At 42.0% G+C, this 109140-nt stretch overlaps 2 protein-coding genes and 1 non-coding gene across 5 annotated transcripts; 2 read left to right on the top strand and 1 right to left on the bottom strand.

Annotated features, from left to right (window-relative positions):
• The first annotated feature begins 22254 nt into the window (after positions 1 to 22254).
• Positions 22255 to 45916, top strand: LOC133460145 (serine/threonine-protein kinase MRCK gamma-like). Of its 2 annotated transcripts, XM_061740704.1 has the most exons (16): positions 22255 to 22417; positions 24126 to 25334; positions 30873 to 30964; positions 31392 to 31475; positions 32275 to 32370; positions 32562 to 32710; positions 34531 to 34624; positions 34730 to 34927; positions 37050 to 37298; positions 37783 to 37862; positions 37989 to 38088; positions 38935 to 39383; positions 42786 to 42883; positions 44453 to 44514; positions 45098 to 45172; positions 45292 to 45916. In XM_061740704.1, the coding sequence occupies exons 2-16, from the start codon at positions 24218 to 24220 to the stop codon at positions 45463 to 45465; spliced, it is 3117 nt and encodes a 1038-aa protein (XP_061596688.1). In that variant the 5' UTR covers positions 22255 to 22417; positions 24126 to 24217; the 3' UTR covers positions 45466 to 45916. The 2 variants fall into 2 exon arrangements, with proteins under 2 accessions (XP_061596688.1, XP_061596689.1); XM_061740705.1 differs by lacking the exon at positions 44453 to 44514 and having other exon boundaries at positions 45292 to 45454.
• A 7751-nt stretch (positions 45917 to 53667) lies between these two features.
• LOC133459424 (tripartite motif-containing protein 3-like) lies at positions 53668 to 93265 on the bottom strand. 2 transcript variants are annotated; one of them, XM_061739325.1, is made up of 17 exons: positions 93145 to 93265; positions 71714 to 71886; positions 68694 to 68823; positions 66960 to 67070; positions 66280 to 66431; positions 65035 to 65215; positions 63183 to 63284; positions 62988 to 63086; positions 62727 to 62879; positions 61548 to 61926; positions 59989 to 60092; positions 59666 to 59833; positions 59317 to 59485; positions 56949 to 56990; positions 56271 to 56341; positions 55334 to 55474; positions 53668 to 54535 (listed from the first exon to the last, which is right to left on the bottom strand). In XM_061739325.1, exons 2-17 carry the CDS (start codon positions 71857 to 71859, stop codon positions 54383 to 54385), a joined length of 2301 nt encoding a protein of 766 aa, XP_061595309.1. In that variant the 5' UTR covers positions 71860 to 71886; positions 93145 to 93265; the 3' UTR covers positions 53668 to 54382. The 2 variants fall into 2 exon arrangements, with proteins under 2 accessions (XP_061595309.1, XP_061595310.1); XM_061739326.1 differs by lacking the exon at positions 56949 to 56990.
• Positions 93266 to 98461: 5196 nt separating this feature from the next.
• trnaw-cca (transfer RNA tryptophan (anticodon CCA)) lies at positions 98462 to 98533 on the top strand. The gene has a single exon. It is a non-coding gene; the product is annotated as a tRNA-Trp (tRNA).
• The last annotated feature ends 10607 nt before the right edge of the window (positions 98534 to 109140 follow it).

Raw genomic sequence — 109140 nt, 5'->3', positions numbered from 1 at the left:
TGAAGGCAAGGCAAGTTTATTTGTGTAGCACAATTCAACACAAGGTAATTCAAAGTGCTTTACATCAACATTAAAAGCAGCAAGACACAATTAAACAGTAAATAACAAATAAAATGAAATAAAATGATAAGAAAAGAGTCAAATAATAAAAAGCACAAGTTGTTAAACAGTAAGGGCAGTAGATCCAGCAGGTTCATCTCATTCTTACAATGGCAAGAATTACGTTTCTATACGGTCAAAACATACAAAGACCGGGTCAAATACAGGATTACTGAAGTAATCTGTAACTATTCATACAGTGAATTAAACCAATTTGACAATTCTACGTCATGATTGCCTGAATTCAGGACTCATCCATAACTTTGTGCGGTTTTCTCACAACTGACGAGAATTACGTTTCTATACGTAATGAGCAGAAAACAATTTGTGAAGTTGGGTGAATATAAATCAAAATGTGCCACACTGTGTGTGGTGTCCCCTGTTGAAGAATATTATCAAAACCAGTTCAGAAGTCCGCTGTGGTGTAGAGAGTTTTATTCAGTAGCCGGCGGGGAGCAGACCTACAGAGCGTGTCTGGGTTGGTGTGCTGACCCAGAGTGGTTGGAATCATGACTCTTTATACAGTAAGTTCAAAGCACAAAAGGCAGGAATCAACAAGCCAAAGGTGAAAGACAGAAAGCAATTAAAGGGTATTTACAGTCAGATGTGATCTGTGGCCAAATGCCGTCGTCGCTAATTGGGCATGAATATCATTCAGTTGTAAACTACCCCATAGGGAGTTCTCGTTATTCAAGTCTGGGGCCAAATGAGTTGGTATTAACATATCAGTCAGTCAGGAACTTCATCATATGGAGTTGGTATTAACATATCAGTCAGTCAGGAACTTCATCATATGGAGTTGGTATTAACATATCAGTCAGTCAGGAACTTCATCATATGATATTCCCGTGGTTCAAGTCTTTGTTGAAGCTAGTTCCAAGGTGTCGCCCTTGGAACCTAGGAAGCTGGAGTTTCAGGTCAGCCACGGTGTCATAATGCCTCATCAATTCACAATTATTATTATTATAATTTTTTTTGAGTTACAGTGGAGTACATCATTTTAGTGGTAGTTTGAGTGATACATATTTTGCAAGTGAACCTTAGACATGTGATCAGAAGCCAAATAACAGTTAGGAATCCAAATCCAAAAATGAAGTAACCAACGTGTCCTAACTGTTCTTTAAACCAGTCAAACAAACCAGTGGTGACAGGGGTACGTAATGTTTTGGCAATATCTTTCAAGTGATCCGTTATTTCTTGGACGGTGGCATTGTGGCCAGATATAAATGTACAACATTCAGTTTTAATGACAGCACAAGTTCCCCCTTGAGAGGCTAGTAAGTAGTCCAATGCAGCACGATTTTGTAAGGCCATCATCCTTACAGCAGTAATTTCTTGTGAGAGCATAGACACGCCTTTTGCAGTGGTGTTTGCTAAATCTTCAACTGAATGGGATAAATCTCGTATCTGGTCCAAAGCTGCCATGACTCCGTCATTTGGAACGAGGGCACCAAAAAATCTTGTCCATGGTGTTTGTAACACAACGCCTCATCACCCCCAAGGGTCAGTATTAGGGCCGATATTATTTCATTTATACATATACGGCACCACATTTCCTCTCAGCTGGTTCTTAAAGCGACACGTCCCACAGTAAACTGGAGCAGCAGCCTCATCTCGGCCGGTAATCCTGTTAGTCTGCTGGTTCGGCTCCGAGCAGCGAGTTCAGCAGGTGACGGTCAGGAAGAGGCAAAGCTGCTCAAGTCCTGGTTCACCTGCTGCACGGCTGCAGAAACACACCTGAGGATCCAAACCAGAAACACCTGAGGATCCAAACCAGAAACACCTGAGGATCCAAACCAGAAACACCTGAGGATCCAAACCAGAAACATATGAGGATCCAAACCAGAAACACCTGAGGATCCAAACCAGAAACACCTGAGGAGATCAGGTGGTTTCCTGGACCAGAAACACCTGATGGTCAGGTGTTTCCTGGGCCGGACCAGGACACTCCTCTCTGGACCTGCCAGAGAACCTTAAACCTCCTCACAGACGCCAGCACTCATGGTTGGTCCTTATGGGTTAAAGGTGGGATGTAAAAACCATCCCCCAGGGGTTTGTTTGCAGGTTCCACGGCGTTGGCCGTCGTGGACTTTAGGTGGGTCCAACGTGGAATCATATATGACCCTTCATGGCGATGAAGACCAGACTTACTTCACTAGGTCTGGATCCTGGCGGATCCCACCCATCCTGACCACGGAAAGAAACAGAACCCGTCCCCTGTCGACCCTCCACAACGACCGTCTACAGTTCTGCACCAAGCTCTTTAATCTCTGGATATCCTTATGCACTTTTGAGTACGCAGCGTTTTATTTTATTTATTTATTTAAAGGTTTAGTTATCAGGGACAATGCACATTAATAACACATTTAAACCAATGTAAAATATGCCAGAATTAGCCAAAAAGGCTATTTTGCATCTGCTGTCCCTGGACTGGTGTAAAATAGTCAACCTAAAGGAAATATTGATATAATCAATAAAATATTTCCAAATAAGAAGGCTACATCAGAATAAAGATTAAAAGGTAAAAGACTAAGCTAAAATACATAAACACACAGGTTAACATAAGCTCAACAACAGACAATTGCTACAAACGAAAACAGAACAACATGAAGCAGCAACAGTAACATTAGCATTAATAACACAAGACACAGTAACACACTAACAGGACAAAAACTAACTAGACAAAAGCACTAAACACAGAATAAAAAGCCATGCACAAAAAGCAACAGTGTAACTAGACAAACTAATAGGCAACATGATAGGAAAATGAAGCACTAAAACATCTCTGTTCCTTTTAAGTTAAACTTGCTTTCTCTTTTTTCAAATCTTTTCTGAATGTTGATTGGTAAAGTTTTCTTATGAGCTTTAAACATAATTTACAGAATACTATAATCTACTAATTCATGAAATTTCAACAATTTTAACTGAAGGAATAATGGATTTGTTGGATTTATTCTTATGGCTCTTTTTTGCAGAATGAAAATTGATTGAATATAAATGTTTTACAGGCATTTCCTTGAACCTTGAACCTTGTTTTGTGACTGTAGCTGTCGAGTCCAAGACAAACATCCCCAAGTGAGACAATAAAGTATATTGAATTGAATTTAATTAAATACTACTGAATACTTCTTTTAACTTGCAATTATGAGAGAGTCGGTGCAGTTTAATGAGCATCCTCCCCAGAAACCCCGGGATGATGTCACAGAGGCTCCGCCCACTTGTTCGGTTGTTGTGTAACTTTAAGATGAACAGTCAAATATTTCTTCAGTCCTCATCAGGGTCGTTAAATGAAGCTGCCACATTGTTGGGAAATCAAATACCTTGAGAATGTAATTGTATTTTGTCTGTTTTAATGGTGTCACACCAAGTGTTTTAATGATGATGATGTTTTAATGATGTTTTAATGGTGTTTTGATGATTTTTAACAGTATTTTGACGGCGAGTATTTAACCGTGTTTTCTAGTATTTAACGTAAATTTGAGTATTTAACCGTGTTGTTTGCTGTCGCCATGACGACGGAGGTGGCGTAAGTGATGTGAAATTATTATTTTTAGCAAAAACCGCAAGCGTTTCCTACTTCTAACCAATCATAAGTGGTGCATTAACCTAACCAGACCTTAACCAGAGCGTTGTCCAGAAATACTGTTAAAAAACATAAAAACACCATTAAAACACTGTTAAAACAGCGTTAAAAACATGCTTTTACAAACTGACAGTAACAAACAGTAACTTAAAAACTCACAACTTAGCCACTATAATAAAGAATAATATATAAATAATAATAATGTCATAATCCGTGTATATATCACGACCACGGATCCCATTGACTTCCCATAGTACAATATCCGTGGTGCTCACACGGAATTATAACATTTCCGTGTTGGTGCCACGGAAAACAGTGGTGAGAGGTCGTGGGCATTTCACGGATTTTTGTGAGATCAGGTTGCACCGAGGCTTAGGCAAAGGTAGTTTCCACCTCAGCACTAGACCAGACACTCTCAGCATGAGTAAGGGACGGCAGGCCGACACAACAGGGTGAAGTTCAGGGGGATTTATTCTCTCAAGTACAAAAAGTGGCAATTTACTTGGGACAACATGCCTTTAAAACAGGCAAACCAGCTCCTACAGCGGCAGCAGGGCCAAAAGAGTGAAGTGAGGGTTTCAGCCACTTTTAAACCCAAACCTTCTCCAAGACTCCACCCACCCGGCATAAACCATTACAGTCTTTAAAAGTTAACAAACATGTGTACCTTTAAATCAGGGTCCTCCCCTCTTTTAACAAATCAATCATTCCCAATCTATTTTTTGTTATGTCATTTTTAACAGCATTTATTTCTAGGGCTGTAACAATATATCGTGCCCCGAAATTTCGCGATACAAAAATGTCACAATACGTGTCGTGGAGGTGACAAACTGTATCGTGATATTGGGTTATTAATATTAATCTATTGTGTTGACAAGAAACGCGCATCCGACTGCGCCCCGACCCGCGGACCAAAATCTTCCTCCGCTCAGAAGAAACTAGTCCCGTTTTGAGCTCTGAACTTTTACTCATGTAAGGCTGGTGTAGAGTTAAGCCTTACCTTATTAAATTAAACCTTTTTGGGGTGGTGAGTAGGATCAACACGGGGAAACTTCTGCTGAGTTCCAGTGTACTTTAATGTCCCTCAACAGTGTAGGATTTTAGAACATCAACACAGCACCTAGTGCCGTACTGTGGCGTATCACTCCGCCCAATCTAAAACAGACTAATCACTACAGATAAACTGACTAGTGTCATTATAGTCCCTGATTTACATCACAATATAAAGAATATAGTTATAAAATAATGAAATAACCTTCTTAACAAAAATAAATCTCCTCTTACACTTATAAGGTGAGCATGAATCAATCTTTTTTATGATGTAAAATTGTATGTATTTATTTACTTTTATTTATTTATTTAATTTTAGTTGTTAAATTTCTGGAAAAGAAAAAGTCAAATCATACATGAGAGAAACTATTCAGTTTGTGTCTAAATATTTGTACTTGTCTGAAACTGAAGATCATAATGCAAACCTGACATTTACTTTTAGTTCAGTTTGTGGAAAATGGTTGGCCTGGCTTTCTCTTTAAAACTTAAACAGTTATAAAGCATTACAAACTGGAACAATAGGGCAAACGCACAGCATTGTTTTGTATTTTGTGTCTTTCAAATAAAAGACATTTTTTCTAGACATATGTTCCTCATTCAAGGTTGTTAAAAAAATACTGCTATAATATCGTATCGTTATCGTGACCTCAATATCGTGTATCGTATCGTATCGTGAGATTAGTCTATCGTTACACCCCTATTTATTTCCCATAACACCCAAAAAGGAACATTTAACTAACATTTAAGACCTGAACTCCTTGGAAAAACACATGGGTCTTGTCAAGAAAATGTATTATTACAAACAAAGTAAGAGAAGTTACTTTTAAAATACTTTTAAAATACTTCATAGATGCTATCCAGTGAAGACCAATATTGTTAAATATAAGATAAACTTTGACACACTCTTTTTGTTCTTTTTGTGGTAGTGTGGATGAAACAATATCTCACTTATTCTGGAATTATTGCACATATACATATTCTCTGGATTGACCTGAATAATTTTATAAATGCTAAAGTTGATTCTTCCTTTAAGTTGAACATTCAACATGTTCTATTTGGTGTAACAAAAAATGATATGACAAGCCCAGACAAAGTGTATTTAATCAAGCTTCTCTTAATTATTCCTAAATATCATATTCACTGTACTAAATTTGCTAGCCAACGTCCAAATATAATTGTTCTCAAAGCTATATTAATATTCAGACAGTCTTAAACAGAAATAAACCCCAAAACCCCTATTCTGTATATATCTATAAATAATAATAATAAAAAAATCAAGCATTAAAAAAAAAAGAAAAGTTGTTGCAGCCCGTGTGATGGTTGAGGAAGATGCTATTCTGCCATCTGGTGGCCGAGCGGCGTCATTACAGCTGTCAGAACTCTCTATGGGAGGTTTCATGTTCTATGTTTAGTAACTAAACTTTAGTTCTGCTGCCCAGAAACTGTCTGGACAACATGATGATAACAAACCTGTAATAAACACAAAACAATAGACTGAAAGTAACGTTCTGCAGCTGAAAAAGTAGGACGTTTAAGTATTTGAATGAATGAATGAATGAATGAATGAATGAATGAATGAATGAATGAATGGATGGATGGATGGATGGATGGATGGATGGATGGATGGATGGATGGATGGATGAATGAATGAATGAATGAATGAATGAATGAATGAATGAATGAATGAATGAATGAATAGTCTTTATTTCAGTCTTAAGCATTGTACAAGTTAAGCCATTTTTACGAAACAAAAAATTAAAAAAGTCAAATAAACATTGCTTTTGCCGAAAAGATGTAGCTGAAGCCGAAACTTAAACCCTTTTATCTAGTGATCGACTTAAATCAGAAACATTAGCATTAATCCGTGGAAACAAACAATACATAAAGAAGACAAAAAAATAAAGGGTAACACTTTACAATAAGGGTCCCTTAATTAACGTTAGTTAATGCATTATTAAGCATTAATTAACAGTTTAATAATAGTTAAATAACCATTATTATGTATTACTTAACATTAATTAGCATATTAGTTAATGCATTAATAAACAGTTAGTTAATGCATTATTAAGCATTAATTAACAGTTTAATAATAGTTAAATAACCATTATTATGTATTACTTAACATGAATTAGCATATTAGTTAATGCATTAATAAACAGTTAATTAATGCCTACTGCTCAGAGTTAATTAATACATTAGTAAGCATTAATAAACGTTACATGATGTAATTATTTATCCTTATGTATGCATTACTTAGTATAAAGTAATACATTAGTTAATACATAAGTAAAACGTTAATAATGTCCCTAGTAATCATTTACTAATGGTGTTTATTTGGAGTGAATATGCATTAAGTAACAGCTACCTAATACATCTACTAATCATGCGCTAATGGTGTACATGTTTACTGGATGGGCATTATTAAACAACTATTTAGAGTCTTAAGTAATCATTTCCTAATGGTGCTGTGTATGTTATCAGGTAGCTTACCTGACCTTATGAACGGTAACCTGACATAAACCTTAATAAATGTATAGGAGTGGCTCATAACCATTACTTAACCATTAGTAAAGGCTTGCTGGACCCTTATTGTAAAGTGTAACACATTTATCCCTTAGGTAACACATTATTAATGCTTAACTGCCTCATAAGCATTACTTAACCATAATTAACCATTAGTAAAGGCTTGCTGGACCCTTATTGTAAAGTGTAACACATTTATCCCTTAGGTAACACATTATTAATGCTTAACAGCCTCATAAGCATTACTTAACCATAATTAACCATTAGTAAATACTTTTCTGGACCCTTATTGTAAAGTGTAACACATTTATCCCTTAGGTAACACATTATTAATGCTTAACTGCCTCATAAGCATTACTTGACCATAATTAACCATTAGTAAATTAAGCAATCACATATAAAGAAGTTTACACATTTTATTTAAAACAAAATAAAACAGATTTTAACAGATAACATTTGTTATATGTATACATCATATATATATATATATATATATATATATATATATATATATATATATATATATATATATATATATATATATATATATATATATATATATATATATATATATATATACATCTGTGATAACATATAGACAGGGTCAATTTTCACAAAATCAGAACCCCGAAGGCATTTTGTGAATATTTATAATATACAACATTTCTAGGGGTATTAAAGGGTGCTGAATCCAAATCTGCTGTATATGAAGCTCAAAAATGTCCCAAAATGCCTCAAAATTGAGAAATCCAACATGGCCGCCACTGCCAGGCTGAAATCTATTTTTCTATATATCTTTTTGACTAAACAAGGTAAAAACATGAATTAAAAGTGCTTTTGTAAGTTTTCCTACATGGGCAATTCGATGCCATATTCAGAATTGAGATAATGTGAAGAAACTGCTTATATATTGCAAAAATAGTTGTTTTTAACTATGAATAATTACTCAATTATTATCATCATTATTATTAGGCTACTTTTACTTACTTTGTATTTTGTTTTGAGGTAAAATGTATCAAATGTGCTGGAATGGAACCTTTGCCATCCCCAATATCACCCCACCCCCCAAGCTTAGCTTTTCTCACACTTCTCAGAACGGCTGATCGGAAACATGAGACAGCTAACAGGTAAAGTCATGTCCAGTGTATATTTTGATCATGTGACATGTTTTATGTAGTTTAAATAATCGCAGTACATATTTTTAGCATTTTTGATCACTAAAAGAAGCCTAACTAGCTAATGTTAGCTAGCTAGTTGCTGAGATTAGCTAACGTTAGTGGCTAGCTAACATTACTGGCTCAATGAGCTAGCTAAATAAATACATATCGATGTCATAGACTTTGCATTCGTATTCTAAGAAAACTCACTCTTTCTTGTAGGTCTGAATTAGTCAGTTGGCGACAGAAACCATGGCTGAAGCAATAGATTATACCCAAGAAAGCTTAATGTCCTCGGACCCACAGTTATGCATCATTGTTCAGATGGCTGTGTGAAACAGTCTGCTACTACAGTCCGCTCTGTGATTCCTCTTTGGTGCAGGTACTATATTCGTCATTGCCTTGGGGATATTGAGGGTTTCTGACTTGGAGTAAAGATCAATTCCTTCAAGGAGATCACCTTCAGGTGGACCACATTGCCAGGCGGCCACTTGAGTGGCATGGAATGTCCCTTTTCCGTCCAGAGTGTATTCGTTGATGTCAACATTGTCCGCTGAGAAATGAACAAAGCGACCCTATATCAGATTTTGTGGAACAACGGCACCATCATCCCCCATGGTTTCCAAGGTCGTCTTAGCCAGTGCAGTGTCAAGTTTGATTACCTCACGGTAACTCATAACATGACCTGCCTGGTGAAACATGTTCACAAACTCCTTCGAACGTTTAGCTTGATGAAGGGTACTGGCCAGTCCTGTGTGCTTCGGAGTGAGGAACTTGTCTCCACTAGCTGTGTACATAAGATCCTGTGCAATGCTGAGGATCTTTGGCAGGAAGGTCCCCCCTTATGAGCCTGGTCCTGCTCAAGGTTTCTTCCCTCCTAAAGGGGAGTTTTTCCTTGCCACTGTTTGGCTTAAGGTTTTTCTCCCACTAGGGGAGTTTTTACCTCCATTGTTTATGTAATAACTGCTCGGGGGTTTATGTTCTGGGTCTGTGGAAAGCGTCTAGAGACAACATCTGTTGTATTAGACGCTATATAAATAAAATTGAATTGAATTGAATTAAGCTGTCGTTTGGCTGTGTTATTATCATAATCTTCAACGTCATCCCCCAGCAGGCGCTGACCACCTAGTAACAAGTTGAGGAACATGTACAGACTGTTGGGTATGCTGTCTATTGCTCTGTTTTCACTGATGTCTATCCCCTCTTGTTTTGGATGTGAGATCATATCTCTTCGGATGTGCAATGCCACATGGACCATGTTCAGGAACATATCTTGATCCTTATGTTTGAATGTAGGAATGACTCTATGAATATTGGAGGTGTCATCTTTCACCATTGCTGATACTGGAATGTGCCGGTATTTGGATGGAACCAAGACAGTACAAGGTTCATTTCGAGGCTGATCATGCAGTACAACAAAGTCGTATATGCCCTCAAGACGATCAGCTATTTGTTCCTTGAAGGAGTTCCTTCGGCTTAGAAATCTAGATGGTATATCTAATTGAGCCTCATTAGCTAGTGTAGAGTGCCGGTCCCACACATGTACAAGATCCAGAATATCCGCTTGCTTTGCTGATTGTTCAAGTTCTTGACAGATCCACTCTAATGGCATTTCCGTGCTCGGAAGTGACTCCATGCGTTTGGTCCTACGTTCAAACCTGTTTTTGCAAGTCATGTGATAACTTCCTTCTGCAGGTATAAGATCATTTACTCAATCTAGTTGCACTCTTAAGAATGAATCACACTTTACTGCTTGTAGGATTCTGCTGCTTTCATTTCTTGTATGAGATGTAGTTTTTCTTTCTGATCTTGGTGGCAAAAGATACACTGCTTCCAATCTATTGGAGGTATTTTGCTCCGTAGACTAACATTTTGCGGAGTTGGGGTGGATGCAGACGAACTTTGTTTGGTATCTTTTTTCGATTCTGCCTTCAATTTCCTTTCTATTTCACGTTTATTCATGTATTTTGCTCGGCAGTTCCTATGCCATAAGAATTGCTGAGGCAACTCTCCTTGAAGTATCTCAGTAAGTTGATTGGTTGCATTTCGGAAATTGTCATGATGTAATTTCATCCGGAGTTGTCTTATAGTGTCAGCTGACTGGAGGCCATCCTTACTAATTGTCATGAGATTTTGCTTATTGTCTTCCTGGCATATGATGCATAACTGTGGGTCCGAGGACATTAAGCTTTCTTGGGTATAATCTATTGCTTCAGTCATGGTTTCTGTCGCCAATTGACTAATTCAGACCTACAAGAAAGAGTGAGTTTTCTTAGAATACGAATGCAAAGTCTAAGACATCGATATGTATTTATTTAGCTAGCTCATTGAGCCAGTAATGTTAGCTAGCCACTAACGTTAGCTAACCCCAGCAACTAGCTGGCTAACATTAGCTAGTTAGGCTTCTTTTAGTGATCAAAAATGCTAAAAATATATTCTGCGATTATTTAAACTACATAAAACATGTCACATTATCAAAATATACACTGGACATGACTTTACCTGTTAGCTGTCTCATCAGCCGTTCTGAGAAGTGTGAGAAAAGCTAAGCTTCGGCGGTGGGGTGATATCGGAGATGGCAAAGGTTCCATTCCAGCACATTTGATACATTTGACCTCAAAACAAAATACAAAGTAAGTAAAAGTAGCCTAATAATAATAATAATAATAATTGAGTAATTATTCATAGTTAAAAACAACTATTTTTGTAATATATGAGCAGTTTCTTCACATTACATCTCAATTCTGAATATGGCATCGAATTGCCCATGTAGGAAAACTTACAAAAGCACTTTTAATTCATGTTTGTACCTTGTTTAGTCAAAAAGATATACTGAAAAATAGATTTCAGCCTGGCAGTGGCGGCCATGTTGGATTTCTCAATTTTGAAGCATTTTGGGACATTTTTGAGCTTCATATACAGCAGATTTGGATTCAGCACCCTTTAATACCCCTAGAAATGTTGTATATTATAAATATTCACAAAATGCCTTCAGCACTTTAAATAAGCACATTTTCAGAAATTCTGCCTAGACTAATATACGTAACAACAATTCACACAGAGGAGAGCTTTGAACAAACATTATTTAGTAACATAATACAATAACACAGTATGATAGGCTGGCATAATTCTATCATCCTTCATTTTATGTATTGTAGCAGAAATGACTTTAGTGGCCTTTATAACCTCCTTGCATCTTTTAGCAAAGTCTGCCACTGTCTCCCCCTTCTCCACCTGATCATATTCTTCTGGAGCAGCTATTGCGAGCTCGGCAATCGCTGCAGTCCTCACAATAGTAAGTCTGTCTACTCCATACTTCTCGAAGGATTTGGCCATATTCTTCCCCGTCTGGAAAATGGCAAGGACTTCCTGGTACCTCTTCACCACATCACCTGGTCCTCCAACTAATATAAACACACAAGAACAAGAAGGAATGTATCATTTGAATCATGAGATTGATGAGAAGAAAAAAACAAATCATTGTATTTTACTGTTAATGTTCAATGTGCCGCGAGACACACTAATCCCATATGTGACACCTCAACACAGTGTAGAAGGATTTTCTGGCACAACTTCACCAAGGTACATGGAAACACCATGACACACACAGGGAATTATCAAGGCTAAATTGGGAGAAAAAGAGGGGAAAATGCTAAATAAAAATGGACACATTTGGGGTGAATCATTTTTGGAAATGAACATTCATTTGGACCGTACTGGTCCTTCTGGTACATCCCTCTATCAGCGTGCAGGGCTTGAATTTAGCACTCTCCACTTGCCATTTGCGACCCAAATTCCTCAAGTGGCGAGACAGATTTTCTTGCCACTTGGCTAGTTAGAAAAATCGAGATTCCCAACTGTTGTGCCCTTTATAAATCAAATTGAGATTCCCAATACTGTGCGCACCATTGCACCTTTTTATTTTTTATTCTTGATGTCAACTCCGGGTGAACCGTCTGAGTCTGACTCTGAAGAATGAATAGTAAACACTCTGAAGAACAACTGGAGAAAATGGACCAATGCAATGTCTCAGTTTGACCAGCAGGGGACACACTGTATAGTTCCTTAAATGGTTTAGCTGGTGTATTGTGGTTGTCTTAAGACAGGCTAGGTTGGTTGTTGTAGTCTTAATAAGACACTTTCGAGCTAATAATAAAAAGGCTGCTTGTTTTTAAATGCACTTGTTCGTTCTCATTTGGACATTTTTATCCAGCCCAGAATAAACACATTATTTATACAATACACCTGCTGCATTATAGAATATACAGACAGGACAGGATCAAAGTGTTACTTTGAAGGTGTAATGCTATATATTCCTCCATAAATGTTAGATTTACAATTAAGTAGGCAACTACTGAAATTAAATTATACAAGAACACATCATGCAATCTCATTTTCCACCAATAGTATAGTAGTACACTACTGAATGATAATTGTAGCGTATAGAAAAACAGGATTGATGTAATATGGTACTACGATGACTGCTATATACAAATGATGTCGAAATACAAAAGTAAAGCAACGTTTTGGTTTTGGCTAGTAAAAAATCTGGTTGGCTAATAACTTTTTTCATCTACTAGCCACTTGGCTAGTAAGTCAAAAAGTTAATTTCAAGCCCTGTCAGCTTGTCATGAGAGATTGATCTACTTGTAGGGACAACAGACACATACAGCTCAAGCCAGCCAAGAAATAAGTTTCACATACCCCGCAGGCGAGAGCGATGTTTGCTTTTCTTCGCCTTTTTCTCCTTATCCTGTCAGAGCTGGATTCAGAGCTGGATTCAGAGTCATCCTCACTGTCGTCTTCACTGTCATGCTGCATCTCAGATCCCCTCATCGCTTCATCATCACTGTCTTCTCTTCTGGACTGTTGAGCCTCCTTGAGACATGTCAAAGCTATGGATGCAAGGATTGATAGTTGATTACATCAGTTTGATTGCTTATTGTATACAAACACCTACAACAACAAACACAGCTATGACACAACTTTCGCACCCACAGCGTACACACCCATCATTCTTTAACCCTCGAGCATCCCTTAAAATTAATATACACTTTTTACCCATAGTCCAAATTTGCCTCATTGACTACCATCTCATAAAAGTGCAATACAAATGTAATACATATTTATTTTCACTTTCACCACATACAATCTTTTCAACAACTTCAGACCTACCCATAGATATAAAGTTAATTATAATCTTTAAATATTATTTTTACAACTCCTGATTTTTTCAATAGGAAAATCACAAAATATGCAATATTTTCAAAAATTAGGTTAAAAGTGAAATATATTACAGCATTGACTGTCAATAATTGATAACATTTATTTTGATGCATTATTATTTTTGGAACAATGAGAGTTCATTTAAAAAAACTTACACTCTTTACCTTCATGTCCAAATTTGCCCCATTGACTCCCATTATAACCACATATTTTTTATGTACTGTAATTCTTACCTATTATTATTTTTTTCAGACGAATTCCTAATAAATCTAAGCCTCTACCTTCAAAATACAGAGAAAACAGGTTTTATGTCTGGTGACCCCCCCAAAACTAGCAGGGGCAGCAGAGCTTCATCACATCAAGTTTCAGTGACGTCTCATCCATCCCGCTCCGTGTTTAGTTGGGGTCTTTCGTTTAAAAAAGTGTCAGCCTTCACGAGGTGTATTAGCTTCTACACACACCCTTTCAGTTACATGACTGAGAAGTCAGTCTTTCAAATTTACCGACGTAAACTTCTTCTTCGCCATTATTCAAGTGTTACTGAGTCAAATATGCAGCATCTTTTTGAAAAGTTTACATTTTGTCAGAATGATGTATTTGTTATGACAACTTGAATTGTGAACTTTTCAAAAAAAAGTGTCATAAAGTTAACATTAAGAGCTAACAGTTTAACGTAGTTAGATTAATCTTACCATGTTTTCCAGATGAATTTCCCTTTTCCGCTTTTTCCTTCTGCGTGGTTAGCCTGGTCCTGTGAGGAGGTGAGACTCCGAGCTCATCCATCTTGAGACTCTTCTGTAGCTGGGGCCGCGGTCAGTGCGCGCAAAGAAAAAAGTGCGGCGTGCGGCGTTCAGGCCAATTCGGAACTAAGGTTTTGTTGAGGAATTATCAAAAACCAGTTCAGAAGTCCGCTCGTGGTATGAGAGATTTTATTCTAGCCGGCGTTCAGCAGACCGACACAGACAGTGTCTCGTTCGGTGGGCTGACACCGAGTGAAATTGAAACAAGCTTTTTATACAAGAAGTTAAAGCAAGAATACACAAATCAGGCGAGAGACAAAAAGTAATTTACAGTCGGATGTGACTCGGGCCAAATGTCATTATCAGACATTTGCCATGACTGTCACAGACCTCCAAATCACCCCATAGGGTGCTCTCGTGATTCAAATCTGTTTGAGCCAACTTCCAAGGTGTCGGGATCTGCACGGGGGTAGGAAGCTGGAGTCACAACAAAAGGTGTTGAGTCCAGTTGTCTGTTTGAGCCAACTTCCAAGGTGTGATCTTCTACATGGGGGTAGGAAGTTTGAAGCTAACACAAAGGTGTTGGGTCCTAGTTCAAAGCCCTGCAGGAGGTAGAACTGGGGCAACCTGCCCCTGCAGGGGGCCAAGCTGCTTCATCAGTTTTAACTAAGGCCTAATATTGGTGCTCCTACTCGGGAAATTCAGAGTCTTCTTGGAGAATCAGTTTTCTGACATCACACAACAATGTCTAATGTCAATGTCTGGAACGCTTTGAAGACAGAAATGGGAGTTTTCAATGGGGAAACCCAGAGTTCTGAGGTGTCATGAACGCAGCATTGGCGCGCACCAGAACTCAGGAGTTATCACGGTGTAACCTGGGTGGAACTGCCTTGTAGGAGGAGCAGAATGTTCTGGCAGGACGGACAGTAATTTTAACAGGATAGCCATTTACCAAGCTGCACGTTTCATTTTAGGAGCACACGGCATGCGTGGTTTAAAGTTAGCAAACAAGTTGAGTGAGCTAACAGAAGGCAAAAAAAACCCACAAACACCTCAAACTAATTGAATGGCTCCAAAAGAAAAAAATACTGAGATGGAAAGTCAAGTGCAACCGGTGTCATCACAAAATGAAGCTGAAGAAAAAGATGGTGGATCTGTGGACCGATTTGAATGGTAGGTAACTTTGGCTAACATTGTGGGATAACTTTTTTGGTCAGTATTGAGGGGTCGAATGGGCCGTAGGGCATGCCCATATCAAAATGTCATGACATTTTCTAGTTATTATTATTATTATTATTATTATTATTATTATTATTATTATTATTATTATTATTATTATTATTATTATTATTATTATCATTATTATTATTATTATTTGCCAGCTTGATTTCATGATGGACAACATTGCTGCATCCTCAAGAACCCTTTCAAGAATGGCAAAGCAACGGGAGGTCTGCGTGACAGCGATGGAGAGGCTGCATCATAGAGAAGGACAGAGAAATGGGGAAGGAGCATTTCACCAGCGCTCCTGCTCCATCCCGCTCCAATTTAGCTCCAGGGCCACCCATACCTGACCTACAACTAGCTTGTTTTCTAGCTGGATCTGTTTTTTATCGAAAAGTATGTAATTGATTAAATTAGTATTCAAACTGTGGGAGGGAAGAGACCTGAAACAGAACTCATACTGGAATCTGACGATGCCAGGTTTGGGTTTAAGTGTACAACGCTGCTTTTTTGGACAGGTCTGTGAGCAAGGAGCAAGAAAATTCTCACCTGCTCTGTTTCCCTCACATGCTCTGGTCCACCATCCTAATGTGGAGATCTATACTGTATTTTTTAGCCTGGTATTTGGCTGTACTTTGTGTGTATAAAAAGAGTTAAAAACTGCAAGATCTAACTGCTGTCTGAGCGTCGATCAGCTGAGCCAGAGCACAATGGGTGGGGCGCTACACAGCTGTAGCAGCATGTGTGTATGTTTTATAACATCGGCAAGAAAAAAAAACATTGTTGATTGTCTTCTCAATCGCAGTGAAACGATTGGATTGCCGATGGACAGAAGCCAAGTTGAAACAGCAGCCCATCATTTATAATGTTCATGCTTATAGTGATGAAAAACAGAATGGGACAGAATCATTCCTATAGAAACTCTTAAATTTGGCTATAGTAATCATCCATTCCATGGAAATCTTGCATTCTACTTTGTCTAATCAGATCTGTCAACTTTATTCCTGCTAACATTATAAATTTATCTGACACAAGGTTAATAATCTTGTTTCTTGTTCTGTCATTTTCCCCAAAACACAGTATGGAAGGGGCAGGATGGCTGGGGGCTGGAAGCGGAGGAAGTGGGTGTTCGGAATGCTGGGGGTGCAAAGCACGCGGAGGCGGCCAGGGCGAAGACATCCAGGGAAGCCGGTGCTTCGCTTGGTGGAGAAGAGGGGGAGGAGAGAACTGGTGCCACTCATAGCTCATCATGTCAAAAGGGAGCAGACATTTCCAGGGAGGATAAACAGAGGGCAGCCTATCATACTGTGTTATTGTATTATGTTAATAAATATATATATATATATATATATATATATATATATATATATATATATATATATATATATATATATATATATATATATATATATATATATATATATATATGTGTGTGTGTGTTGTATACATATAACAAATGTTATCTGTTAAAATCTGTTTTATTTTGTTTTAAATAAAAAGTGTAAACTTCTTTATATGTGATTGCTTAATTTACTAATGGTTAACTATGGTTAAGTAATGCTTATGAGGCAGTTAAGCATTAATAATGTGTTACCTAAGGGATAAATGTGTTACACTTTACAATAAGGGTCCAGAATAGTATTTACTAATGGTTAATTATGGTTAAGTAATGCTTATGAGGCAGTTAAGCATTAATAATGTGTTACCTAAGGGATAAATGTGTTACACTTTACAATAAGGGTCCAGCAAGCCTTTACTAATGGTTAATTATGGTCAAGTAATGCTTATGAGGCAGTTAAGCATTAATAATGTGTTACCTAAGGGATACATGAATTACACTTTACAATAAGGGTCCAGCAAGCCTTTACTAATGGTTAAGTAATGGTTATGAGCCAATCCTATACATTTATTAAGGTTTATGTCAGGTTACCGTTCATAAGGTCAGGTAAGCTACCTGATAACATACACAGCACCGTTAGGAAATGATTACTTAAGACTCTAAATAGTTGTTTAATAATGACCATCCAGTAAACATGTACACCATTAGTGAATGATTAGTAGATGTATTAGGTAGCTGTTACTTAATGCTTATTCACTCCAAATAAACACCATTAGTAAATGATTACTAGGGACATTATTAATGTTTTACTTATGTATTAACTAATGTATTACTTAATACTAAGTAATGCATACATAAGGATAAATAATTACATCATGTAACGTTTATTAATGCTTACTAATGTATTAATTAACTCTGAGCAGTAGGCATTAATTAACTGTTTATTAATGCATTAACTAATATGCTAATTAATGTTAAGTAATACATAATAATGGTTATTTAACTATTATTACACTGTTAATTAATGCTTAATAATGCATTAACTAACTGTTTATTAATGCATTAACTAATATGCTAATTCATGTTAAGTAATACATAATAATGGTTATTTAACTATTATTAAACTGTTAATTAATGCTTAATAATGCATTAACTAACGTTAATTAAGGGACCCTTATAGGAAAGTGTTACCAAATAAAGAATGTTTTATTTTATATTTAATTATTGTTTTTGATCATATACTTTATAGTTATAGTGTTTTATATTTATTTACAATATTTTCTTTAAACATTTTCTTGAACTTGTAGATAGAACTGCACATTTTTAGGTCGTTGTCACAACTATTCCATATTTCTCTTGCCTTAATTGACGTCCATCTCTGTTGTGCCACACGTAGGGGGCGCTGTTCCAGTTATCAAGAGTTATTAATCATTTTATTCAACAATTATTAATAATTGATAAAGTAGACTATTTATCAAATTGAATTATCAAAATGAATTAATCATCGGGGCACCACCTGGATTTCCAGGAAAATGAAAACTTTAATAACAGGAATCAGTCTCAAAATTAGGGATTATTCCACCATAATAACAGTAAGGGCTGTTATTCCTGGTGGATAATGTTGAAGGCACTTAAAGAGTTCGGCTCTGGCTCTGACAAACAGCCATTGTGACAAATATGTGTAAAACAACACAGAAAACTTCTCTCATTAAAATCAATCAGAATTTATTTACATCCAGGTGTCAAGCAGATGGTAAAAGCAACACCCCAAATAAATCCTGACGGGAAGCTACATTAAAAACATAAACCATAAAGAAAAACAAGAATAAAACGTTAACTGCATGAAGGAACACGAAATCAAAAACAATAAACACGTGGTACAAAACTTCCGATCATCTATGTTTAAAAAAAAACGTGGCAACACGTGGCCGGCAAAAGGTCAGCCTGTGGTGTTTAAAGATGGCGGCGCCCTGTGGTATTTAAAGATGGCGGCGCCCTGTGGCGATGTACTGGACCGTCGTGGTGAAGAGGGAGCTGAGTCGAAAGGTGAAGCTCTCGATTTACCGGTCAATCTACGCCCCTACCCTCACCTATGGTCATGAACTTTGGGTAGTGACCAAAAGGACAAGATCGCGGATACAAGCGGCCGAGATGAGTTTCCTCCGCAGGGTGGCTGGACGCTCCCTTAGAGATAGGGTGAGGAGTTCGGTCACCCGGGAGGAGCTCGGAGTAGAGCCGCTGCTCCTTCACATTGAGAGGAGTCAGCTGAGGTGGCTTGGACATCTGTACCGGATCCTCCTGGACGCCTCCCTAGGGAGGTGTTCCAGGCATGTCCCACCGGGAGGAGACCCCGGGGAAGACCCAGGACACGCTGGAGAGACTATGTCTCTCGGCTGGCCTGGGAACGCCTCGGACTCCCCCCGGAAGAGCTGGAGGAAGAGATGGAGGAAGAGCTGGATGAAGAGCTGGAGGAAGAGCTGGAGGAAGAGATGGAGGAAGAGCTGGAGGAAGTGTCTGGGGTGAGGGAAGTCTGGGCATCCCTGCTGAGGCTGCTGCCCCCGCGACCCGGTAACGGAAAAGCGGGAGAAGATGAGTGAGTGAGTGGCGCCCTATGGTATTTAAAGATGGCCGCGCCCTGTGGTATTTAAAGATGGCGGCGCCCTGTGGTATTTAAAGATGGCGGCGCCCTCGCCACGCTACGTGCAATCAGACGAGATGACAAAACACGGCATTTAAACCGTGAATAACTGGCGAAAATGGCGTCACAAAATAAACAAAGAACAATAATGCCGGTAGTTGCCGGCGTTACACAGTAATATACAAACAGTAACTTCATTAAACACAAATTTAGCTCTGAACTGCTCTAGATTAAACTGATCGCCCAAAACACATAAACCTCACGCTTCTTCGGTTCCGGAACGGGAAGGACAGCGACTCTGTCCGGATCACGTTCTCGGGTGCTGATTGAATTTCTGCCGGGGTTTTCCAGGTGCGGGAGAGCCTTCGTTTTGGCTCGGCTCTATCCTGCTGGGTTCCTCTGTCCGGCGGGGATCCCACTGGCCGATCGTTCCTGCAGGATCCTCCGGTAGCGAGCAGCCGCTCGGCTCTCTCCTGGTCCTAACTTTGAAAAGAAACGACAGTCTTGCAGCAACAGCCGGGCCGATCCTTCCCGATCACGGACCCTCTTGACGCGGCTTCCAGGCGCGGGACAGTCCACTGTAATCAGGCTCCCGTTTCATCACTGAGGCGCGGGCAAGACAACAGGACCTGCTGCACCTGTGACCAGATCTTTAGATGTTATTATTATTATTATTATTATTATTATTATTATTATTATTATTATTATTATTATTATTAATAATAATAATAATAATAATAATAATAATAATAATAATAATAATAATTATTATTATTATTATTATTATTATTATTATTATTATTATTATTATTATTATTATTATTATTATTATTATTATATATGTGCGTGCCAGACAGCGGGGAGGACTCGGGCTTCACCTCCAGCTAGGGGTTGGGAATTAAAAGTTGCGTTCCGTATTGAACCAATACGGACATGTATTATGCTCTTATTTATTGATGTCATAATCTACAGGTGAAGGTCGGAAAATTTGAATATATTGCAAAACGTTAATCGTAGTAAATTTAACTAAAGGTGAAACAAATCTATTATTTCCCACTACATTCACAGTGAGATATTTCAAGCCTTTATTTGTTATGATTTTGGTGATTATGGCTCGCAGTTTATGAAAACCCCAAATAAAAACTAAATTAGATAATATTTTATGAAATCAATAAACAATTCCATCATCAAAATTATAACAAATAAAGGTTTAACATATCTTGCTTTGCATGTAATAGGACTAGGTAATATTAGTTTCACCTTTTAAGTTGAATTATTGAAATAAATTAACTTTTACACCATATTCTAGTTGAATTATTGAAATAAATTAACTTTTACACCATATTCTAGTTGAATTATTGAAATAAATTAACTTTTACACCATATTCTAGTTGAATTATTGAAATAAATTAACTTTTACACCATATTCTTCACCTGTATCTTATTCTACATCTGGGCTGATGTGGACATACATACATAGGAGGATATTTCAGTTGCTTTATGGTTGTCTGTCTGTACAGTCATGCAAGTTCAATGCTATTAAAGCACTTTAAACTTTAAGCCGAAGCCAAGCTGGAGCGAGGGGATGCAGAGATGATGAAGATCAGAAGAGAAGAGAGAGTTTGAAGAGAGGCAAAACACTTTTGATTCTGCGGGCTGCGGTGATGTAATCAGCGCCTGGCCAGTGATTGGGCGCGCGCCACTTCAGGCGCCGCCCTCAAGGCACACTGGTCCTTGTAGTCTTTGACAAGGCGGCCATTTTAGGAGGCACATTAAAGCTGATTCCAGGTTGAAGACTGAGCCAGTCCCAAAGTCGAATTTCACATATTCACAAAATGTTCAATAAGAGTCCAGAGTTCACATGAGCACATGACGGTGGTCCAACATCTCTTTTTAATATTATATTAAAAATATAATAATATTATATATTTTTAACATGAGTTTCCCCCTCAGGTCAGAGCGGTTTCTTTTATTTGGAACAAATCCTGAATGCAGTTTGGAAGCAGTTTCTGCTGCTTTAAAGGCAAATAAAACACTTTTCTGCTCTACTATGTCATGGAATTTGAGTATTATATTTAATAAAGAGATTATTTGTTGGTTCACAATAGTCAGATCTATTAATTATCCTTAAAGCTCTTTTCTGCATTAAGAAAATAGGATTTGTATTTGTTTTATAGGTTTTACCCATAACCTGCACACAATAAGTAATACTGCCATCTGGTGGCGGAGCGGCGCCATTACAGCTGTCAGAACTCTCTATGGGAGATTTCATGTTCTATGTTTAGTAACTAAACTTTAGTTCTGCTGCCCAGAAACTGTCTGGACAACATGATGATAACAAACCTTAAACAAGCACAAAACAATAGACTGAAAATAACGTTCTGCAGCTGAAAAAGTAGGAGGTTTTCAGTATTTATTTAAGTATTTGACAGCAACGTCACCAACAACGAGGACAGAAGAGAAGGAAGGAGAGCAGGGAAGGATGAACGGACGGTAAACATGTGAGTTACAGAAGAAGAAAGGGAATGTTGAAGTGTTTAGTGTCCGGCTGGTCGGGACAGAGGGAGGGGGGGTTAGCCTAGCGTAGGAGACCCAACACCAAACAAGGTCTGGTCTCTGCTCCGGAGAGACCAGGCTTGGCAAACAAGGTAGTGGGGGGAGAGTAGGGAGAAACAGGAACAGGACCAGGTCTGGTCTTTGCTCCGGAGAGACGAGGTGGGGGAGAGTCGGGGGAATCAGGGGAATAGAGAGGAAGAGAAGAGAAACAGGAACAGGACCTGCTGAAAGAGGATGTGAGAACAATCGCTGTGGAGTGAAGCGGCAGACGGACGTCTACAGGTAGGCTCGCCACCTAGGGTTGTAATAAAGCTGCATTTTGTAATAAACTGCCCCATTTTGTAATACATTTTGTTATTGCATTTTGAGAAGATTATTATAAAATGCACTTGCAACTTTTTTGTTTTCTAGGAAATGTAATAACATGGTGCATTATGTAATAAAACCTATTATTGTTGTTTGTTTAACAATGAATTTTTACAAGAGTGACTTTTGTTGTTTTTTATGCATTTTCCCTCAGAGCTTTGTAGCCCAATAAATCTATGTATAAAACTCCAAATATAACTTTAGTTGCCTATTTGAAGTTTGGAATTGTATAGGCCAATAACAAACAAATAAACTATGTTTTAGAATTGTTATTGCATAATGCACAATGTTATTACATTTTCTAGAGAATTAAAAAGTTGCAAGTGCATTTTGTAATAATCTTCTCAAAATGTAATAACTTATTACATATCTTATGGTTTCTCATAGTTCCGACTTCTTACCTTCCGTCTGACAGTTTTGGCAGAACTTGGTGGGAACATGGTCACATGGTGGGAAGTGACACGTTCTTATCAGCTGTTGTTACTATGAGGGCGTGACCAACCTGCCAGGTTTGACAGGTCGGCCACGCCCCCGCTGTCCTCCCTCCAAGATGCTGGTCCATGTGTGAGAGAGCATGTGCGCTCCCTCATCTCTGTTTATAGTGTGTTGTCCTTGTTTCCTTATTTCTATGGCCTCCAAAATCCAGCGCTGGTGTCTGTTTTATTCGGTGAAAGGTTGAGAAGGGGCAGGGCCAGGGAGAGGAGTCTTGACGGACAAACCTCTCCCCTGCCTGACCGGGCCGTTACCCTGCCCCTCTCACTCCCACGCTGCAGGATCCGGTGTTGTGCATTCAGATATGCTCTTCACCACCGGCGGAGGATGCTGCACCATGTACAAAAGAGAAAAAAGAGAAGAAAAGGGGGGCCAGCACAAGAAACTACAGGACTTTAACACACTAGAGTTTACACTACCTAGAGATTTACCAACACCAGCTAGAGGTTTACTAAACACTAACTATAGGCTTTACTAAACAGAAAGGTTTTAAGTTTAGTTTTAAAGGTGGAGGTGGTGACAGCCTCCTTAACCCAGATTGGAAGTTGGTTCCATAGTAATGGTGCCTGATAGCAGAACGCCCGCCCTCCAAATCTACATTTAGATACTCTAGGAACTACGAGTAAACCTGCACTCTGAGAGCGGAGAGCTCTGACAGGAACATAAGGCACTATCAGGTCTTGTAAATACTGCGGAGCTAAGCCGTTTTGGGCTTTATATGCAAGTGATAAAATTTTAAATTGGATTCTGAATTTTACGGGTAACCAATGGAGCGACGCTAACACTGGAGAGACGTGGTCTCTCCTGCTGATTCCTGTCAGCACTCGTGCTGCTGCATTTTGGATCAGCTGGAGCCTATTCAGCAAATTACTTGGACATCCTGCTAACAACACATTACAGTGTTACAGAGGAAGGAGGAAGTTCTGCCGAAACTGTCAGACGGAAGATAAGAAGTCAGAACTTTGTCTGGAAAAAAGAAAACCATAAGATATCAATCTGAAGACATGATGAACACAATACAACTTATTACATAAAGCGGCAAAATTTATTACAAAATGCGTTCGAGTAGTTTATTACAAAAAATGCATCGTTATTACAAAATGCGGCTCAACACTGTCCCTTATTTCTACAGGTGGAACCTCGTCCTCACCTGGAGTTATGGACTCCCCCCTGCAGCGCTAGCTAAGCTAAGCTAAGCTAAGCTAACACCGGCCCCGGGGCGACATGTCCACGGACTCGGGTCCCGGTTCTGGTCCCGGTCCGGACCCCCAGACGGACTCTGGTCCCGGTTCTGGTCCCGGTTCGGACCCCCAGACGGACTCGGGTCCCGGTTCTGGTCCCGGTCCGCACCCCCAGACGGACTCTGGTCCCGGTTCTGGTCCCGGTTCGGACCCCCAGACGGACCCCTGTCCCGGTCCGGACCCCCAGACGGACCCTGGTCCCGGTCCAGACCCCCAGACGGACCCTGGTCCCGGTTCTGGTCCCGGTTCGGACCCCCAGACGGACTCTGGTCCCGGTTCTGACCCCCAGACGGACTCTGGTCCCGGTTCGGACCCCCAGACGGACTCTGGTCCCGGTTCGGACCCCCAGACGGACTCTGGTCCTGGTCCTGGTCCCGGTTCGGACCCCCAGACGGACCCTGGTCCCGGTTCTGGTCCCGGTTCGGACCCCCAGACGGACCCTGGTCCCGGTTCTGGTCCCGGTCCAGACCCCCAGACGGACTCTGGTCCCGGTCCGGACCCCCAGACGGACTCTGGTCCCGGTCCGGACCCCCAGACGGACTCTGGTCCCGGTTCTGGTCCCGGTCCGGACCCCCAGACGGACCCTGGTCCCGGTTCTGGTCCCGGTCCAGACCCCCAGACGAACCCTGGTCCCGGTTCTGGTCCCGGTCCAGACCCCCAGACGGACTCTGGTCCCGGTCCAGACCCCCAGACGGACTCGGGTCCTGGTTCTGGTCCCGGTCCGGACCCCCAGACGGACTCGGGTCCTGGTCTGGACCCCCAGACGGACCCTGGTCCCGGTTCTGGTCCCGGTCCAGACCCCCAGACGGACTCTGGTCCCGGTCCAGACCCCCAGACGGACTCGGGTCCTGGTTCTGGTCCCGGTCCGGACCCCCAGACGGACTCGGGTCCTGGTCTGGACCCCCAGACGGACCCTGGTCCCGGTTCTGGTCCCGGTCTGGACCCCCAGACGGACCAGGGTCCCGGTTCTGGTCCCGGTCCGGACCCCCAGGGACCGGTCCAGGTCCAGGTTCTGCTGGACCTGCTGCTCGGCGTCTACCAGGAGTTTTCCTGCTCCGGTTTCTGCCAAGAGAAGTTCGTGTCCGGATTCCTGACGTGGGGTGAGACTCACTCGTTCATCCAGAACCACTAACTCGTTCAGAAACCGGTAACCCAGATCCATCATTTCCTTCTATGGTAACCACGGTAACCAGAGCCCGTGGCCCGGAAGCGTAAACAAACCAGCGCCGCCGGGACCAGGAGTCGGGTTGTGTTGAGTGTGTTGAACCTGAACTTGGGACGGTTTCAGGACAGTGAAGCAGACTCAGGTGTACTGTTACCGTGGTAACGGACTCAGGTGTACTGTTACCGTGGTAACGGACTCATGTGTACTTCAACGTTCTGCCTCTTCCTTGATGAAGCTGAAAACAAGTTTAATTTGATCGACGACAACGGGTAACTTTTCCGTCAGAAAAGCTGTTGATGAGCCGAGTAGATTTGAATTCACATCAGAATCTGGGGGCCAGGGGTACAGGGGACCTGGGGACGATCCTGGTCCTCGGGGACCCGTGTCCTGCATGTTTTAGACCAGAGGACCAGGGGCCAATTCTGGTTCTGGAGGACCAGGGTTGGAGACCCCTGGTCTAAAACATGACGGAGGTAAATGGATCCACAGCCGGATCTCTTGGTTAGTCTTCTCACTAACAAACGAGTGGCTATTCGAGCCGCATTTAAAGCACAAAAATTAAAACGTGAGAACGAGATATTTCCCTTTTCAGAGAAGAAATCTAAATATTAATTGGGTCTTCCTGGTTTCAACATGTAAGACCAGTGGACTGATCCAGATCTTGTGAGTTTCTCCTCAATCAAGGGAAAAACCCCAACTGACCAACCGAAATAGGAAATAGAGAAATAGGTCCAATCCTGGACCTATTTCTGACTGGACCACAAAGAAGAGCAGGGGCTGGCAAATCCTGGTCCTCGAGACGTGTCCTGCACGGTTCAGACGTTTCCCGACTTCAAAACATGTGTTAAAGCTCGTTATCATCAAGTCATCAAGGGCTACACAAGTCTGGTGATGGTTTCAGCAGGGACACGTTTACCATGTGCAGGACACGGTCCTCCAGGACCAGGACCATGCAGGACACAGTCCTCCAGGACCAGGACCGTGCTGGACATGGTCCTCCAGGACCAGGAACTGCCCCCCTGGTAGGAAGGAGGATTCCTGGACTGGTTCCTGGAATCCGTCCTTGGAGCCAGGAAGCAGCAGAGCAGCAGAGCAGAACTCCGGAGAATCTCTCCAGAGCTTGTTTATACCAACATCTCTGAACGAAGCTTCGGTTAAACACTAGAGACGTCCAACATGTTTCTGCATTCAGATCAGGTTTTACTGGACAGAAATACCAAACTTATTGAACGCAGGATTTCATTCATCTCTTCCTCACAAACAGAGATGCTCAGAATCTGCATGAAAACTGTATCCAGAGGTTTTTCAGGGACCAAAGCTGCACAAACAAACCTGCTGAACTGTTTCTCTCAGCCTGACAGTGTTTACGTCTCTGTAAACTCTGGCTGAAGCTGCACCAGGACGGGTTTGGGTTCACGGTTTTATCCTTGCAGGATGAAAACTCCAACTCGTACAACCGTTTCCGTCTGTTTTGGTGAAACTGAAGCAGAGCTGGATATTCTCTGGTGAATGAGTTGCTGTTGTTGTTCATGTTGTCATGGTAACGGGTCTCTGGAGAGAACTCAGCATCTCTACGGGGTTCAGGTCTAGACTCGGACCGGACCATGACTCAGATCATTCCAGACGCTGGATTTACTGCCCTGTCCCAGAGGCAAAGTTAGGGGAGGGGCAGCATTCCAGACATTATTGGTTAGGGTTAGGCTGAACGCTGAGTAGGGATGGGAATTGACAAGATTTTTCCAATTCCGATTCCATTTTCGATTCTGTTTAACGATTCGATTCTTTATCGATTCTCTTATCGATTCTAGCCTACAATTTAACACATTCACCTACCGAAAATCAGGGGCATCTCCTGTGGTAAATGGGTGCAAGCCTTTCAACACAAACTTAGTCACTCTTAGTCTCTCGTCATGGTCATCTAAAGGTAATGCATGAGAAGGGATTCACTTAACGTTAGTAGTTAGTAATAGCAGGTTTTACAAGATCAAACACGCAACATTCATTAAAAGTTATTGCATGCTGTATATGCAAATGCTTTTGCATGTTGCTAGTGTTTCTTCCCTTTGAAATGTGCACATTGCAAGTCGCCCTGTTGTCAGGCTTTTTGGTAAAATGTAACCAAACTTTCGAGCGTTTATGCCGCTTTGTCGCCATGTTTTCCTGCTGGGCGCGAATGCGGTGACGTCATTGGCGCCCACTGGAATCGTTTAGGGAATCATTTGCAAAAAAGGCAAACTATTCCAAGGAATTGAAACATTGGGAACCGGTTCTCAACAAGAACCGGTTTTCGATTCCCATCCCTAACGTTGAGTCAGCGGTTAGGGTTAAGGTTAGGCTGAATTATGGTTCTGCGTTAAACCTTCGCTGTAGGTTCGCGGCTATGCGGGAGTTTCTCCATAGCTACACCGTAGCCTGACGTAGTACCTCCCAAAAATTGTAACTACACGTCGACGCGATGCAGACCCAACGCAGACCGAGAGGGCTGTGATTGGTTCACTTGTTAGCAACGAATTTCCAGTCTCCGGTTCGTGAAGCAGTCGTGAACTTTCAGCGCTCTTTTCTTCGTGTGTGTTATGATTGTTTTGTTTTTTTGCACAATTGTTGTCCTTATCTCTTTGATTCACTGTAACCAGAAAAGCCGGAAGCTAAACAAAGTATCAACTAGCGCTCTGGGGGGGGTTTAGCACCGCAGAGAAATGGAGTGACGGAGAAGTCCGAAGGTTCACGACGGCGTCACAGCAACGTGGTCACGGCAACGCCGTAGGCTCTGAGTTGGTTTAATGCAGAACCTTAAATCAGGCTTAAGGGTTAGGGTTAGGCTGAATGCCGAGTCTGCGGTCAGGGTTAAGGTTAGGCTGATTGTTCTGTACGGTCTGCAAAACTCTGTTCGTGACAGTCAGATCACAATTATTTCATTTCTCATTTCTTTGTTATAGAGGGGCAATGTACATTAATGAACATTTTAAAAATGTAAATGCACCCAATTGTAGCCAAAAGGCTAATTTCCATTGGCAATGCCCCTGCCAGAAGGAACACTTGAAGTTAATGACAAGTTAGCAGTGTTGGGTGTAACGCGTTACAAAGTAACGCGTTACTGTAACGAGATTACATTTGCCAGTAACGCAGTAATGTACCGCGTTACAGTTGTAATTTGGGTAATCCCGTTATAGTTACTCTAAGACAAGAAAAAATACGTTACTTTAGTTACTTTAAGCTTTTCAACTACATTTAGAACGGGAAAACAGAAAAGAAAATCAAACTTACCTTTCATGCGTCTTCACGCGTTGCGCAACACTTGTCTGACTTGAGGCTGATTTATGGTTCCACGTTAAATCGACGCAGAACCTACGGCGTAGGGTACGCGGCGACACACACCGTACGGTGCGCGTCGCCGCATACTCTACGCCGTAGTGCGTTGGTGTAACGCAGAACCATAAATCAGCCTTTAACGTGATCTTACGGGATTTTATGGGATTTTACGGGATTTCTGGTGCTGATCTGGGCACTGCAGTAATAAGGTTCCAACTACAGGACTGTCTCAGAAAATTAGAATATTGTGATAAAGTTCTTCATTTTCTGTTATGCAATTAAAAAAAAACAAAAATGTTATCCATTCTGGATTCATTACAAATCAACTGAAATATTGCAAGCCTTTTATTATTTTAATATTGCTGATTATGGTTTACAGTTTAAGATTAAGATTCCCAGAATATTCACATTTTTTGAGATAGGATATTTGAGTTTTCTTAAGCTGTAAGCCATGATCAGCAATATTACAATAATAAAAAGCTTGCAATATTTCAGTTGATTTGTAAAGAATCCAGAATGGATGACATTTTTGTTTTTGTAATTGCATTACAGAAAATCACAATATTCTAATTTTCTGAGACAGTCCTGTAAATGTTGTTCATTGGCAATCGAGTTATGGTGCAGCTCAGGTGATATTGCGGAGTAATCCAAAAGTAATGTAACTAGTAATGTAACTAGTTACTTTCAGCAACCAGTAACTAAGTAGTGTAAGGGACTACTTTTTTTAAAAGTAACTAGTAATATGTAATGGATTACTTTTTTTGAGTAACTACCCCAACACTGCAAGTTAGTGGAGAAATCCTTTTCAGTCCGAGGGGTGCATATACTTTAGTTGGCAGCTGAAAGTCGTCCCTCAAAGAGCTGGTCATCAGTCGTGTCGTCGTAAAAGCTGCTCAAAGGTCCACGTGTCGATCTGGACCTGCAGCAGATTCTAACTATGTCCAACAGTAGAACCAGAGACAGCTGGGAGATTATTAAAGTTCAAACACACTCTCTGTGTGTCAAATCACCACCACACTCAGTGGGGGGTAATAATAGCCCACCGCCGGAGGACGGGTCGTATATATACAGTATATATATATATATATATATATATATATATATATATATATATATATATATATATATATATATATATATATATATATATATATATAAGACCACTCGAAGCGTCTTTTTCCTCGGGTGATACACCCCATGATGTGGCAAGTACCAAACGCGACCATCGTCCCGGCTGATGTCCATGTCGGGTACCTTCACAGCATATCCCCTTTTGATAATGCTTTCCATGAATGCTGAGTACTCTGAGTGGAACGCTGGGTTCTTCATAAACTTCCGCCTTAAGTTCAGAGCATGTTGTGCAGCTACCTTTCGGTTGTTCGGCATCTTTAGTTCTTTGTCTCTCAATGGCAGAGCAATGCTATGATGTCCATCCACAAGTTTGGCTGACTGTGTGACCATGTTAAGAAACTGACGATCTTCCCTAGACATATCCAGCTTCTCACTCTGGTTGCAGGAAAGTCACACTGAAACTGTTGATTCCAGAGTTCCTCCAATTGGGTAACTGCTATTCGGTTTGCTTGAACCTGCATCAATCCAGATGTTGTGTTATGGCCAGTGATCTCTCGCAGTGGTCCGTTAATGGTCCAACCAAGGCGTGTTCTTACAGCGTATGGACCGTAGCGTCCTCTACACTGGCAATTATTTGCCAGGGCTCAATAGCTTTTGGTGCATTAGTCCCAATAAGCAGCCCTATATCTGCTTCTAGTTTTGGAAGTCACACCACCAGTGGCCATTTGTTGACATCTTCTTGTAAAGGGATATTACCTTTTGTCGCAGGAATGGTTTTTTGAGAATATGCCTCAGGGAGCTCCAGAAAATCATGCTCACAATCCTTTCTTCTCCCATGGTCTGCAGTACGATATGTGTCTTTCTGCCTGTGAAGTAAACTGTCTATGTCACAGTTGAAGACAAAATTGAGCCTCTGAAATTCTGGAAAATCAGAATATACACACTATAAATGAATCTCAGATTTCACTTAAGTCAATATGAAAGTTTCTGTGACCAGGAGCTAATATCTAATATCATTTAGGCTATTTATCTGTATTGAGGTCGACTCACTACAGGAAAAGTAAAGTGTGTGTCTCTGCTCTCGTCCAATCAGCCGGGCCGATAGTGAGGCGAGTTGAGAAGATGAGAATCAAAAGAGACGACTTTGACATCCTGAAGGTGATTGGCCGAGGCTCGTTCAGCGAGGTGAGCAGGAACTGGAACTTTAACGGAAAGTAAAGCCTTTATTGTCATTGTGCATCCAGTGTACAACAAGAATGCGAGCTCTCTCTATTTTATGCCTTGGCAGGAATACAATTTCAAGAATAAAGTCGAAATCGTACTTCAACATTAATCTTGACATTTCGACTTTTTTCTCAACATTTTGACTTTTCTCAAAGTGCACAATGGAAAAAAAAATCTTCCTCCTCTAAAATATTATTTTTATTTTTCTCCTCCATGGGCCTGATACTCTTCCGTACTATATAAATAAAGTTAAATGAAAAAAAAAATTGAATTGCAATACTATTGATATAAATTTGTGCCGTAAGGCTCGGAGAGTTCAGGGTTTATCTATCCGATCTTCAAACAGAGATCTGTACATTACTGACGTCTTTGTGTTTTCTGTCTCCAGGTCGCCGTGGCGAAGATGAGACGAACGCAGCAAGTTTACGCTCTAAAGATTATGAATAAGTGGCACATGCTGAGGAGAGGAGAGGTAGAAACTAAACTCAGTCTTCGTTCTCCAGACTACGAAACAGCTTCCTTTAAACTGGTCTGTTTGTGAGAATCACTTTACTTTACTTAATAAGAGTTATGTTTTCAAATGTCTTGGAATCATGTTGACTATGTTGAAGAATAATATAAAATCCAGTTCAGAGGTCCGCTGTGGTGTAGTGAGTTTTATTCAGTAGCCGGCGGTGAGCAGACCTACACAGATCAGGTCTGGGTTGGTGTGCTGACCACGAATGGTTTGAAATCATGACTTTTATACAGTAAGTTCAAAGTACAAAAGGCAGGAATAAACAAGCCAAAGGTGAGATACAAAAAGCTATTTACAGTCAGATGTGATCTGTGGCCAAATGCCGTTATCGGGCATTTGGCATGACTGTCACTAAGTTGTAAATTACCCCATAGAGTGTTCTTGTGGTTCAAGTCTGTGGCCAAATGAGTTGGTATTAACATATCAGTCAGTCAGGAACTTCATCATATGGCATTCCCGTGGTTCAAGTCTGTTCAAAGGTGTCGCCCCTGCAGGGGGAGGAAGCTGGAGTTTCACGTCAGCCACGGTGTCACAATGCCTCATCAACTACAACTATAATTCTTTCCCATCCCATTAGTTTGAAGCTCCTAATTTAAACCCGTCCACGATCAACAGCTTCTGCCACTGAGATTTTTTAGCATTTTCCAAAACTAAAAATGAAAGCAAAACTACTAGTACTAGGGCCATGCAAGAGAATTTTTTTTTATTGTGCACTTGGAGAAAAAAGTTGAAATGTCTTTCTCTCGTTGAACAGACGGCCTGCTACCAGGAAGAGCGGGAGGTGATGCTGAAGGGAGACAGACGATGGATCACTCAGCTGCATTACGCTTTCCAGGACAACAACCACCTGGTACCGTCAGATACGTAGCTGTCATGTACCTGTGATGTACCTGTGATTTACCTGTCATGTACCTGTCATGTACCTGTGATGTACCTGTCATGTACCTGTGATTTACCTGTGATGTACCTGGTGTATTCAGTTGGGTGGGTGTTGCCTGGTCTCATACTGTACCTTTGTCTCCCCGTCGCTAACGGCTCTAGTACCTGGTGATGGACTTCTATCCCGGCGGAGACCTGCTGACGCTGCTGAGTAAGTTCGGGGACGTGATTCCGGAGGACATGGCTCAGTTCTACCTGGCCGAGATGGTCATGGCCGTCGACTGCGTCCACAAGCTGGGCTACGTGCACAGGTACGTGCACAGGTACAGCGCTAGGAGGTGTTTACAGGCTGGGCTACGTGCACAGGTACTACTATTAATATTTTAAGCAATCCATACCGCCAGGCCGTGGTATACGCTCAGTATATCACAGCTAAGCGGCGTCTCCGGCCCGACGCCAAGTTATGTATTACTTTTATAAAATGGTTACAAATAATGTTAATATGATAGAGGAATACACAATCTATTTGATGTAGTTTTTAATTAATCAGAAATACATATCATCCAGTAAAAATATCCCCACTGTGGAAAACAATAGTCCATCTCTCCAGATGTAGCTCCGCATGTCAGAGACAGGAACTCCTCCATCCATCCATCCATCGTTAGCTCCTCCCCGGAGATCAAAGTTTACCGTCAACATGCCTCATTAATTGTTAACAAAAATAAAAAATAAACTTTAACACCAGCTACTTTTTGCTACCTGCTGTAACCGTCAAAAAATCTGTAACAGTTGGTTCATGGAAACATTGTTGCTTCCCTGACGTGGAATGATCTGCTGTGATGAGACTTTAGAATAGAAGCCGTGGTATAAGCTCATTATACCACAGTTAACAACCAATAAGATCATTATACCACAGTTAACAACCAATCAGATCATTATACCACAGTTAACAACCAATCAGATCATTATACCACAGTTAACAACCAATCAGATCATTATACCACAGTTAACAACCAATCAGATCATTATACCACAGTTAACAACCAATCAGATCATTATACCACAGTTAACAACCAATCAGATCATTATACCACAGTTAACAACCAATCAGATCATTATACCACAGTTAACAACCAAATCAGATCATTAAACCACAGTTAACAACCAATCAGATCATTATACCACAGTTAACAACTAATCAGATCATTATACCACAGTTAACAACCAATCAGATCATTATACCACAGTTAACAACTAATCAGATCATTATACCACAGTTAACAACCAATCAGATCATTATACCACAGTTAACAACCAATCAGATCATTATACCACAGTTAACAACCAATCAGATCATTATACCACAGTTAACAACCAATCAGATCATTATACCACAGTTAACAACCAATCAGATCATTATACCACAGTTAACAACCAATCAGATCATTATACCACAGTTAACAACCAATCAGATTGCAGGATTTCACCGTTCCGTTTTCTAATGGTATTTTTATGTCTCAGAGAGAGCAGGGAGTGAGGGATCATGGGTAGTTGATGTGGCTCTTTGCAGTAACACAGTAACCAGTTGGGGCTATAGCGTGTGGTCCTGGTTCTCGGGACGTAAAACAACGGAGATGTTGTTTTACCTGCAGCCAAACGTAGTTCCTCTTTACTGAAACATCCACATCACTTCTTTGAACCGACATCCTGTTTCTGTGTTTGTCTAGTTGGTGTCAGCAGATACAACAATGTCCTCAACACTTTGACTGCGTCAGAACGGGGATCAATCTGTAAACTCGCTGTTTCTATCGTCACAATGAAGGAATCACTCCGAAATAATCCTTCAGCTTTTCAAAGCTTTAATTTTAAGAGGTGCACGATTGACAACAAACAAACAAACTACAAAACAAAAGAGAAGCCAAACTTCACTTCCAGAGATTTTTTTGTTGTGTAAAAACAACTTTCTACTCACATGAGCATCAATTTCATCTGTATATTTGTCATTTACACTTCAATCACAGATCAACCTCTAGCGTGCATCTAGTCCCGCCCCCTTAGACCAGTTTCATAGGGAATAGGGATGGAAGATTGCAAAAGGGTGGAGCTTTAAATCCCCCTGCGTCCTCCACAGAGACATCAAGCCTGACAACGTCCTGCTAGCGGCTGACGGACACGTGAAACTGGGCGACTTCGGTTCCTGCCTGAGACTCCAGAGCGATGGCATGGTGAGAGTTTACACCGCACTGCTAACAAGTAAGCCTGACAGAGGGAAACTTTGCGCTGGTTCTTTGTAATTGTTTTAATGATCCCGTTAATGTCGGTTTCCTTAGATCCGCTCGTTGGTGGCCGTCGGGACTCCGGACTACTTGTCCCCGGAGATTCTGAGGACGGTGGAGGGAAACGGAGGTTACGGCCTCGAGTGCGACTGGTGGGCTCTCGGTATCTGCGGCTACGAGATGTTAGTCGGGACCACGCCCTTCTACGCCGAGTCCATCTCCGAAACCTACGCTAAGATCATTAACTTCCAGGTAAATGAACAGAAACCTACGCTAAGATCATTAACATCCAGGTACATGAACAGAAACCTACGCTAAGATCATTAACTTCCAGGTACATAAACAGAAACTAAGATCATTAACTTCCAGGTACATGAACAGAAACCTACGCTAAGATCATTAACTTCCAGGTACATGAACAGAAACCTACGCTAAGATCATTAACTTCCAGGTACATAAACAGAAACTAAGATCATTAACTTCCAGGTACATGAACAGAAACTCAGATCATTAACTTCCAGGTACATGAACAGAAACTCAGATCATTAACTTCCAGGTACATGAACAGAAATCTACGCTAAGATCAAAAAAGTTGAAATTTCGAGATTGTTGAAATACAATTTCAAGAATAAAGTCGAAAATTTCACCTCTTTTCTCAACATTTTGACTTTTTTCTCGAAATTTCAACTTTTTTTCTCAACATTTTACTTCAACATTAATCTCGACATTTCAACTTTTTTCTCTTCCACGGAAACACACGTCAAGCACTGGAAATCTGCAACAAAAAACCACAAACAAAGCACGAAACCGGCACGGAGCCAACCAAAACAATAACAGCAATCGACCTAAATCTTGAGATCTGATCGCAGTCTGAGCTAAGCTACCGCTACCGCTACCTAAACCCAAAAACTAGAGAGCCAGCATGCAGGTGAACAAGCCAGTGTGTATGTCTATGTGTGTGTGTGTGTATGTATATGATCATGTGTGTGTGTGTGTGTGTGTATGTGTGAGTGTGTGTGTGTGTGTGTGTGTGTGTGTGTGTGTGTGTGTGTGTGTGTGTGTGTATGTGTGTGTGTGTGTGTGTGTGTGTGTGTGTGTGTGTGTGTGTGTGTGTGTCTGTGTGTGTGTGTGTGTGTGTGTGTGTGTGTGTGTGTGTGTGTGTGTGTGTGTAATAAACCAAACAAAGCTCCACCTGAAGTGTATCTATAGTGGGGGAGGGGGGGGGGCAACCCCGCCACCCGCAAGACCAGAGGCTGACACGGAAGAACCCGGAACCCAGGCCACCGGCAACCCCACAGAGGGGAGAAGCAGGAGGGAGGCAACCCACCGCCTGCGAGCCCCCCGCCCCCACCCCCCCCCCCCCCCCCGGCGGCGGCCGAGGGGGCCCGCGGGCGGGGCCCCCACGGCGCGGGAAGAAACAGCCAGGGATCCCGCGGCGGCGGACCGCGACCCAGGCAATCCCCGGCCACCCGGTCCGGGCCAGACACGCGGCCAGGAGGCCCTCACCCTTCAGGCCAACGACCCCCACCCGGCAGGGGGCCAGCCTGCCCGGAGAGACAGAGCCGCCCCGGCCGCCGACGCGGGCAGGCGCACCCGTCCCCTACGAAAGTGGCCCTCCAAGACCAGAGGGGCGCCCCGCCGCAGAGGCAGCGGGGGGGACCGGAGACGGGCCCGGAGAGAGGGAACCCCCCAACAAGGCGACACCCGCGCAGGCCCGACAACGGAGGGCCCCAGACCCAGGCATCCCATTCATTCATCCATTCACCTATCCTATATCTATACTAATAATAATATGATATACTATACATAATAATAATGCTAATAATACTAATAATAATAATAATAATAATAATAATAATAATAATAATAATAATAATAATAATAATAACCATCTTTGTATAATATAATATTGATAAATTATTAAGTTTTGTTGTCCTGCCAATGGAGGCTCAAATCCTCCATGGCAGGACCCTTCCATACCGCATTCTCACCGACACAGACACACAATCACGCACCGTTTCCAACTTTTTTCTCAAAAGTAGATTTTAATATTAATCTCCAAATTTCAACTTTTTTCTCGACATTTTGACTTTTTTCTCGAAGTGCATAATAAAAAAAAATCTTCCCCTCTCAAATATTTTTTCTCCTGACTGGCCCTGATACTCTTCCGTAATGTTGAGATTAATTTTGAAATACAATTTCAAAAATAAAGTCGAAATTTCGTGAATAGAGACGAAATTTCGCCTTTTTTCTCCACATTTCGACTTTTTTCTCGACTTGTACTTCAACATTAATCTCAACATTTGTTGGTGTGAATCAGTGCCTTCTCTTTTACAAATTAAACCTTCTGTCATCCATCGTCTTTTCTCTCCAGGATAATTTCCAACTTCCTCCTCCGGACTCTGAGATGTCGGACGAGGCGAGTTCCTTCATCGCCGGACTCGTGTGCGACAGGGAAAATCGTCTGGGGAGAAACGGCCTCGGTGATTTCAGGACTCACCGGTTCTTCTCCGAGATCGACTGGGATTCGCTGCATGACCTTCCCGCCCCCTTCCTGCCCGACGTCTCCGGTCCCGCAGACACGTCCAACTTCGACATCGTAGACGACTGTCTCAGTGAAATGGTAGCTCGGGTGGCGTCTTTGTGGCCACAGTTAAATGATGTTTTTTAATTCGGAATTAATTATTCTGAATAAAATAATTCCGAATTAAACTATTTTCCTTGTAGTTTACATGGAAATAGTAATTCTGAATTGAGGTTTACATGGAAAACACGTTTGATCGGCTTTCTCCAATTCTTCTTAAGGTCTGGGGGTTGGGAAGGTTCTGATTGGATAGGGGGATGGATTCTGAATTCTGAATTAAAGAGGAATTAAACTTCCCATGTAAACGCAGCCAATGTCAAGGTTGACTGGTGAAGGATCTTTGGGCACAAGTACTATTTTAGAAGAAGAAAAAACTATTTTAATGGAATTTATTCCCGCTTTTATCTTTTATGACATTGAGTCACAAATTCAGTACTGGATTAATGTGTATCTGTTCCAAAGGAAGCACCTTCAGAAATAAACCAAGCTTGTGGAGTGAAACGTGTTTTGTTGCGTTCTGCAGGAAATGCTTTCCGACGTTGAGGACGCGACTCCTTTAGGCGTCCACTTGGCTTTTGTTGGATATTCTTACACCGCTGCCAGGTGAGCTCACAATCACCAGCCATATGTTTTTGTGCACCAATGACTTTAATGAGTTTAATGAGTTTAATGAGTTTCCAGTTGAGCTTTTCAGTGTTTGAAAAGGTTTAACTTAGCTGTTCTCTTAAGTGCCGTCGACTTTGATCGAGACATCGTGACGCAGACGGAGGAGACGAAGGTCGAGGACACGAAGGTCGAGGTGGGAGACCCATTTCCACCAGAGGAACTGGTGAGTCTTCAGTCTTCAGTTCTCTTGTAAATGTACAATCGTTTGTATACTTGAGCTCCGTACCAAGTGATCATGGTCGTGAGTTAAATAAATGATGATGATGATGATGATGATGATGATGATGATGATGATGATGATGATGATGATGATGATGATGATGATGATGATGATGGTGATGATGCTTAAATAATGACCAATGTTATATCTAGAAGCATTTCATAAGTTATTGGAGAATACATCACATTTCCTCAAAGACTTAATATTTACAGTTGAGGCTTTTCTTCATCTGTAATCCATTTATCCATTTTCTATACCCGTTTATTCCTATATAGGGTCACATGGGTCTGCTGGAGTCTTTCCCATGCTTTCTTAGCGCTAAATGGAGTAGTACATCCCGGACAGGCCCCCAGTGCATCACAGGGTCTCTCTGGGACGACGGATGTCAATGTCATGACCGAATCCTAACAGATAGGATTTCCTTGCTGCTTTATTCAAGTCCCGATCTGATGAGTAGTAGTAGGTGAATGAGCAGAAACAATTCGGTTAAATCCAGCCTCAGCCTGGATAAATGCAGAGTTGTGCCACAAGTTGAGGATCCCATTCACCATATTGTAATAACATTTTTATTACAATTTTTATTACAGTAATAACATTTTTACCAATAATGTAATACTTTATTACATTATTGGGAATTTATTATATTTTCAAGTGGGTCTGAATCAAAGCTTCCGTACACTATAGGCCTACTATAAGGTTTGCAAAGACTATCATTTGTATTGGTGCCAAAACTTTTGCAACAAAGTGAGAATTACGAGTTTGAGTCCATGTGTTTTTTTTTTCCTCCAGATGGTCCAGCTTGCAGATTCTCTGCAGGAAAAGCTTTCTCCCTTGCTAGGAGCTGCAGTTACCCCGCTAGCAGCTGCAGTTACCCCGCTAGGAGCTGCAGTTACCCCGCTAGGAGCTGCAGTTACCCCGCTAGGAGCTGCAGTTACCCCGCTAGGAGCTGCAGTTACCCCGCTAGGAGCTGCAGTTACCCCGCTAGCAGCTGCAGTTACCCCGCTAGGAGCTGCTGTTACCCCGCTAGGAGCTGCAGTTACCCCGCTAGCAGCTGCAGTTACCCCACTAGCAGCTGCAGTTACCCCGCTAGCAGCTGCAGTTACCCCGCTAGCAGCTGCAGTTACCCCGCTAGGAGCTGCAGTTACCCCGCTAGGAGCTACTAGCACCTCCACCCACATCACCACCGACGCTGAAGAGGAGACCAAGCTAACATCACCGGTTGATGAACACATGCAGAGGTATCTGTTACTATTATTTATTGTTGTGCGTCATCTATTGTACAGGACTTTGACTTTGTACAATCTGTTGTACAGTCTCACCTGCAGAAGCTAAAATTTGTTTTAAATTCAGACAAAACCAAATATTCATGCTGTTTTTCGAACGCAAGTGAGCTGCCACTAAATCTTCCTAACATCTTAACTTTTCAAGGAAAATAAATTGAATCAGTGTCAAGCTATAAGTACTTGGGCTTTCTCCTCCATCGCCAACTATCCTTCAAATCCCACATTGTAAATCTGGTCTCCGAGCTCAGGGTGAAGTTAGGATTCTTCTTTGGAAACAACAGCGGCTTCTCCCTCAGTGCTAGGAAGTATCTGCTAACATCAACATTCCTGCCTCTGCTGGATTATGGTGATGTGTTTATGAATGATCTGCTGGATTATGGTGATGTGTACATGAATGATCTGCTGGATTATGGTGATGTGTTGTACATGAATGATCTGCTGGATTATGGTGATGTGTTGTACATGAATGATCTGATGGATTATGGTGATGTGTTGTATATGAATGATCTGCTGGATTATGGTGATGTGTATGAATGATCTGCTGGATTATGGTGATGTGTTGATGAATGATCTGCTGGATTATGGTGATGTGTTGTATATGAATGATCTGCTGGATTATGGTGATGTGTTAATGATCTGCTGGATTACGGTGATGTTTTTATGAATGATCTGCTGGATTATGGTGATGTGTTAATGATCTGCTGGATTACGGTGATGTGTTGATGAATGATCTGCTGGATTATGGTGATGTGTTGTACATGAATGATCTGCTGGATTATGGTGATGTGTTGTACATGAATGATCTGCTGGATTACGGTGATGTGTTGATGAATGATCTGCTGGATTACGGTGATGTGTTGATGATCTGCTGGATTACGGTGATGTGTTGATGAATGATCTGCTGGATTATGGTGATGTGTTAATGATCTGCTGGATTACGGTGATGTGTTGATGAATGATCTGCTGGATTATGGTGATGTGTTAATGATCTGATGGATTATGGTGATGTGTTGATGAATGATCTGCTGGATTATGGTGATGTGTTGCTGGATTATGGTGATGTGTTGTACATGAATGATCTGCTGGATTACGGTGATGTGTTGATGAATGATCTGCTGGATTATGGTGATGTGTTGCTGGATTATGGTGATGTGTTGATGAATGATCTGCTGGATTATGGTGATGTGTTGCTGGATTATGGTGATGTGTTGTACATGAATGTTCTGCTGGATTATGTTGATGTGTTGTACATGAATGATCTGATGGATTATGGTGATGTGTTGATGAATGATCTGCTGGATTATGGTGATGTGTTGCTGGATTATGGTGATGTGTTGTACATGAATGTTCTGCTGGATTATGGTGATGTGTTGTACATGAATGATCTGCTGGATTATGGTGATGTGTTGCTGGATTATGGTGATGTGTTGTACATGAATGATCTGCTGGATTATGGTGATGTGTTGTACATGAATGATCTGCTGGATTATGGTGATGTGTTGATGAATGATCTGCTGGATTATGGTGATGTGTTGTACATGAATGATCTGCTGGATTATGGTGATGTGTTGATGAATGATCTGCTGGATTATGGTGATGTGTTGTACATGAATGATCTGCTGGATTATGGTGATGTGTTGTACATGAATGATCTGCTGGATTATGGTGATGTGTTGTACATGAATGATCTGCTGGATTATGGTGATGTGTTGATGAATGATCTGCTGGATTATGGTGATGTGTTGATGAATGATCTGCTGGATTATGGTGATGTGTTGATGAATGATCTGCTGGATTATGGTGATGTGTTGTACATGAATGATCTGCTGGATTATGGTGATGTGTTGATGAATGATCTGCTGGATTATGGTGATGTGTTGTACATGAATGATCTGCTGGATTATGGTGATGTGTTGTACATGAATGATCTGCTGGATTATGGTGATGTGTTGATGAATGATCTGCTGGATTATGGTGATGTGTTGATGAATGATCTGCTGGATTATGGTGATGTGTTGATGAATGATCTGCTGGATTATGGTGATGTGTTGATGAATGATCTGCTGGATTATGGTGATGTGTTGTACATGAATGATCTACTGGATTATGGTGATGTGTTGTACATGAATGATCTGCTGGATTATGGTGATGTGTTGTACATGAATGATCTGCTGGATTATGGTGATGTGTACATGAATGATCTGCTGGATTATGGTGATGTGTTGTACATGAATGATCTGCTGGATTATGGTGATGTGTTGATGAATGATCTGCTGGATTATGGTGATGTGTTGTACATGAATGATCTGCTGGATTATGGTGATGTGTTGTACATGAATGATCTGCTGGATTATGGTGATGTGTTGATGAATGATCTGCTGGATTATGGTGATGTGTTGTACATGAATGATCTGCTGGATTATGGTGATGTGTTGTACATGAATGATCTGCTGGATTATGGTGATGTGTTGTACATGAATGATCTGCTGGATTATGGTGATGTGTTGATGAATGATCTGCTGGATTATGGTGATGTGTTGTACATGAATGATCTGCTGGATTATGGTGATGTGTTGTACATGAATGATCTGCTGGATTACGGTGATGTGTTGTATATGAATGATCTGCTGGATTATGGTGATGTGTTGCTGGATTATGGTGATGTGTTGTACATAAATGCATCAGTGTCTGCGCTCGCTTGACACTGTGTATCATTGTGCCTACAGATTTGTCTCTGGCTGTAAACATCTTACCCACCACTGTACCTCGCATGCCAAATCCGCTTGGCCATCTTTATCTGTACGCAGGCGTTTGCATTCATTATCGTCCTTCATGTGAAAAACGTTCAAATGTCTTATCAGCTTCGTTGTGTTGAAATTCTTGTGTAACATTCCTCCCCGGGGTATTTCCTTTGGACACACTTTGCAAACTACAAATTTGTTGTTCTTTTCGGACATTGTAAAACTCCCATACCGGCGAGGCTGACGCCCCCTTATAGAGATAACCACGCCCCTTATAGAGATAACCACGCCCCCGCATAGAGATAACCACGCCCCATTATGGAGATAACCACGGCCCTTATAGAGACGGCCACGGCCCTTCAGGACAGCTCAGTCTGAGATGTGGGAACGCTCTCGCGGCCGGCGTTTGTTGGTGTAAACGTCATCAGATCGGCTGCTCTGAACTATTATTTTCCGATCTCCGATCAAAACCGATCAGTTGCCGCTCAATCAGTGCATCTCTGACTAGAATCAGGTGTGTTGATGCAAGGAAACATCTCAAACCAGCAGGACAGCGGCGCTGGAGGACCAGAGTTAATGCCTACCTCTGCTGTGAACTCTCCTCTTCCTCCACCAGAGCCTTACATGAAGCGACGAGGAGATGCAACGAGCTGGAGAAGGAAAGCATGAGCTTGAAAGAAGAGATCCAGCACTGGAGAGCAGCCATGGAAACGGGTAACGAATAAATACTATATATAAATACTCCTGCTTCCTCTGCACATCGTCATCATCATCCTCGTCTCCAGACCTTCTACACAGCTGCCATCTTCTCCTCTGTTTCACTGCATGAACAATCACATGTCTGCCAAAGTCCATGCAATAACACTTTATTAATCCCGGGGGACAAATTAAGGTTTTTCAGCAGAATGTCAGTTTGTCTCAGTTTGCATGATATTAATTTCTTTACAGATGGTAACAAGCAAATATACTCCATGTTTTCATAACTTAATATCGTGCAGTACATCCCAATTTCGTTATCTGCACCTTGATGTCATTCTGCCCACTAGATGTTTAAACGTCAAAAATGAAGCTATTTCCTACAACAGTGTAGTGGTCAATGTGACGGGTCGGGAGCAGAAATGCTCAAGAAAGGTTACGTTTACGCAGATGGAAGGGAAACTTTTAACTGGAGAATCATTCAACTGGAATCCAAAACATATTTCTACCCAGACAAACATGTTGGTATGTCTGCTCTGCTGTAGGACAGTTAACGGGACCAAAGACTACAGTTTATATGAGACTCAACACCAAGCAAGGAGCGGAGCATGCTAGCAGTAGCTTCCAAGAAAAGCAACAAATGTCCAAGAAAACAAAAAGTCCAAGAATTAAATCGCAGCCTGCATTCTTTTACTTGGATAGTTTGTAAAAGTTACAGCAGACAGTGTCGGACCAGGGAAAGCAGCTTTATTATTGCTGAAGAAATCTTCCTTCAGAAGATTCCGAAGATTCAGAATCGATTATAAGGATTTGATTCGAACAGTTTTTTCAGCTGTTGCATGAATTATATGACTGTAGTTCTGCAACATATTAATATTAGTATTATATTGAGATTCAACAGCAAGTATTGGCAGCTAATGATGCTGTAAGGACCAATCAGCTCCCAGAATGCTGATAGAACTGGACATGTTTGGCTCAACAGCTCCCCCTACAGGGACGGAGCTTTTAGTCGTCGTTGGTGACCGATATGACGCAGTAAAGAGATATGGAGGAGTTGTGAGCGATGACCAGGATGTCAGTTTAGATGGTTTATATCTATAGTAGGGATAACGTGAAAATACTCATCTGTGTTCTCATTTAAAACAGATTTAAATAGCCTTACAGTAGCTGGACCTGAAAGAGAGAACCACAGTGCTTCCTCTACACGGACAGGGAAATGCTTTAAGGGCGTATAGAAGGAGAGACGTGGCCTTCAGTGTATTTTAGGGGCATGATTTAATCCTCAGCTGTCCAACTCATGGTTACGCTCTGCTGCATATAGATGTGACGTCATTAAATCCTCCCAACAACGGAGTGAATCACACACTGACCTCTGCTCGGTTTGATCTGCAAGTCTAGCTTTAGCTTTGGTTTGCATGGACTTTAATGTGCCGTAAAAACACACCAGTGTCTCCTCCCTCCTTCCACCCCTCGCTCTCCTCACTCCCTCCATCACTCCCTCCATCACTTCCTCCCTATTCTGTTCCTTTCATTGAAGAAGCCTGCAGCTCTGCTCATCAGACTTTCCTCTGTCTCGTCCAATCACAGAGCTCGGTATCTGCCCAGCATCTCTTGCTATTTGCTGCCACTGTGTGGAAACACCAGACCATGTAAGCTGATCCACTTTACTCCTCTCTGTTGCAACATGGGTATCTTATTTTAAGGAGCACGTCGCCTAAATGATTACCTGACATGAAGAACTATGGAGCTAGAACAGTCTCATAATTCACAAATGCACACGCCGATCCAGAAATGCACAGGACAAAATTCACAAATGCACAGACTGATTCACAAATATAACGTATAAATAAACAAAGGAAGACATCTGATTGGTTGCAGATCCTTCCCTGTTAAAAAAAAACGTATTTGTGGATCGAGTCACGTCAGAGGAGTCTCAAAAGTCACACAAATGCAGCGCAGCTCACAGACAAAAAAAAGTTCAGGTTATATTTGTGTGTGCATGAAAAATACATTTGTGTATCTTGTCCTACGAATGTGTGAATCGTTCTGTGCATTGGTGAATTTTGTCCTGTGCATTTGTGGATCGGCGTGTGCATTTGTGAATTATGAGACTGTTCTAGCTCCATAAAAAAACCCCACACTCTTCAGCAGCGATTAGCTGTTTGTAGCTGGTCCAATTCTGAACAACCAGTTTCCATGAATCTCCAACGTTCCTCTGCTCCTCTGTTCCAGAAGTGGACGGCGCCCCCTACCTGCCATTACCCGCTGGTGATTCCCCTGCACCGCCACCTGCTGCTCTTCCACCGGGTAGGGACACCACACCCAAACCAGACCAGGATCTGGACCCTGGTGGTCCTGCAGGTCTGGATGCAAGGAAAGGTCAACATGATAAACAGACGGTTGGTTTTTCTTCCTCTGTGTTCCAGATCCGCCTGCCGCAGGTGAGGAGTGAATCCTACCTGCTAGCGTGTGCTGAAGGGAGCTACTTTAACTCCTGGGACGGATGGGGTTTACCCAGATCTCCTGAACGTTTACCCAGATCTCCTGAACGTTTACCCAGATCTCCTGGACGTTTACCCAGATCTCTTGAATGCATCTGAAGGAGCAGAGCTGAGCACGAGCTCTTCACGCTCCCCTGCATCCCAAACCACCAAGATGAGAGAGAAAGATGTCTTTGTTGTGGACGTTTGAACCGAAGGACACTCCCGGAGTAAAGTCTCCTGCTGGTGCGAGAGGAAACTGCTGCGTTCTGAGTGCGAGGCACATCTTCTGACCCGTCTTCTGGTCGGTCAGAACAACCTGCATGAGGTCCAGAAAAACACTGACTTTAGCTTACTTTAACGTGATTCCTGAGTGACACTGAGAGGACAGGTATTTTAGACCATATTGGTGTATTTGGAGTCACTGAATATGAATATTTCTCTGAGAATCTTCACGTACGAGTTGTGTAGCACAACCGCCGCTATTGTCTTTGCTGTGCTGTAATTGATGACCACGTGACCTGGTTTTGTACGAACACTGCAGGCTTTGTCGGTGTGGAAGATTAATAAATCACAGTTTGATTTCCAAACTCAGACTATCAGATTCATTTGGTCTCAAGGAAACGCACGAGCGTTAGCAGGTAAAGGTGTCCGTGTGCAGGTTGAAGAGACTCGGAGGTGGAGTTGCACTCAGGACGTCCAAGTTCACGTCCTCGGTTATCCAATATGTTTTAAATTAAAGTGCCAACCCTTTAAGACATTCGTTGGAAGCTACATCAGCTGCTTTTCGGACCGCTGTGTACGGACCAGAGTAATTATCGTTCACGAAAACGAACGAAATAACGAAAACTAAAATTGAAAAAACAATTTTGTTAATTGAACTAAATAAAAAACGAAAATTAAAAGACAAAAACGATAACTCACTGAAACTATATTGCGTTTTTAGAAAACTAACTAAAACTACCTGAAATTATAGATATCATTTCCTCCGTTTTCCTCCCTGTCAATATAAGCCTCTTGGTTTGATCACGTTTGATCACGATTACGTGTGGGCACCACGGATATTGTACCATGCAAAGTCAAGGGGATCCGTGGTCGTGATATATACACGGATTATGACATTATTATTATTTATATATTATTCTTTGTTATAGTGGCTAAATTATGCGTTTTTGTCGCGCAAGGTACTGTTTGTTACTGTTAGTTTGTAAAAGCACGTTTTTATCGCTGTTTTAGCAGTGTTTTATTGAGGTTTTAATGGGAGCACCACGGATATAGTACTATGCGAAGTCAATGGGATCCGTCACCCGATTTGACTGCTGTCATACCATTGAATGAAGGACAAAATGATAACAATCATCCCATAGATATGGGCCAGTAGGGCCCTACTCTACCTACTAGTAGGCGCAGGAGGCTGTTATCGCCCCTTTCTATGGCTAACCCCATGTTATTAATGCTCAGTAGGCACAGAAGTTTTGTTATGAAGCTCACACCTCACCTCCCTTTTTTATGTATTTAGCTAGAATTGTAAAACCTGAACAATAGAATTCAACGTAAAATGCCGGATCTTGTCCATTAAAAACAATACTTTTTGGAACATAGTGTAACGACCACAGATAAGATAAGGCCTTGCCTTATCTTACCTGGGCAACACATCAGCATTTGGCCGACTGGTTAGTGCAGTTGACTGTGGTCTGGGAGACTGTGGTTCGAGACACGCTCTGGGCACGACTTGTTCGCCACAGTATTTTCCTCATTGTGTTATGGTTTTCTTTTAATATCTTTAACATTTCTAAACATAAAAACACGAAAGTGTCCTTGATAATTCAATAATACAATAGGTTAATGTTAAGGACATCCGTTTTAATTAGTTCTCCTTCAATTATGACATGTTATTAATGCTCAGTAGGCACAGAAGTTTTGTTATGAAGCTCACACCTCACCTCCCTTTTTTATGTATTTAGCTAGAATTTTAAAAGCTGAACAATAGAATTCAACGTAAAATGCCGGATCTTGTCCATTAAAAACGATACTTTTTGGAACATAGTGTAACGACCAAAGATAAGATAAGGCCTTGTCCGCCTGGGCAACACATCAGCATTTGGCCGACTGGTTAGTGCAGTTGACTGTGGTCTGGGAGACTGGTTAGTGCAGTTGACTGTGGTCTGGGAGACTGGTTAGTGCAGTTGACTGTGGTCTGGGAGACTGGTTAGTGCAGTTGACTGTGGTCTGGGAGACTGGTTAGTGCAGTTGACTGTGGTCTGGGAGACTGGTTAGTGCAGTTGACTGTGGTCTGGGAGACTGGTTAGTGCAGTTGACTGTGGTCTGGGAGACTGTGGTTCGAGACACGCTCTGGGCACGACTTGTTCGCCACAGTATTTTCCTCATTGTGTTATGGTTTTCTTTTAATATCTTTAACATTTCTAAACATAAAAACACGAAAGTGTCCTTGATAATTCAATAATACAATAGGTTAATGTTAAGGACATCCGTTTTAATTAGTTCTCCTTCAATTATGACATGTTATTAATGCTCAGTAGGCACAGGAGGTTTGTTATGTATTGTTATAGGTTTGCCTATGAGGCCTATTCCGTGTCTATTTTTGCACAGTTCCCTAACGGTTAGAGCTAGGAGGCTGACATTCTAGACTCTGTATCAGGAGGTGAATTTCATCCACTGTGCGGAGTTTCAGATAAGTGTGACCTTCGGAAGTGTCAAAGGTCACCGCGTGTGTTTCTTTTCGGGCCTGCAAAAGCCTATTTCGTGTCTTTTTTTGCATAGTTCACTAACGCTTTGAGCTAGGAGGCTGAAATTCTAGACTCTGTATCAGGAGGTGACTCTCATCCACTGTGCCGAGGTCCAGACCCGTGCGACCTTCGGAGGTCCGATCTGCACCAAACTAACGTCTGTCTGTTCGTTAAGGGGATGCAACAGTGTTTCCTCCAAAACGTCCTGGCTGGTTAGGAAGGTGTAGAAAACGTATAGGTCTGAGAGCCTCCTGACTAATGGAACAGGGCCTAGTTTGTGTCTTTTTTTGCATAGTTCACTAACGCTTTTAGTTAGGAGTCTTAGATTTTCTATATGTTGTTTGGGGGCATCCCCTGAACAGACAGACGTTAGTTTGGTGCAGATCGGACCTGTACTTTTCGATGGGCGGGGCTTTGAAACTTCACCTTTTCCAACATTTGAACGGACGCCGTTGCCACAACATTTGACCAAACCAAGTAAAACTTGACCTGTGGCCTCCATATGGGGCCTAGATTGGGCTTGCCAAGTCTCAACTCTGTGAACCCTCTGTAACGCCAACTAGCTCTGTGGAAGTCGTACAGCCACGGGACCAAAACATCCTAGCAAAGGACCTTCTGCATTGCAACATAGTCAAAAATCAGTCTCCCAGCTCAAAGTATTAGTGAATTATTCAAAAAACACACAAAAAAGGCCTGAAAAAGGCACCACACACGGTGACCTTTGGCACTTCCGAAGGTCGCACGGGTCTGGACCTCGGCACAGTGGATGAGAGTCACCTCCTGATACAGAGTCTAGAATTTCAGCCTCTTAGCTCAAACCATTAGTGAACTATGCAAAAAAAGACACGAAATAGGCTTCGCAGGCCCGAAAAGCAACACACGCGGTGACCTTTGACACTTCCGAAGGTCACACAGATCTGAATAGCGGCACAGTGGATAAAAGTCGCCTCCTGATACAGAGTCTAGATTTCAGCTTCCTAGCTCAAAGCGTTAGTGAACTGTTCAAAAATAGACACAAAATAGGCCTCATAGGCAAACCTATAACAATACATAACAAACCTCCTGTGCCTACTGAGCATTAATAACATGTCATAATCGAAGGAGAACTAATTAAAACGGATGTCCTTAACATGAACCTATTGTATTATTGAATTATCAAGGTCACTTTCGTGTTTTTGTGTTTAGAAATGTTAAAGATATTAAAAGAAAACCATAACACAATGAGGAAAATACTGTGGCGAACAAGTCGTGCCCAGAACGTGTCTCGAACCACAGTCTCCCAGACCACAGTCAACTGCACTAACCAGTCGGCCAAATGCTGATGTGTTGCCCAGGCGGACAAGGCCTTATCTTATCTGTGGTCGTTACACTATGTTCCAAAAAGTATTGTTTTTAATGGACAAGATCCGGCATTTTACGTTGAATTCTATTGTTCAGCTTTTAAAATTCTAGCTAAATACATAAAAAAGGGAGGTGAGGTGTGAGCTTCATAACAAAACTTCTGTGCCTACTGAGCATTAATAACATGGGGTTAGCCAGAGAAAGGGGCGATAACAGCCTCCTGCGCCTACTAGTAGGTAGAGTAGGGCCCTACTGGCCCATATCTATGGGATGATTGTTATCATTTTGTCCTTCATTCAATGGTATGACAGCAGTCAAATCGGGTGACGGATCCCATTGACTTCGCATAGTACTATATCCGTGGTGCTCCCATTAAAACCTCAATAAAACACTGCTAAAACGGCGTTAAATTCATAATTTAGCCACTATAACAAAGAATAATATATAAATAATAATAATGTCATAATCCGTGTATATATCACGACAACGGATCCCATTGACTTTCCATGGTACAATATCCGTGGTGATCACACGGAATTATACCATTTTCCGTGTATATACCACGGAAAATAGTGGTGAGAGGTCATGGGCATTTCACAGATTTTTGTGAGATCAGGTTGAAATATTTTCAGTCTGGATAAACAAAACGTACAACACAGCGGTGGTTTGGAACGTTGTTTAATTTACAGTCGCAGCTCGTCCATGATTACAGAGCAACACACACACACACACACACACACACACACACACACACACACACACACACACACACACACACACACACACACACACACACACACACACACACACACACACAGATCAGGTTGGAGAACAGAGCAGAAGAACAAGACATAACCGGGCTAACGTGCTAGCTGGGTTAATGTGCTAGCTGGGCTAACATGCTAGCTGGTTTAACGTGCTAGCTGGGCTAACGTGCTAGCTGGCTACAATAAGAATATGATTGTAATAAACAGCAAACTTCTTAATTCTGGTAAATCAACTGTACATAGAGGCATATATCACTTTTGAAAACAATATAACTCTTATAATATCTGTAGTTTATGGAAGAGTATTAGGAAAAATAAAAATAATATTTTAGAGGAGGAAGATTTTATTTACATTGTGCACTTGGAGAAAAAATTGGAAATGTCGAGAAAATAGTCAAAATTTGATGACGATATTGATTTGAAACACATATCAAACATATGCAGTTGCATAACTTCAGAAACCTTAACGTTCCACTCCAAGGATGTAAGTTAGTTAGCTAGTTATTTATAACTTATAACTTTATTCTTGAAACTTTGACTTTATTCACGAAATTTCGACTTTATTCTTGAAATTGTATTCCAACATTAATCTCGACATTTCGACTTTTTTCTCAGAGTGCACAATAAAAATAAATCTTCCCCTCTCGAATATTTTGCCCTGATTCTCTTCCGTAGTATTTTGTGCAAAAACAGCGGAGATGACGACACTTTAGCAGAAGTGAGTTTACGTGATGGAGGAAGAGGAAGCAGAATTCCAGCCATCGACGCCACATGGATGTTTGGCAAAGAGGCCGCAGTTCCAACGAACCAGTTAGAAAAATAATTTTGTAGAACAAATTATATATTAAAAAAAGAAAATATAAAATAAAATAAATCTCTTGAAAGAAGATAAGACAGCAGGTCGTTGGCGGCTGCTGGGATCTGTGTAAATGCTGGAGTTACTGAAACAACATGGACGATAACGTCTTATGTACACATTAATATTCATATGTACATTAATATGTACAACTACAGGAGTCTCTTCTGATTGGCTGAGACGGAGGTTGTAGTTCAGTTCGGTGGAGGAGGAACGTCGTCGTGGAAACCTGAAGCTGAAGAGGAGCTGGTTCAGAGTTTGTGCTTCTTCAGACGAGACGACGTTTCCAGGAAACACAGAAATCAGGGGTGCAGAACGAAAAGAGGAAACTTCTAACTCTTCATTTCAACAGAATGTGAAAATCACTGCTCGGATCAAACGTGCGTCCGTGTTTTGACTCTTTTATGTGTATTTATATATATTTCAGCAATATTTATAGGGAATATGGATATATGATAGGAAACCTCTAAGTGTCAGCTTTCATTAAAGGCCAAAACTATGATTGTATGTTGAAAGATTCAAGAGTTCTGCCCATGGGACATAATCTAATGTCTAATAATAATAATAATAATAATAGTCTTTGTAAGACATAATCTTACAAAAACATGTGGTATTTTTATCAAATTTGAACTTTCACTAGATAAGACTTCAGGCTGTGTCTCATTGTGTTTTCCAGCTAATAAGTCACAGATTCATCTGCAGAAATCTGGTTACAAAACACATAAAAACCTTCTATTTCAGTGTGTTCAAACTTTAGATTACTCAATTCTAGTAGCAGTTACAGTGATTCTGACAGTTGGGGGAGAAACTTCAGAGTGTTACCTTTAAAAAGAGACCAGAACCATCCATGAACTTCAACCGGTTCAAGAATAGCTTTCCATTTACTTTGGGTAGAACCTGGATAGGCGTTTTGGGCGACTTTTACAGGAGTGGGAACAGGTTAAGTCGTTAAAAACAACGGTAAGGCAGCGACATCAAGGTCATTTTTACAGAAGTTTGTCACCAAGCATCATATTTCTGCCGTCAGATACTTGGAGACGTCGGTGGAGTTTTTTTGGGGAACTGCTCTCTAGTTGCTTTGGTATATCGATGTTTAGAAATATCTTCTTACAGTTTATTCCTGAGCAAAGATTGCACCATGGTTATGTTTTCCATCAGATTAGCTCATTGCGTCTGAGAGGTGAATTATTCTGGGGATGACGTGGAGAGTCTGACCCGGACTTGGGGCCGTGCAGAAGTGTGCAGGAACGTTGCAGCTCTTGACGCTTTTCCACCAGCACCTACTCATCTCTCCTCATCTCTACTCATCTCTCCTCATCTCAACTCGGCCTGGTTTCTTTTCCACTACAATCAGCTCCTGCAGCAGTAGTAGTTGGTTGGAGAAGCTGCTGTGACGTATTTGATTGTGTATCTAAAGCGGTGCTTCTCAAATAGTGGGGCGCGGCCCCCCAGGGGGGCACGAGGGCCGTCAAGGGGGCGCGTTTCACCTCGGGGAACAGACTTTTTTATTTAGATTTTTTTACTGTCCTAGAATAAAGTACAGTTGCACCTCCACTCCATTAGGGGGCAGTGGCCTCTCACTGGCAGAGTGAGCTGGGAGCATTCGCTCGGTGGTGCAGGGTCTGTTTAGGAGTATGAAGTGTAGACATGGAGTGTAGCAGACGCTCAAGTGACACCATGAAAACATATTTAACAGGGATGAGAAGACAGATGGAGAGAGACGGAGATAAAGAGACAAACGTAAGTCTCCCAAAAGCTAAAACGAGGAAATATGACGAAGCGTACGTAGCGTAAAGCTAAGACGAGGAAATATGACGACGCGTATGTAGCGCTCGGCTTCACTGTGACTACGGTGGGAGACGAGGAAACACCGGTAGCAGACAGCATGAAGCCAAATACATGAAGGCGTCACTTAAAGACATTAATCCAGACTTCATCTTTGATTTAAAAAATCAGCACAAATGATTTTATATATTTTTGTTTTGCAGGTTAAAGTTTTTTTTAATATTGTGCTCCTGAGTTAATGTTGGTGATCAGTTTGAATGCATTATTATTTATTGATTCTATGTAATTTTATTTTTCAGTATCATATGGTTTGACATGGTCAGTCAAACATTTTTTATAGTTTGATTAAGGATAAAATGTTATATATGTTTATTCTCTTACACATTAATAAGGACACAGTATTATGCAGGTGTAATTATATCAATTTTATAGGCAAATTATACTATTCATAGTCGCGCGGGGGGCGTGAGATGTTTTCTTCTTCCTAGGGGGAAATGACAGAAAGTATTTGAGAAACACTGGTTTAGATACACACTCAAATACGTCACAGCAGCTTCTCCAAACAGCTACTTCTGCTCCAGGGGCTGATTGTAGTGGAAAAGAAACCAGACCGAGTTGAGATGAGTAGCTGCTAGTAGCTGCTAGTAGCTGCTAGTAGCTGCTAGCAGCTGCTAGTAGCTGCTAGTAGCTGCTAGTAGCTGCTAGCAGCTGCTAGTAGCTGCTACTAGCTGCTAGCAGCTGCTACTAGCTGCTAGTAGCTGCTAGTAGCTGCTAGTAGCTGCTAGTAGCTGCTAAGGTGCTGGTGGAAAAGCACCATAAGTGTCTACCAGTGATGTGGGGTTTATTAACAGGTTTATTTACACGGTCAGGCCGGGATTCCAGAGTCGTTGTTCTACTGCAGGTATCGGTAAACTTTGAAGCAGTGGTTTCTAGAGTCGTCGTCGTTGTTCTAGTGCAGGTATCGTTAACTTTGAAGCAGTGGTTTCCAGAGTCGTCGTGCTACTGCAGGTATCGGTAAACTTTGAAGCAGATGTTTCCAGAGTCGTCGTTGTTCTACTGCAGGTATCGGTAAACTTTGAAGCAGTGGTTTCCAGAGTCGTTGTTCTACTGCAGGTATCGGTAAACTTTGAAGCAGTGGTTTCTGGAGTCGTCGTCGTTGTTCTACTGCAGGTATCGGTAAACTTTGAAGCAGTGGTTTCCAGAGTCGTCGTTGTTGTTCTACTGCAGGTATCGGTAAACTTTGAAGCAGTGGTTTCCAGAGTCGTCGTGCTACTGCAGGTATCGGTAAACTTTGAAGCAGTGGTTTCTGGAGTCGTCGTCGTTGTTCTACTGCAGGTATCGGTAAACTTTGAAGCAGTGGTTTCCAGAGTCGTCGTTGTTGTTCTACTGCAGGTATCGGTAAACTTTGAAGCAGTGGTTTTCGGAGTCGTCGTGCTACTGCAGGTATCGTTAACTTTGAAGCAGTGGTTTCCGGAGTCGTCGTGCTACTGCAGGTATCGGTAAACTTTGAAGCAGTGGTTTCCAGAGTCGTCGTTGTTGTTCTACTGCAGGTATCGGTAAACTTTGAAACAGTGGTTTCCGGAGTCGGCCACGGCCACGTGTCCGTCGGACGTGAGGGCGACGCCCTGCGGGCCGTAGAGCGGGTCGGCCGACGTGTTGATGTAGGACAGGAAGGAGCCGGCGCTGTCGAACACCTGAGGCAGGACAAGGAAGGGAGATTTGTAATGATCCCCATTAGCTATGCCCTTAAACACAGCTCGTCTTACTGCGGTCCACATTTAAAAAAAATACATTTAAAACATACAGTTAAAAACAAGACATAGAGAAAGAAAAAAGTTGAAATGTCAAGATTAGTGTTGAAATACAATTTCGAGAAAAAAGTCGAAATTTCGTGAATAAAGTCGAAATTTCGTGAAGTCAAAATTTCGCCTTTTTTTCTCAACATTTCAATTTTATTCACAAAATTTAGATTTTTTTTCAACATTTCAACTTTATTCACGAAATTTTGACTTTTTTCTCAACATTTCGAATTTTTTCTCGAAATTGTACTTCAAAATTAATCTCGACATTTCAAATGTTTTCTCAACATTTCGACTTTTTTCTTGAAATTTTACTTCAACATTAATCTCAACATTTCGACTTTTTCTCTAAAATAGTATTTTTATTTTTCTCCTGCCTGGCCCTGATACTCTTCCGTAGAAAACCGGCCCTTTGTTGCCTCTAGTGGCGTATGCAGACGACTCTAGATTGTACTGATATAATGGAGTTTTGGATTGTAAAACCTTCCATATTGAAAACAGAAGTGCAGCATTTATTCTGTTCTCAACTTTGAACCACCGTAGACAGAAGTGGCTGCTGTTGATGCTGCTGTTGATGCTGGTGTTATATGGACTCTGGAGAACAAGGCCTTGTTCTGAACCAGCTGGAGTTTATTTAAATCTCTTTTAGTAGCATTTGGCAGTAGACGTGTTTCTGCAGGCGGACTGACTCACCTGTATCCGGCTGTTGCCCCAGTCGGCCACGATGATGTTGCCGTTGGCGTCCACGGCGACGCCCGTCGGGGCGTTGAACTGGCCGTTGCCTTCGCCGTGGGAGCCGAACTTGAACAGGAACTCGCCGTCGGCGCTGTAAACCTGGTTAGGGAGAGACGTTAGCGGGTTAAACCTGCCGGGAGAGACGTTAGCGGGAGAGGTTAGCGGGTTAATTCCTCCGTAGAGGTTAGCGGGTTAAACCTGCCGGGAGAGACGTTAGCGGGTTAATTCCTGCCGGGAGAGGTTAGCGGGAGATGTTAGCGGGTTAATTCCTCCGTAGAGGTTAGCGGGTTAATTCATCTGTAGAGGTTAGCGGGTTAATTCATCTGTAGAGGTTAGCGGGTTAATTCCTCCGTTCCTCTGAGCAACGCGGTGGCGGCGGAGGAGGCTAACGCTCTCTGACCACTATGGATGGAAAGCTACCTAATAAACAGGAAGCAAATAGTCTATTTTAATGGCAGTGCATCAAAAATGAGAGATGTCACGTGTGGAGTTCCACAGGGGAGCTGTTTAGGACCATTATTATTCTCTATATTTATTAATGAATTGCCCTTTGTTTTAAAGAAATCTAACATTGTTACATAATGCTCCTTTAATAGGTGAATTGAATGACATATTACATGAAGAATTAAAAGTAGTAGCTGAATGGATAAGTTATAATAAATTAATTCCTAATGTTGGCAAAACAAAATCAATATTGCTTCGTTCTAAGTATCAATTTAAACCTGAACTAATACTGACATTGAATGTCAATAATATTTCTGTTGAACAGGTTTATGAGACAAAGGTGTTGGGTCTAATTTTGGTAATTTTGGTGTGTATGTCGGCCCCAGGAAGAATAGCTAACGCTGTTGCTAATGCTAATGGGATCCTAAATAAAAGAAACAATCAAACCAACCTTCACGGAGTGATTGTGGAAATCCGTCACAATAATCTCGTTCTTATTGTTGACTGCAACGAAGTGCGGACCTGAAGGAAACAGAGAGGAAGTTCATTCAGGGAGATTCCTGTGACGCAACAATCCAAACAAATACATTTAATCAGCTCGGTACAATTATGGTTTGTTGCATTATTTCAATAGATTCTGCAGAATAAACAATAATCATCATCTGAAAATGCAGTAATTACTTAATTACACTGTTAGTTCATGCTCGGAGGAATCACAGCAATCCTTTATTGATGGTTTAAAAATCATGTTATTGCCGATCAGGATCTGAAAACACACAGGGTTTTTGGAAGGAGAAGGGGGGAATCAGTCACATTTATGGCCAGTTTACATCCAAACATGTACAACAATCAGGACAAAGTTTCTCATCTCTGATCGGTTGCTCGGCCGGAGGCTCTGATTGGTCAGCAACGATCACATGACCAGGGGTTTGCTCTGATTGGTCAGCAACGATCACATGACCAGGGTTTGCTCTGATTGGTCAGCAACGATCACATGACCAGGGTTTGCTCTGATTGGTCAGCAACGATCACATGACCAGGGTTTGCTCTGATTGGTCAGCAACAATCACATGAACAGGGTTGGGGTTAGACAGGACACGGTTGCAGCAAGCCCACATGTAGTACTCACAGAACACCGAGGACGGTTTATTTAAGTTTGGGCCGAGTTTCTCTGAATCGGAGAACAGGGAGGAAGAAAAGAAAGAAAGAAGAGGTGTTTGGTCAGAGATGAAGAAGAAGAGGAGGTCAGTTCAGCCGCAGGACGGAAGAGTATTAGGGTCATGTAGGAGAAAAAATATTTGAGAGGGGAAGATTCTTTTTTATTTTGCACTTCGAGAAAAAAGTGGAAATGTCGAGAAAAAAAGTGGAAATGTCGAGATTAATGTTGAAGTACAATTTCAAGAATAAAGCCGACATTTTCTGCATAAAGTCGAAATTTCGCCTTTTTTCTCGACATTTCTACTTTTTCCTCAAAGTGCACAATGAAAAAAAATCTTCCTCCTCTAAAATATTTTTATTTTTCTCCTGCCCTAATACTCTTCTGTACAGGAGGACAAGTGAGATGTAAAGTAATGCATTTTTGCATCGGACGCCTGCAACACGTTCCCAAAAACGATGGTCTGGAGGTCAATCTTTGTGAGAGAGGAGGTGAAAGAAAAGAACAGCTGAAGTCAGTCGGTGATAAATCAGACACGGGTTCCAAAGATCTGTGACGGTGCGATCATCGGTGGCTGATGACTAAAACACTTCTGGGATGGAAATGTAAAGGCAGAAAAGGAGGAAACATCCTGGAGACAACTTGTGTTGTAATAAATGCTATATAAATTAAAATGAATTGAATTGAATAGAGAATTGACTAGCTGGCCGTCCTCGACTCGACCCAAACAGGAACCAGTGGAAACTTTAGATCGTATCGTTGCAGACCCTGAAATACGGAGAGTGATGGCTGAGACGCTAAAGTTGCTGGAAATGGAAAAGTTGGATGTGAATGAAATGAAGTGGAAAAGAAAGTATCAGGTGTTATTCACGACGCCTGCAAAAAGATGCATGTCAAGGACTTTTATAGATGACAACACGACTGACGTGTCGTAGGTAATAATAATAATAATAATTAAAGCTGCAAGCAGCGATGAACGTCCTCCACCTTGTGCACGTTCAGGCTGCAGTGGAAGCTTGTATGACTTGATGTAGATTCTTCAGAACTGGACATTTAGAGGATGACACCACCCACAACTCTCTGTATCAAACCATTCAAAAGTTAAGGCAGAAAGTAGGAACTATCAAATATGGACCAATCGGATGAAGGGGGGGCGCGCTTTTTGGCGTCTAGTGTCGCCACGGTAACGCTTTTGACTGAGAAAAGTAATGTGTGTGCAGGATGGAGACGCACATTTTGATGTATAACACACCTGGGTGCACGTTACAGTTCGGGCTGAATTAACTGCTGAAGGAATGGCATAAATTGCACCAAAATTACACGATTAATTCAAAATGTTCAAAATGGCCGACTTCCTGTTGGGTTTCGGCCATGGCGCCAAGAGACTTTTCTTTAAGTTGTGACATGATACAGGTGTGTACCAATTTCCGTGCATGTACGTCAAACCGTATTGTGGGGCTTGAGGCACAAAGTTTTCTAGGGGGCGCTGTTGAGCCATTAGGCCACGCCCATTAATGCAAACCATTAAATATAAAATGTATCACCAGGCCTGACTTGGTGCAAAATTTGGTGACTTTTCCGGCACGTTTAGGGGGAAAAAAGACCCTAATTTTGTTGGAAAAACGAGAAAATAAATTACAAAAACAATTCCTACAGATACAATAGGGCCTTCGCACTGTCAGTGCTCGGGCCCTAATAATAATAATAATAATAATAATAATAATAATAATAATAATAATAATAATAATAATAATAATAATGATAATAATAATAATAATAATAATAATAATAATAATAATAATACTAATGATAATAATAATAATAATAATAATAATAATAATAATAATAATAATAATGATAATGATAGTGATAATAATAATAATGATAATGATGATAATAATAATAATAATAACAATAATAATAATATTAATATTATTAATAATAATAATAATAATAATAACAATGATAATAATAATATTAATAATAATGATAATAACAACAATAATATCAATAATAATAATAACAATAACAATAATAATAATAATAATAATAATAATAACAATAATAATAATAATAATAATAATAATAATAATGATAATGATAATAATAATAATAATAATAATAATAATAATAATGATAATAATAATAATAATAATAATAATAATAATAATAATAATAATAATAATGATAATAATAATAATAATAATAATAATAATAATAATAATAATAATAATGATAATAATAATAATAATAATAATAATAATATTTATTATTATTATTATTATTATTATTATTATTATTATTATTATTATTATTATTATTATTATAATAATAATAATACCTGCGAACTGTCTCTCCGTCGTCCCTCGTCCTCCGAACTTGGTCACCAGCTTCCCGTTGGACTGGAAGATGAAGACGCAGCAGGCCTTGTTGTCCACGGCGATGATGTGTCCGTTCCTGTCCACGGCCACGCCCTTGGGCCCCATGAGGCGGCCCGCCCCGATCTTGTTCTGGAGACATGTCCCCCAGGTCAGGGTTTTCCCAGACCGGGACCCGGGACCAGGACCCTGGACCAGGACCCGGGACCAGGACCCTGGACCGGGACCCGGGACCAGGACCCGGGACCGGGACCCTGGACCGGGACCCGGGACCAGGACCCGGGACGGCCAGTGGGGGGGTTTGCGTCTCACCTTGAACTTGCCGTCGGGGGAGAAGATGCTGACCCAGCGGTTGTCGTAGTCGGCCACCACGATGTCTCCGTTCACGTCCACCGTGACGCCGGTCGGTCTCTGCAGCTGCCCGGGGGACCGGCCCCGGACCCCGAACCGCATCCGGAACTGGCCCTCGTTGGAGAACACCTGCAACCGGGTCCAGGAGTCAAGCTGTGTTGGGACCAGAGCTCCGTCCTGGACCCTGGTGGTCCAGGACCAGGACCAGGACCAGGACCAGGAGGACCAGGACCAGGGCCAGGACCAGGACCAGGTCCAGGACCAGGACCAGGACCAGGACTCACCTGTATACACTGGTTGTTGCTGTCGGCCACCACCACCCTCCCGTTGCTGGAGGTGCAGATTCCCTGCAGGTTGGTGAACTCGCCCTTCTCTCTGCCGCGGGAACCTGAGGGGGAACAGGTGCATCCTGGGTAAATGTGCTCTGATTCAAAACTTAGACTCAAACATTTGGGGAGCAAAATCGAAAGCTGGATTAGATTCTCGAACAGAATCGCAGCTAGCTGCGGTTTTTGGAAAAAGACCTTGGAGAAGTTGGAAGCTCGGCTTGGTGGGAAATTAAATTGACCACAAATTAGTCTGTTTGGAGTCGCCATGGAGACGAACCAGAGACTTAAGACATTACTGGAGTCTGACCCAAATGAAATCCTACAATCTGACGTTGACAGAGCGTCTTGGCAGGCTGGTCTAGTCACAATCTCCCTGGTGGAATAAAAACAAGACGCTCTGCTCCCGCAAGCTGGGGCAGAGTTCACAGACTTACCGCACACAGACACACACACACACACACACACACACACACACACACACACACACACACACACACACACACACACACACACACACACACACACACACACACACACACCTGGATGTGCTGGCAGCCCCCCACCCCCCCTCCCCCCACCCCCCACACCCACTAGCAAGTCTCGTTATGATGTTGTTAAATTTGAGTTGCTTTTCTGGTGCTGAGGTGTTTTTTGCAGTTCACACCGTACCGGTCTGAATATAAGACGGTGTTTGCTGCATTGAAATAAGACTGAAAAAAGAGGGGTTCGTCTTCCATTCGGGATCTAGACATTATACCCATCACAACGCTAGATGGAGCCAAATATCTTTAAATGCTGAACTTAACTCCCCAGGACAAAACCAACCCCTGTAATATGTAATTGTAATTTATTTATTTATTTCAAAACAGGGACAGTGCACAATAAGACATTAATCTTTTGCAAGAGAATCTGCATTGTTCCAGGTTGTAGCAGCTATTTCCCACGTATAGTCCCTGGGCAGGTTGATAGAATACTACATAAAAATTAGCATAGAAAAAGAAAAAATAAGTAAAAGAGCAGAACAAAGCAAAAAGACCATAGATAAAATTGATGAATAAAACATGGAAGCAGATTGAACAGAGCATGGGTTCTGTCAGATGTCGGCACTTAAACCAAACCAAAACTACCACGAAGAAGAAAAATTAAAATAACAGTAAGAAAGAAAAGAGGAGAAAATAAGAAAAGAAATAACAGAAAATGTAGAAACGTAGTTTCTCCAATCTGGAGAAAAGAGGGTGGAAGTTCGGCATGTGAACCGGAAGCTGAGGAGAAGTTATGATACAAACTTCAACAGGCTAAATAACAGGCTTTCTCTCTCCAATATATTGTTATGATCATTTGTTTTAGATGTACTGCAATTATTTTCTGTATAGAAATTGAATTTGGTGTTCAAAAACTCTTTTTTCAAACTTGAGTCTTGAAAAAGAGGGTCGTCTTATAATCAGGGTCGTCTTATAATCGGGTCGATACGGTATATGAGCTGGGTCCCCGTCGCGGCAGCGTCCGGTTCTTACCAACCCGGTAGATGAGCTCGTCCTCGATGGGGTTCTCCTTCTTCTTGACGGTGCTGTACATGCTAGCGGGCCGGCGCAGCGCCTTCTGGCGGACGTGGCCGCCCGTCCCGCCGGGGGACTTGACCCGCCGCTTCACGTCGTCGGGCGATGGTGGGACGTCGCAGGGCTTGACGGCGCGCAGGCGGAAGGGGCTGCCGCGGAGCGGCTGGCCGTACAGCGCTAGGTCCAGGGAGAACTCGCCCTCGCAGCGCAGCGTGAAGCTAACCTCGTACGTGCCGTTCTTGTTGTCCGTCACCTCCGTCTCCGCCGCCCGGCCGCCGTCCGCCGACACGATCTCGGCCGTCAGGGCGGCGTTTCCCGTCCGCACCAAGTCCCCGTCCTGCAGGGGGAAATCACAGGTGGGTTTCAGAATCATGACACGTGATCGCAGCGTCCTGAACCCCCCGGAGACCAAAGCCAGGTTTCATACAATCACAGAACTAGTGTTGTTGTCAGTCTGTTTCAATTTTAGTTTTAGTCTAGTCTTTGGGTCGAGCTATCATTTTAATTTTTATACGTTTTAATCACGTTCATAGAATAGAATAGAAAATAGAATAGAATAAAACTTTATTGATCCCCCAGAGGGGAAATTCACTTGTGCAGCAGCAAAACACACACACGTTTTTTACTTTTACAAAAAATACACGAAAGTACAAAAAAGGTATAAAAAAAGTATATCCTAAAATAAAAAAAACAATAAATAGCTAAGTATTTAAAAAGAGTAAAGTAATATAAAAAAGAGCAATGTACAAAAGAAGTACTAAAACCCAAAAAACGAATAATATATGCATGTGCAAGGAGACAAAATTACCAGTGATGCATTTAGTCATTCTCCTTTTAATCATGTCAAGTTTCAGTCGACTAAAAGTCTGAGCATTTTAGTCTTATTTTAGTCAGAATTGTCGAATTAGTCTAGTTTTTATTCCTCTACGATATTGCATTGTATATTTAATCATCGTTATCGTCACATGACCAGCATTTTCATTGCGTCTTGTTTTCCTCAGGTGATAAAGGTTCGTTGACGATGATATTTAGTCATAATTTCCGTTGATGAAAGCAACTTTAGTGTGAAGTCGTGTTCATAGGTCTGCTAGTACCACCGCTCAGGGGTAAAGCGGGGGTGAGACAGGAAGGCAGTACCTTGTCCTTGGTGGTGACGGTGATGGTTTGGTTCTGCCCGGTGGCGGCGTGACGGAGTCCTTCCCCCGTCGCCACGGAGGTGTGAGCCACGGCCGCCGTGGTGAGGAGGACGCCCAGGTTCTGGATGGAGCGACGGAGGCCGTCGGTTTCTACCTGCAGACACGGGGCAGAACACGGGGCAGAACCGGGTCAGAGGTTGATGCTGCATTAACAGTCCCGGGAGTCTCCAGCTCCTTCCCCGGTGGCGTTGGCGACCCTCACCTGACACTCCAGGTGAGCGTTCTGGTGCGGTTTCTCCGGGAAGTCGTGTCGGGCCAGAGCCGTCACTCGCTCACTCATCTGTTTCTGGACCAGCAGAACCTGCAGAGGACGGACGGGGACAGGTGAGAACAGACAGAGATAGGTGGGTAAGCATCGCTGCTCGCCGCCACCGCAGGAGTAGCTCCAGAAACGCACCTCGGTGGCGCTGCCGTGGCTCAGCGCCTGCTCCGTGAAGCTGCAGCTGCTCTGGATCTGCTCCTTCCCCTGAAGCAGGACGTCCAGCTGGGCCTGCAGGACCTGCACAACCCCGGGGAGGAACCGGGGGAACAACCAGAGAAAGGGATAAACAATCTAAACCCAGCTGCTGAATTTCTGTGCAAAAGATTTAACTTTATCGTAGAACCCTGTGGGTTTTGCCTAGAAGAGCCGGAAACTGTAGAGCATTTATTTGTTGGTTTAGATAACCCCCGATTACTCTTTTCACTATCTTCATGTCGATTTCCTCCGTCCGTTGATGTTTTATTTTTACATTTATTGACAGTATCAATAATTTCCTCCTCATCTATGGGTTTTATAAACATTGAACATTGAACTCTTCACTTCTAGTCCGTCTGTAATGTGTCTATTTTCTTACAGTGGTGAATTGTGAAAATTGGCAAATGATATCATTTATCAGAACCCATTTGAAAAATTTGAAAAATGAATGTAAACTTTACTTTGCGTCTCTTAAACTGATGTGTGAAAAAAAACGATATTGTCAAAAGCTTATATGAAACAATGTCTTTGTTTTTTTAAGTTTTTTATTAATACACTTCCCATAGCTTGTCAGTAAATGTATCTTTTTTTTTTCTCTCAACCCCCCAAATGTTGAATATCTGTAGATAATTGGTTGTTTTGTTTCACATGCCCTTTATTGTGCACCCTACAGAATTTTGTTCAATAAAGTTTCGGCCAGGAAACTACCGTATTTTACCCTCTTTCCTGCCGTCCTCCCATATTAGTGTTTTCCTGTAAATTTCCCGTTTTATGATATAATAATTTTTAAAAAGGAAACTGAATTATGACTAACCTCGCGAGAACTGCCCCCCTGCTTCTCGCGAGGTTAGTGACGACAACTGGAGCAAACTTGGAACAACAAATCAGAGATGTACGGAACAGAATCAGGGCCAGGCAGGAGGAAAATAAAGATAAAACTTTTTTTAGGAGGAAGATTTTTTTTTCATTATTCACTTCGAGAAAAAAGTCGAAATGTCGAGAAAAAAGTCGAAATGTTGAGATTAATGTTGAAATACAATTTCAAGAATAAAGTCGAAATTTTGTGAATAAAGTCAAAATTTTTTCTCAAAATTTTGACTTTTTTCTCGACATTTCGACTTGAATAGAATATAAAATATAATTTTTATTTTTCTCCTGCCTGGCCCTGATTCTCTTCCGTAGTTGTCTTGATGAAACATGGCCGACCTTCTGCTTGTTGCTACAGATGTTTCTCCAGATTAAACGTGTCGTACCTTCTGCTTGTTGCTGCAGATGTTTCTCCAGGTCCGTTATTAAACGTGTCGTACCTTCTGCTTGTTGCTGCAGATGTTTCTCCAGGTCTGTTATTAAACGTGTCGTACCTTCTGCTTGTTGCTGCAGATGTTTCTCCAGGTCTGTTATTAAACGTGTCGTACCTTCTGCTTGTTGCTGCAGATGTTTCTCCAGGTCAGAGATTAAACGTGTCGTACCTTCTGCTTGTTGCTGCAGATGTTTCTCCCGGTCCGTTATTAAATGTGTCGTACCTTCTGCTTGTTGCTGCAGATGTTTCTCCAGGTCTGTTATTAAACGTGTCGTACCTTCTGCTTGTTGCTGCAGATGTTTCTCCAGGTCCGTTATTAAACGTGTCGTACCTTCTGCTTGTTGCTGCAGATGTTTCTCCAGGTCTGTTATTAAACGTGTCGTACGTTCTGCTTGTTGCTGCAGATGTTTCTCCAGGTCCGTTATTAAACGTGTCGTACCTTCTGCTTGTTGCTGCAGATGTTCTCCAGGTCCGTTATTAAACGTGTCGTACCTTCTGCTTGTTGCTGCAGATGTTCTCCAGGTCCGTTATCAGCTCCGTCTTGCGTTGCTGCAGCAGCCGCTCCAGCTCCTGGAAACTAACGCTGATCTCGTTTATCGCCTCGTTCTTCCTGTCGTTCAGCTGGCGGGAGATCTCAGACACCAGATCGATGGCTGCCGTCAGCTGGGGGAGCCTGAAACACGTAACAACACAAACATATCAGACAAACTAGGCCTGGGTGAAAAAATCAATGCTCCGATTCTAAATGGATTCTCATATTAATTCTCTAAAATCGATTTGTATGTTGAAAGATCGATTTTTTTTCATTATTAAATTTTTCGCCCGGTGAACTTTAATCGCAGTAACTATGTAATTTAATTTATCAGGGCCATGCAGGAGAAAAAATATTTGAGAGGGGAAGATTTGTTTTTATTGTGCACTTGTCGAAACGACAGCATAATGAGAGCAAAAACCGTAATAGCTAGCATGATGAGACTAAAATATGTTGTAATTCAACGCGTCTCGGATTTTTCAATATTGTAATGATGTCTGTACGATAAACCGTTGCCTAGCAACAAACGTCCAGAATAAAATGTATTTTTTTTTCAATTGAAAGTTTAATATTGCAAAAACTGTAATAATTGGCATAATGAGGTTGTACGGTCCGTTTGTGCCAATCGGGCCGATTGTTTGAAAGTTTGAACGATGTCTCTACGATAAAGTTCGGCCGAGCAATAAGCATCCACATTTTCGCCTTTTTTTTTGCTTTTTGGCATCTAGCGTTGCCACGGTAACACTTTTGACTGAGAAAAGTAATGCCCATCGAGGCACAATGGAGACGCATCCAACGATGTATGCCATGCATGGGTGCATGTTGCGGTTCGGGCTGCATAAACGGACGAAAAAAAGAGTGCGGAATAATAATAAGAAAAGGGAAACCTTTTCTGGATACTAATATATCGCATTTTTCAGGTTTTTCCGGCCGCGTTTTATTTTTTGGGTATTTTTTTTTCCACATCAGAGCGGGGTCATGCTGTACACCCCCTGGTGCAGTGGGACTTTAGCTTGTTAGCAAAATGCTAGCAACATTGCCCTTCGGGCCATTCTGGACGATTGCAATAACTAGTATTAGGACTCACCTACTGGTGATCAGGGGGGACAGGTCCTCCCCAGGTGTGAGACTCACCTGCCTTACAGCATCATTAGCTGCCAATACTTGCTGTTGAATCTCAGTATAATGCTAGTAGTTTGTCTCACCTGCCGGTGATGTCGTCCAGCTGCGTCTTCAGCGCCCCCTTGTGTTTCTCCACCACGTCTCTCAGCGGGACGGTGTCGTGCTCGCGATGCTCGGCCTCCGTGCAGTCCAGACACATGGCCGTCTCGCACGACTCGCAGTAAAACTCCATCACCTGCAGGGGGAGACGGGGAGAAGCTTATCACACTAACATCAGCAACTCCATCACCTGCAGGGGGAGACAGGGAGCAGCTAATCACACTAACATCAGCAACTCCATCACCTGCAGGGGGAGACAGGGAGCAGCTAATCACACTAACATCAGCAACTCCATCACCTGCAGGGGGAGACAGGGAGCAGCTAATCACACTAACATCAGCAACTCCATCACCTGCAGGGGGAGACGGGGAGCAGCTAATCACACTAAAATCAGAAACTCCATCACCTGCAGGGGGAGACAGGGAGCAGCTGATGGTCACACTAACAGAAGTTGGTACCAGACCTGTCCCGTTTTGGACGGGAAACTACCGTATTTTACCTCTTTCCCACCGCCCTCCCGTATTAGTATTTCCCCGTAAATGTACCATTTTATAAAATAATAATTTTTAAACAGCAAACTGAATTGTCACTGAATGTAAACAGGTGGTGGAACATTTCCCATATTTTTGAATCCAGAACTCTCCAGGTCTGTTTTTTTACCCACCTTGCCGTCGTGGTTGGGGCAGCAGAGCGGTTTCCCTGCCGCCGCGGCGCTAACCGACTCCAGGACGCTGCAGGTCTCGGGCCGTGAGCGATCGGGCTCTCGCTGCAGGACCTGGAGCAGAACACGACACGTTTATGGAACAATCTGGATACAGGAGCCAAGGAATGCAAATCAATTACATTTAAAATAATAATAAAAGACAGTTTGATGAAGAAATATCATGATAATTGTTAAGTTAGGTGGGTTTTCTTTTTTTTCTCTCTCTCTCTCTTTTTAGCACCATTGTCATATTTTTTTTCTTTGAATTAAAAAATAATTATTATTTTTTTAATTGTATTGTATTGCCCCTTTAAATCAAGTTAAATGTAACCTTTGTCACGAAGTAGCAACAGAGCACAGGTAAATAATGTTCAATATAAATAACTGGACCAGTAAGTTTTTAAGAGCCAGTATGTTGAACATCAATAATGACACAGACAGCAAAGGTTTTTGTAGCCACTTATTATTGCAGGTTGACAGGACAGTAAACAATACAATAACTTAGATTAGAAAACAGTGTATGGAAAATAACAAACAAAAATAATAAAGCCGGCAAAATTAAACCCTTGTAGCCAAAGTTAATCCTCCTGGCTGGCTCGCCAATTCTGTAACCCTTTTTATGAATTCCCCTCTTTTTCTGAGTCATAAAAGAGGTTAATTGGCTCTGCAAGCTATCAACCTGTTTCATAAGATCTTTGATAACACTAGGACTAACCTCTGGTTTCTCCTCTGGCTTTGCATAAGCACACGCGCCCAGAGATTGAATTTGGATTCAGGGTTTTGTAGCACCAATGTGTTTCTTCATACGACTAGCTTTTGTTTGCAAATGAAATAAACTATTTTAAAGGGACAGTTCTTATATTAAAAGGGTATCATTATAGAGCCTGGGCTACATACAGCATGTTTTTTATTTATTTTTTAACTTTTATTCTTCTCTTGATTTGATGCCCTAGCGCCCGCTACTGACCAGCCACCACTGATGGAAAGAGTTTGTTCTTTAATCCCAAACAAATCAGGGATTTAAAGGGGATACTGGATATGATCACTGCAGAAATGTGCAAATTAAAGAGGTGGTTTGACAGAAATAAATGATCATTAAACTTAAGTAAAACTAAAATCATGTTATTTGGTAATTGTAAAAGGGATACTCAAGTGCAGGTGCAAGTAGAAGGTGTGGATATTGAAAGAGTTCATGAAAATAAGTTTCTTGGTGTAATAATAGATGATAAAATAAACTGTAAATCTCACTCAAAACATGTACAAAACAAACTATCAAGAAGCATCTCAGTAATCAATAAGGCTTAACATATTCTGGACCACAAATCACTCCACATTCTGTATTGTTCACTTGTTTTACATATTTAAATTACTTTGTGGAGGTTTGGGGCAATACTTAATGTAAAAATAAATGTAAACTACAATCAGGGATCAGGGATCGGGTCAGGGTACTCATGCTAACATTGTTTTATTTGTTTTTTGTTGTTTTGACTATTTTGACTTGTGTGTCGAATTATGTTTTCTCATGTTCGGAATGAAGCTTACATAAAAAAAAGAAAATCCTCCAGAAAAGCCCCTGGAGAAGTAAGAAGGTGAAGAATTACATCAGTCCCCCCCCCGTCCACCAGCACAGCGAGCAGCAGCATCACACCCTTCATGCAGACTTGTGTTTATGAGTTTTATCTGATAAAGACAAACCTCCATGAGGTTGGTGATGAAGAAGTTGTTCTGCAGCGCCGCTACTCCCCTCTCCGGCAGGATGGACGTCTGCCGGCAGACGGGGCAGGAGAGAGTCAGGGACTCCGGGGGGATGTAGTTCTGGAGGCAGCTGGAGGAGGAGGAGAGGTGGTTAGGGGGGGCCTATTCTGAAAACCAGGTTTTTTCTCTTAGTTTAACATGTATAAAGTGGTTTTCTCTTGCTTTAACATATATAAAGTGTTTTTTTCTTGCTTTAACATATATAAAGTGTTTTTCTCTTGCTTTAACATGTATAAAGTGTTTTTTTCTTGCTTTAACATATATAAAGTGGTCTCCCCTCAGCCTGCCAACTCAGAGAAGGAGGAAACAACCAGATTCTGCAGTGTCTGTACAGCCGCCCGGATGATCGTCCAGTGTGATGTGGATCTACGAGACAATAAGATCCTTCTCCCGTCGTTACGTAACCAAAATGCAAACCACGGCCACAACTAACTCTGGCTGGAACAACAACAACTCCGCCAGTCAAAATATCGAGAAAAAAGTGAAAATGTCGAGAAAAAAGTTGAAATGTCAAAATTAATGTTGAAGTACAATTTCGAGAAAAAAGTCAAAATGTCGAGAAAAAAAGTTGAAATGTCGAGAAAAAAGTCGAAATTTCGATAAAAAAAGTTGAAATTTCGAGAAAAAAGTCGAAATGTCGAGAAAACAAGCTGAAATGTCGAGAAAAAAAGTCAAAATGTTGAGAAAAAAGTTGAAATTTCGAGAGAAAAAAGCCGAAATGTCGAGTTGAAATTTCTAGAAAAAACTCAAAATGTCGAGAAAAAAAGTCAAAATTTTGAGAAAAAAGTCGAAATGTTGAGATTAAAGGGGACCTATTCTGAAAAACAGGTTTTTTTCTTGCTTTAACATATATAAAGTGTTTTTTTCTGTCTTTAACATATATAAAGTGTCTCCCTTCAGCAACTCAGAGAAGGAGAAACAACCAGATTCTGCAGTGTCTGTACAGCCGCCCGGATGATCGTCCAGTGTGATGTGGATCTACGAGACAATAAGATTCTGATCCCCAAAGTTACGGAACCACGATGCGTGAAACCACTAACAACTAACTCTGGCCGGAACAACAACAACAATAACTCCACCGGCCGGAGCTTCCTCCATGTTTTCGTAGCGGTGTATCGCGTCATTCAGGCAGCCAATCAGCACAGAGCCTCATTATCATAGCCCCGCCCACTCAGAATCCTGCATAGATAATGAGGTTAGAGACTGGGAAGATAAAGACATGGCTCAGAGGCTGAATTTCTAATTTATTTAGAAAAAACAATCAAAAGCTTGTTTTTAAGACATTCAAGGCCTGTTTAAAATAGGTATTAGATCCATAATAGGTCCCCTTTAAATTATATATGATATATATTATATATTAAAAATGTATATATACTGTATGCCTCAGGTTTTTACCTCAGGTTTTTACCAACATGGTATTAACCATTAATATATATGCAGACAAAAAAAATTTTAAATAAAGAAAAAAAAGAAAACAAACAAACTTTAAAGCGACACTATGTAACTTTTCCAGCTTAATCTAATATTTCATCATCATCATTGTGATGGTACATCAACTTCCAACAGGTTTAATGAACCTCTGTCATGGTCTGAGGGGTCTGTATCTCCTTCACTGGCACTATGTAACTTTGAGGAGCATGGTAGGAACCCTTCTACACTAAAAAACTACACATTTTTACGGCTTTGACTGCTTTACGGCATACGTCACTTCCCCCTCCTTCCCCATTCATAGTCCAGACGAAAATGGGCGGGGCTTGGAGCTCAGAGCTCCGCAGAAGCTGGTAACCCGTTGCTGCTGCAGCAGCTCCACACAACAGACGTGGGGAAAAGATCACTAATGGTTTAACTTTTCACCGGTTTCCTGCTCGGAGGCAGAACCACGCAGGCCAAGTATCTGATATAACAAAGTAAAAGAGTGAAAGAGTCGTCGGCTCGGTTGGATCGCGGCTGTAACGAGTCCGACCAAACGTAACGTTCATCAGTAAACAAACAAACACGCACACAGACGGGCGTCGGATCAAAACACGGGTTTATTAAACCACAAACAAACACTCACAGACCGGGGTCGGATCATTCAAACGGGTTTTATTCCCCACTTCTCCAGCTAAACGCAGTTGTTGGCCAGCTCTCTGCGGTGCAATTCATTTTGTTGAGGAAAAAATATTAACTATTTGATTTGTAGCTGCAGAAGAAAAAAAATAATCTCACGAGGAAAAAAAAATATTGCTCACGCCTCGGAGCCTCTTCAACATAATATAGCAGTCAAAAAAAAAGAAAAGAAAAGTAAGAGTAATACAAAACATGTACTGTATGTTGTACTATTATACAAATTTATTGAAGCACATGGCAAGTCAAACATTTACCAAAGCAGCTGCCAAACACTCCTAAACAAGGTAGCCGGAGACGGTGGTTCTGCAGAACTGCGGCAGTAAATCCCTTATAAAGAGCGGCGCTCCGACGAGGAGCTCCATTCTTTAGTAGGGATTTCATATGGATCCAGACCGTTAATAATCATTATTTTCTCCATATACCGCTCCCTGGCTTCCTTGTTTAAGGTCCCGGTAAATTCCAGTTCCTTTCCAGCAGTTTAACATCTTTTTTTTTGGGTTCCGTCTGTTCACTTGCTGAAACCATGGATCTATAATAATAACGGGTGAAACAGAAAAGCGTCCCGTCTTCTCTCAAAACAAATGCACGCGACGGGACAGGAGTTTTCCGGCAGTACGCGCTGGTGCTCATGGGAAACGTAGTGTTCTTTCTGGTAAAGCACTACCGCTTTTGTCCAAAAGATGCTGCCAAACTCAGAAAAGCTGAAAGTTACGTTGTGCTACTTTAAAAGCCATAAAAAGCTCTAGCGCTTGGGAACACGCTAACAGCGCTAACTCCAGGACGGAGCTACGTTACCTTTGGCAGAAGGTGTGCAGGCAGGGCAGCATGCTAACAGTGCTAAGCTAGCTTACCTTTGGCAGAAGGTGTGCAGGCAGGGCAGCACCTTGGGGTTGCGGTAGTGATCCAGGCAGATGCTGCACACCAGGAACTGCTTGTCTATCTGCCGCACCACCGGGCTGGGGCTGCCGGCGTCCCGCTGGGCCATGACCGAGGACATCTACCGCTGCGGAGGACAGCGGTTAGCCTAGCGGGAGAAACACACCCAAAGAGCTAAGGTCCAGATCTGCAGCTCTCACTTCCAGGGCAGCGATTGTTCTGATACTTTCCCTCAGCAGGAACCAGGAACCAGCCGGAACTAAGCTGGAACAAAGTCCACGATTAGTGCAGAAAACGTGTGCTTTGTTATGTTTTCTGGGTTAATACCAGGACTTTGTAAGAGAGAGCTGAGTGTTCAAAACCAGCAGGTCATGTTAGCCAGAAAGAAACAATGAACCCTTAAATCAGAATCAGAATCTTGTTTATTTGTCCAGGTCAGGTCAGACAAGACATGAAATTTGACTCTGGTTATTTTCGCTCACTGTACAGTAAATAGGTAATAGAAAAATGACAAATTACATTTTTATTTTTTATATACATGTTCGAAATAAATTAATTCATTCGTTCATTCATTCAAGGGATTATCCCTCATACTCTTCCTTTAAGGGAAATCTCAAGGAATGGTTTAATTGTGCAATTTTTAATTGTTGTTGATATCGTGTGTCGTGTAATGTTGCTTGTATCTTGCAGGGGGACTACCAATGCTAATTAGCTTTTTGGCTAGAATTGGGTATATTTACATTTTAAACTGTTTATCAATGTACGATGTCACTCTACACAAAATAAAGTGAAATTAATGAATGAATGAATGGATTGTCCCAATGACAAAACTGATTAGGATCAAGTAGCAAAAACACGATGAGTAACACAGGACCCCCCATGTCTGAGTGATGTCACCCAGACGGAGGCGGGACGGAGGTCAGCGATGATTGACAGGTCAGAGCGGCGCTAGCGGATCCTGAAACCTCGGTGATGACCGGACCAGATATTCACCCCTCGTCTTAGAAAGTTTCCTTTCATATCACAATTAGTCTCAACTAGATTTCTAATCCCACTCTTTAATTCTTAATCCAGTTCTTTATCCTGTTGAAACTCACAACTCTGTACGGAGGAGTACCAGGGCCACGCAGGAGAAAGATCATTGAGAGGAAGATTTTTTTTCATCATGCACTTCGAGAAAAAAGTGGAAATTTCGATAACACTTTACAATAAGGGTCCCTTAATTAACGTTAGTTAATGCATTATTAAGCATTAATTAACAGTTTAATAATAGTTAAATAACCATTATTATGTATTACTTAACATGAATTAGCATATTAGTTAATGCATTAATAAACAGTTAGTTAATGCATTATTAAGCATTAATTAACAGTGTAATAATAGTTAAATAACCATTATTATGTATTACTTAACATTAATTAGCATATTAGTTAATGCATTAATAAACAGTTAATGAATGCCTACTGCTCAGAGTTAATTATTTGTTTATTTATTTAAACAACTATTTAGAGTCTTAAGTAATCATTTCCTAATGGTGCTGTGTGTGTTATCAGGTAGCTTACCTGACCTTATGAACGGTAACCTGACATAAACCTTAATAAATGTATAGGAGTGGCTCATAACCATTACTTAACCATTAGTAAAGGCTTGCTGGACCCTTATTGTAAAGTGTAACACATTTATCCCTTATGTAACACATTATTAATGCTTAACTGCCTCATAAGCATTACTTAACCATAATTAACCATTAGTAAAGGCTTGCTGGACCCTTATTGTAAAGTGTAACACATTTATCCCTTATTAATGCTTAACTGCCTCATAAGCATTACTTAACCATAATTAACCATTAGTAAATACTATTCTGGACCCTTATTGTAAAGTGTAACACATTTATCCCTTAGGTAACACATTATTAATGCTTAACTGCCTCATAAGCATTACTTAACCATAGTTGTTTAATAATGCCCATCCAGTAAACATGTACACCATTAGCGAATGATTAGTAGATGTATTAGGTAGCTGTTACTTAATGCTTATTCACTCCAAATAAACACCATTAGTAAATGATTACTAGGGACATTATTAACGTTTTACTTATGTATTAACTAATGTATTACTTAATACTAAGTAATGCATACATAAGGATAAATAATTACATCATGTAACGTTTATTAATGCTTACTAATGTATTAATTAACTCTGAGCAGTAGGCATTAATTAACTGTTTATTAATGCATTAACTAATATGCTAATTAATGTTAAGTAATACATAATAATGGTTATTTAACTATTATTACACTGTTAATTAATGCTTAATAATGCATTAACTAACTGTTTATTAATGCATTAACTAATATGCTAATTAATGTTAAGTAATACATAATAATGGTTATTTAACTATTATTAAACTGTTAATTAATGCTTAATAATGCATTAACTAACGTTAATTAAGGGACCCTTATTGTAAAGTGTTACCGAAATTTCAGATTCATGTTGAAATACAATTCAAAAGAATAAAGTCAGTTTTCTCAACATTTCACTAGCAAGGACCACGCCATCAACAGGATACGTTTAAATGATTTATTGATACGAAGATGATAACGATGACGATGGTAATGGCGATGACGATGACAATGACGATGATGATGGTGATGATGATGACGATGACAATGACGATGATGATGATCTATGGATCGGTCGATGCGTTGTGGGGAAGCTGGTAGGGAATCCGCCGCAGCGCCCGGGCAACAACGAACCCCCAAAACCGTGGATTATTTAAGGAGATGAGACTGAGCGGATCTGAGGTCGCTAAGATCTGAGCGAATGTAGCGATGATAGTTGGGAGGACCATCGGCCCACGGGCTGTATGAGGTGCTCTGGGATACGTAGCGGGAGGCTGAAGTGGCGGCTCCGATCCTAAGGAGTGACCGGAGTAGTGCGTTGGGGAGATGCCAGATAAGGAGAGTATATGACGGAAGCGATGGTGAAACCAGAAACTGGTGACGACTGTCCTGACTCGGATGCAAGGATCTGTTGAAGATGTGCTCTGTGGTTTCCAGGAAGACAAGTAGTTGGCCAGGGTCTCGAAGTATTCAGGGGTGATTGGTCTTCGGGGATGAGAAACGAGAAAGAGAGTCGGTGATGGTGGTGGAGTGACCGGGGACATGTGCTGCATGGAGGATAAATAGATGTATGGCTGAGTGCCAGACTAGACGGCGCATGAACAGCATGATGGATGTGGAGTTGGAGCGTCCTTTATTAATTATGTCGATACTTATCAATATGAAGATGATGGCGATGATGGTGGCGAAGAAGATGGCGATGATGATGGCGATGAATGATGATGGCGATGATTATGGCGATGATGAAGGCGATGACGATGATGGTGGTGATGACGATGATGGCGATGATGATGATGGCGATGAAGATGATGATGAAGGCGATGACGATGGCGATGACGATGGCGAAGACGATAACGATGCCGATGCCAATGACGATGCAAATGATGATGGCAATGATGATGTCGATGCGATGACGACGGCGATGACGATGACGAAGGCGATAACGATGACGATGAAGATGATGGCGATGATGATGATGGCGATGACGAAGGCGATAACGATGCCGATGCCAATGACGATGCAAATGATGATGGCAATGACGATGGCGATGACGATGACGAAGGAGATAATGATGACGATGACGATGAAGATGATGGCGATGATGGTGGCAAAGACGATGATGATGTCGATGAATGATGATGGCGATGATGATGATGATGATGATGATGATGATGATGATGATGATGATGATGATGGCGATGATGATGACGATAACGATGATGATGCCAATGACGATGCAAATGACGAAGGCAATGACGATGGCAATGACGATGATGATCTATGGTTCGGTCGAAACGTTGTGGTATTCGTTTGCGCGCTCTGAGGGCCGTCCTGCTGCGAACCATCTGCCATCGTAAAAGCCCCCAAAACCGATTGAAGGAGCAGCATCAGTGTATGGATTGATGTCGTGGGGGTGAGCCAGTTGGTCATCATAAAAGAAAGTGATCGCCTTCCAGGTGGCAAGGAGGTTGAGCCGCAACGAAGCTCGGCACGGCTCGAGTTGTCTGGGGAGATGGGAGACAAGAGAGATGGAACAGCGGAAGCGATGGACGGCAAGTGGGAGATGAAGGCCCGCCCTTGGGGAATAATGCGCATGGCAAAATTGAGGTGGCCCAGGAGGGAGAGGAGTTGGCGTTTGGTGCAGCCTGGGGCTAAGAGGAAATAAGAAGACCGATAAATAAGAAGACCGATTCGGTTGAGCTTTTCGGTTGGAAGAGAAGCCTGAAACAGATCCGTATCGAGAGTGATACCAAGGAATTCGAGGGAGGTGGAGGGGCCCACCGTTTTCTCAGCGGACAATGGAACCCCGAGTTCGGAGAAAACGGAAGTCAGGGTGACCAGGCCGGAAGCGGGTGGCGATGAGAGAGGGGTAACGATGAGGAATCATTCAAGAGATGGACGAGGAAGGAATGCCGTGGTTGTTGAAGAGGATCCAGCAGAGGGCCTCTGAAAGTGTCGAAAAGTTAGGGGCTACTCTTGCAGTGACTGACTGCAAGTAGTATGCATCTCGCCAGCGGACGCTGAAGTACGCCAGCCCGGAAGCGGGTGGCGATGAGAGAGGGTGCCAGAAACCCTGGCCGGATCTAGCGGCTGTAGTTGGTGGAGGTGGGCTGAGGGGGGCAGTGGCATCCCGGTGCCAGTAACCCTGGCTGAAGTTAGCTGTTGTAGGTGCTGGAGGTGGATTAGGTGCTGGAGGTGGGCTGAGGGGGGCAGTGGCATCCCGGTGCCGGAAACCCCAGCCGGATCTAGCTGCTGTAGTGGCATCCCGGTGCCAGAAACCCCAGCCGGATCTAGCTGCTGTAGTGGCATCCCGGTGCCATAAACCCCAGCCGGATCTAGCTGCTGTAGTGGCATCCCGGTGCCAGGGACCTTGGGGAGGGAGGGAGGAGATTGCTGGTGTGGGTGGAAATCCGACCTGCGACGACGGCTATGGGCTGATCCGGATTGTCCGCGTCCTCTTCCCTCCGATGGCGGAGGTGGGCTGGAAAGGCTGGAAGATGGGGAACTGCAGTGATGCCGGATGTTCAGAAGGGATGAACCGGGTGGAATGTGGACGACTGAAGAGACAGAAGTTTCTGGGCGGCTGTCAGGCTCGGGAGAGTGGTGTTTCGGGCACGCCGGCGGCTGAGGAGTTTGCCTCCTCCGAAACATGGCGGGGTGTGCTAGCATCCCGGTGCTAGTAACACCGCTGAGTTAGCTGTTGTAGGTGCTGGGGGTGGGCTGGGGGGGGCTTGCAACACGGTGCTAGTTACCCCGGCCCCGAAGTTAGCTTTTGTAGGTTTGTTTGCGCAGGTTTGGCTGGAACCGGAGAAGTGTGGGAAGCGAAAGCGTTGGGATGACGGGCGGCGGGACCAGCCGCGGACAGGGCGAACGAGCAGCTGCCCGCGGGGCCGGAACGAGTCGAGGAAGAAAACCGGGCCGAAATGCGGTGGGAGGGAGGCCAGGCACTGGCCGGAACTGGGGAAGGGCGGGAAGCGAAAGCGTTGGGATGACGGATGGCGGGATTAGCTGTGGACGGGGTGAAATGAGTAGTTGCCTGCGCGGCCGTAACGGCTTGAGGAAGGAAACTGGGTTGAAATGCGGTGGGAGGGATGCCGGGTACCGACATCACGATGCCGGTGGCCCCCAACCGAGGTAACCTGTTGGGACTGATGGAGCTGGGAAGCAGAGGATCCTGGCAACCCGGTGCCAAGAGCCCCTTCTAGCGCTGGCGGTTGAGGCTGCTGAATGAGCATAGCCGGGGTTTCTAGCATCCCGGTGCTAAAAACCCCGGCTGAGTTAGCTGTTGTAGGTGCCGGGGGTGGACTGGAGGGGGGGTGGACTGGGGGGGGGGCCTAGCAACCCGGTGCTAGCAACCCCGGCTGGATCGCTGCTGTACTTGCTGGAGGTGGGAGCTAGCAACCCGGTGCTAGCAACCCCGGCTGGATCGCTGCTGTACTTGCTGGAGGTGGGCTGAGGTGGGAGCTAGCAACCCGGTGCTAGCAACCCCGGCCGAAGTTAGCTGTTGTTGTTGCTCGAGGTGGGCAGTGTAACGATGGAATCGTTTATGTTTCCACACGGACGGCTTAAGGTGAAAGACCGCTCATGTGCAGTTGAGGTTCCTGCAATGAGGCAACGTTGTTCGGAGATTATGTTTAACGAGAATGTTAATAAAAGACCTTGTGAGTAAAGGTAATGCTCAATGTCCGGTTTGTACGATCTCTTTTACTATTGCGGTCTATGGGAAAAGCTTTCGGGGCCCCATGGGATGATTTGATATGATTTTTTTTTTTTTTTTTTTTTTGGCGCAGTACCGCGGCTGGCCACTGGGAAATCTTCTGAGTGCGAGACCTGAGGGTCGACGTCACGGCGCCGTCGGAGTTGGCGTGATGACGTCATCCGGAAGAGAGCAGGTGTCGGCGGGGCTGATGGCGTGGCAGGCTGGCATGAGATTGAGAAGTTGAGAAGTTTTTTCTTTTTGTCCATGCGGTGAAAAGGGGCTCCTCCACCAGGCGGTGGCCCTGTGGAGGGTGGCGACAGTCCAGCCCGAAACACCTGCAGAAGGCAGGCCGTCGGGGCCCCCTGCGGGGCATGGCTAGACCGCCAGCGGATTGCGCAGCCTGGGATTGCCCGCGTCCCCGCCGATGACGGAGGCGGGCCGGGGGACGGGGAACACACCTGCCGCGATCCCGGATGTTGATGAGAGATGAACCGGACGGGATGGACCACTCGTTTCTGGGTGTGTGTCGCTGGAGCGGGGTTAAACGCGGGCTCCGCAGGAGGCTGAGAGAAAAGAAAAAGGGTTGGAGAACACGTGCGTTCCGGAGGAATAAACCGCCGCCGGAGCGGCAGCCGACGTCGGAGATCGGCGGGCTCTTGGCGGGACACCGGGGCGGACGGGGCGGCTCGGTCTCGCTGCGCGGCACCCCCCGGGGGTGGGGGGGGGGCGGATTGCGCTGTCGGATCGATGGCGAGGAACACAGGAGGAGTCGGAGACCTGCGGCGACAATCACGGATGTTCAGGAGAGGTGAAGCGGACGGGATGTGGATCACAGAGGATGCGGAGCTTGACTGGCTCGCCGGGCGGCCGTGGGGCTGGGAGAGCGGCACTTCAGGCACGGCGACGGCTGAAGAGTTTTCCTCCTCCGGATCCCGATCAGCTGGTGTTTGCTGGTGATCTCCTGCAAGCCGATCGTGGTCCGAAGGCGAGATCCATGCCTGAATGGGTGAGTAACTGTTTTCGAGATACGAGAGTGTGTAGGAGCATTGACGTGCTGCCCGAGAGCCAGCATGCATAGAAAGAGAGCAAAGAGGAAGTGAAGGTTAGGCTGGTATTTGAAGGTTTGCCGGAAGAGGCGTGGTGCCGGAGGAGGCATGGTTGAGGCGTGGTCCTGCTCCCGAAATTCGCTTGTTAAGCTCCAATTAAACTTTATTCACGAAATATTGACTTTTTTCTCATTTCTTTCTTTTTCTCTTTTTTCTTTTTTCTCTGGTTTGTGATGCTAACTGCCATGTGATGCTAACTGGCTCTTAGGAACACCATTCATATATTAGTAGGTCACATGTGGAATTCATGTCAGATGCAGCACACACACACACACACACACACACACACACACACACACACACACGCACACACACACACACACACACACACACACACACACACACACACACACACACACACACACACACACACACACACACACACACACACACACACGCACACAAAACAAAGACAAACACTAACAATCATCCTCCTGCACATCTGTCACTGCTGGATCCAACGTAACTCTCAATCCTCTCAGTCCAGATCTTGTCCTATTGTTGGTAATTACTCACACACACGTGCACGCGCGCACACACACACACACACACACACACACACACACACACACACACACACACACACACACACACACACACACACACACACACAACCAGGGTTGCCTCAGACGTATACTGCATTTACGAGTTAATGCCATACAAATGAAGTGTTTTAATTCCCCGCCTGCAACACTCGCGCTAGTAAGAGCTAATGTTGTTAGCACTAATGTTGTTAGCGCTAATGTTGTTAGCGACCTCAGTGTTTCCACAAAACTCTCGGATTACACTTTTCACGTGTGTGAGAAACTGTGGGTGTGTGTTGAGGTGGATGTAAAGGATATGAAGCTGTCAGAACAAGACCAAGACCAAAACAAGACCAGGACCATAGAATAACCAAGACCAAGACCAGAGAGTATCAAGACCAAAACTAGAGAGTGTCAAGACCAAAACAAGACCAGAGAGTATCAAGACCAAGACAAGACCAAGACTAGAGAGTATCAAGACCGAAACACGACCCCCGTTGGAGCAGAAAGGATTCTGCAGCAGACCTGGACTGAAATGTTGGTGCACCGTTTGATCGTACCTTGGAGAATAAACGGCAGGAACAGATCAGCTAAAGTTCAGATACAGTTTTAGAGGGTTTTGCAGAGATTCTTCCCAGAGTTCTGAGGGCAGAACTGGACCTGAATCAGGACAACCAGATCAAACAGGAACTGTTTCCTCAGGCTTTGTCACAGAAACCCCCGAACCCTCACATTAAACCAGTTACATACAAAATGGGGCCCTAAGCAAAATGTTATTTGGAGCCCCCTCCCCTCCCAATCCTGTCCCCATCCCGAATGTATCATTGGTACAAAATGACTGTATCACAACATGCTATTTAACTTGACAACCCGTCAATAACAACAAACATACGGTAGATAAAGTAGTTTGACTGCATGAATCAAATGAAATTAAAAAAAAATCAACCTGAAAATAATGAATAAAAAAAACTTAAAACTGAAATAAACAAGTCACAAATAGCGAACAATTACTCATCAAAAGAGAGTTTCCTCCACCACCTCAATCCCCCACAAAAAACTGAAAGCAGGTCTGAAATTAGGGCTAAACAAATGCACATTTATCTCATTTAAAATAGTCAAACTTCTTAACAACATTAAATTGATATAAAACTATAGCAAATTTATTATATATTGGCTAAAGTTGTTTTCGAGATACCGAGGTAGAACCAACCACAAGAATGATTTTTATTATCTTTAGGGTCTCCTATTAGTGAAATTGGATGTTGTGGTTTTTGATTTTGGGGGGAAATGTGTTTTTTTGGCTCTTCTTTGGAACTACTCCAAACCCTGAAAAGGGACCAGATTGGGCGAGTTCCAGTTCAAATCGGGGAAAATTGAAAAACAAAGCCCATAACTTGAGAATGCTCACTCTTTTCTGCATCAAACTTGCTGAGGTTTGAGCCAGGTGTCTGTCCACCATCATCCAACAGTCAGAACATGATTTAGCTGAAAAAAAAAGTGAAATATAGCACTGTAATCATACCTTTAGTTTAGGCGGAAATTGTACTTTTTGGTAATAAGAACATATAGGACTTCTTCACTTTTCTCTCATTTATCAGAAAAACATAAATCCCTATGAAATATACTATTTACTTAAGACACTTAGGGCCAAATCCACAAAGAACAGATTGCGCCTGCAAATAGCGCTGTGAATTGCGCCGCATTTGCGCCCGCAATTTGCCCCGCTTTAAGGTCCTATTCACAAAAGATTTTGCTCTAATGATATACCGGAGCAAACACGCCCATGAAGTTTTGCAGCTGAGTGCAATTGTCCCTCGTCTGAGTAAGTGAGCGGAGCTGTTTCCAGTGTTCTCCATATTTCACACAGATTGGTCCATAATGAAAACTGCAGAGAGCACAACAGCCTCAACTTTCACGTATTTGTACTTCTCTAGTATTTTGCATGTATGACATAAGCTAATGAAATGTCAAATGTTAAGAGGCTGTGAGCATTTACGCACAAGGCACAGCACCGGTAACTTCATTAACACCGGATCGGGATCAGATCAGGATCTGATGGTAATTCATGTTCTGTGTTTTGCTACACACACCTACAGGTAGCTGTTAAACACACACATTCTAGATTTATATGTTTATATGGTGGAATTGTTTGTAATAAATCAGCCCCTTATGTATGGATGAATCCTGAGCTCCGTCCTGTTACTTTTATTTTTAAATCCGAGATAAGTCCACAACCCCACTTGATCTGACTGTTTACAGTCATGTCTGACTGTAGCTTTCACCCTTAATATCATTCAGTATCACACAGGCTTGAATGATATTGAAGAGAGAGAGAAAAACAGAGCCGCAGGGGGAGTGAGGAGTGAGTTTGCGCACAGTTAATACACGCTTCCAAAACACGGTATTTGCTCCACTATTTTTGCGTGTGGCAAATAGCGCTGGCCTTTGTGAATTAGACGGTTTTTGCAATGAGGCTTATTTGCATAGAAAGGGGGCAATTTTGCGCCGAATGTATGAATATTACCTAATTTACATGCATGCAAATGGCACAGGTGCACCATGACACTATTTGCTTGGCAGCGCAGTTTGTGGAGCAATTCGCCCTTTGCGGGTGCTTTGTGAATTAGACGCTCTCTTTTTGTCTCATTTGCACCGGTTTAGCGGCCGCAAAAGCTGCGCAATCCTTTTGTGGATTTGGCCCTTAGTTGTTTTAAATGCCATTGAATAGGCTACTAACCAGTGGTTTTATGGAGATATCTGGTACAGTTCTCTTGAAAATGAGATTTCTTTAGACACAGCCCCTACTTCTGATTGGTCAGATTTCAGGTGCCAATCATTGCACGGCCAGATTACTCATCATTCAGATCTCTGTTCTCCCCTCCTCCTCACGGTAGAACATATGTGCATCCATTAGCATATGTGCTAACGAGGAAATGCAAATGCAAAACGTGGCCCCCGTTGGAAGATGAGGCATGTGTTTTGTGTTTGGGAAGGGGCGGCACTGCAAGGGACTCACACTGCTCACTTAAATCCCTCATTTATATATTTTTGTCATGAAGACAGAGACGGCAGTAAAAGCTCCTGCAGCACATCAGACCCTCATTAGCGAGTGAACGTCCACTGGCTCCACGGCGTCTCCAGCCTCCACGTTCATGTACTTCTATATTTAGAGCTATCACTTCTCATCCACTTCACATCGCTGGCTGAGCGGCTAACGCGCCGCGACCGGCTCAACGCTCCTCATGGAAGCAGCAGAGGAACCACGGAGATAAACATTTACACCAGTCCAATATGTGCAACGACCGGCTCAACGCTCCTCATGGAAGCAGCAGAGGAACCAGGAGATAAACATTTACACCAGTCCAATATGTGCAGCGATGTCCAGGCAGAGACTCGTTCATGGAGACTAACGCCATGTTTCCACGTATCAAAAACGGTGGTGTTTTCATGCGTTTTGTTCGTTGGTTTACACGAAAACGAAGCTCAAAGTCTCCAAAAACCATCATTTCTGAAAACTCTGGCCAAAGTGGAGATTTTTAAAAACTCCGTCTTCACGTTCAAACTTCAAACTTATGACTTACAAGTATTAGGGCCAAACTAAGACAAAATTAAATTGGAAATTACGACAATAAAGTCATAATAATTTCTCTACGTTTACAAGCAAACGTGAAGACGGAGGTTTTAAAAATCTCCACTTTGGCCGGAGTTTTCAGGAATGATGGTTTTTGGAGACTTTGAGCTTCGTTTTCGTGTAAACGAACGGAGAAAACGCATGAAAACACCAGCGTTTGGTGAGGTGATGAAGTTATGAAGTGACTAGATAATGAGGTGATGAAGGGATGAGGTGGTGAGTGGATGAGAGGATGAGGTGTCTCTTTCTTCAGCAGCTCGTCCTCAGAATCGTTACATAACTGCAGCTCGTTATTCTCTTCTTCTCTTCTTCTCTTCTTCTCTTCTTCTCTTCTTCTTCTTCTCTTCAACTAACGACGTCAGAATCAGTCGACTGTAAATCCTGGATCTTTTACATCAGAGAAAGAGTCTCCGGTTACGTAAGACTATGAATGAATGAATGAATGAATGAATGAATGAATGAATGAATGAATAAGAAGGAGAGAGAGAGAGAGCAGGTTTGGAGCTGATTCTTCCTGCTGTTTATTTACAACCCCCCCCATTACCCAGAATCCCCGGCCAGCAGGAAACGAACCAGTGAAAGAGGAAGAGGAGCCAGCGGGAGGAAGAGGATCTGATCCTGAAATAATGTGTTTCTTTAAATAACCGACGGAGCAGCCGCCGCGGGGGAAACATGAAAACATGAAACAGAACAAACAAGCTAGTTCTGCCTCAGAAAACAGAAACTTAAACCCCAACGTAGCGTTAAACACAAACACAGGGATAAAGGTGATATTCTGGAAACCTTTACAGGGAGTATGTGCTCAAAAAGTGATGTTTATTAACTAAAATATTAATGAAACACAGACAATTAAAGCTGCAAGCAGCGATGAACGGACCCTCGCGCGTGCAATTTTTACAAATTATGGTCAAGGACTCAAAACCAAATCCAATGACACCACCATGACTCTTTATGTCAAACTATTCAGAAGTTATAGCAGAAAGTGGGAACTATCAGATATGGACCAATCAGAAGAAGGGTGGTCTCGCTTTTTGGCGTCTAGCGTCGCCACGGTAACACTTTTGAAAGAGAAAAGTAATGCGTGTAGTCGCAGGATGGAGACGCACATTTTGATGTATAACACACTTGGGTGCACGTTACGGTTCGGGCCGCATTAACGGCAGAAGAAATGGCATAAATTGCGCCAAAATTACACGATTAATTCAAAATGTTCAAAATGGCCAACTTCCTGTTGGCTTTCGGCCATGGCTCCAAGAGACTTTTGTTTAAGTTGCGACATGATACAGGTGTGTAGCGATTTTCGTGCATGTACGTCAAACCGTATTGTGGGGCTTGAGGCACAAAGTTTTCTAGGGGGCGCTGTTGAGCCGTTAGGCCACGCCCATTAATGCAAACCATTAAATATCACATTTATCACCAGGGCTGGATTGGTGCAAAATTTGGTGACTTTTGGGGCACGTTTAGGGGGAAAAAAGGATCATTTCATCGGAAAAATTAAATTTAAAAAAACAAGGAAAAGGAAAAAAGAAATTCCTACAGATGCAATAGGACCTTCACACTGTAAGTGCTTGGGCCCTAATAATGAATCCCGGGTAATTCAACAAAAGTAACAAATCAAACAGGTAAAACCTGCAGCCTCAGAGTCTCTCCACCTCCTCACCTGCCCAGGTCCTGCTAACAGGAGCTAATGATGCTAACCTGCTTCAACTCTCCCTGATTAGTTAGTTAGTTAGTTAGTTAGTTAGTTAGTTAGTTAGTTAGTTAGTTAGTTAGTTAGTTAGTTAGTTAGTTAGTTAGTTAGTTAGTTAGTTAGTTAGTTAGTTAGTTAGTGTATTTGTCCACAAGTGGAGATTTGTCTTTAGTCTCATAATACAAAAACAACAGTAACAAAGCACTGATCCAACCACAACAACCATCCAGGGCAACTGAAAACAGAGTGAGCTAACCCTGCTAACAGATACACCTGTAAACAAAGATAGGCAAACATTTGAATGATATAAACGCACAAAAGCATGTTCATGTGGAGAAAGGGCTCAGTGGAACGGGAGAGGAGCAGCTTCTCTACTAGACGTCCTCAGACCTGAGCGTTCCCGCGTGTTTGGACGTTCATCACCTTCTAGATGTTTTCTTTACGGACGTTTGCGTCTTGAAAGCGTCACACACTCATACCCACACACATACATACACATAGCCACATAGACATATACACACACACACACTCACGCACACATACACATATACAGTATATATATTCATACATGCACACATACACACACTTAGCCACACATACATATACACGCACACACACACATAGTCATATACATACACACACACACACATATACACACACACATAGTCATATACATACACACACACACATATACACACACACATAGTCATATACATACACACACACACACACACACACACACACACACACACACACACACACACACACACACACACACACACACACACACACACACACACACACACACGCATGATCATATACATACACGCATACACACACATAGACATACACACTGGCTTGTTCACCTGCATGCTTGATCTGTAGTTTTTGGGGTTAGTTAGCGGTAGCGATAGCTTAGCTCAGACTGCGATCAGATCTCAAGATTTGGGTCAATTGCTGTTCATGTTTTGGTTGGCTCCGTGCCGGTTTCGTGGTTTGTTTGTGGTTTTTGTTGCAGATTTCCAGTGATTGACGTGAGGCCTCTGTGTGTTCTTGCTTCCTGGATTAGCAGTGGATGTCACCCCCACCCCCCCCCCCCCAAAAAAAAAACAAAAACACTGGGTTTATATGTGTATGCGTATGTATGCGTAAATATGTATATATATTAAATATAGTAAAAATGCTTTAGGTTTTTACCGGCATGGTATCAATCATTAATATGTGTGCAGACAAGGTAAAAAAAATTAAAAAAGAAAGCGTCACATGGTTCTTTCAGAGCGGGAAGGTCACACGTTTACGTAAGAGTCAAATATGCGTCCGTCGGTCGCCGCTGGGCCTTGCTGGCGGGTTGTGCCCCCCCCCCCTCCTCGTTCACTATAGTTACAGTTCAGGTAGAGCATTGTTCTGACTGTTGCATAGACACAGTTACACAGACATACACACAGTTTCAGGGACTGATAATCCAGTATTCTAGTCCTGGTTCAGTTTCAGGGACCGGGACTGGTTGCTGTTTGTGTCTCTGCCTGTTCCAGTTTCTGTCTGTTTGTTTTCTCTCTTGGAGATTCCAAAGGCTTGTTTTCCTGTTGTGTTTTCTGTTTCTCTCATTTCAGATTTGCAGCTTCCTATTCCTCCTGCACCAGCAGGACATTCCAGTCTCAGATTCCCTCCACCATGACCAGCCCACGGACCAACGTGTACAGAAACGTCCTTGTTCTGCGTCTCAGCCTCTGCACGTGAAAGATTCCTGTGATGTCGTCACCTCCAGATTAGCTCAGCGAAGCTTCTATTAATAGATTCTGCTGATGACGTCACTTCAGCATCCGCTGCTTCACCACAGATTTTTTATTCACACACTCTCACACACATGTGAATTGTTCTCCTGGAGAATCTATTAAAAGCTTATGGAGCCAATGAACATAAATACATTAGACAGGAATACACACATGCACTTACACTAGACTACCACTTAACATTACAACATATCACATTACAAACACTTAACATGAAACATTTTGTGATCCCGGAGTGTACATTTATATAAATGAGCTTAACAAATGTTTCTTTAACTGCCGTTTGAATCTGGAGATGGACTGATACTTTTTAAGGCTTAATCATTCAACTCGTTCCAGTCAGATCTGTGTTTCCCCGACACAAAACACTCAAGCTTGTTCCCACAAGTTTACATTTTTTCCCTATAATAAGGTGTTTATGTCTAGTTTTGTGGGAGTGCAGGGGACCAACGGAGATTGGGATGAGCTGAGTTAGTCTGGGATTCAAACCTGATATTTTGTACAAGCATTATGGAAGTAGTTCTATTCTTTAAGGCCAAGAATACCATAGTACCATAGTAAGAATACCATAGTGGGCAAACAGAATTAAATTCAGTCCAGGAGACGGCAGACTCTGCAGACTCTGATTCAGCCGAGACCAACTTTTGGGGAACGAAGGAAAACCTAATTTTGCTTTAAACATGTTAACGATGCGTTGCTACTTCTGTTATTTATCATACAAAATACATAAATGAGGTCCAAGTGTTGTGTCCTGAAGCTCAACGGATGATTGTGTTCAATCGTTCATGCAAACCATCAACTAAAGAAAGACGAAGATGCTGCATTAAGTTACTAATTGTGTGGTGTAGACCAGTGGTCTCCAATTTTTTATTTTTTCGAAAATGATGTTTTATTTTGAAAAGTGACCGTAATCTCACTTGACGCACGTCAAGGCCGCGACACCACACGTCACGTGATACATCCTGCTGAATTTAATCCCAAGCTAGCAAAATGAGCAAAAAACTAACTTCTTTAGAAAATTTCTTTGCGAAGGGGAAACGGTCCAATGAAGAGACAAAAGAGGAACCTGCACCCGCTGGAAAAGGGAAAGCTGCCTTTAACAGGCAGTATCAAGAAACATATTTAAAATGTAGATTTATCACCACGGGCGATTCCCACGCACCAAAACCCGCTGTGCGTGATATGCGGTGACCGGCTCTCTAATGAGGCGACGAAACCTTCAAAAATGGTTCGCCATCGGAGAGCAATAGCTGGCAGGGAATATGTCAAAAATCATAAAGATTGTGCACTTGGTGACAAGTTTTTGATATTTGGCATGGTGTTAGTTATGGACATAAGGCTTTCAAACACCACCGCAAACAAATGGTGACGCCCCCTAGTGGCCGGTTTGCAGAAAATTCAAAATGGCTCCCGCCGAAAAGACCAAAGGTCATATCTGATATCTCAGCTTCTCTTAGTCCTAGATTGTTGTATGGTCATTTTCTCTACTTTTTTGGTGCTAGGAATTCAATTCTGAGATAAATGTCCTATTTCAAGGTCACGTCGAAGGTCAAATTTAATTTTCAAGGTCATTTTTTGCCCAAACTCCATATCTCTAGAATTAAGTCACATAGAAAGATTAAATAGGGCTCTAGACCCATATTTTCACCCCCAAGGAATGCAGTTTTCTGTTTATTGGACAGGTCACTATCACTGTAGTATCAATAATCTCATTGGGTGAGAACAGTGGCTTCATTCATTTGTTCGTTTATTCGTTCGTTCGTCCATCCGTCCGTCCGTTCATTCATTCAGGCTTAAGATGAACAGAACCTCAGAACTAAGTCACAGTGAAATAGGATTTTATTAAAATAACACACAAAAAACATCAGCTGTGCAAATTTAAACTCACTAACACCTACAATGCTGCCTCTATCTCCTCGTTTATTGATTCATTTAGAATGTTCTGCAAACTGGCCACTAGGGGGCCGTCCCAATTTGTTTGTGGTGGTTTTTGAAAACCTAATGTCCATAACTAACACCATGCCAAATATCAAAAACTTGTCACCAAGTGCACGATTTTCATGAATTCCCTTCCATCTACAAGCACTCCAGGGTAAAAGACAAGCCTTTGGAGTATTTTCAAAGGAAAAAACGTGACCATGAAGGGCAGAAGCAGTTACTGATGGCCAACACGTCTACGAATGCGAGTGCACTGAGAGCATCATATTTGGTGGCTAACCGTTTTGCTAAGGCCAAGAAGCCATTCACTATTGGTGGAGACCTTATTCTACCCGCCGCCACAGACATCTGCTATGAACTTCTAGGAGAGGCTGCTGTTAAAAAGATTTCCTCTTTCAGCGAGCATCGTCACTCGGCGCATTGAAGAAAAAGCAGAGGACATTGAGACACAGCTGTTGGAGAGAATTAATAATTCCCCGTGGTATGCTCTCCAGGTTGACGAGTCAACAGATATTGACAACAAGGCACTACTTCTTGTTTATGTGTGATATCTTTATCAGGAGGATACGCATGAAGATATGTTGTGTGCACTATCATTGTCAACTAAAACTACAGCTGCAGAACTACTACGAAGAAGAAAAATTAAAAAAGAAAAGAGAAGAAAATAAGAGAAGAGATAACAGAAAGTGGAGAAACGTAGCGACAATCTGGAGAAAAGTTGGTGGAAGTTCGGCAGATTAACCGGCAGCTGAGGAGAAGTTATGATGCAAACTTCAAGATGATGATGAATGGGGCAAAATAACATCCTTTTTCTCTCGAATATATTGTTATAATCATTTGTTTCAGATGTACTGTCATTATTTTCTGTATAAAAATTGAATTTGGTGTTGAAAAAGTCTTTTTTAAACTTGGGTCTTGAAAAAGAGGGTCGTCTTATAATCAGGTCGTCTTATATTCGGGGCAATACGGTATAAGTCAGGAAAACTAAACTGAACTACTAAACTGCTCGGATCAAGGAGGTTGCACCTGATTGCGAGTCTACGCATTGTTTCATTCACAGGGAAATGGATGGCCAAACAATGCCACAGGAGCTGAGCGGCGTACTGAACGATGTGGCCAAAGTCATTAACCACATTAAAGCACACGCCCTTAATTCACGCCTGTTTGAACAGCGTTGTGAAGAGATGGATGCGGACCACAAAACGCCTTCTCTTATACACGGAGATAAGATGGTTATCCCGAGGGAGGTCGCTGGCCAGAGTATTTGAATTACGAGAGTCGCTGCAGAGATTTCTCTCTGAAAGAGTCACCGCTGGCGCCACACTTCACCGATGAGGAATGGATCACAAAACTGGCTTACTTGTGCAACATATTCAACCTGCTCAATGAACTGAACTTGTCACTTCAAGGGAAAATGACAACTGTCTTCAAGTTAGCAGATAAAGATTCAAAGCCAAACTGGATTTGTGGGGACGGCGTGTGAGCAGAGGTGCATTTGGCATGTTTCATACACTGGCGGGGATTTTGGATGAGAATGAGCCTGCGCCTTCGTTCTCCCATACCCCTTTTACACCAAGCTGGTTCCAGGGCTGGTTCTGGGCTAGAGCCAGACTTAGCACCAGTTCTTTGGTTTTACACAGCCTAAGCGCAGGCTCCTGGCTCTCAAAACTGGTGCTACTGTAGCACCAGTTTTGAGCTGGGCCAGGTCTAGAACCGCTTTACGTCGGGGGTTGGGGGCGGGGCTGGGGACGGTGTAACTGAACAACCAAAGCAGAATAAACAACGGAGCGTGGAAGACGACGGTTAAGTTAGCAGACTCTTTTATTATTACATCCATTTATTTAATAATGGATGTAAAACAGAAGCAGCAGTGGTCTACGGTACAATCCATCAACAGTAACGTCGGCGGGCTCCGTGCACGCTGATGGAGCGGCAGCCTCGTCCGAGCCCGCGGGGAAGCATTCCAGCCCTGGGACACTTGGACGCGAGGCTGCCGCTGCATCGGCAGGTTCCCGGCCCGCGGGGACGCCTCCCAGCCCGCGGCTCTGGTTCCGCGTTACACCAACGCAGAGCCTACGGCGTAGGTTACATAACCTACGCCGTAGGCTCTGCATTGGTGTACGCGGCAACGCGCGCCGTACGCCGTAATTTCTTAACAGGCGTAGCTACAACTGATAGATTTCATTTATTAAACCAACATTTATCTTCCTAAATGATTTATTTCATCCAGCGTAATTCTCAACAGAGCTGCAGTCTTCTCCCCCGGGAAGACGGCGCAGGTTGAGCCGTAAGGAGCTGCTGCCCCGGGGCTGCCGGCTCTCCAGTCAAATTTCTTAACAGGCGTTATTTGGATAAACTGAGCCCAGGTTGGGGATTTAAAGGTTACTTTTAAGCCTGAAAAAATATTAAAACTTAAAGGAGCTTGAGACCGGATTGTGGCAGGATTTATGAAAAGAATTTGTATACGTTTGAAGTTTTCTAGTAATAATGTCAGATGAAGCGTTCCAAACCCAAAAGAATGATTCCTCTAGTGTATCTCTCCTTTGCCTTGAACAGGCTGTTGCTGCAAAATGTGCTGCAATTCGGTCCTGAATTTCCCGCGCTGTCCTGTGGATGTGATGTCACATGACGCTGCATGCACGTTCTCCCCGTTCTCCCGTGCCGGCTTCACTGTTGGCTGCAGTACCCCCAACAGCCGTCGTGGTGAAGGGTGGCGCTAGAGAGTCTCATTTCTTAAAAGGAGCCTCATGCTCCTTTAAACGTCTTGTCAAGACATCAACTCTGCCGTTGTTCTGGATGAAAGTCATGACAGCCACAACGGCACTGAAAACCCTGTTGCCATTTCCGACATCGTATCTGTGTGAAGCCGGGTTTTCTGCAGTGACGGCAACCAAAACCAAACGACGGAGCAGACTGGACCTAATAGCAAACTTGGGGTATCGTTGTCTCCCATAACCCCAGGATGGGACCGTCTCGTTGCAGCAAAACAAGCTCAGGGCTCCCACATTTTCATGTGCTGTGTCTTATTTTGAAGGTATGTTTAAACATTAGCATAGCGACTTGAGCATGTTGCATTGTGTTGGGGTAGTAACGATGTTGCTCATGTGATGTTCTGTTGTTGGTGTGACGTTACGAGGACACCGCTAATAAAGTTGCACAAGATTACATAGTGGATTTACGTTAATTATTATTATTATTATTATTATTATTATTATTATTATTATTATTATTATTATTATTAGGGCCCGAGCACCGACAGTGCGAAGGCCCTATTGTATCTGTAGGAATTGTTCTCATTCTCATTTTTCTTCCGACTAAATGAGGGCCTTTTTTCCCCCTAAACGTGCCCCAAAAGTCACCAAATTTTGCACCAATCCAGACCTGGTGAAAAATGTGATATTTAATGGTTTGCATTAATGGGCGTGGCCTAATGGCTCAACAGCGCCCCCTAGAAAACTTTGTGCCTCAAGCCCCACAATACGGTTTGACGTACATGCACAAAAATCGGTACACACCTGTATCATGTCACAACTTAAAGAAAAGTCTCTTGGCGCCATGGCCCAAACCCAACAGGAAGTCTGCCATTTTGAATTAATTGTGTAATTTTGGCGCAATTTATGCCATTCCTTCGGCAGTTTAAACGGCCCCAACCGTAACGTGCACCCAGGTGTGTTATACATCAAAATGTGCGTCTTCATCCTCATCACTTTTCTCTTTCAAAAGCGTTACCGTGGCGACGCTACACGCCAAAAAACACGCCACCCCTTCTTCTGATTGGTCCATATTTGATAGTTCCTACTTTCTGTCATAACTTTTGAATGGTTTGATATAAAGAGTCATGGTGGAGTCATCAGACTCAGTGTTGAGTCCTTGATCTTTATTGGTGGAAATTGCACGCGCAAGGGCCCGTTCATCGCTGCTTGCAGCTTTAATTATTATTATTATTATAGAGAAAATACCACAGTTTTTAATGCCGATCTTGTCATTTTATTGAGTTTTTATCAACTACAGCTTTAGATTGGGCCGTGAAAATATTGTCAGACATTAAACCGGTCCACGGTTCAGAAAAGGTTGGGCATCGCTGGTGTAGACCATCACCATCACCGGAGCATCACCAGAGCAGATCACTGCACTCATCTCTCCACTCACCTACAGCCTGACGGCATATTTAACGCATTAACAACAACAGTAGGACATTGTTATGGTCATAGTGACCAGTGGACCAATCAGAGGCCGGCAAACGGCCTGCAGCATCTTCCTGCTTAAAGACAACACGCTGTCGGGGGGAAGCTCCACCGGTGGGAGGAAGAGGGGAAGGAGGGATGACGAGAAAGGCTGGCACCTCTTATCAAGGAGATAGATAGGGGGGGGGGGTTATGGGATGTCAGAGGTAAATATTTACTCACAGCCGATCCCTGACAGGAGGAAGAGGAGGAAGAGGAGGAGGAAGAGGAGGATTCAGCGTTTCCTCCGGAGGAAGAATCTTCCGTCATGACCAGAGAGAGAGAAGCTCCTCACAGGGAGGATGGAGAGATGGAGAGATGGAGGGATGGAGATGGAGGGGGGACCGGCATGGATGCAGGGCGAGCGACCGGGGAGGAGAGAGAGAGGGAGGAAGCTGATTGGCTGGTTGTGGAGGTGGGAGGGGCCGGCTCGGCCAATCAGGAGGGAGATGAGCGGAGCGAGGGAGAGATGGCAACAAAAGGAGAGAAGGATTCTCTCTCTCTCCCTCTCTCTCTTTAAGGATAATTAATAGATCTGACTATTATGAACCAACAAATAATCTCTGTATTAAATATAATACTCAAATTCCATGACATAGTAGAGCAGAAAAGTGTTTTATTTTTGTTTTTTTCCTTCTTTTCTCCTTTTTTTTCTTTTTTTCTAATTTTTCTTCTTTTTTTCCTTTTTCTTTCCCTTTTTTCTTCTTTTATTCTCAGCCCAGCACATTACCAACCTCTTTTTTACATTTGTATGTTACTTGTTCTGTTTTATACTGTGCTGAAAAAGAAAAGTCCTTATATCAGGAAACACATCCCAGAAAACCAGAGGAAACAAGAGGAAGAGGAAAAGGAAGAGGAAGAGGAAGAGGAAGAGGAAGAGGAAGATGAAGAGGGAGAGGAAGAAGAAGAGGAAGAGGAAGAGGAACCTCCACTCGGTCCAAATCAAATATATTTACATGTTTCTTTCTGCAGAGTTGAAAATATGACTGTGAATCCTTCAGAAAACTCCACCAGCTCAGTTATTACAGGGTTATAATAGCTGTTTGTTCTTAAATACAGTTCTGACGATCATGATATAATATCTGTCTGAATTGATTCAAATCCAGGGAATCCGGGGGATTTACAGCGACGTGATCATGATCTGATTCCTCAACAGCCCAGAGAACCACGTGCTCCAGGGATTACTGTGGAAAACATTCAGAAGCAGAACAACACTGAGCTAAACGTACAAAGTCCACTGGTGTCGGTACCGGAGGGGGAGACGTGTGCACGGAAAACCACGGGTGGAACGTTAATCTGGGGAATCTGAGGTCTAGATATTCTGCTCTGGACCGTCCAGACTGTTATCAGCAACAGGTCAGAACTGACGGCCCAAAAGTGGTTGGAGTTAGGGTTAGGGGTTGGAGTTAGGGTTAGAGGTTGGAGTTAGGGTTAGGGGTTGGAGTTATGGTTAGGGGTTGGAGTTAGGGTTAGAGGTTGGAGTTAGGGTTAGGGGTTGGAGTTATGGTTAGGGGTTGGAGTTAGGGTTAGAGGTTGGAGTTAGGGTTAGAGGTTGGAGTTAGGGTTAGAGGTTAAGGTTAGAGGTTGGAGTTAGGGTTAGAGGTTGGAGTTAGGGTTAGAGGTTAAGGTTAGAGGTTGGAGTTAGGGTTAGAGGTTAAGGTTAGGGGTTGGAGTTAGGGTTAGAGGTTAAGGTTAGAGGTTGGAGTTAGGGTTAGAGGTTAAGGTTAGGGGTTGGAGTTAGGGTTAGAGGTTGGAGTTAGGGTTAGGGGTTGGAGTTAAGGTTAGGGGTTGGAGTTAGGGTTAGAGGTTGGAGTTAGGGTTAGGGGTTGGAGTTAGGGTTAGGGGTTAAGGTTACAGGTTGGAGTTAGGGTTAGGGGTTGGAGTTAGGGTTAGAGGTTGGAGTTAGGGTTAGGGGTTGGAGTTAGGGTTAGGGGTTAAGGTTACAGGTTGGAGTTAGGGTTAGGGGTTGGAGTTAGGGTTAGAGGTTGGAGTTAGGGTTAGAGGTTAGGGGTTTGAGTTAGGGTTAGGGGTTGGAGTTAGGGGTTGGAGTTAGGGTTAGCGGTTGGAGTTAGGGTTAGAGGTTGGAGTTAGGGTTAGAGGTTGGAGTTAGGGTTAGAGGTTGGAGTTAGGGTTAGAGGTTGGAGTTAGGGTTAGAGGTTGGAGTTAGGGTTAGGGGTTGGAGTTAGGGTTAGGGGTTGGAGTTAGGGTTAGAGGTTGGAGTTAGGGTTAGAGGTTGGAGTTAGGGTTAGGGGTTGGAGTTAGGGTTAGAGGTTGGAGTTAGGGTTAGGGGTTGGAGTTAAGGTTAGAGGTTGGAGTTAGAGGTTGGAGTTAGGGTTAGAGGTTGGAGTTAGGGTTAGGGGTTGGAGTTAGGGTTAGAGGTTGGAGTTAGGGTTAGGGGTTGGAGTTAGGGTTAGGGGTTGGAGTTAGGGTTAGGGGTTGGAGTTAGGGTTAGAGGTTGGAGTTAGGGTTAGAGGTTGGAGTTAGGGTTAGAGGTTGGAGTTAGGGTTAGGGGTTGGAGTTAGGGTTAGAGGTTGGAGTTAGGGTTAGAGGTTGGAGTTAGGGGTTGGAGTTAGGGTTAGAGGTTGGAGTTAGGGTTAGGGGTTGGAGTTAGGGGTTGGAGTTAGGGTTAGAGGTTGGAGTTAGGGTTAGAGGTTGGAGTTAGGGTTAGAGGTTGGAGTTAGGGTTAGAGGTTGGAGTTAGGGGTTGGAGTTAGGGTTAGAGGTTGGAGTTAGGGTTAGGGGTTGGAGTTAGGGGTTGGAGTTAGGGGTTGGAGTTAGGGTTAGAGGTTGGAGTTAGGGTTAGAGGTTGGAGTTAGGGTTAGGGGTTGGAGTTAGAGGTTGGAGTTAGGGGTTAGGGTTAGGGATTGGAGTTAGGAGTTGGAGTTAGGGTTAGAGGTTAAGGTCAGGGGTTAGAGGTTAGAACTAGGGTTAGGAGTTGGAGTTAGGGGTTGGAACTAGGGTTAGGTGTTGGAACTAGGGTTAGGGGTTGGAACTAGGGGTTAGGGTTAGAAAATAAACCAGTCCTCCCAAAGGAGAGCCAGACTGTCCATCCGACTGTTAGCTACTTACTGTAGTTTCTCTTCTGTCCTTAGGCTTATTGAGTTATGAATTGTTTTTAGTTCTTCTTCCTTCTTACTTTCCCTTACATCCCTTACATGTTTTTGTTTTACGTCCAAACCACCAAAAACTACTATGTACAAGTAGGGAGTGATCTTTTCAACAAACGTAGAGGGGGAAATATCCGTTTTTGTAAATACCCGGCTATGTGGAAACGTGGCCTAAACAAAGTATCAGCTAGCGCTCTGTGGGGTTTTGCACCGTGGCAAAATGGAGTGACGGAGAAGTCCGAAGGTTCACGACGGCGTCACGGCAACGCCGTCACGGCAACGCCGTCACGGCAACGGAGTAGGCTCTGTGTTGGTTTAACGCAGAACCTTAAATCATTTTAGAGTTTTCTCGAGCGGCGTAGATAAAGGATCAAACATTAGGGATGTGTCTTTGTAAGAGTTTTGGCATCTACAGTTTCTGCAGATACTAAAACCTTTGAGTGAACGATCAACCCTAACAATACGGATGTTTAAACTGGTCTCATCATTGAAGATGATGGGAGGAGCTTCAGGAACAAGACAAGAGAGAGAGAGAAGAAGAGAGAGAACTTCTCTCTGCAATGTAACTGATTTTTTTTATATATGTATAATAATAATATTTGCAGATGATTCCAATTTGTTTTGCTCTGGTACGAATTTAAGGGAACTTTTGTGTTGTGTAGAAAGGGAGCTGGAAAATCTCAAGACTTGGTTTGATGTCAATAAATTATCTTTAAATATTAAGAAAATTAAATTCATGTTTTTTGGGAATCAAAACGAAAGTGATGGTAATATTAAATTGAAAATATGTAATGTTGATATTGAAAGGTTTTTGAGACTAAATTCCTTGGAGTTTGTCATCGACCAAAAGTTAACATGGAAACAACACATTGAATATATTAAAGGGAAAATATCAAAATCACTCGCAATCCTGAAAAAATCCAGAAATGTACTGAATTCCAAGGCCTTGCATTTGATTTACTACTCATTGATTGTTCCCTCTTTATCTTACTGTGTGGAATTGTGGGGATCCACCTTTAAAACCACCTTAAATTCAATAATAAAACTGCAAAAACGAGCCATACGTATCATCAATAAGGCTGATTACTATAAGCTCAGCTTTTTCTAAATTCTCATGTTATAAAATTTAATGATTCGTTTTATTATAAAATCGTGCAAATTATGTTCAGAGCAAAATCAAAACTTAATAAACTTCATTCATTCATTCATTCATTCATTCATTAATTCATTCATTCATTCATTCATTCATTCATTCATTCATTCATTCATTCAACTTTACGGTCTAGTTTCTAAACAGCTTTGTAAAGGATATTTCTTGTTACAGAGACGATGATTACAACATACGATGTGTCCGTTGTGAAGGACACGTTCTTATCCAGCTAGCTTGAAATGCTAAATAAGTGAAGCAGGAAACTCTTACCGATCCATTCTGCAGCGAAACGTCTGGACGTCAATGAGAGAAGATTCTTCTGGTCCTGATTCAGTTTCCCTGAAAGAACGAAGAAGAAGGTGGAATTAGAAAATAGTGCAAAACAATGAGCTTTTGCATTTTAAAACAGATGTATTTACAACATTTCCTTTCCGATCCTCTGCAACGAACCGTGGAGGTTTGTGGTGGTTGGAATCAGTTTGGTTCTTCTAGCATTTTAGCATTCTTTAGTATTCTTTAGCATTTATACATAAAGTTTACCAGAAAGAAGGAAACACTTTATTTTTGATGGAACGTCCTGATAACAGTTTCTGTTTCTGCACAAACAGGAAGTTTAACCTGCAGAGAGGAAGATGAAGATGAAGAGGGGAGGAAGATGAAGATGAAGAGGGGAGGAAGATGAAGATGGGAGGAAGATGAAGATTTTGTTTCCGAAGGAAAAGGAAATGTATTTTAAATCACTAATTGATTCTTCTAATCAAAAGGCGATTAAGACTGTGAATATTTGCTCCTCTACAAAGTTTTTATATAATAAACTTCTGTTCTCTGTTCCACCTGATACTATTACCGGTACGTGGTGATCGTTATACTATACAGGTCTCAGAAAATTAGAATGTTGTGATAAAGTTCTTTATTTTCTGTAATGCAATAAAAAAAAAAAACGTCATCCATTCTGGATTCATTACAAATCAACTGAAATATTGCAAGCCTTTTATTATTTTAATATTGCTGATCATGGCTAACAGCTTAAGAAAACTAAAATATCCTATATCAAAAAATTAGAATATTCTGGGAATCTTAATCTTAAACTGTAAACTATAATCAGCAATATTAAAATAATACTTTATCACAATATTCGTATTTTCTGAGACAGTCATGTATGTATTGTGGTATTTGTCAATAAAGTTTTATTAAAAAACAAAAGCAAAGCGGTTTTGATCGTGACGTCGCTCCGCCACGTCACAGACCTCGTGGCGCAACGGTAGCGCGTCTGACTCCAGATCAGAAGGTTGCGTGTTCAAATCACGTCGGGGTCAAAATTATGATCATTAAATCAAACTCTTTAGTTTAGTAGAATCTGGAGAATATTAGCGGGATTGATTTATTTCTGTTCAATCTGGTTTCCTTTATGAAGAACTTTAAAACAAGTCAGTTAGATCAAAGTTAAATAAAAACATCAGAAAAATAAAAGAAATGATGACAAAAACAAAAATAACAGAAATATGGACACAATATGAAAAACTGAAAGATCTGAATATTGACTGAACATTTATTTATTTATTTATTTATTCATTTATTTTGGAGGGCGGGGGATTTAAAGGTTTTTGCTATACAATTGCATCCAAACTTTTAGATTTAATTGTATGCATCAACAAAACAATAAAAAACAGTTGATCACAACAAAAAATAAATAAAAATAAAACAAATAATAAAAATGTGATAAAATCAGGTCAGATTATATAAAACACAACCACTTCTTTTTCTTATTTCTATAATTTTCATGCTAGTTTTTGGACCGTGACACTGGAACAATCAGAGTTCTGTTCTAAATTCCTGCTTCTTTTACAGACGTGTCTGTGACACAAATATAGAAACATCTCAGAGCAGGAAAAGTGGATTCTCTCTGCTTTTAGTTCCTTTTAGTTCCTTTTAGTTCCTTTTAGTTCCTCCCCGCAGATCTAATGAATAACCCTGGAAAGTCCTGGTTCCCACGGGTGCTGCAGTAAATCACAGCAGACACCACCAGCACCTCTGGGTGCTGCAGTAAATCACAGCAGACACCACCAGCACCTCTGGGTGCTGCAGTAAATCACACGAGCACCTCTGGGTGCTGCTGGGACCCGGAGATCCGGGTTTACAGACGTTTTCCTCAGAGCAGGACGATGCATTTCACTACTTGATTGATTGATTGATTGATTGATTGATTGATTGATTGATTGATTGATTGATTGATTGATTGATTGATTGATTGATTGATTGATTGATTGATTGATTGATTGATTGATTGATTGATTGAAACCTTTATTGTCTCCTCTGGGGAGAATGAGTTGCCAAACAGCTCATGAAACCAACCAATCACGTGCAATAACGATAATATCAGTTACTGCTGTAACAAGTAATAATAATCATGTTTGTCTCACTCTGCTGCACCAATCACTTTTGTATTTTTTATATAATTTTTTGTATAATTTGTTTTGTATAACTGTATATATGTTATTTTATTCAGAGCTGTCATTTTCCACCTCAAACTGCTGCACCTTAGATGTTTAATTGTATATATATGTCAGCAAGTACCACATTTGTTAATTTTCTGCCTAAAGAGCGAAATAACCAGAGTCAAATTCCTTGCTGGACGATGTTGGAACCTGAAACCAATAAAGATCATTCTGATTCTGATTCTGATTCTGATGACATTTAAAAAGAGGAAGACAAACAGAAAAACAGAGTCTACAAGGCAACAATTAATATAAATATAAAGTCCTGCTGGTCCAACAAACACCAAGGGCTAGTTGTTTGTTAAAGTGCAACATGTGCAGATAAAAGTCAGATAAAAGTCAGACAAAAGTCAGATAAAAGTCAGATAAAAGTCAGATAAAAGTCAGATAAAAGTCAGATAAAAGTCAGATAAAAGTCAGATAAAAGTCAGATAAAAGTCAGATAAAAGTCAGATAAAAGTCAGATAAGAGTCAGATAAAAGTCAGATAAGAGTCAGATAAGAGTCAGATAAGAGTCAGATAAGAGTCAGATAAGAGTCAGATAAGAGTCAGATAAGAGTCAGATAAGAGTCCAAGTCAAGTTAACCTTAAACTAATGTACCTGTTTCCTTGAGTTTTCAATATTCCCACAGAAAAGTCCAGTTTTCTTAAGCCTTAGTTATCCAGTACTTAGTTATCCAGTATTTAGTTATCCAGTATTTAGTTATCCAGTATTTATTTGTCCAGTATTTAGTTATCTAGTATTTAGTTATCCAGTATTTAGTTATCCAGTATTTAATTATCCAGTATTTAATTATCCAGTATTTAATTATCCAGTATTTAATTATCCAGTATTTAGTTATCCAGTATTTAGTTATCCAGTATTTAGTTATCCAGTATTTAGTTATCCAGTATTTAGTTATCCAGTATTTATTTGTCCAGTATTTAGTTATCTAGTATTTAGTTATCCAGTATTTATTTGTCCAGTATTTAGTTATCTAGTATTTAGTTATCCAGTATTTAGTTATCCAGTATTTATTTGTCCAGTATTTAGTTATCTAGTATTTAGTTATCCAGTATTTAGTTATCCAGTATTTAGTTATCCAGTATTTAGTTATCTAGTATTTAGTTATCCAGTATTTAGTTATCCAGTATTTAGTTATCCAGTATTTAGTTATCCAGTATTTAGTTATCCAGTATTTAGTTATCCAGTATTTATTTGTCCAGTATTTAGTTATCTAGTATTTAGTTATCCAGTATTTAGTTATCCAGTATTTAGTTATCCAGTATTTAGTTATCTAGTATTTAGTTATCCAGTATTTAGTTATCCAGTATTTATTTGTCCAGTATTTAGTTATCTAGTATTTAGTTATCTAGTATTTAGTTATCCAGTATTTATTTGTCCAGTATTTAGTTATCCAGTATTTAGTTATCCAGTATTTAGTTATCCAGTATTTAGTTATCCAGTATTTAGTTATCCAGTATTTAGTTATCCAGTATTTAGTTATCCAGTATTTAGTTATCTAGTATTTAGTTATCCAGTATTTAGTTATCTAGTATTTAGTTATCCAGTATTTAGTTATCCAGTATTTAGTTATCCAGTATTTAGTTATCCAGTATTTAGTTATCCAGTATTTATTTGTCCAGTATTTAGTTATCTAGTATTTAGTTATCCAGTATTTAGTTATCCAGTATTTAGTTATCCAGTATTTAGTTATCTAGTATTTAGTTATCCAGTATTTAGTTATCCAGTATTTATTTGTCCAGTATTTAGTTATCTAGTATTTAGTTATCTAGTATTTAGTTATCCAGTATTTATTTGTCCAGTATTTAGTTATCCAGTATTTAGTTATCCAGTATTTAGTTATCCAGTATTTAGTTATCCAGTATTTAGTTATCCAGTATTTAGTTATCCAGTATTTAGTTATCTAGTATTTAGTTATCCAGTATTTAGTTATCCAGTATTTAGTTATCCAGTATTTAGTTATCTAGTATTTAGTTATCCAGTATTTAGTTATCCAGTATTTAGTTATCTAGTATTTAGTTATCCAGTATTTAGTTATCTAGTATTTAGTTATCTAGTATTTAGTTATCCAGTATTTAGTTATCCAGTATTTAGTTATCTAGTATTTAGTTATCCAGTATTTAGTTATCTAGTATTTAGTTATCCAGTATTTAGTTATCTAGTATTTAGTTATCCAGTATTTAGTTATCTAGTATTTAGTTATCCAGTATTTAGTTATCTAGTATTTAGTTATCCAGTATTTAGTTATCTAGTATTTAGTTATCCAGTATTTAGTTATCTAGTATTTAGTTATCCAGTATTTAGTTATCTAGTATTTAGTTATCCAGTATTTAGTTATCTAGTATTTAGTTATCCAGTATTTTAGTCAGTTTCACCAGCTTCACTTCCTTTTTAAATGAGTTTATTTTCACTGTTTTTCCTCCATATTTAATTCCATAACTCCATATAACTCTCCATACTCACTCAGACATGTGAATTTTCCTTTTTTCTTCATTCCAAGAATTTCAAAAGAGGTTAAAGGTAAAAGATCATTTTATTTAAAAGCTCCATCAGATTGGAATAATCTTCCTCTCTTTTTGTTTTCTATTACCTATTTTCATTGTTTCAAGTTGTCATTATATTCTCATCTTAAAACAAATTGCCTATGTTTTTAAGTTATTTATGTATTTTTTTGTCCTTTTTTTCTCTCTGAATATAACAATATTCATAATTTCATTGTTCAGGATTAGTAGAACTGAAACCAGACCATAAATTACCAGAATCAAGTAATTCATCAGAGCAGGACGATGCTTTTCACTTTAAACTAATGTACCTGTTTCCTTGAGTTGTTAATATTCCCATAGAAAAGTCCAGCGTTTTAAAGCCTTAGTTGTCCAGTATTTAGTAGTTAGTCCTTGTCCAGCTCTGGAGTCTCATGTGGATCCTTGTTCTGCACCAGCTCGTCTCAGATTAAATGAAACCTTGAACTCCCCCTGGTTTCCTCCTCCCCAGTCCAGATTTCTCCTCCTCCTCTTCCTCCTCTTCCTCCTCCTCCTCCTCTTCCTCCTCTTCCTCCTCTTCCTCCCAACTCAAGCCCAAGTTCAAGTTCCCATCTCTCCCTCAGACCCACGACCCACGAACCTCCACCGGCGCCGAGTCACCTGCAGGGTGGACTCACATGGAGATTCTCCCAGCATGCATTGTTCCAGCGCCACAACGGCCCGATTGTTGCTCAGGTCTCACTTTACTGGAACTGATCAGTGGTGGTGACGCAGCGTTAGCTGCTCTGGTCTCGGTCCAGGTCTGGGTTCAGGTCTCGGTTCAGGTCTCGGTTCAGGTCTCGGTCCAGGTTGGAACTGTTACTGACGGTGAAGAAGAAGAAGCTTGAGTTTGGAGGTGAAACAACACGTCCTTTATCCGTCGCTCGTCCGTCTACAGAAACACTTTACAAACTTTCTCTCCTCCATTTATTCAGCCCTTAAGTCCAGGGAAGGACATTGGGCCGGTCAGACAGAAGGACAGACATTGTGACGGCCGGACAGAAGGACAGACATTGTGACGGTGGGACGTCCAGAGTCTGAATCAGCCGTTTGTTCAGGAACTTTTATCTCCTGCAGATGAAATCACTGTAAACAAAACCTCGTTGCCGCGGCAACGCGGCTGAAAGCTCTTCTTTCTTCTTCTTCTTATGTAAAACCTCGGCCTTAAAAACCCCCGGGGGTTTTGGGATGAGCTCATCAGTGTGGGCCGTTAAAAGGTTGTTGCCGTAGCAACAGCATCGGCTGCAGCCTGGACAGTTCCTAGATATTTACCAGACGCTTGCTTTCGTTCACACGTGTGGTTCTTTCATAGCATTGGTTTCGTGTCTCCCGTTGGGAACGCCCTCGGCGTGACGTCATCAGAAGCTCCTACATTCCTCCAGCCAGGATTGGCTGGAGCTAAAACACATCAGTGTCAGGGAGGAGACCCTCCCCTATGAAGGACCTGACACCGCGCTGCACGTTATTCAAAAACCTCTTCTCGCTACGAGCAGAAGTTCAGAATTTCTTTCCCGTCTCTGACTGTCTCTCCGTAGCCTAGCTTAGGTTAGTTTAGCTTAGCTTAGCTCAACCGTCCACAGACACGAGTGAGAACTCGGTCACCGGGCGCTTTGTTCACGGCGTGCGCAGTTACTCGCAGGGTTGGTGTCATGGGGGGTCATCCGCGGGCCCTGCCCCCCCAAATGAGTTCTTGTGCCCCCGTCCACTCGCCCACAAGCAGGCCAAGCCTTTGTGCCAAACGTTGTATTTTATTGATTACTTATCTTATTGAACGTCGCAGCACCCTGGGGTGTCGTCTGACTGCTTCAGGGGTGTCGTCAAAAAATTACCTATTCTGACATTTCATATATAGCCTAAATACCGTATTTTCGCGACCATACGGGCGCCGTGTGGAAAGGCACCCTCGGTTTTGTGTCATTTCTGTATTTAAAACACGGCGCACCGACCGTAAAGGCGCCGTCTACACACACACACACACACACACACACACACACACACACACACACACACACACACACACACACACACACACACACACACACGCACGCACGCACGCACGCACACACGCACACACACACACACACGCGCGCGCGCGTGCCGCAGAACACACAAACACACACAAGCGTGCGTATTTAAACATAGAGCAGGAGCAAAACTTAGTTTGATTGTACTTTATTTCAGTTTTTACATTAATCAAACCCAACGAAGTCTCATCCTCTGTTTCTGCATTAAAGAGCTCCGCTAAATCAGCTGTGCCAGTCCCAATTTCCTCGCACGTACGGTGCGCTTCGCCGCGTACGTTACGGCGTAGGCTCTGCGTCGATTTAACGCAGAACCATAAATCAGGCTTCACTCTGAACGGCCGGCGTGAAGCCGGCTGGAAAAGTCTCTTTAGGCAGTCTTTCTTTTAAAAATCACCATAGTTTCTGTCCATCAGCATGGCAACCAAGCACAGCAGTGAACGATGACTTCTACTCTGGTGCAGTTATCGTGTTCAAGTTATTGATACAAAATAAACGGGACTTATGCATTTACAGTCAGAGCGATGCAGTGCGGTTTTTAATTATATTTTACTCTGGGGTGTCGTGAGATTTTATTCACTTTTGAAAGGTGTCATGACTGAAAAAAGGTTGAGAAAGGCTGTTTTAGACAGATTATTAATAGGAAAGCAGTGAGAATGCACTTTTGTCCTTAAAATGCTCCTACACGACTGATTTTGTGCCCGCCCTAATAAGCCTCGTGCCCCTTCTGAATATTTGCTCTGGCGCCGACCCTGGTTACTTGGGATTTGACTGCTATCTGGGAAGTAGCAATACTTCTCCAGCTAGCTGAGTGGCAACGCTCAGCTAGCAATAACACACCGAGTAGCAATACAGATTCAGATTCAGATTCAGAAAAACTTTATTTATCCCCGAGGGGCAATTTCAAGACAACTGAGCAGCAAAACGTTGAAGGTATCAAATAGGATAATGAAAACTAAAACTAAAATAAAATAAACAGATAAGTGGGGCATGTCTCATATGTACAAGAAATGTGCAAAGAAAAAATGTACAAAAAAATATATAAATATAGGAATGTCAGAAAAAATGTACAATCGAGTGACTGTGGTTTAAATAAAATATACAGTGTAAAGTGTCAATGTAAAGTGTCGACAGTGGAGTAAACAATTTAACAGAGTATGGAGTAGTCGGGGGGGAGGGGGGGGGGGGGGGGGACTGGTCTGTGGATGTGGGGGATGTGTTTAGCAGCTGGAATTAAAAAGCAGCGTGGCTTTGGGGACAAAAGAGTACGTTCACATGCAGCGATTCAACCTGGTTGCAGATCTGATCAGATAATGACATGCAGAAGATTGGATCACTTGTCTGATTACACATGCTGTTTCTGAGATCAGACTGAATCAGATTGAATAAGCCACTGTAACCAGAGCATGGCTGACTCTGTGACGCTAGGTGGCGCTGTACCCAAGGTAAAAGTGTGGACAACTGGCCGGATCGTGTCCACTTCTATTGTTTCTGTGTTTGGCGCTAATATATCCCGTGCGTAGATTCTTCCACTTTATTTTGAGCTGCTCCGGTGTCCTCGTGAAGCCCGCTCAGCCATCTCTTTGGCGATCTTTTTATAAAGGTCCGCGTTCCTACTTTTCCGCCCATCCATGAACCTCAAAATGTTTAACTCTGCCGTAGCAGAACACGCGTCTCCTCGTCGGACCAAAAATGAGTTCTTCCTGTAGATGTTTTGAAGAATGAAAGAATGGCTAAACACGCGCCGCCTCCTTTTCAACTACTGAGCACGCGTCGTCTCCTTTCACTTCCGGGAAATTCTGGAGCATGCGCAGACTGCAATATCTATGTCCCCGTATACATGGCGTTAACAACCTGGTTGCGACTGGCTTATCTAGGTGCTCCAAACTGGTTGATGAATCCGGCTTCACCAGGTTGTCTTGACCAGGTTGAGGTGTTTACATGCAGTTTAAAAGTCGGAACGGTGTCTGCAACCAGGTTGAATCGCTGCATGTGAACGTACTGCTCCTCTCAGTCCTGCAGGCGACGCAGCGCAGGCGCCTCCTGGAGGAGAGCCACTGGAATGCGGGATGAAGTATATGGGAGGGGTCCTTAATGAATTTAGCTGCCTGGCTGAGGGCCTGCTGGTTGAAAACCACAGACAGAGTTCTGACCGGCAGGCCGATGATTCTCGAGCACAGTGATGCTCTGCAGTCTGTTCCTGTTCTGGATGCTGAGGGAGTGGAACCAGCAGGTCATTGAGAAGGTCATGATGCTTTCCAGGAAGGCGTAGTAGAAAGTCATCATGATGTGTGTGCTGACTCCAAAGGAGTTGAGTTTCCTGAGGAGGTGCAGCCGTTGGTGACACTTCCTGAGAATCTCCTCTGTGTTGGCCTCAAGCTAGCCTCACGGCTACCGCAAAAACAGAGTCGCAACACTCCTGCTGTGTAATCCGCCGGGAAGTCGCAACATTTTCAGTCGGTGTCCGCTAATCCCCAACCACACCAGGTTAGCATTAGCACCCCGCACAGCGTAGCTTCACAGCTAACGAAACCCTGCTAGTGACCATGGCTAATTCTAATGCTGATGCTCCCACTAAGACAGAGGAGAAAACCGGCGCGAGCCTGCCCTTGTGGGAACAAAATTTTGAGCGGGTGATGTGTCTCGGTTAGCCCGGTTAGCTGCTCATTCATTGGTCAGGACTTCACCAATCCCGGGGAAGGCCCAGCTAGGTGTTTTGGTTTGGAGAGTGACGGGCAAATCCACCAATCACGGCTTGATTTCAAGTGGGCGGGAATAAAATGAAAGATCGTAGGCCTAAAATACGGTTAAAAAGTGAGTGAATCGGCCGAGTGTCATCAGGAGACACATAGAGCCGTGTGTCGTCAGCATAACTGTTAAAGAGACGCCGTGTCTCCTGGTGACGCCGCTCAGGGGGAACATGTATAAGTTAAAAAGTAACAGTGCAGAGTTTTGATGGGGCGGTTTATTTGATCCTTCTGTTCTGCAGCACGATGTTTCAGCTTCATCAGAGGATTCTGGGAACAGTTTCCTCACGAGAAACAAACTCATGTTTCTGTAACTGATTCTGACAGAATCCTCGGGTTGAAACAAAAACACGAATAAACCAAACAAACTTCAGCCAAATCTAAAAAAGGCAAGATGAAAAAGTCAGATGAAACCTACCCCGTTAAGGAATTTAATGTCATTATAAATGCAATCTCTACTGGAGTCGTTATGTTATTTAAAAGTATTAAAAGGCGGGGCAGAACTTACATTTAAATTTGTCTTTTGATCCGACCAAATTTGAAATTGGTGAGATTAGTTTTTTCCTCAAGATCCGATAATAATAATAATAATAATAATAATAATAATAATAATAATAATAATAATAATAATAATAATAATAATAATAATGTGGTTTCAGAAGGATGTCGTATCAAATCCACATGTGGTTTCTTATTGGAATAACTTTGTTAACAATCTTGACTGGAAAAAGATTTGGTCGTTTCCTGCAAAATACTTTTACATTACTAAGAAAATGAAGGAAGTATCTTTTAAAATAATTCACAGAGTCTAACCATGTAAAGTTTTTCTTCAACGCTTCAGAAAAGACACTGTTGTTTGTGTGAAGGATCAATGAAGATGTTTCTCATTTATTTTGGTGTTGCTCTTTCTTTTTTTATTTCTCCTTTTTCTTTTTTTCTCTTTTTGTTTTCTTTGTTTTACTTTTTCTTTTCTTTTTTACCCTTTTCTTTTTTTTTCTTTTTTAATTTCTTTTTTCTTTTTTTTTCTCTTTTTTACTTTTTTGTTTTTTTCAGACTTTTTGGTTGAATTTTTTTTTCTCTTTTTTTCTTTTCTTTTACAAAAACAAGATGAAAAAGTCAGATTAAACCTAAATAATTTATCTCAAGGAGAGAGAAAAAAACCAAAAACATATTAAATTGTCATTAAACTCTTTTTTTGTGAATCATTAACAGAAAAGTGGAGAAAAGGAAAAAGGAAAAGGAGGAGAATCGAGGATCAGCCTGGAAACCTAAAAATACAAGAAAAACCTGAAAAACCGTGGGAAAAATAACAGCTTAAAAATCACGACTGCATTTGTAAGTTCTGGCTCCTGAAAACTTCTGTCCTCTTTTCATAAAAGAGTTAAAGTTCCTTTAGTTTGTTCTGGTGTTTCTTTAAGTCTTTAAGTAAACAGACTGAGTTTGTTAAAGGTTGGGATTTAAATGTTTCCAGGAACAAACGGCACCTTTGTTACACTAAACTAAACTGTCTATATTATCTATATTATTCCTAATTATAAATATATTTTACTTTTTACTTTTTTTTACCCTCCCCTGTACCTTTAGGAGACAGTATGAATTGGCATAAAGAGTTTATTTCCAACCATATGGTTCAGAGTTGACAGAATTCTTATCTCCAGTTATTTTTACGAGGAAACTAAAACTACAACATTCTCTCTCAAAGATCAGGAAAAGAAGTGATGTCTCACTCCGTCCGGAATTACAGACACTATTTTGTTGAGAAAATCCTTGGATCTACAGTATTTGATTTTAAATATGTAGAAACCCCCCAAAAAATGGAAAACTAAAAGATAAAGATATTTTTGAAAATGAGGTCAAACATTATATTAGAACATTAGATTCTCCACCAATGCAAAGGCCATCAAGGCCTGAAGTTTGTGTCTCTAGTGAAACTGTACTTATATTTCCTGAAAAATTTGACAAAGAGCAGAGTTAAAGCCTTTTCTTTTTTTCTTCTTTTTTAATTTCTTTTTTTCTTTTCTTCTTCTTCTTTTTCCTTCTTTTTCTTTCTTTTTTTTAGACTTTTGTGTTGATTTTTTTTTTTTTTTCTCCTTTTTTTCTTTTTACCTCTTTTTTTCCTCTTTTTTTCTTAAGTTTG

The sequence above is a fragment of the Cololabis saira genome, chromosome 14 (genome assembly GCF_033807715.1).
Source record: "Cololabis saira isolate AMF1-May2022 chromosome 14, fColSai1.1, whole genome shotgun sequence".
Classification (NCBI taxonomy): domain Eukaryota; kingdom Metazoa; phylum Chordata; class Actinopteri; order Beloniformes; family Belonidae; genus Cololabis; species Cololabis saira.
The sequence above is the reverse complement of the archived record's forward strand: the minus strand, read 5'-3'. Positions and strand labels throughout refer to the sequence as shown.

Bases quoted from the DNA above. Each gene is read 5' to 3' on its own strand.
- LOC133460145 (XM_061740704.1), top strand. From the start codon at position 24,218: ATGTCCACGGACTCGGGTCCCGGTTCTGGTCCCGGTCCGGACCCCCAG. The intron at 31,476-32,274 runs GTAGAAACTAAA...CTCGTTGAACAG, and splicing joins ACATGCTGAGGAGAGGAGAG to ACGGCCTGCTACCAGGAAGA. The intron at 44,515-45,097 runs GTAAGCTGATCC...CCTCTGTTCCAG, and splicing joins GTGTGGAAACACCAGACCAT to AAGTGGACGGCGCCCCCTAC.
- LOC133459424 (XM_061739325.1), bottom strand. From the start codon at position 71,859: ATGTCCTCGGTCATGGCCCAGCGGGACGCCGGCAGCCCCAGCCCGGTG. The intron at 63,285-65,034 runs GTACGACACGTT...GGGGTTGTGCAG, and splicing joins TCTGCAGCAACAAGCAGAAG to GTCCTGCAGGCCCAGCTGGA. The intron at 56,991-59,316 runs GTATTATTATTA...TCTCCGATTCAG, and splicing joins GACGGAGAGACAGTTCGCAG to AGAAACTCGGCCCAAACTTA.